Source organism: Nyctereutes procyonoides, unplaced genomic scaffold (genome assembly GCF_905146905.1).
Source record: "Nyctereutes procyonoides isolate TBG_1078 unplaced genomic scaffold, NYPRO_anot_genome, whole genome shotgun sequence".
NCBI lineage: Eukaryota > Metazoa > Chordata > Mammalia > Carnivora > Canidae > Nyctereutes > Nyctereutes procyonoides.
This window is the reverse complement of record NW_026575139.1, coordinates 43,488,493-43,632,671: the sequence shown is the minus strand read 5'-3', so window position 1 is coordinate 43,632,671 and position 144,179 is coordinate 43,488,493. Positions and strand designations below refer to the sequence as shown.

Sequence of the window (144,179 nt, the reverse complement as noted above, 5' to 3'; positions counted from 1 at the left end):
AGATCTGGGCAGCCCCGGTGGCTCAGCGGTTTGGCACCACCTTCCGCCCAGGGTGTGATCTTGGAGGCCTTGATCGAGTCCCGCGTCGGGCTCCCGGGAATGGAGCCTGCTTATCCCTCTGCCTGTGTCTCTGCCTCTCTCTCTCTCTCTCTTCTCTCTCTCTCTCTCTCTCTCTCTCTCTGTGTGTGTGTGTGTCCCATGAATGAATAAATAAATAATTTTTTAAAAAAGTCAACTTCCTAACTTTTTAAAAATAAAGGCAGCCCGGGTGGCTCAGCGGTTTAGCGCCGCCTTCAGTCCAGGGCGTGATCCTAGAGACCCAGGATCGGGTCCCACTTTGGGCTCCCTGCATGGAGCCTGCTTCTCCCTCCACCTGTGTCTCTGCCTATCTCTCTCTCTCTCTCTCTCGCTTTCTGTGTCTCATGAATAAATAAATAAAGTCTTAAAAAATAAGAAATAAAAAAAATAAAGCTAGTATAACCTTGCTATCAGTATAACCTCAGACAATAGACAACCTGTCATGACCTTAGTGAAAATCCTAAATAAGTTCAGTTAGAAAATGGAACCTGGCAGTATGCAAAGGAGATAATACATCATTACCAGGATGAGTTTATTTCACAAATCCAGGTTTAGTTTAATATTAAAAATAAACTGTGTTTGATTAAATTCAACAATTTGAATTTTGAAACCTCTTAATAAACAAATAAAAAGGGCCATTCTAACCAGATAAAGGTTACAGGCCAAATACAGCAGCTAACATTATTCTTAATTTGATATATTGAAAGCATTCTCATTAATCTCAGAAAGCTAACATTATTCTTAATTTGATATATTGAAAGCATTCTCATTAATCTCAGAAAGGTAACATTATTCTTAATTTGATATATTGAAAGCATTCTCATTAATCTCAGAAAGAAGAAGGTAGCATAAAGGAGAAAAGATCTAAGTGAATCTTTAGGTGAGAAAGACAACCCTGGAACTCTACAACACTGTACAGCCCAATCTAAGTAAATGATCATACTTCTTGATTATAGGACTCAATATTTTTAAAAATAATTTTTTCCCAAAATGATTTGTAAATTCAATGCAATTCCAGCCAAAATCCAAATGAAATAAGTGTGTGTTTGTGTATGTGTAAATTGTCAAACTATGTAATTTATATGTAAGAGCCATAAATATACTTATGAAGAAGAACAAGGTGGAAAGATTTGCCTTACAGGTTACCTTATTAAAAAGCTATCATAATTAAGCCTTTTGGCTCCCTGAACAGCATCATGGTGGTTGGAAAAAACAAGAACCTTACAAAAGATGGCCAGAAGGGAGTCAAAAAGAAAGGGTCGATGTGAAAGCACCAGCTATGTTCAGTATTAGAAATATTCTAAATATACTAGCTATAAGAACTCAAGGATCCAAACTTGCATCTAATGGCCTTGAGGGTAGTGTTTTTGAACCAAGCTTTGCTGATCCTGCAGAATGATGAAGTTGCATTTAGAAAATCCAAGCTGCTACTGAGGATGTTCAGGACAAAAACTGCCTGACTGATCTTAAACTGTGATAAATGTGCTCCGTGATCAAAAAATGGCAGACCCTGATTGAAGCTCATGTTGTTGTCAAGACTACTGTTGGTTATTTGCTTTATCTATTTTGTGTTGGTTTTACTAAAAATCACAACAGTCAGATTTAGAAGACCTCTTAGGTTCAGCACCAACAGATCTGCTAAATTTGGAAAAAGATGATGGAAATCATGACCCAAGAGGTGTAGACAAATGACTTGAATTAATCACTAAATCAATTTCAAGCAGCATATGGAAAAAGACATAGAAAAGGCTTGCCAATCTATTTATCCACTCCATGATGTCTTTGTTAGAAAAGTAAAAATGATGAAGAAGCCCAAGTGTGAATTGGAAAAGCTCATGGAGCTTCATGGTGAGGGTAGTAGTTCTGGAAAAGCTGCTGGGGATGAGACTGGTACTAAAGTTGAATAAGCTGATGGATATGAACCACCAGTCTAAAAAACTGATTTAAAATTCAGACATCTAATAGTGACAAACAAAAAAATCTTGTAATATCTAAAAATGTATAATAATTAAGGCATTGTGTTGCTGGTTCAGGGATAGAAAAAAATGACGAATAGAATAGAACTGGATACCTAAACAGAACCACACTATGTGGAAAATTGATTTGTGACAGGCTTTTATTGTAGATCAGTGAAAGAAAAAGGCGGACTTAAAAAAAAGTGTTGAAACAATTGAAAAACATGACATTTAAACCCCTCCTTCCTACCATGCACTAGAATAAAGTCCAATAAATCAATGACTGGAATGAGAAGGACAAATGATAAAACTTCTTGAAAACTATTATAGAAAAATATTTTCTGGCTTTGAAGTCCAAAAGGATTTCTTAAAGAAGATCTAGAAAGTGTAAATCAGGAAGCAAAGATGACAGCCAAAAGTCTTGAAGTCCAAAGTTGGAGGATTCATACTTCCCAATTTGTTTTTTGTTTTTTTTTTTTAATTTATTTATTTATGATAGTCACAGAGATTGAGAGAGAGAGGCAGAGACATAGGCAGAGGGAGAAGCAGGCTCCCGGGGAACCCGATATGGGATTCGATCCCGGGTCTCCAGGATCGCGCCCTGAGCCAAAGGCAGGTGCCAAACCGCTGTGCCACCCAGGGATCCCATACTTCCCAATTTGAATCCTATTGCAAAACTACAGTATCAAGACACTATGGTCATGGCATGAGGATAGATCTATAGGTCAGTGGAATAAAATGGAGACTCCATATATAAACCCTTCCTTTACGGCCAGTTGGTTTTCCACAAGGGTGCCAAGATAATTCAATGGAGAAAAAAATAACGTCTTCAACAAATGTTTCTGGGACAACTGAATATCCACATGTGAAAGAATGAAATTAGACTCTTACCGGAACCCTACACAAAAGTTGACTAAAAATGTTCATAGACCTAAGTGTAAAAAAGCTATAAAACCACTAGAAGGGAACACCTGGGTGGCTCAGCAGTTGAGTAGAGTCTGCCTTTGGCCCAGGGCGTGATCCTGAAGTCCCGGGATCGAGTCCCATATCAGGCTCCCTGCATGGAGCGTGCTTCTCCCTCTGCCTATGTCTCTGCCTCTCTCTCTCTCTCTCTCTGTCTCTCATGAATAGATAAATAAAATCTTAAAACAACAACACTAGAAGAACACATAGTAGTAAATCTTAGTGAATTTGGGTTAGGCAGTGGTCTCTGAGATACAATCCCTAAAAGACAAGTGATAAAAAAAATAAATTTGAAAAATTGCACTTCATCAAAATTAAAAACTTGTAGAGAAAACTATGCCATCAAGAAAGTAAAAGAGATCTCATACAATGGGAGAATATATTGATTGAGGGTGATAAAGATAAGCCCTCCAACAGAACAAGAGATGCAAATACTGGCAGTCAAGAAAGCAGGCCCTGTAATATTAAGGCGTGAAAGTAGGGCACCAACAGTATCTGCTACAAAGTCCCAGACTCTCTTCAGTAGAATTAGGCAGGCCCAGGGCACCTGGGTTGTTAGGCATCCACCTTCAGCTCAGGTCATAATCTCTGGATCCTGGGATTGAGCCTCTGTATCAGGCTTTCTGCTCAGCAGGGAGCCTATTTCTCCCTCTCCCTGTACCTTCTGCTCCACCTGCTTGTGCTCTCTCTCTCTGTCAAGTTAAGTAAATAAAATCTTTTTTTAAAAAAGGAGAAGAGGGACATCTGGGTGGCTCAGCGGTTGAGCATCTAACTGCCTTTGATTCAGGGCTTGATCCCGGAGTCCCAGGATGGAGTTTCCTGCATGGAGCCTGCTTCTCCCTCTGCCTATGTCTCTGCCTTTCCCTCTGTGTCTCTCATGAATAAATGAATAAAATCTTAAAAAATAATAAAATAAAAAAGGAAAAGAATTAGGTTGTCCCAGGTCTTAGCTTGAGCTTCCCCCAGAAGTATACATAAGCTGAGGCAAAGACTCATTAGCTGTTACTATATTAGGCAAGCAGTTCCAAGATACAGGGGCAGAAAAGCAGAAGCAAAGTAGAGGAGAGAGAACCAGTATGAAAATGCATTGTGGATTTTGGGCCATTATTAAATGCCATTGATTGCTTGATCTCTTGGGATAGTTCTTACGAAGCCTTAAAAACCCCTTGGACTTTTGCACTTGAAGACCCAAAAAGCACCTGAATACAATTTTTTTAAAATAAATTTAATTTTTATTGTTCAATTTGCCAACATACAGAATAACACCCAGTGCTCATCCCGTCAAGTGCCCCCCTCAGTGCCCGTCACCCATTCACCCCCACCCCCTACCCTCCTCCCCTTCCACCACCCCTAGTTCGTTTCCCAGAGTTAGGAGTCTTTATGTTCTGTCTCCCTTTCTGATATTTCCCACACGTTTCTTCTCCCTTCCCTTATATTCCCTTTCACTATTATTTATATTCCCCAAATGAATGAGAACATATAATGTCTGTCCTTCTCCGATTGACTTACTTCACTCAGCATAATACCCTCCAGTTCCATCCATGTTGAAGCAAATGGTGGATATTTGTCATTTCTAATGGCTGAGTAATATTCCGTTGTGTACATAAACCACATCTTCTTTATCCATTCATCTTTCAGTGGACACCGAGGCTCCTTCCACAGTTGGGCTATTGTGGACATTGCTGCTAGAAACATCAGGGTGCAGGTGTCCCGGCGTTTCATTGCATCTGTATCTTTGGGGTAAATACCCAACAGTGCAATTGCTGGGTCGTAGGGCAGGTCTATTTTTAACTCTTTGAGGGACCTCCACACAGTTTTCCAGAGTGGCTGCACCATTTCACATTCCCACCAACAGTGTAAGAGGGTTCCCTTTTCTCTGCATCCTCTCCAACATTTGTGGTTTCCTGCCTTGTTAATTTCCCCCATTTTCACTGGTATGAGGTGGTATCTCATTGTGGTTTTGATTTGTATTTCCCTGATGGCAAGTGATGCAGAGCATTTTCTCAGGTGCATCTTGGCCATGTCTATGTCTTACTCTGTAAGATTTCTGTTCATGTCTTTTGCCCATTTCATGATTGGATTGTTTGTTTCTTTGGTGTTGAGTTTAATAAGTTCTTTATAGATCTTGGAAACTAGCCCTTTATCTGATACGTCATTTGCAAATATCTTCTCCCATTCTGTAGGTTGTCTTTTAGTTTTGTTGACTGTATCCTTTGCTGTGCAAAAGCTTATCTTGATGAAGTCCCAATAGTTCATTTTTGCTTTTGTTTCTTTTGCCTTCGTGGATGTATCTTGCAAGAAGTTACTGTGGCTGAGTTCAAAAAGGATGAAAGATCTAAACGTGAGAAAAGAGTCCATCAAAATCCTAGAAGAGAACACAGGCAACACCCTTTTTGAATACAATTTTTAAATGACTGATTGCTTTTCCCCCACAGGTCGTTAGTTGATATCTGTAAATTAAGACTCTTCTACACCTCATACCTCAGGCTCCCTTTAATCAACATCCAAAACATAACTGATGGTAATGGATAGCAGGGATAATTGAAATCCAAAGAATAATAGCTACCATTTAGTAAGTACAAGGCAGTTTTATATAATGTCTAATCCTCACAAAGTAGCTTTTGTTATACTGATTTTATTAATGCCCAAGCTGAAATTCAGCTAATTTAAGGAACTCGGCCAACATCACAAAACTAATAAATAGCAGACCAGGTTTTGGAACCATATCTTCTTCTTCTTTTTTTTTTAAATCTCAAAACAATGCTCTTTCTATTACACCAGGGTGCCTCTTAGAAGAAAGGATTGAGATTCCTAAATCTCTTCTTAGCCAATACTTTTTAAACATGTTATTTATTTTTTAAGTAGGCCATATAAACACATGGTTTAAGATTCAAGAAATAGAAAAAGGATATAAAGTGAAAACTATTTTTTCCCTGCCCATAAGTTACCCAGTTCCTCTTTTCAGGGGCAACTAATGTTACCAGAGCTTTGTGCATCTTCTCCAAAATATTTATGCATAAATATAATTGTTTACCCTTTTAACAAAACAGGTTATCTACCAAATGTATACTGTTGCTAGATATCTTAGAGTATTAAAAAAACAAATGTCTATAAGATTTTAGGCTTTGTGTGTAGAAGAATATGTAAAAAGCACTTTTCCAAGATGGAAATTTCTGATGAATTCTGTTCAAACTATAATTTATTATCATTTGGCATGTCTGTTACCCCTGCTCAACATAGTTTTTGTTTACCATATCTTTTTCAGTAAAGAGCCAGATAGTAAATATTTTAGGCTCTGATCTCTGTCATGACCACTCAACTCTGCTGTTATAGCATAAGAACAGTCATTGACAGTATGTAAACAAATGGACAAATGGGTGGGTTCTTTTTTTTAATATTTTATTTATTTATTCATGACAGAGAGGGAGAGAGAGAGAGAGAGAGAGAGAGAGGCAGAGGGAAAAGCAGGCTCCATGCAGGGAGCCCGACGTGGGACCCGATCCCAGGTCTCCAGGATCACGCACTGGCCCTGGCCCGAAGGCAGGCGCTAAACCATTGAGCCACCTAGGGATCCCCAATAGGTGGGTTCTAATAAAACCTTATTCACAAAAACATGTGACAGGCCAGATTTAACCTGTAGGTCACAGTTTGCTGTCTAGGGGAAACTTTTTATTTTTTATTGTTTTTAAAGATTTTATTTATTTATTCATGAGAGACAGAGAGGGAGAGAGAGAGAGCCAGAGACACAGGCAGAGGGAGAAGCAGGCTCCATCAGGGATCCTGACGTGGGACTGGATCCTGGGTCTCCAGGATGACGCCCTGGGCCAAAGGCAGCACTAAACCGCTGAGCCACCGGGGCTGCCCCTAGGAGAAACTTTTAAACTAGAAAAATATAGCACACCAGCATCATTTGGGTATACCAGAATGATTAAATAAACCCCTGATTTGTACTGTTTGTCAATTTCTATAGTGTAAATACTCCTAAAAAATGGCTGAGTTCAATCTACCAACGTTTAGCAATAGGATTGCAAAATTTCTAAATATTTAAGAATTGGTTCTCATGATCTGATGAGAGGCAGTTACAGCACAGCACTACATGCAAAACCTCACACCTGTAGAATAGCAAAAATCAACAACATAAGAATCAACAGGCTGTTGGTGAGGATGTGGAAAAAGGGGAACTCTCTTGCACTGTTAGTAGGAATGCAAATTGTTGCAGCCACTCTGGAAAACAGTATGGGGGTTCCTCAAAAAGTTGAAAATAGAACTACCCTGTGATCTAGCAATTGTGCTACTAGGTGTTTACCCAAAGGATACAAAAATACTAAATCATAGGGATTCATGTACCTCGATATTTATAGTAGCATCATCTAAAATAGCCAAATTATGAAACTTGCCCAAGTATCCATTGAATGATGAATAGATAAAAAATATAGGTGTGTGTGTGTGTGTATATATATATATATATATATATATACACACATGTGTATACACACACATATATATAATGGAATATTATTCAGCCATAAAAAATAATGAAATCTTGCCATTTGCAACGAAATGGATAGAGCTAAAGAGTAAAATAAGTCACTCAGAGAAAGACAAATACCGTATAATTTACTCACATGTGGAATTTAAGAAACAAAAAATAGGGAAATGAGCATAGGGGGAAAAAAGAATGAGAGACCAAGAAACAGGCTCTTAACTATAGAGAACAAACTGATGGTTATCAGAGGGGAGGTGGGTCAGGGACGTGTGAAATAGGTGATGGAGATTAAAAAGTACACTTATCATAAAGAGCACTAAGTAATGTATAGAATTGTTGGATCACTCTATTGCATACGTGAAACTAAGAATATAACACTGTGTATTAACTATGTTGGAATTAAAAATTAATAAAAGATAAGTATATTCGTATACTTTATCCATTCACATGTTCTTTATCCATTCATCAATCAGTGGACACTTAGACTGCTACCTTAATTTGGCTGTTGTAAATAATACTGCAATAAATATAGGGGTGCATGTATTCCTTTGAATTAGTATTTTTGTATGCTTTGGGTAAATACTCAAAGTAGCGTGATTACTGGATTGTGGGGGTAGTTTCCATTTTTAATTTTTAAGGAACCTCCATACTGTTTTCCAGAGTGGCTGCACCAGTTTATATTCCCACCAACAGTGCAAGAGGGTTCCTTTTTCTCTACATCCTTGCCAACATCTGTTTCCTGTGTTTTTTATTTTAGCCATTCTGACATGTGTGAGGTCATATCTCATTGTAGTTTTGATTTGCATCTTCCCTGATGATGAGTGATGTTGAGCATCTTTTCATATACCTGTTGGCCATCTGTGTGTCTTCCTTGGAAAAATGTCTGTTCTACACATTTTTATTCTGGATTATATATTTTTTATCTTTTGTTTTGGTGTGGAATTCTATCAGTTCTTTATATATTTTGAATACTAACCCTTTATCAGATATGTCATTTGTAGATATCTTCTCCCATTCAGTAGGTTGCCTTTTTAGTTTTGTTGGTTGTTTTCTTTGCTGTGCAGAAGCTTTTTATTTTGATGTAGTCCCAATGGTTTATTTTTGCTTTTATTTCCCTTTCCTCAGGAGACATATCTAAAACATAGTTAATACTGGGATGCCTGGGTGGCTTAGTGGTTGAGCTTATGCCTTTGGCTCAGGTCATGATTCCAGGGTCCTGGGATCGAGTCCCACATTGGGGTCCCTGCAGGGAGCCTGCTTCTCCCTCTGCCTGTGTCTCTGCCTCTCTTTCTGTCTCTCATGAATAAATAAATGATATCTGAAAAAAAACAAAAACAAAAACAAAAACGAAACAACTTGCCTAGTAAGTCATCTGAGACTGGAGTTTGCTTTGTGAAAATTTTGGACCTCTTTATTTCTAGTAGTGCTTTTTGCCTTAAAGTTTATTATGTCTCATAATAATCTACTATATTAGCTATCTTTTGGTTAAAATCTGCATGATATATTATTTTATCATTCTTTTACTTTAAAATTTTCTGTCTACCTTATTTTTTTGGTATCTTCCTTTCAAAGAAAGTATCATTAGATTTTTAGTTTTATCTAGTCTGGCCATCTTACCTTTTAACTGAAGTATTTAATCTACGTTATCATTTAATATCTTATATATTTAGATTTAAATCTATTATTCTACTTTGTGATTTCTAGTTGTCTAATTTCTTTTTCTCTCCTTTATTGAATTGTTTTGGATTAAGTTTTTCTGAATAATCATTCTATATTTTACCCTTTACTTAGAAGTTAAAGTAAGTTTTTTTGTTTTGTTTTGTTTTGTTTAGTGATTACTAGAAATTTCAACATGCACATTAACTTTAAAAAGTCCTAAGCTGGTGGGGATCTCTGGGTGGCTCAACAGGTTAGCACCTGCTGGAGTCCCGGGATCGAGTCCCACATCAGGCTCCCTGCATGGAGCCTGCTTCTCCCTCTGCCTATGTCTCTGCCTCTCTCTCTCTCTATGTCTTTCATGAATAAATAAACAAAATCTTAAAAAATAAAAAGAATAAAAAGTCCTAAGCTGGGATGCCTGGGTGGCTCAGCAGTTGAGCGTCTGTCTTTGGCTCAGGGCGTGATCCCAGGGTCCGGGATCGAGTCCAACATCAGGCTCTTTGCATGGAGCCTGCTTCTCCCTCTGCCTGTGTCTCTGCCTCTCTCGCTCTCTGTCTCTCATGAATAAATAAATAAATTCTTTAAAAATAATAAAAATAAAAATAAAAATAAAAATAAAAAAATAAAAATAAAATAAAAAGTCCTAAACTAATCAATACTTTTACCTTTGGTATAACAAGAATACTTCAAGTCCACTTGTCTTCCTCTTTATTTCTGCTATTTTTGCTGTGTATTTTTAGTTATGTCTTTTCAAATTTTATTCCATAAATCATTATTTTTTACCTATATTTATCAATAAATTTGCTTCTTCTTTTGTCCATATCAGGCAATATAGACTATTCCTTTGGTTGATAATCTTTATGAGTCCTTTTCTGCTGTTATTTCTGCTGGTTCTTATTCATGATGCCTTGTTTCTTGTATGCTTGTTTTTTTTTTTTTTTTTTACTATAAACTGTTCCTTTTCTTGAAAACTATTTGGTGATTCTGTGAGGACACAGATGAAGATGAATTCCTTCAAAGAGTATTAAATATACTTCTACCAAGTGCCTAGAGCTCTACCAATACAGGACCACTTACTTTAAAATTGTAGCTTGAAGTGTTGGGAATCACCACTTGATATTTTAAGAAATATTTTAAATGTTTATTAAGCATTTTTAGGGATGCCTGGGTGGCTCAGCGGTTGGGCATCTGCCTTCAGCTTGGGTTATAATCCTGGGATCCAGGATCGAGTCCCACATTGGGCTCCCTGCAAGGAGCCTGTTTCTCCCTCTGCCTGTGTCTCCGCTTCTCTCTCTCTCAGTCTATGTCTCTCATGAATAAATAAATAAATCTTTAAAAAAAAGCATTTTTAGATATTGGTAGGATATAGGTATTGTATAACTGAGTGCCATATTACTGAAATTGAAGGCATTGTTTACATTTTCTTGTGAGTTTTTTTATTTGTACTAAAATATACATAAAATTTACTGTTTTCATAAAATGTACATAACATAAAATTTACCATTTTCACCATTCAGTGACTTTACATATATTCACAATGTTATGCAAACATCAGCATCATCCATTTCTAGAACTTTTCTCATCTTGCAAAATTGAAACTCTGTCCTTGTTTTTTTTTTTAGTTTTATTTATTTATTTATTTATGATAGACATAGAGAGAGAGACAGGCAGAGACAGAGGAGGAGAGAGAAGCAGGCTCCATGCAGGGAGCCTGATGCAGACCTCAATCTTGGGACTCCAGGACCGCACCCTGGGCTAAAGGCAGGCGCTAAACCTCTGAGCCACCCAGAGATCCCCGAAACTCTGTCCTTGTTAAGGACAAATTCCTCATTTTTGTCTCCCCCAGCTCCTGATAATTACCATTCTACTTTCTGTCCCCATGATTTTATATACTGTAGGCTCTTCATATGAGGGGAATCATAACACTATTCACCCTTTGGGGTTGACTTTCTTCATTTAGCTTAATGCCTTCAGATTTCATCCATGTTGTAGTATATGTCCTTATAAAAGTTTTATTTATTTATATTTTTTAAAAGATTGTATGTATTTATTTACTAGAGTTAGAAAGAGAGGCAGAGACACAGGCAGAGAGAGAAGAAGCAGGCTTCTCATAGGGAGCTCGATGCAGGACTCAATCCTGGGATCCCGGGATCATGCCCTGAGCCAAAAGCAGATGCTTAACCCCCTGAGCTACCCAGACATCCCCCTTTTAAAAGTTTTAAAGTGATTTTATTTTCATAGTTAGATACTTAATTCACCTAGATTAATTTGTGTCTAGGTGCAGAGTGTATATATCTAAATTTATTACAATATGGGTGTCCAATTGTCCCAATACCATTGTTGATTATTCCATCCTTTTCATATTAATTTGTAATGTCACCTCTGTCCTCTGTTTAATATTCATGTAAATGTAAGCCTTTTTCTAAGCTGTTTTCCCTAGTTAGTCTGTTTTTCTATTCTTTTGTTTTGTTTTTCTATTCTTATATGGGGAAACAGTATTTGTTACTACAGCTTGAAAAGAACTCTTAATATCTGATAAGACATCCACTCCACTCAGCAGGTCTGAGTTTTCTTAGCCTCAGTTCTGGTCCCAGGGAGCTCTCCATAGTCCTGTAGGTGAGGGTTGAGAGAGAATGCAGGCCAAGAATATAAGCCACTTTGCTTGTGCGGTCAGGTCCTGTTGGGTTCAGTTCTGATGGTTGTTTCTACTTGATTGCTGGAGATGCCAAAGCTATAGATATATAAATCAGAAAGTACCCACTTCATGGCACTTCCTAGACTGAGTCATCAGTTGTGGTCCATTGACCTCCATAAAGCCTAATAGCTGCCTCAGGAGTTGAAACATTTGACATATCCATTCAGTAAATATTCATTGAGTGCCTACTATATTGTGGCTGTGGTAACAATCCATATAGTCTCTGTTCTCATGATGTTTATATTCTAGTTTATTAAAAGGAAACTAGTTATTTTTTGTTGAGTACAGTGCTTTACTAAAAAATGCTAAGGGCCTTCTACATGATTATTAATGAAATTTCATCCTTTATTGGTCTTTATTCTCTATATTTCAAATAGTTCCAAAGACATGTTAATTTGAAAAACGCTTGATTGCTGGTGATGAAATCTTTGACAGAGTTCCATGTTTTAATGTGTATGGCATTCACTGGCTAAAAATTTATGGATATCTGTGTAATTGAGGCCAGATTTATGACACGCAACAAAATCTACAGGAGTGACAAAGGCTGCCACCAAAACTTCACACTCTGAACATACCCACCACCCCTGCATCCTTCCTAAAAATATCTCACCCAGAGAATGTGCCTCTTTACTCTCTCAGTCTGTAAAATGTGATGGTTAAAAAAAATAAATTTAGCAAACAGTGTTATTAATACTAGCCTTTTATGAAAACTAGTCACACAAAAAAAGTAACTGAAAATTGCCCTTTTGAATAGATGCATTCTGGCTCAGGGAGAAAGGACTGCCAAGAATTTCTTTGAATTCAAATTTAAATTATTTCCCTTCTTTGGGGCCCCTGGGTGGCTCAGTTGGTTAAGTGTTCAACTTCTGATTTCAGCTCAGGTCATGATCTCAGGGCCATGGAATCAAGCCCCGTGTTGGGATCTGTGCTCAGCAGAGTCTGCTTGATATTCTCTACCTCTCCCTCTGCCCCTCCTCATGCTCATGCTCTCTCTCTAAATAAATAAATAAAGTTAAAAAAAAAAAGATTTCCCTTGATGGAGAACCAAAGAGATATCACAACAAACTGAATGACTCCGTTGTTCATCTTAAATGCTGATAGGTGACTTACAAAGTTGACTTAACTGGAAGGCAGAACTACACATTTCTGTACAAGATTGGTGTGATTAATATTTATTATGGAAACTATTATTTCAGTTCTTTATTTACATGTCAGAAATTATAGTATTCATGGTAAAGGAATCATTATCAATCATCTTTCTTTTCTAAAACAATTCTTGACAAATATGTCTCTGAGATTCTAAAAGACAGACAAAAAATCAGAACATTTTAACCCAAAAATTACATAAATGACTTACCTTCTTGCCAGGTAATGTTTATCAGAATGTTTACCAAAATGTCAATGTTTCTGTCAGCAACTTTGCAATATTTTGTGTATATCTTATAAGGGATTGACCTGCCATAATTTAGAAATTAAAATACTATTGCTATTTATTTCTTTTTTTAAAAGTTATTTGAGGGAGAAAAAGTGAGCAAGTGAGAGAAAGTGAGAGAGCATGAACAGGGCAGGGGGAGAGGGAGAAGCAGACTTTCTACTGAGCAGGGAACCCTACTTGGGGCTTGATCCCAGAATGTTGGGATCATGACCTGAGCTGAAGGCAGATGGTTAACTGACTTAGCCACTTATGCGCCCCTTGCTATTTATTTCTATATCTTTATGTGGTTATGGGTTCTCAAAATCCTGTGACACAAAAGAGAGAAATGGCCTAGATAGGGGGTGCCTATCTGGCTCTTTTGGTAGAGCGTGCGACTCTTGATCTTGGGGTTGTAAGTTCGAGCCCCATGTTGGGTGTAGAGATTACTTAAAATGAAATTGTAAAAAAAACCAACCCTCCTCCCCACACGCACAAAACAAAGAAATGGCCTGGATTCTAAACCTGACATTTGTTGTTGGCTTCCTTTAAATCACTTGTGTCCAAATTTTTCTTTAATGATTTTGTTTATTTATTCATGAGAGACATAGAGAAAGAGACAGAGACATAGACAGAGGGAGAAGCAGGCTCCATGCAGGGAGCCCGATGTGGAACTCCATCCCGGAACCCTGGGATCACGTCCAAGCCGAAGGCAAATGCTCAACCACTGAGCCACCCAGGTGTCCCACACTTGTGTCCAAATTTGATAAAACCTGTAACCTGATAAAACAAATGGGAAACTCTTTTTCCTTGATGTTAAATTAACAACCACTTTTTAAAAAGATTTTATTTGTTTGAGAGACAGTGAGAGCACTAGTGGAGTAGGGGCAGAGGGAAAGGAAGAAGCAGATTCTCATGCTGAGCAGAGAGCCCAATGCGGGGCTCAATCCTAGGACTCCAGGATCATGACCTGAGCCAAAGGCGGACACTTAACTGACTGAGCCACCCAGGTGCCCTTGAAGAACCATTTTTAATATTAAAACAAAAATGAATTTATTGAAAAGATTAAAATTGGCATGAATTTTAATTGCTACCCTGGTTGCTTCAGGCATATTGCTTCAGGCAGCTAATGGTGAACTATTCAAATATTCCCGGAAAAGCCTGTGAGTGTGAATGAGAGTCACCTCTGCCTCAGTGTATTATCACAACAAGTTATGTAACTTACCATCATGTTTCTCTTTTAGTTTTCCCATCAGAATAAACAAGCACACCCTGTTTCATTTATTCCACAACTGTCTATATATTAGTACCTAGTATGTTCAAGGCTCTGTGCTAGATTCTGTGAATATAATGGTGAATAACTGAAACAGATCAGAGTGTTCAGAGGTAAGACTATCACATTTTATATAACTAAAATTTATCTCATATTTTTTTGTGAAAATTAAATAGGAAGGTCTGTGTCATCTGGGACATAGTAGTTGCCCCAAACATGAGTGCCTCAAAGATAACATAAACTATATGTAATCGGCAAATCTTGATTAGACCTTAATTAAAAAACAAACAGCTATAAAGGATATCATTGGGACAGTTATGGACATTTGGATTTCAACTTCATATGAAATATTAAAGCATTTTTGTTCATTTTCTTCAGTGTGGCAATGACAGGATTATGAGAGAGATATACTACTTGATATTAAATGATGCTTGAAGAGGTATTTGGTGTGAAGCATCATAATATCTGCAACTTAGTTTCAGTGTTTCAGAAATAAATAGTTATATAGAGAAGAATGTTAACAATGGTTAAATGTTGTTGGTGGTTTGTAGGTGCCCATGGTACTGTTCTTTCAACTTCTGAATGTTTGAAAACCTCCAGCGTAAAAAGTTGGGGAAAACTTTTAATTTCTTTTTTTTCTTCCTTGTTAAGAATAATTTATGATTATGCAGTTCCCTCAGAAGGAATCTAGCCCCAAAAATATGAGTTAGAAATTGGAGACCACACAAATTTAAGACCATTTCAGAACATATTTTACTGTTTTTCTTTGAAATCTAAGTTGCATCAATCAAAGGTAAACTCAGATCTGAGGCAGCACTCTTCCTGAACTTTGTCACAATGATTTAACTTCTATTTGCCTGAACTCTCTTTTACCTTGTACATTCACCTTTGCCAGAGGAACTGTGTCTTCACAGTCACCAGCAAAGTACTCTCACTCAGTCCACACAAACTTTTGCATTATAGCACACCAGGGTCTGGGGAAGTGTGGTACCAAGATGATCAGAAGATGCAGTTTCACTTGGTGAGTTTACAGTTTTATTGGAAAGTTCAACATGATGAAGCTGAAGAACACACTCAGAACAATTTCAAAAGCACAAATTAAAATAGCACAGTTCCAAAAGGGGGTTATAAAGAGGAAGAAGCTGTTGCTCACATCAGCTTGGAAAGAAAGCTGTCACAATAATCTAGATGGATATCCATGGATTTCAGACCTTCCCATAGATTAATTTTTTTTTCGAGTCCAAGTAAATTCAGGGCACCACCACTGGGACTTTCTGATGCTACTCACAGTTCCAACTCAGGCATTCTTCTTCCTAAAGCTGAAGCCAGGGAGTGACGTTACATATCTAATCAGAGATAAATTGTTTTTTGACCCTGGTTTTCATCAAGTCCACAGAGCCCCAAAGAGTAAAAAATGAGTCTAGTATGCTGAATATATATTGTTTACTGCAGTATAACACATTATTAGGTAATCATGACATTGATGGTCCTTAGAGTTGGACATAGAAGGGTGTCATTGATTTTCTCAAGCAATGCCAGAGAAAGTGATGGATCCCCTAAAAAAAGTGATGGTAGGGAAAAATGAGCTCAATTTATAATAGACACTAAGAACTTCTGCAGATTCTATGACAGATTCATTAATAATATTTATTATTACAGAGACTATTAAAATTCTGATATATTTGCTCAGGTGACTTCTGCTAATACAAAATATATAAACTTGATATTTTGCGGAAGACTGAAGATTCATTAAGGAAAAATGTAGAAAAGTGTTTCTTTTTACCTCTAGGTGGTGCTATGTATTGTTATATGTAAGCACAAGACTGCCTAGTTTTGAAGTTGTAAAGATTCCTAAGGATTATGCATTTTACATATGAACAAACTGAGACTCGTTGAAATTTTGTGCTGTTTAAAATAAAAATTCTGGTTAGAGGCAGAGCCAGGACTATGGCCTCTTTTTGTAAAATGTTTAATGTATGATTTATTCAAGAAAAAATTAGTCATTCTATAATTATTTCAACAGTATTACACTGTTGTGACAGTTTTAAGAGTTCATTTTACTTTTACTGATTCATGAAGTTTTCTTTAGAAAATTTTAAAAGAACATTTGCCTAACTTATATGAAAATAGATTATAAAGAAAGATGATAGGATTTCATTATGCATACATCTAAATTACTTTACCAAAGAGGAACTCATGTTTAAAGAGGTAATTCATTTAAAAAGAAACACAAATTGTCAATAGTTATGTGAAAACATATTAAAACCCACTAATAATCGAATCAAAACTAAAACAGTGATATTCCTATTCCTTCCAGATCAGCAAAAATCTATGATTTTCCTCAGAGATACTGAAGCAATGATAAAATAAGCACCTTGCCCTCTGTCAGTGGGAGCATAAATTGGTACAGCTTCCTCTGAAAGCTAATTTGACAGACGTTATCAGGAAACTTCAATTGTGGGACGCCGGTGGCTCAGGAGTTGAGCATCTGCCTTTGGCTCAGGGCGTGATCCTGGAGTCCTGGGATTGGGTCCCACATTGGGTTCCCTGCATGGAACCTGCTTCTCCCTCTGCCTGTGTCTCTGCCTCTCTCTCTCTCTGTATCTCTCATAAATAAATAAATAAATAAAATCTTAAATAAAAAAAAAGGAAGCTTCAATTGTTCAAACTCTGACATAGTTCAGCCTCTAGGCCCTTCTCTGTGGGAATAATCAGAAATGTGGACAGTGATTTATATACAAAGATATTGATCACAGCATAATTTATAATACTTATAATCATTTTATAAATTAGGGTATGGTTATGATATCGGGCAGCCATTTATAGACTGCTTGCAAATAATTTTAAATGACATAAGAAAATGTTAATATTTTGCTGAATTAGAGAGGAGATTAAAATCTATAAACCTGGGGCTACCTCAGTTATATAACTGTAGATCATCTGAGATTGGAGATTCTCTGTCTCCCTCTTCACTTCCTTGTACTGGTAGTCATATGAGGAAACCCTACAATATTATTTCCCAGAGGCAGAATAATTATGTCTGATTTGCTTTCCCTTTTAACTTTTTTTTTTTAAGATTTTATTTATTTATTCATGAGAGACACGGAGAGAAAGAGGCAGAGATATAGGCAAAGGGAGAGGCAGTCTCCAAGCAGGGAACCTGATGTGGGAGTTGATTCTGGGACTCCAGGATCACGCTGGGAGCCAAAGGCAGATGCTCAACTGCTGAGCCACCAGACATTCCCCCTTTTAAACTCTTTGATTAAGATTGAGAAAATTTCTAAACCCTAAAGTTCATTTTAGACAGGACTTGAATAATCATGTCTAAACACACCTCCCTGAATATATGTTGTCCACTTTTCCTCAAGATTTTCCTTCTCCTTTCTTTATTGTATTCTATGGTTTTTGTTGACTCAATTTTTTTAAAAGATTTTATTTATTTATTCATGAGACACAGAGAGAGAGAGGCAGAGACACAGGCAGAAGCAGGCTCCATGCATGGAGCCCGATGTGGGACTTGATCCCTGGTCTCCAGGATCACACCCTGGGCTGAAGGCGGCACTAAACCACTGAGCCACCCAGAGATCCCCTGTTGACTCAATTTTTAAAATCTGTTTTTGTGCATTGTAATTCAAATTAAATTTTCTAACTAACATAAAGTTCACACATTCAGATGTCTTGCTAGATGCTCCTTAGTTCATTCTTGAATTAATTACTGAAAGGTGCTCGGTTTGATTGAAAGAGCTGCTTGCTAGCTCCCAGTCCCCAACTTAAAACTATTCATTCTTGTTCTAGGAAAAAATATTGGCCCATCTGAAACTTCGCTTTGTAGTTCAAATTGTCTTGTAATGATGCAACTCATAAAAAGCATATTCAATGTTATATAATGAAAAAAAAAGTCTAGAATTAAACGGCAAGAGACCTTCACTTTTGTCCTGGGGATTGGTTAGCAGGACATTAAGTAATGAATGGTTTAACATTTCCATCTGGCACTAATTATATGTGATCTTTGGCAAGTTATTTATCCTCAGTTTTTTTGCCTATAAAATTAAGGTGGTAGCCTGATGACCTATGACTCATGACCTGCCATAGGAGCAGAATATTTGAAATTGTGCTGACATTGGAAAATCTGGGGCATGTGGCTCCTATACATTTAAGATCCCTTTTGATTTTTTTTAAAGATTTTTATTTATTTATTCATGAGAGACATAGAGAGAGAGAGAGAGAGAGGCAGAGACACAGGCAGAGGGAGAAGCAGGCTTCATGCAGGGAGCCTGACATGGGATCCCAGGTCTCCAGGATCAGGCCCTGGGCTGAAGGCGGCGCTAGACTGCTGAACCACCAGGGCTGCCCAATCCCTTCTGATTTTGAAATGCTTTTCTGCTCACAGTGTCCTTCCAACAGCATCTTCAGCAAGGAACCTCCTGGACTCTTGTCTCTTAAGCTTGATCCCAGATCCCATAGTTTAGAGGCACTGCTGGCTTCTATTTTCTTAGTTACTCAGGTAAGGCAGTGCTTAAGTGTTGGAGCCACAGGCAAAGAAGCTGCTACCAAACTCCTAAAATAAGGCCTTGTGTGAGCCCCAGGCATGGACACATCTGGAAGAGTACAACTATATGCACAGATGTTTGTACATTCTTGTTTTGCACAGGGAAATGTTAACAGAAACTCTGGTGTGTAACAAATCCCTAATCCTCTCCATCTAGGGCCTGCCTTAACATAGATAGAAAATAAATAGCTGGCTACTTATACAAGTCATGATTTGAGGGGATACCAGAGAGAGTGCTACATCCAAAAATACCCATTCCACTGAGTGTTAGTCCAATGTTACTGAGTTTACCTTTGGCTCTTGAAAGCTACCACAGGGGATCCCTGGGTGGCTCAATGGTTTAGCGCCTGCCTTCCGCCCAGGGCATGATCCTGGAGTCCCAGGATCGAGTCCCATGTCTGGCTTCCTGCATGGAGCCTGCTTCTCCCTCTGCCTGTGTCTCTGCCTCTCTCTGTCTCTGTATCTTTCATGAATAAATAAATAAAATCTTTAAAAAAAAAAAACCAATCCAAATGCTTTAAAAACATACCTCTCAAAAAATGGAAAGATATCTAACCTTAGGAGGACAAGGAATACCCATTAAGATTATAGTAGGTCAAGTTCAAACTAAAACACCATGAATGATACATTTGCATCTTCCCATTTCACATTCTCTTTATTCATTCCTATGTTATCAAGTCTACTATGCTTTAATGTTAAGTCACAGGGGTCCCTGGGTAGCTCAGATTCTTGGTTTCAGTTTAGGTCATGATCTCAGAGTTGTGAGATCAAGCTCCGAGTAGGGCTCTGTGCTGGGCTTCTACTTAAGATTCTGTCTCTCCCTCTGCCCCCTACCCTTGCTCAGTGCACACTCGGGCATGCTCTGTCTCTCTCAAAAAAATAAGTCATCTCTCAATTTGTCTATTCACGCTTGAGTTGTTGAAAAATAGATTTCAAGTTAAGATTTACTTTGTTTTTAAAATTATTTTTTTAAAGATTATTTATTCATGAGAGACACACAGAGGCAGAGACATAAGCAGAGGGAGAAGCAGGCTCCCTGTGGGGACCCCGATGTGAGCCTCGATCCCAGGACCCTGGGACCATGACCCAAGCCAAGGGTAGATGCTCAATCCTGAACCACCCAGGCGCCCCTGAAATTATTTTTTTGATCTGTATCATATTCCATTTTTTGGCCATCAGTGTTTGTAGGGAAAAATACTTATTTCTGGGTGCCTTGTTAAACAACTACATTTAAAGGAATAATAATGAAATAAGGTTTTTAAATGGATTATGAAAATGTATTAAGTATAGGAGATATTACTGTGCCTTGGCATTGTAAACTGTAAACAATGAACAGGCTTTATTTTCTCTCAGAGTTCTTAGAGCTATTCATAGTTTATAAATAAAGTGATGGTTTTCCTTATATCATAATCATTTAAAACTTAGCTTATATTAATTAGTGATGAAGACAAAAGTAAATTCTAAGAAAACAGCATTCTCAGCATTGCAGATGGATAGTATAGCATGACTTTAACCAGAGCTTGTAAGATTTACCGTGTACTTGACCCATTTTGTTGACATTTTTGTGATTTCTCTTCCTTCTACACATTAAAAGTATTCTCTGAAGTTTTAGATACTTATCCATTTGTTCAACAAATTATATGTTGAATGCTCACTGTATTCTGGGCACTATGCTTGTGACTGAAACTACAAAGATGATTAAGACAAAGCTCTCAGTGGGAGACAAAGATAATTGCAATGTAAAGATGCACAAACAGAAATATGTTTGAAGTTTCAAGAGGTCTCATGGGAGGGAGCTCCTGGTTCTACCTGGGAATGTCAAGAAAGACCTGCCTGAAGAGGGGATGATTACTGGAGAAAGATACAATTGCCATCGAGAGAGAGAGAGAGAGAGAGAGAGAGAGAGAGAGAAGGTAGATGTATGTAGGAAGTGCCTGGCTGAGCTGCAGGGCACTTAGCCACCCTGAGAGATTCTAGGAAGCTGCTTGGAGATGGACCACTAAAGGTTGGAGGAAAGATATGGAGTAGGAGAGTCTTCCTGAAAGACAGAGATGTTGGCTTAACTTGTTCAGAGAATGGCAAGTATTCATAGAGGTCAGGAGACGGGATTCGTGAGGGAGTTGGTGAGGGAGGATGAGGGTGATGCACCATGCTGAACATTTAGCAATTTATTAGCTCATTTAATCCTCATCTAACTCCATGAAATAGTTAGCATTTTCTCCATTTTGTAGAGGAGGACATTTATAACAGAGGACATGTCCACAAATTTTTTGATACTCTTCCCTTTAAGATGTATACCCTAATTCCTCTCCCCTTGATTGTGGGCTAGTTAATGACTTGTTTCCACTTAATAAAATATGGCAAGAAGTGATGATTTGTGACTTTTGAGACTAGGTCATAAAAGGCATTATGGCCTCCTTGCTGTCTCCCAGATCATTCACTCTGGAGGAAGCCAGCTTCCATATGATGAGGACACTTAAGCAACCCTATGGAGAGGCCCATATGTCAAGAAAGTGAGCCCTCTTGCCAGTAGTCGTTAAGGAGCAGTAGCCTCCTGCTATCTCCCATGTGTGGGAGCCATTCAGAAAAAAGATCTTCTAGCCCCAGTCATGCCTTCACATGACTGCAAACCCAGCCTTGACTGTAAACTTAGGAGAAATCCTGAGCTAAAACTGCCTAAGCCCCTTCCAAATTCTTGACCCCTCTGGCACAATAAATGTTTGTTGTTTTAAGTTACTAAGTTTTGAGGTGATTTATTATGCAACACGAGATAACTAATACAGACAAGGAGTCATCAACATATTAAAGGTCACATAACTCATAAATTACGAATTTGAAATTTGAACCCAGAATTTGAGATTCAAACTCCAGAGTTGTTGCACCTAACCTATTTACTATCCTGCCTTGAAACATAGGTGGGGACCTGTCTTTAGAGATCCAGTGCTTATATGACACGGACACACATACATTCACGTATATGCACACACTCATTTTTCCTCTCTGTTTCTTTTTCTTTTATGACTCTATCTTGATAGTAATAGGAAACCACTGAAAACAACTGGGTTTTAGAAAGACCCTGTGGTGTAGAGGCCTAATTATAAGAGGACACAACTGCAGTTAGAAGAATCAGGTCAGGTAATGAAAGTAATCCAAACAGGGAATGGCCAGGTCTTAGACTAAGGCATGAGACAGAAAGGGTGTGGCAGGTTCAAGAAATGTTTAGTGGGTAGAGTTGAGGCACTCCTCTCGGTGGCTGACTGGATGTCTGTGGTGCTGGCCTGTGAGAGGGCAGGAGGGGGAAGTGGAGGGACTTTCAGAACTGAGTCAGTCATGGTACCACAGTAGGTAGGTTAGGGAGAGGATGTTGGTGGCTGGTGGGAGAGTAGGAGAGGATCATAATGAGTTCTGCCTTGGATATAGTGCATTGAGATGTATCTGCACTTGAGAGGTATCTGCACTGGACCAGCACTACTGAGGAGAGGTCTGAGTTGAAGTGGGGATTTGGGGGTCACCAGCCTGCCTTTAGAGGATGCTGAAGTGACAGCACAGCTGACTGCACTGTGAGAGAGTGTGTGCAGTGAGGGGAAGAGAGCAATTACTAAGGGGAGAGAAGAAAGGAGAACCAAGGGAAAAGATGGGCATCTGAAGAGCCAAGGCTAAAGGGAGTACCATTAAGGTGTCAAATACAGCCTTGTTTTCTGACACTTGCCACTTTATATGTCTGTGGAATGTGGCCAGTGACTTCTAGGCCTGCCATTTGAAAGAGCAGCAGGGGCTGAGAAGCTTCTGCATTGTGCCCTGAGGCACACCCGAAGGCTCCCAGTGAACGTTATATGTGCACCTGGTCTTAGCTCATCTACTTACTGAACTCATTTAGTTTCAACATTTATGCAGAGTTAAGCATCCAGTAGGCACATACTAAGTGACTGTTGGATTAGTAAATGCTTATTAATACATACAAGGCATTGGGTAGAGCAAGGCTTTACTCTTTGCATATGTAGAAGTAATAATAGAAGACCTCTTGATGAGTCCCATTGACTCAGATAAGTAGCTGCATGCAGATTTTAATGAGGATTTGATGTGTCCTGTAGAGATAGAAAATTTTATTTCTCTTTATTTCTTTGTCATTAATGTTAACAACAATAAAAAAAAAAGGAGTCAAAGACCTGGGATTCCAAAACTTTTCCTGATATTTTAAGATTGAGTTTACAGATGCAGTTTGGAAAGTTAACATGGATTAAGCTGAGATTTTTTAAAAGGGCTTCTTTAATAACATAAAATTCTTTCACCTCCAGCTGTTCTAATGGTAACTTCCTGTCCATCTGGGAGTCATTATTTTTAAACATTTTGTTTGAGTTAAATGAAATAATGTCAGTGCTTACACTTTTTTAGTAATTAGATATAGTGATTAGTGTTCTCTTTTAAAATTATGCTTGGATTTTCAATTAAGAAAATAATAAGTCCATAATATAGTTTCAAAAATCCAAAAACTTTTACAGACTAAAAAATACTGAATTTAAAAAATTAAATCCCGTGGCTTTCATATTAAAGGCAAACAAAAGTTTCCCACATATTTAAATGATTAAGACAGAAACTTTAACCAAGCTTTCAATGCTGTAGCTCTTTTTTTTTTTTTAAAGATTTTATTTATTTATTCATGAGAGACACACAGAGAGAGAGAAGCAGAGACACAGGCAGAGGGAGAAGCAGGCTCCATGCAGGGAGCCCGACGCGGGATTGGAGACCGATGCAGGACTCATCCATCCCCAGGCCTCCAGGATCACGCCCCAGGCCGAAGGCAGGCGCTAAACCGCTGAGCCAACCAGGGATCCCCCATGTAGCTCTTTATAGTATGAAAGTTCTGCTATAAATCTGCTGGATTTATTAACGGAGGATGTTCATTTATTTAGTAGGACATGAAATCCTATAACATAATGCTGCTTACTAAGGGCTTGTTTTTGTTTTTTTTGTTTGTTTGTTTTAAAACTCTCCAAAAGTAAAAAGACCAGGAAGAGAAAAGAGTCCAGTGGGTTCATCTGGAAGAACCTTCCATCCCATCCACCAACCTAAACCTTCTTACCCTTAGCTCCTGCACTATTCCTTTGTCTCTGAGCCCGGCCCTTCTCCAGGTCCTTCCCACCTGTCTTGAACCATGTGCTCTGATGCTGGGCGCTGAGGCTTTCATTCTCTCATTTTAAGTTTTTTATAGTTCTTTCATAAGTAATTAGAATAGGTTGGTCTCTACAATTTACCTTTCTTTTAGGCTTTATCTCCATTTCCCACAGTGGCTTAAACAGTGATGATCACTGAACATCCTGTAACTAGTACTGTGATGGTTAGTTTTTTGTGTGACTTTGGCCAGGCTATGGCATCCAGTTAAGAGATAAATCAATAGAAGATGTAATTTTCCTCCTAGGACTTAATTAGGATCACACAAAATTCTGGATCACACAAAATCTCTGCCTTTTCTCTGTGTATCTCATGAATAAATAAAATCTTAAAAAAAAGTCTCTCTCTCCGATTAAATAATTAAATTTAAAGATTAATTTAAATTTAAATATTAAATAAATCTTTAAAAAAAAAAAGACAAACCAAAACTAATTAAACTAGATTTAGCCCATAGCAACCTTAGCCTTTTCTTTTTTCTTTCCTTCCTTCCCTTTTTTTAAACAGAGGGAGACATTTGATTAAATTACTGAAAATATTCACTGAAATTCACTGAAAATATTATTCAATGGGGAAAAACCCATTAGATATATAAAGACAGATAACATTAGATAGCTAATTAGGAACAAAGAATTGCATAATGTAGTACAGATAGCTAAGAAGAAACTCTTTGTTTTGAAATACATTTTTATGCAATGTCATATGGTCTAGTTAAAATCACTGTCGTGGACCTTTTGGTCCAAAAATGGAAGTCCTATAGTGTATCATGTAATGTCTTCACTTTGGCTGACTCACTGTCTTGGCATTGTTTCTGCTGCAGATATATATAGAGATGGTTCATGTCATACTTTAGAAGAATGTTTTTGGACAATAGAGCATAAAGAACTCAGTTCAGGAGACTTCTGAATTATTAGATTTTTTTGAAATAGAGTTTATTTAAAGGAATATTCCATGAGCAATGCAAATAATTTAGTTTTTATAAAACAGGACAAATATTAAATTAGAATTTGATGGGGGTGGGGAGAGTTGTGTATGTTTATGTGATTAACAATTAGCTGATTTCCAGTCAAAAATCCCCAAGTAGTAGGTATTACTTCTGTAAAAAAGAAAGCTTTTTTCTGTTTTACTTAGAAAATTTAATGAATCAAATTATTGCCATTAAAAAAAAACTGACTATCATTTTCATTTAGAAACCAACTAATTGTGGGGCCTATAATCAAGTCCAAAAGTTAATAATACAGTTTATTAAGACAAATGTCTAACTTACCAATTCAGTCAATACCCCTTGCTTGGGAAACCCAAATGGCCCTGGGACCAAGGAAGATCTCCAAAACTAAATGTAAAACATCTCTGATGAAACAAATGTTGTTGCCAGACACATTTCTACAATATTTTCCATTATTGACTGTACAGGAGGCGAGATGTGATACAAACGAAAGCACTTATTCTCTGTTATTGAAAGCAACACAGGCTTCTTTGGGACATTTTGACAAAGGACAGAGACATACTTCTTTCTCACTGGGTAAAGGGAATGAATCGTTTCCTTCCAAATGAGTCTGTACCAGCTGAATGCAGAAAGCAGTCATGTGCCAGGGATGAGTTCTGGCCTTTGGCTTCCTGCTTCTTCCAAGTGGTTTTCCACCCCTTAATGTACCTAAATGGAATTCAGAGAGGCTGCCCCCTACTTCCTCCCAAAGAGCTCCTCCAGTGAGTCACACAGACACACACTCTGAGGTCTCAGGCATTTTCTCTGCTAAGCACAGACAGGATTGCTGCACCAACATCCCACATTGCCTACAGCTTCAGCAGCCTCCTCCGCTTTCTCAGAGTGCCACAGCCTAGTGCTGTAGCCCTGAGGAACCAGGGCATGTGTCTGGGGATCCTACAGAATGGGAGGGAAAATGGGTAATTGATGCCCATTTCAGATCAAGAGCAACAGGTATTTTTTGCTGAGGCTGAGCATATAGGGGGGATGGAAGTGTGTGGGGTCTGGATGGGGTAGACTGGTGGAGATAGTAAATATGTCTAAGATTTGGGTTGCCTGCAACAGTATGTCAAGCCTTAGGTATTGCTTTCTAAATCACCACTAATAATTTCTTTTCCATTCTCCCACGAGACCTCAAGTCTGGTCATTAAATTTTCTAACTTTGAGAAGATTATGAATGTAAAGCTCAACAACTGTTGGATTTTATTTACCAGGATACAGTTAGATGTTTGGATTAATTGTTGGTGACTTTGCCAGTAACTGTGACTCCTGTGGGATTGTTACTTCTGAAATGCTAATTTCTTTAAACTTCTAATATTACTGCTGATGTGTGTTAAAAATTACTCTGAAAAATTATCCTAAATTTTAAAATTTTAACTTAAATAATTTAAAAATTAGTTTGTTCAGGATCTCTGGGTGGCTCAGCGGTTTAGAGCCTGCCTTTGGCCCAGGACGTGATCCTGGAGTCCCGGGATCGAGTCCCACATAGGGCTCCCTGCATGGAGCCTGCTTCTCTCCCTCTGCCTGTGTCTCTACCTGTCTCTCTTTCTCTGTGTCTCCCATGAATAAATAAATAAATAAAATCTTTAAAAAATTTTTATTTATTCATTTGTATATTTTAATTTTTAAAAAAGATTTTATTTATTTATTTGAGGGAGAAAGCACAAGCAGGGTGAGAAGAGGGAGAAGGACTCTCTGGTGAGCAGAGAGCCAGATGCAGGGCTTGATCCCTGGACTCTGGGATCGTGACCTAAACTGAAGGCAGATGCTCAACTGAATGAGCCACCCAGGCACCCCTCATTTATTTTTTTAAGGATTTATTTATTTGAGAGAGCTTGAGCAAGGGGAGGGGCAGAGGGAGAGAGACACAGAGAGATAGAGAGAAGCAGACTCCCTGATGAGCAGGGAGTCTAATGCAGGGCTCAATCCTAGGACTCCTAGATCATGACCTGAGCTGAAATCAAGAGCTAGATGTTCAACCAACTGAGCCACCCAGGTGCTCCAAGATTTATTTTTATTAAAACAGTAAAGAAGACTTTATCCAAGACTCTTGTAATAAGAGCATTACATCCTAAAAAACAAAAACAAAAAAACAACCCCACAAAGGGCAGCCCCGGTGGCTCAGCCCTGATCCTGGGTATGGGGGATCCAGTCCCACGTCAGGCTCCCTGAGTGAAGCCTGCTTCTCCCTCTGCCTGTGTCTCTGCCTCTCTCTGTGTGTGTCTCTCATGAATAAATAAATAAAAAATCTTTAAAAAAAAGCATTGTAGTAGGGGAGAGAGATGGTGCTCAACTCCAAATACAGTAAAGCGCTGGAGATTAACAGCCAACAAAGAGAAGGGGTCAGTGGATAGGAAATTACCATGAGGAGACATTCGAGGATGGGGGAACTTGCCAAACCAGCTTAACAGGATTCTTGCCAAAGGCAGGACTAGGGCACACATATAAAAGGTAGCAGATGAGGAAATTGATTCTAGCAAGAATGAAGGCCAAGGCTGAGGCCTAGTCAAGTAAAGGTCTCAGAGGAGCCTGACTGAAGTTCGGTCAAGGAGAATCTTTGCATCTGTACTAAATCTGGTTGTTCACTGCAGAAAGAGGAATGGAGAGTACAGTTAATCAGAGAGAGGAGGAAAAGCCCTTCTCAGCCTTGTGATTGGGAAGTCATTCACACAGGGTTGCCATGTGAGGGCCCAGTGCATTTCTTCTGAAAGGTGGCCACAAATGCTGCCAGAGTACCAGCAGCATCAACAGTTGGGCCAGCCAGAGCTTACAGGCCTTCTGCTCACTGTGGCCCACCGCACCAGGTCCAGCCAAACAAATTGCTATTAAACTAGATCTAAGGATTATATTTGTGTATGGTGTAAGAAAGTAATTTAGTTCTTTTGCAATGTAGCTGTCCAGTAGCTGGATCACTCTCTTACATTTTATTTTTTAAGATTTTATTTATTTATTCATGAGAGATACAGAGAGAGAGGCAGAGACACAGGCAGAGGGAGAAGCAGGCTCCATGCAGGGAGCCAGATGTGGGACTCGATTCCAGGTCTCTAGGATCCACCCTGGGCTGAAGTCGGCGCTAAACTGCTGAGCCACCCGGGCTGCCCACTCTCTTACATTATACACAAAAATAAACTCAAAATAGATTGAAGACCTAAATGTGAGACCTGAAGCTATAAAACTCCTAGAAGAAAACATAGGCAGTAATTTCTTTGGCATTGGCCATAGATACATTTTTTTAATGTCTCCTCAATCAAAGGAAACAAAAGCAAAATTGAACTATTGGGAGTACACCAAAATAAAAAGCTTTTGCACAGCAGAGGAAATCATTGACAAAAAGGGAGTGTACTAAATGGGAGAGGATATTTGCAAATGATATATCCAATAAGGGGTTAATGTCTAAAATATATAAAGAAGCTGTACAACTCAATGCCAAAAAAAACAAATAGTCTGATTAAAAATGGGCAGAGGACCTGAATAGATATTTTTCAGAGAAAGACATCCAGATGGCTAAAAGACACATGAAACATAATCAGGGAAATGCAAATCAAGACCACAGTGACCATGACTTTACAACTATCAGAATGGCTAGAATCAAGACAAGAAATAACAAATTTAGCAAAGATATGGAGAAAAAGGAACCCTTGTGTACTGTTGGTGGGAAGTAAATTGGTACAGCCACTATGGAAAACACTATGAAAGTTTCTCAAAAAATTAAAAATAGAATTACCCTATGATCCAGTAATTACATTCCAGGGTATTTGCACCCCCAGAAAACAAAAACACTAATTTGAAAAGATATATGCACCCATATGTTCATTGTAGTATTACTTACAATAGTCAAGATATGGAAGCAACCTTTGTCCATCGAAAGATGGATGGATAATGAAGATGTGGTATATGCATATATATACATATACATACATATAATGTAGTATTACTTAAACATAAAAAAGAATGAGACCTTACCACTTTAAACAATTTTTTTCATTTTAACTCTTTCATTTTAATTCATTTAGTGGCATGAAAGTACATTCACATTCACCACTGTCCATTTGCAGAACTTTTCCATCATCTCAGAATGAAACTTTATACCCATTAAATACAAACTCCCAATTGCCCCCTCCCCTTTGTTCCTGGAAACTATTGTTTTACTTTCTGTCTTTCTGAATTTGACTACTCTAGGCATTTCATACAGGTGGAATCACACATTTGTCCTTTTATGACAGGCTTGTTTCAGTTAGCATAATGTCTTCAAGATTCATCCATGTGATAGCATGTGTCAAAATTTCCTTCCTCTTTAGGGCTGAGTAATATCCCATTATATGTGTATACCATATTTTGTTTATACATTCATCTGTTAAATGACACTTGAGTTACTTCCAGCTTTTGGCTTTTGTGAATAATGCTGCTGTGAACACACATATAAAAATATGTTTGAGTTCCTGCTTTTAATTCTTTTGGATATATACTAGAAGTGGAATTCCTGAATCATTTGGTAATTATATTTTTAATTTCTTGAGGAACCATCATACTGTTTTCAGCTGTGTCTGTACCATTTTACATTCCCACCAGCAATGCACAAGAGTCCCAATTTCTCCATATCCTCAACATTTCTCCCTTCTTTCCTTCCCTCCCTTCTTTCTTTCTTTCTTTCTTTCTTTCTTTCTTTCTTTCTTTCTTTCTTTCTTTCTTTCTTTCTTTTCTTTTCTTTCTTTCTTTTCTTTCTTTCTCTTTCTTTCTTTCTTTCTTTCTTTCTTTCTTTCTTTCTTTCTTCTTTCTTTTTCTTTCTCCCTCTCCTTTGCTTTCTTATTTTCTCCTCTTTTCTTTCTTTTATAGTAGCCATCCTGATGGATGTGAAGTGCTATCTCATTGTGGTTTTGATTTGTGTTTCCCTGACAATGATGTTGAGCATCTTTTTATGTGATTTTTAAAAAAGATTTTATCCATTTATTCATGAGAGGCAGAGACACAGAGAGAGAAGCAGGTCCCTGTGGGGAGCCTGATGTAGGACTTGATCCCATGACACCAGGATCATGACCTGAGCCAAAGGCAGACACTCAACCACTGAGCCACCCAGGTGCCCTCTTTTTATGTAATTATATATACCATTTGTATATCTCCTTTGGAAAAATGTCTACTCTAGTCCTTTGCCTATTTTTATCTTTATAAAAAGATTATTTATTTATTTATTCATGAGAGACACAGAGAGAGAGAGGCAGAGGGAGAAGCAGTCTCCATGCAGGAAGCCCCATGTAGCACTCGATCCTGGGACTTCAGAATCATGCCCTGGGCTGAAGGCAGGTGCTAAACCACTGAGCCACCCAGGGATCCCTGTCTTTGATCCTTTTTGAGTTAATTTTTGTATATGATATAAAGTATGAGAGCAATTACATTCTTTTGCATATGGATATTCAGTTTTCCCAGCACCATTTGTTGAAGGCCATCTTTTCCCCATTGAATGGTCTTGGCACCCTTGTTGTTGTCATTGAGTTTAATCTTATACTGTGAAGAGGAAACTCTTAGAGTTGCATTACTTTTAGATGTACATTTCACTTTTTTATTTATTTTTATTTTTTATTATTATTAAGATTTTATTTATTCATGAGACAGAGAGAGAGAGAGAGGCAGAGACACAGGCAGAGGGAGAAGCAGGCTCCATGCAGGGAGCTCGACATGGGACTCAGTCCCGGGCCTCCAGGATCACACCCCGGGCCCAAGGTGGCTCTAAACTGCTGAGCCAGCCGGGCTGCCCGCATTTCACTTTTTTTTTTTTTAATTTTTTTTTTTTTTATTTCTTTATGATAGTCACAGAGAGAGAGAGAGAGAGGCAGAGACACAGGCAGAGGGAGAAGCAGGCTCCATGCACCGGGAGCCCGACGTGGGACTCGATCCCGGGTCTCCAGGATCGCGCCCTGGGCCAAAGGCAGGCGCCAAACCGCTGCGCCACCCAGGGATCCCCCGCATTTCACTTTTAAATAGGTTTTCAAAAATCTATGCATCCATCACAGTTTTTCATCAGCCCTTTGCTAGAGAGTCAATGGGGGTAGTGATTTTACCTCTGTTAGAAGTCACAAGGCTACTCCTATGAAGGATTCTCCTATGAAGGATCCTTGAGGAAACCCCAGACCTCCCCGCATTTTCTTTGTTGGATTGAGCTTTCCTCCTAAAGGAATATATTTCTTTAGCTTAACAAACCTTTAGAATTGAAGTGCACATGGGAGAAATAAAAACACTAGTCATTTCCATGCCACTTACAACATTACATTCCTCACAGTTGATTAATTGAGAAGAAGGGAATTTTAACGTCAACTTTATTGAAGGATTGGAGAGAAGTAGAGCAAGATGGGAAAGGAGCAACACTACTTTAAGGAACAGGCCACATTCCAAGCAGGGCACGCCTGATTTGGAGCTACCCTGGACAGCATGAGGCATTGAGTGGAAGAGAAAACTGTATCCCAGAAAGGGAAGTCGGAGAATCTAAAGATGAATTTTGCCTACTTCACAGCTGTGTCAGGGATAGGCTCTGAAGTGAGCATGAGTAATAGATGTGTGTGCGCATGACCCAGACCCGTTTCTTTCATGTTTATTTTGAAGCAATAGCATATGTTTCTCCAGACCTGGCGGTATTTCTTTTAGTTATTTTCTATCCAATCCTTCTTTTAAGGGAAAAATGAGAAGACTATGGTGCTGAAAAACACCTAACAGAGGTGTTTCTTTCTGTGACCATCACCTCTACCTCCAACATATACACAAACATACACACACTCTCTCACACACACACATCTCTCCCTTTAGGACTTGTCATGATTTTGTAGTGATTATAATTTGAGTTGATTATGCATATTTAAATAGCAGGTGCATTTAAAATGTAGATTATATCATTGACACTGGGATATCTCTGGTGAGTACTAGATATTTTTAATAGTTACATTGATACATTTCAAGAATTAGGATGGGTTTTTTTTTTAAGATTTTATTTATTCATGAGAGACACAGAGAGAGAGAGAGAGAGAGAGAGGCAAGAGACACAGGCAGAGGGAGAAGCAGGCTCTATGCGGGAGCCTGACGTGGGACTTGATCCTGGGTCTCCAGGATCATGCCCTGGGCTGAAGGCAGCGCTAAACCAGTGAGCCACCGGGGCTGCCCGAATTAGGATGTTTTTAAAATTATTAAAGACTGACATTCTGTGCTGTAAGCTTCTTTGTCTGGTCAAAATCATCTCTACTACACAGTAGAGAAAAGCAGTTTCAAAACTTGGTTCAGTTATCTCTAATGCACTTTTTATTCAAAAGGAAAAGATATACCCAGATCACAAAGTTTGTATGTTATTAATACCTTAGTAGTCTCATTAATGTGGCTGCAGGAAACTTGACCATTGCTGGATGTTAGTCTCAGAAAAAGTACCACTGAGACCAAACCCATCCTTTCTTATTTCCCTGCTAAGAGTTTTCCCTCTTATAGAACTACTTCTCTGTCACTTCTTGGTCTTTGTACTGTTTTAAGAGAATTGACTTGTGACACTAGAGTATACCACATATCACTCTAGCCAATGCTTTTTCTCTAAAAAAATCACACTTAACTATATTTCAGAAGTTAATGAGAGAGGCTGTCTTGTGATATCATGAGGAAGCTGGGGTTTCCACTTTCAATTATCTTTTAGCATCTACTCTCTCTCTCTCTCTCTCTCTCTCTTTTTTAAAGTTATGTTGTCCAACTTCAGGACCTCAAATCTTGTGACTAATTTCCCCTACTGTATGACCTGTATAGCCTGTATGATCAGCCCCTTAACATGCTACTTTTTAAAAAAAGGTATACAATAACCAAAAAATATGCTTTAACACAGTAGTGCCATCTTGCTTGATTAGCTCATATAGTTCCTTTATTTACATTTTGAAGAATGCATTTTTCCCTGTTTGGAATTATTACTATTATTTGAGGTAACCTCTGACTAAAATAATATAATAGCTAACAAGTTTTTGAGTAGGATAGAATGGAATAGAAAGCATTTTTAACCTTGGGATAAGATATTTCTGACAACATTTTTCTTTTAAAGATTCCAGTATGGTAGCATGGGAATATGGGTATGTCCAAACTGATAAAATCACATACATTAAATATGTACAGGGTTTTTTTTGGTATCAATTATATTTTAACTAAGCTGTTTATTTAAAAAATAATAAGTTTGGTGGTGACTGTGTGGTGCAGTCAGTTAACTGTCTGACTCTTGGTTTCTGCTCAGGTCGTGATCTCAGGAGCCCTACGTTGGGCTCCATGCTCAGCAAGGAGTCTGCTTATGACTCTTTCTGCCTCTCTCTCAGCCCTTCTCCCCTACATTCTCTCTCTGAAATAAATACATCTTTAAAAATAATAATAACTTTGTTTCTGTCAAATAAATATAGGTTCAGTCTTACCTCCCCCAAAATTAAAAAGATTCTAATAAATGGAAAGAGGGGATCCCTGGGTGGCTCAGCAGTTTAGCGCCTGACTTGGACACAGGGCATGATCCTGGGGTCCTGGGATCAAGTCCCACATCGGGCTCCCTGCATGGAGCCAGCTTCCCCTTTTGCCTCTCTCTCTGTGTCTCTCATGAATAAATAAAATATTTTTTTAAAAATGGAAAGAGATACCATATTCATGGATTGGAAGACTTAATATTGTCAAAATGTCAGTTTTCCCCAAAGTAATGTTGAGATTGAATACAATCTCAATCTTAATTCCGGAAGGCTTTTTTTTTTTTTTTAAGATTTCATTTATCTATTCATGAGAGACACACACAGAGAGAGAGAGAGGCAGAAACACAGGCAGAGGGAGAAGCAGGCTCCATGCAGAGAGTCCGACGGGAGACTCGATTCCAGGTCTCCAGGATCACATCCTGGGCCGAAGGTGGCACTAAACTGCTGAGCCACCCAGGATGCCCACCAGAAGGCTTTTTAATGTAGAAATTGATAAGATGTTTCTAAACACTATGTAGAAATGCAAAGGATCTAGACTTGCAAAAACAGTTTTTAGGAAGAATAAAGGTAGGGGACTTAAGTTGTCTGACTCAAGATTTGTAGTACAAAGCTACAATAATCAAAATAGGTAATGTCAGAAGAGAGAAAAGCATGGTCTAAGGCAGAAATAGATCCTCACTTATCTGGCATTGATTTTTGTCAAAGGAGCAAGGTAATTCAAGGAGGAAACAATAGTGTTTTCAACCAATGGTGCAGGAATAACTGGGTAACTGCATTAAAAAATGAACTTTGACCAATACCTCATATCATATACAAAACATTTAAGATAGAGCTTGGACCTAAATGTAAAAGTTAAAATTATAAAACTTTAGAAAGATAGAAAGAGACCATAAGAGAATACATTCATGAAGTAGGGATAGGCAACTATTTTTTAGATAGGATTTGGAAAGCAGTAACCATAAAAGAAAAATTTATAGATTATATTTCTTCAAAATTAAATATTTTTGTTTATTAGGATGGAATAAATAAATAAATAATCTTTTTTAAAAAAATAAATATTTTTGGGACAGCCTGGGTGGCTCAGCGGTTTAGCGCCATCTTCAGCCCAGGGCTTGATTCTGGAGATCCAGGATCGAGTCCCACATCAGGCTTCCTGCATGGAGCCTGCTTCTGCCTGTGTCTCTGCCTGCCTCTCTCTCTCTCTGTGTGTCTCTCATGAATAAATAAATAAAATCTTTAAAATAAATAAATAAATTTTTTTGTTTATCAAAAACACTATTAAATAAATAAGGGGTGTTTGGGTGGCTCAGTTGCTTAAGCGTCTGCCTTCCACTCAGGTCATGATGCCAGGGTCCTGGGATCAAGCCCCGAATCAGGCTCCCTGCTCAGCGGGAAGTCTGCTTCTCCTTCCCCCTCAGCCTGCCATTCTGCCTACTTCTGCTCTCTCTGTCAAATAAATAAATGAAATATTTAAAAATATATAAAAATAAGCAAGGCACTTGGATGACTCAGTTAGTTGAGCGTCTGCCTTTGGTGTGGGTCATGATCCCAGGGTCCTGGGATCAAACCCTGCATCAGGCTCCCTGCTCAGCAGCGGGGAGCAGGGGGAGCCTGCTTCTCCCTCTGCTTCTCCCCCTGCTTGTTCATATTTTCTCTCTCTGTCTGTCAAATAAATACATAAAATCTTAAAAAAAAAAGAAAAGAAATAAGCAATCAACAGCCTGAAAGGAGTGGCAAAATGTATATATAATAAAGGACTTGTATCCTGAATATATTTATGTGAGTGTATGCATATATACATACAAATATACATATATATATATACACACACGTAAAGAACTATATAAGAACTGTATAAGCAATAATAAAAACAATCCATTTTTGGCATGCCTAGGTGGCTCAGTTGGTTAAGCATCTGACTTTTTTTTTTTAAGATTTTATTTATTTATTCATGAGAGACACAGGGAGAGAGGGGCAGAGACACAGGCAGAGGGAGAAGCAGGCTCCATGCAGGGAGCCCAGTGTGGGACTCGATCACACCCTGAGCTGAAGGCAGGCACTCACTCAATTGCTGAGCCACCCAGGCGTCCCAAGCATCTGACTCTAGATTGAGCATTCCATCTCACTTACTTTTTCTGTTTGAATTTTTTACAATAAAAGTTTTTAAAAGGTATATGAAATACAAAAAGTTAAATAATTTTTTTTTTAAAAAGGGGGATCCCTGGGTGGCGCAGTGGTTTAGCACCTGCCTTTGGCTCAGGGCGCGATCCTGGAGACCCGGGATCAAATCCCACGATGGGCTCCCGGTGCATGGAGCCTGCTTCTCCCTCTGCCTATGTCTCTGCCTCTCTCTCTCTCTCTCTCTCTCTCTCTGTGACTATCGTAAATAAATAAATAAAAAAAATTTTAAACAAAAAATTAATTGGATGGGTCATGGGTTGCTCTTGTTGCTGTGCTTTTCTTGAGTCATACTCACTTGTCTGTATTAATGGAGCAGTACAACAGTGGTTTAAGATCATGAGCTTTGGACTCACTTATTAGCTTGCATGGCTTTGAGAAAGTTCCTTGGTTTCTCCATAGTCCAGCTAGCTCCCTTTGTGAGGCTCCAGTGAGATGATTTATGTGTAAAGTGCTTTGCCAAGTTCTTGCTCAATTAATGTTGGTTATTACCACTAGTGAAGGGAAAATGTGGCAGAGATCATGTTAAAAAATTCTTAATTTCTGTTGGAGTGGGACTGTGGCCGCTTTTGGGGAATGGACTCGGGGTTCACACAGGGGAAGATGTGCTGTGAGGAAATCACACAAGTGTGCCCCACCCCCTTCTGCTTCAGGCTTCCCCTGACAATCAACACCTAGACTTTATCTCCACGAGACTGTCTTCAAATCCCTAACAGAAAACAAGAACATAGGCAATCCTGAAATCTTTTTATCTTGTTTGTTTTTGAATTTATACTTATTTTTTTTTTCTTTTGAGGGCACCTGTCTCTGGGATGTTTCTCTTGGGCTAGTATTTAAATTGGCTGGTTTCTAACTTAAAACAGCTAGTGGTAGGGAGAGAAGGCTAAGATTTTTGGAGCTAAAAATAGCAAAATAAATAATCCCCAGCTGGGCTAATAAAAAAGCAAGCATGTGACCATATTCAATCTCAGGCCTGGAGTACAGTTCCCTCTGACTTTCTCCCCATAGCGACTGTTACCTCCAGGATTTCACATTATTAGAGGCTAATCCTTTTCTTTGTGACTGCAATTCTTTCCTTCCTTTATTCAAGGACTACATCAGAGGCACTGGGAAGTAAGGATGAGCAAGGCCCTCTTAGTTCTCGGGTTGGGACACACTTGGGAAATAGCTTGTGGGGACACATGGGTTGTCCAGGCAGGCCTCTTTCAGAGGTCAGGAGCATAGATCCTGTCAGATAGGAAGGGCCCCACTGGTCTGTTTTTCTTGCTTTACATGGTGTTGGTTATACATAGTGTTTGAGTTTTGGTGTCATTGTTCTTTAGAGGACCTAAATGCAATTTGCCAGAAAGAGTGGGCTTTGAAGACTTAATTGTGGCAATATTTCTAAATCCCTTACAGAAATCACTCCAAGCACCACTATATATTTGTTTTAGAAAAGCAGATTTAGGCACATCTGCTCAAGGTCGAAGTTCTCCGCACACCCCTTACCCTGTCTCTGAGATTCCCACGCTTCAGCGGTCTTGCTCGATGGGGTGATTTCTCTCCTTCCCTTCAGACCTCCCCTGAGGACGTGCTCACATGCTCATGTCTGTTTCTGGCCCTCTCCCTCCTCTCCTGAAATGTAAGGAGCATCTTTTAAAATGGAAATTGGCCTTCCCGTGGGTCTTCCATGACATCTTGTTTTTGGAAGCTTCGATATATTCTACTCCTTTATCTTGTATTTTTGTAAAACTTTTTTGTTACTTTCTCATCATTGTTCCTCCACTGCTTTTTAATAACACAAGAATTGATGCTAATTAAAGTTATAGCCAACACATCACATGTGCATATTATTTTCTGGTTTCTTCAGGATGATTTTCGGTAGTTTGTCTTCCTCACATTCTGGTTTCCCCGTCTGTACTTCTGAAACAGTTGGCTTGATTTAGCTTCACTTGAGTAAGTCAAACATGTACTAAATTACCTCACAGAACTCTGAGTATTTTAATCAGTTTCTCAAAAAAAAAAAAAAAAATCCGTCTTTTAAGGAAAAACTACTTAAGGATTAAATATTTAAAAATTTTTAGGGATTAAATGTTTTTAAATGTTTTCATAAATACTTATTGAACACCTGCTATTAGGATTGGGATTTTCTCACTGACCTGGATCCTTGTTTCCAATCCTCCTGCCTTCCTGCCCTCCTCCTGCACTTCTCTCCACATCCTTCAAAGCCCGCCCTCTGGGGTCCCTCTAGTCAGGCAGTTGTCTGGGGTTGCTCTGCCCCCCAGCACTCTGTGACTCGTGAGCAGTTATCACCTCTATCACTCTCTTGGCAGTTAAGTCATAAACTTCTCGTGCACTTGTGCTGTCTCACATGAGTAGAAGAGTCTTTCGGGCCCTGAATCACTTAATATATTTTTCTCCTTCTGAGTATTCAAAATATTAGATTTATTAAAAAGGTAACAGCTCCTTGCCTCTACTGCTCCATTTTCAGCAACCTACTTTGGTTTTCAGCTCTACAGAAGCATTTCTTTCCTTTCTCAGAAGAACAGTCGACCATGCAGCTTTACCTGCCTCACTGAGGGATACAAATGACTGTATAGATCTCTTAGAACTAAAATGAGCCGACTGCCTCCAGTAATTTGTGACCTCGTACTTGGAGACGGAACTCAATTAATTTATGTGCCAAACAGTTATTCTACATATCTCGCCTCCCCCACCCGCTTTTAAAAATAGTTGCCTAACAGATTGCAGAAGACTGTGCCCTGGGCTTTTCTGGAACACAGCTTCTTAGTGTTATTTCTTAGAATATAAATCAAGGACAAGGTTTATAATCAAATCTCATAGGTTTAGAAGTCATTTTTGTTTAGAGATCAACATGGTTTGATCTCAAGCAGTTCTTGGGACTAGAGGAAACATTGTCAATTCATGTTGTTTGCCTTAAAGAAAAAAAAAAAGCAAAACTTGAAGGTCTGCATTCCAGATTTGTCTTAACCAGTGACAATTAATGAAAACATCTGTCCAGTTCCCTCTTTAAAGATCTTCAGAGGAGGAATTCTGGGCATGTGAAGAATCAAGTTGACAGTGTAGACCTCCATTTATAGCACAGCAAGGTCTGGACGGGGGCATGGCAGGGAGCTTAGTTCTGGCTTCCTGCTAAGAAATCAGTAGATGGCATTTACTCTTTGTTTTGTGGTGACTTTCCACAAAATTTATAAGAAAGCAAAAGGAAGTTTCTAAACTACTGCCAGATGGCAAGTACGTGGAGCCCTGAAGCAAGGCTAAAACCCAATCAAAAAAGAAAAAACACATTTAGGACAAGACAGTTGGGCCTCTTTTGAGAATACCTGAAATTGAAGCATTTGCAAAATTTGTGTGAAGACATAGGCAGAGTGTTTATACAAAATAATTTCTTGAGTGGAGATTTAGGAATCAAAGTCAAACATGAGTGACAAAGATGACCTCCAAATGGTCTCCTAATTTCTGCCTATTCTCTGCTCTTGTTAGCTGTATTTCTTTCCTGTTCAGGCTATTTTTGAAGAGCTGGCTTCCTTTTCCCCATCTTTGGTACAGATCAACTGTTGCTGTACCCCCTGCCCTACCCCAGGACGAATGGTGGCTTTTCAAAAATGTCTGTTGTAGGAAAACAAAACCTGTATTTATTAAGGTCTTGTTTCATCTGTGATATGGTGTCTTTTCCATTCTCACTGAAGCTGCCCTGAATTAGCTTTACTGACTTTTTCAAAAAAGCCTTCTAACAGTTCTACCTACCTGTAATCACTCCTTACTCTGGTACTTTCTGTATGAACCAGGGACATTTTCAAAACAAATCAAAACAAACTCCTGGTATTTTCGAGATTGTCCTGCTACATAGTAGTGGTGTTTATCAACATTTCCCATTCTGTTGATTTCATGCTCATACATTAATAAGGCACTTTCAAATCACAAAAGCTTAATTTCTTGAGAATCGTATCTTGTTCAGTATTCCTGTCTCATAAAGTCAGCGTCTATAGAAGACACATTCTCAAGTACAGGAATACATTTTATACTCAACCAGACAGCAAGCAAGAGAAGGTGTCAGGCAGGTAAGTTCCTTGGCTCCTCTGCTGTGACTTGGATGGTTTAATAAGATTTGGGTTGACATCTCCACGATTGCTTGAGTAACAACAATACTGTCATTTGTATCCTGACCAGAGCCTTGAGCTTAAAGTTGATTTTCTAGTTGAACTGATAGATCTGTTTGTCGCTTCTTACCCAGTCCCTCTTCTTACTATCTCTGCACATTTACAGAATTTAAATGGCGTGGCCTGTGAGCATGAAACAGAAAGCCAGTGGACCACAAGGGGACTGAACCCCTGACACTGGGCTCATTAGCTCCATTCTTAAACTAGGCCAGCCAAACAGCCAGTTAGTGATTCACTTGGCAGCAGGGGCCAGACTCGTGCTGATCTAGTCCAGACCAGGAAAGTATGTCAGAAGCAGAGGGCAGCTATCAAGAGCCAAGACCCCCTATACCCATTAGGCCAGTGATTTTTAGCATCACACTGTTTCACACTGAACTTCAGAATCACCAACAATCTTTTAATAATGCGGCTTTTACCCTCCAACAGAAGAGGAAAATATTTGCCACTTCTATTATTTTTTAATGTTTCAGAAAACTTGAACATTTTTTCAACTTTAATCATACTGTGTTCTGCAGCTAAATTTTTGGTTCAGCTTTGGGTTGAGATTCATCTATGTTTGTGTTTCGGAATTTATCCCTTGCTGTTTTGATTCCATTTTATGACTGTATTGTAAATCATTCTACTCTGATGGACATTCGATTATTTCCAGTTTTTTGTTATTATAAGTAGTTCTGCTATGCATATTCTTGTGCAGGTCTCCTGTTCTGCACATGCAAGAGTTGCTCCAGGGTATATACATACCTAGGAGTGGAACTGCAGGATTGTAGGATATATCACTAATTTTACCAGATGATGTCCAAATGTCCACTTTCCTCAGTGTCACATATATATGCTGTCTTCTGCCACCTTTTAAGAATTTTACAGCTTTTCCTGTCACATTTAAGTCTGAAATTCATTTGGAATTGATGTGGACTACTACACACATGTATAAGGCATTGGTCCAAATTCCTTTGTTTCCTAAAGATAATCACCAGCACCATTCATTGGGAAATCCGTCTGTTTCGTGATCTGCAAGGCTGGCTCTCAGAAATCTAGGGTCCATATGTGTGCATGTTTGTTTCTCAAGTCTCTGTTTGGACTTTGGTTAATTTTACTTACCCCAGTGCCAAAATTACCCTTTGAGTACAGTGTGATATGACTTCTTGCCATCTGGTGAGGTTACTCCCCCCACCTGTTGGTCTTTAGGGAGTGTTTTCCAAATGTTCCTTCAAAGAGTTAGCTGAATTTATAATTAGGCCAGGAAGATCGAAACAAAGTTTAGATATTTTGATCAGTAAACCTGAAAGTAAATGTGTTTTACCTAAATTTTATTTGGTCATAAAAATAAAACAAAATTTAGATTTGAGATGAGAATTTGTGCTCATAAAAAGCATTTTCTTTATTGTGCAGTATCTGCAAACCATATTAATACAGGTATGTCAAACTTGTTTAGATTGGTTGTGCTGTTTTTATCACAAATTTAATTAACATTGGCCTTGGACCACTTCCCTGAGCAGTAATACAGATAATGCCTGGCCAATGAAGCCACATGAGACTCTTAACTAGATTTCATGAAATAAAGGGTCTCAAATTATTTTAAGTGCTTATAATTTTTAGTAATATGCAGGCCCATGCACAAATACCAAAAGGGAAACTCAACTAAGAGTGCATGTGTGCTGGTGTTTACTAAGGGAATAGAGAATTTTAATGTACACATTCAGCCTGGGAAACTTTGTATTGTTTATTAAATAAACCAGAGAAAGCAAGAGAGGAATCAGCACAGTGGGAAATAAGGTCAGCAGATAAGGCCTTTTTTTGCTACTCTGTTTCCTGTTCTGGGTGGCTCTGCAGTCCACTCTGAGAATTTCATTCCTTTTACCCAGATTGAACATTTCCCATTTCCTGTCACTCTCTACCACCTCCCCCATTCTTGAGCTGCCAAACCAAAGCAGTTCAAACAGATAAAGACACAGCTAATTTGTTGAAGAGCACAGAGCTTTCAGTAAACAGCTTCTTCCTGGATATTACTGTGTAGAGATGACTCGACCCTTATCAGCAGATTTAAGAATTGACCAAGTTATTATCGTACCATATCTGTTGGGTCTGTGCTCAGCAGGGCAACTCCTCCTGGCCTTCTTCACAACAAAAAGAAGGAATGACTACAATAGCTGCAAAAGTGCTTTATTGGGGGGTGGCAGGATTTTTTTGAATCCGTCTACATGTTTGGAATAAAGCAGAGCAGATGATAGCTGGGTAGGGTTATGCACGTAGGAAAGGCTTCTGTGAGTATCAGTGACGGTTCTGGCACAAAGGGCTGAATTCAGAAAGCCCTGTTCTCTTATGAATTATCAAATTGGTGAAGATGTTGCCATGTTTTAAGTGATTAGTCTAAAACTAGCTGCAGACCCTGTCAAACTTGACTATATTGACTATACAGGGTAGAAACAGTTATGAAAGGAATAGGATAGGAAAGTGTCTTAGAGGATCAAAGAAGTTTTGAGTTTAAAAACCTCGCATTTCACTGGGAAATCACTATGCTCAATGTAGGTGGAGTACTGGGTACTTAAACATTTTCAATTCTGTGGTATTTTTTTCCAGATAAATTACAGTCAGAAACCGAGGTTGGTCTGATCCTACCACATAACTAACTGGTAACTGATTAATTTTTTTTTTTTTTTATGATAGTCACACACAGAGAGAGAGGCAGAGACATAGGCAGAGGGAGAAGCAGGCTCCATGCACCGGGAGCCCAACGTGGGATTCGATCCTGGGTCTCCAGGATCGTGCCCTGGGCCAAAGGAAGGTGCTAAACCGCTGCGCCACCCAGGGTTCCCCCGGTAGCTAATTAAAAGCACTTTAGTAACACTTTTTTTTGAAGTACAGTTGACAGTGTTACATTAGCTTCAGGTGTACAACAGAGTGATTTGGCCAAGTCTTACATTCTTGCCACCCTCACCACAAGCACAGCTGCCATCTGCCCCCTCACAACACTATTACAACCCCTGTGCTGCACCCTTTGCCCCCAAGATTCATCTCGTAACTGGAGGCCTGGATCTCCCACTCCCCTTCATCCATCCCTTTATCCTCCTCTCTTCTGGCAACCATCAGTTTGTTCTCTGTACTTAAGGGTCTGTTTCTGCTTGTTTATTCATTTCCTTTGTTTTTTTAGATTCCACATGTGAGTCATAGGATACTTGTCTTTCTCAGGCTGATTTATTTCACTTAGCATAATACCCTCTAGGTCTCTCCATGCTGTTGCAAATGGCAAGATGTGTCATCCTTTTTTGTGGCTCACTGATAACTCCATTGTGTGTATGTGTATACACACCACATCTTTATCCATTTGTCTATTGATGGGTACTTTGGTTGCTTCTGTATCTTGGCTGTTGTAAATAATGCTGCAATAAACATAAGAGTGGATATATCTTTTTAGAATTAATGTTTTTGTTTTCTTTGGGTAAATACCCAGTAGTGGATTTACTGGATCATATGGGATTTCTATTTAAAAAATTTTTAAGGACTCTCCAGTTTGCATTCCCACCAACAGTGCATGAGGATTCCTTTCTCTCCAAATCCTGTTTCTTGAGTTTTTGAGTCTAACCACTCTGACAGGCGTGAGATGACATCTCATAGTGGTTCTGGTTTGCAAAAACTTTTAACATAAAAAGGAACAAAAACTATAGTGTACAGAACACAAAAAGTAAAATCTGCCACCTGTTGCTTTTCGGCTTGTGTAAGAGCAGAGGGTCAAGAACAGCAAGTGGCTTTTCTTCTACAAAGTTTGTGTCTCTAGGGGACGGATGTGTTAATTAACTAGATGGTAGAAATCCTTTCATATTATATACATTTACCAAATCACCATGATGTACACTTTATTAAGATTTATTTGAGAGAGAGAGAGCATGAGCAAGAGGAGGAGAGGGAGAAGGAGAAAGAATCTCAAGCAGATTAGCAGATTCCCCGCTGAACACGGAGCCCAACACAGAACCTGATCTCTTGACCCTGAGATCACAATCTGAACAGAAATTAAGAATAAAACGCTTAACTAACTGCACCACTCAGGTGCCCCTACACTTTAAATATCTTACAATTTTTTTCAGTTATGCCTTGATAAAGCTGAAAAAGAAAATAAGTTCATGTCTCTAGGTCCCTGACCTTTGATGTTCAAGGTTGTGTAAAAAATAATTTGTACCAAGTTAAAATTACTGATTAACTATAACATCGGCAGGTCTCTAACTTGCTGATTTAAGAGAAAGAATTGGAAGAGAGCTTGGTTGGTCTCCTGTCCCCAGTGCTTTCATGTTCATGTGAAACTGAGAGTGTAAACCTGAAACTGTGTCTCTCAAGGCCCTGGCCAGGGTTCTTTTCATGGACTGATGTCTCTGTATAGAGACCACTACCAATGGGGTTCCTCAAGATTCATGCATGGTTTGTTTTTAACACTACTGGTACAGAGAAGGAAATCTGGGTTCCACTTCTAGTCTGCCTTGGCACTAATTAGTTATAGCCATGTTGCTTTGAACAGGTCACTTGGCTGGAGTCTCGTCTAGAAAATGAGGATGGATTGTCTAAGTCTTTAGATTTTGTACATGAACACACTCAGCATGTCTCTTAAAGCATAGCTGGTGTGCATGTCTGTTTCCTCTATATTAAACTATGCTGAGGTTGTAAAAATTCTAAGTTGTCCTAATTCCTTGATTTCTAGAATAGCCATTATTATATTCAATGAACATATATGTGTTAACTGATCCTAAATAGAAACTATGAGGCTCTGGGATGCCTGGGAGGCTCAGGTGGTTGAGCATCTGCCTTTGGCTCAAGGCGTGATCCTGGGATCGAGTCCCAACACATCAGGCTCCTTGCGTGGAGCCTGCTTCTCCCTCTGCCTGTGTGTCTCTGCCTCTCTCTCTCTCTCTCTCTCGGTCTCTCTCATGAATAAATAAAATCTTTAAAAAAAAAACAAAACTATGAGGCTCAGATCCAGTCCTCAAGGGAGTAATGAATTATTTATAGGCAATAATCATAATAAGGATGATTGATCTTAAGTTCCAAAAAGGACCAAATTTAGTGGCTGTTCACAGGAGTAAGAAAATTTGGGGCTGTGAGGAAGCTTGGAAGTATTCATGGAAGAACCCTTGAGGTCTAAAAACTTTTTTAAAGATTTGACGGGGCGGCAGGGGTGAAGAGCATAAGCAGGAGGGAAGGGAGGGGGCAGAGGGAGAAGCAGACTCCTCACTGAGCAGGAAGCCTTATGTGAGGCTCAATCCCAGGACCCTGGAATTATGACCTAAACTGAAGGCCGACACTCAACCGAGCCACCTAGGTGCCCCTCTTTCTAAAATTTCTAAAATGCTAGAAAAATGGGATTTGGTACATGTGGGAGACTGGAAGAAAGTCTGCAAAATGACATGGCAATGAGCAAGTGCAAATGGTCTGGAGAATGTGGGCTGGGATACAGAGCATAGAAGCTCTCTTAGCTCCCGACTGGAGTCATCAGAGCTGACATACAGCCAGTGCTATGCTGGGGCTAAATTAATGTCGAGATTGTTAGGATCTAAATATATTTTAGGGCTTTTAACCAAGTTAGTGACCTGCATTTCAGGTGAGGAAAGGGAATATATTATTTAGATTTTTTGAAGTGGGAAGGAGCCCTTATATTTTGGAGTGAGGTTTGTAGGACCAGACAGAGTATAAAAAGTCATGGAAAATGTGATATGTGCTTTGCTTTAGAGGCTGTGGCATTGTGGTGGGCACAAGGAAAGGACCTGAATTCAGGTGTCAGTGACATCAATGACAAAAGTTTGCCTGAGGGAAAAAGCAACGAAGACTTGGCCTGATGAAAAGCAAGAGCTAAGGGAGAAAATCCAGAGCTGAAGTTTTGTAGCCAAGTGAGGATGCAATAGCTCTTAACAACAGGCAGTAAATTCACACATGTGAGTTGAGGTTTTTTTAGACCAGGAGTCATTCATTTTGAGTTTAAAATGAATTCTTCCCAAGTCAACAATGTCCTTTCATCTGTCATACTGTTTAGATCCCTAATATTCATGCAGTTCATTTTTAAGTAGTAGAAAAAAGTGAAGTGGTGGAAGAACCTATCCTAGAGATGGAGTATTCCTGTCTGCTGACACTCTGGTACCAGCAAGCTGTCCTCGCAACGCAACACGTTTCCAAAGGCAAAAGTTCATTTCTTCAGTTAATGCTATGTAAACAGTAAAGACAAGAAGTACAAAAAGAAACAAATAAAAGATTTTGCTTTTATTTAAAATAAAATGCATTTATACAGTTTTTAAACCATGGATTATTGGACAATACCGGTAATCCACCCCTCCTGGCACCCTTTTGGGTTGTGTGAGCTAGGAATTTTCCAACTAGCACCAATGCGGACTGTAACAGCACAGCGGACGAGAACATGGCCAGTCCAGGCATTAGAGTTAAGGACGCTGTGGCAAATCATGACTATAATGAAGTCATTCTTAATTTAGCAGGTATGAGATCTGCACATTAATTATATTTTTAAAGCATTTAATTAATGCAAAGATGCTACATCTAAGCCATTTGCTAGCTGTGAGTTTTTTTTAAAAAACTGTACAATTTTATAAAATTTGTGTTTGTACATTAGTTACACAAAATGCATACTTCATAGACCTTTACTTCATATTGTAATGCAAAAGTTGCATATTTTAGGCAGACAGTGAATATGCTGGTGAATACTAAAAATGTTGTAATACAATAGGGTGTAAAAATAAAAACAGAAGACAGTATACATACATGCTTATTCAAAGACAAAAACAAACCAAGCCAAACGGACTGTGATAGCATTTTCCTTCAAGGTCAAACAATGACATTATTAAGTATCAGGGACCTTTCACAGGCCTGATTTACTTGGGGGTGCGAGTGGGGGGATGGAGAATCAATGGCTACCAGAAGTAGGTATTTTTAAAACACAAGATCAAATTAAACATACATTAAAACACATGCATTAAACATGATAAATAGACTTCATATAGTTTAAGCCCTGTTTAGCTTTAAAGTAGATGGCTTGACTTTCTTGGTTTGGCTAGATTAAATCAGTGATGTTTTGTTCCTGACTTGCCCCCTACTTTAGTTTTCAATTCATGTCCCTAAGGAATGTGTGCCATATTTGAGTCCATATATTATATCACGAGAGCAGATTAACAGTCGTGCTTGTTAGTGCACTTACTAACTGGTCTGGTAAGGCAAAAAAGTTTTCATGATAAAATGATAAATTTCAAGCTTACTTTATTAAGCAGCATATAACAAACAACAGCTTTCAAAGTTAAATATTGTTATGGCCATGGAATTTCATCACACAGTGTCTCTATTCACACCCAACCACTGGTAAGTTTGTAGAACATCTCTTCATCTAAACTCTCATTTTGGTCTTTTGCACGTGTTGAGAGAAATATGTAGCCACCAATGAATTCATGAACCACTTTGCAATCTACTTCCGTACAAATGAAGGACAATCGTACTTCATCTGCAAACTCTACCGTGACCTAGAATGAAGACCAAGAACTGTCAGTCCCTGGAAAACTCTGTGTGGCTGGGACCAGCGAAGCTTCCATGCTATTTAACGTCTCCCCTCTCACAAAATATTTGTTGAGCCTTGTTTTTTTTTTTAATCCTAAAGAGTAAGTTTATTAACCCCTCCCCCACACTTTTTTAGTTTTCATGTTCTGAAAAGGAAGAATGAATGCAAGGGGTTTAGGTCATTCTGTTCCCAATGGTCTCTGGTTAGTCTAGTTATGAGAAGGTCTCTCTTCAAGGCCTGGGAGAAAACTTACTTCTTGCATTTAATTTAATATTTGCTCTAGATATTTACCCTTTAGGTATCATGTGTGGATACAGTAGCCCTCCCCTACCTTATCCATGGGAAATATATTTCAAGATCCCCAATGGATGCCTGAAACCACGGATAGTATATATGCTTCTTGTCCCTTCACACATATACCTGTGATAAAGTTTATCAATTAGATACTTTATTATTTGTTATTGTAAGAGATTTATAACTAATAGAATTACAACAATATATAATCAAAGTTATGTGAATAGTCTCTCTCTCAACATATTTTACTGTACTGTACTCATCCTTGTGATAATGAGAAATGATAAAATGCCCATGTGATGGATGAAGGTGAAGGACGCAGGCACTGTGACATAGTGTTAGGCTACTACAGACCTTCTAGCAATACGTCAGGAGGAGGATGGGTTATCTGCATCTCGACCATGGTTATCCACAGATAAGAAGGGATACTAGTATATTTCAGAAATAGGAGATTCTGTGCAGTAATAGAAACTGATACAATAAACCTAATGATCCTACAATAACACATGGCTTATCAGTAAAAGATGGTTTATTTTAAATGATTTTCATTGTACTCCAAGGCTAGTGAGGCTTGGGGCAGCATGATATACAGTAGTAGCTGTGCCAGGTTTTAGACCTCTGAGCATCAGAGTCTAAATCCTGATTCTGTTAACTAAGTGTGCAGTCATGGCAATCATGGCCATTAAGCCTCTAACTTTGAGTGTCCTCATTTGTAAAGTAGGGACAATTCAATCACCTCACAAGGCCGTGGTGAGATTAGAAATAGGGTACAAATGTAAAAACATCTAGCATCATGACTGGCACAGGGTAGGAATTCAATAAACAGTAGCTGCTACTGACAGGGATGTACCACTACAGGAAAACCACCCTCTAAGCAGATCATTATGTTCTTAGAATTCTAATAATTGGGCTAGTTATGAAATGGCAAGTTAAGTGGGAAATAACCATGTTTTATACTTTAAAAGGTAATGGTACAAATAATCTATAGAATTTAATAGCCTTTTAATTCTTAATTTACTAATTCTTAGTAGAAGGGCTCTACATGCACTCAGGTAACACTGTTCGAGCTTACCATTTTTATTTCCCAGTTTACATTCCACTGTTTCATGTTACTGAAGCGCCATGTTTTAATTGCATCTCCTGTGCTGGCATCCATCCTAATCAGTCTGTTGTATGCAATTCCAATAAGTTCTTCTTTTTTTCCTCCCTGAAACCTATAGTATTAAAAACATAAAGTTTAAAAACAAGTGGGGGATGGGAGGACATGTTGCTTTGTTTTTAAGATTAGCTTTTTAACTCTTATAAAGGATATTTTCATATAAGTAAAAGAAATCATTTTGAATTTTTAATGCAAAAATTACAAGTATAGAAAATAGGTTTCAATATTCTTGACATTTTACTGTAAAATTGCTAATGGGTCTCAATAGGTACTTTAAATGTTTAATTGAAGTAGATTACATAAAAAGGCACGAATTAAGATTTATACATAAATGTTTAGGAGAACCACTGACCTTGCAATAAAGTGTGTGATGCCAAATTCTGGTAATGACTGCCAAGCTTGAATAAATCTCATCTTGGCCTCAATTAGACTCATCTGAGCTACATTCTGATGGGCCTCCAAGATTCTTGCTGTTATCTAAACATGATTAAACACCACCTTTACCATCGAGACAATATTCTTTCATGGGAGGATCATGACAAAAAGTAAAAAACTGAATCACGTGCCCCACCCCACAATCACATATTTTTAAGAACTAGAATTAGGAAATCTCTGCAACTACTTTTGGAAATTTTAGTATAATGATGACTCTTCAAAATAAACCTTGATAGATTTCTTCTTAATTTAGTTTCCATATATCCAGAAACAAAAGGTACTATTAGAGGAGTATATAACTGCCACTCTTGAGGTATATTCCAAGTACACACATATACGTCACTGCTTCTATAAAAGGCATGTTCTAATCCTATGAATAATGAAGTTTTAAACTTAGCACCAAGACACAGTATCAGAATGAGTACCTGGAATATAAATTTCTAGCAGGAATATTTATTAGCACCTTTAAAGTACTTGAAACCAGCATAATAATTTAAATTTTTTTTCTAAATGAATCATTAGAAAAGTTAACTTTTAATTTAAATTATACTCACTTTGGGATGACTACTGCCAAAAAGAGTGGAAGGAAATTAATCCATAAAAAGGGATTGTGGCTAAGGCTTTAAATATTTTATGTATTTTTTTCTTTTCTTTTTTTGGTAAATATGGAGAACTTACCAAATCTCTTATATAGCCTGGCTGTAGATGGCAATGCGAAGAAAGAAAAAGGAAGCAGAAAGAAAAAAAAAGGCAATCAGAAAAAATGGCAATGAAGCAAAGAAAAAGTTGCGGTAACCTGCAAACCAAAATTCCAGCCAAAAACCATGCAAAAAAAATTACTTTAGGTGGAAACCAAGCAAAGTAAATGCAAGCATGAAAATGAAAACAAGGAAGCAGCAATTATTTTCCATTTAGAACACTGAGAAACACTTCCACATTATTTTAAACTGATAAGTGTTACTAAAATTATGGGTAAATATTTGTAAGGAAAAAATAAAGAGCAAATACCCTTTTCCCTGTTCATTTACCAGTTCTTACTCGTTAGGCAGAACTAATGCTTTTAGTAGCAAAATCAAAATTAATATTCAAAACCCTTTAATGTTTTCAGATTGAGTCCGATAATATGACCCATGCATCACTGTTCAGAAATAAGTTGAAGGTATAAAATAAGTGCAGTGACCATACTGTTTATTTGCACAAGAAAAGCAAACCCCTCAATTACCATCTGTCTTTTGCATCCTTTTTCCTGGAAGGGAAAATGAAGAGATGCTATATACTACACTAGGAACAATGGCTATAAATATATTATCTAGTTCAATGTGTATTCACATGGATAAAACAGAGACAACTCTTTTCTTTAAAATGTAAAAATTCAGCTTGGGAATCATAGTCATATAAAGATACATACAGCGAGTTTAAATAATTAATAAATAGTTGCAGGGATTTAAAGTAGATTAAATAGAACACAATCTTTATTGATGGGCCCTGGTAGGAATAGAGGAGCTCATGGCCCAAACCTCTTTCTACTGGATTCCTGAATGCCACTGTATCGTATAGTTTAACAATTACTAAGCACTATATCCAAGACTGGTGCAGTGCTGGACACACAACAGCAACGAACTCTGCCTGTCAGCACTTCTTAGCTGACAGTAGGAATTGTCAGGGTAATACATGGTCTCTACTTTCTGGGAACAACCAATATAAATCTAGTCAGAGAAAGGAGCATTAAAAAAGAATGTGCATTTGATAAGATGCCAGCATGGAAGAAAAGGCTAGAAGAATCCTTAACCACGGACCACACACATGCTGCCATCCTGCCAGTTTAAGACAGTCAGATAGTCACTGTTTTTGTCCTCCAGAGAATTTTCACTATGACAAGCTAGCTGAGAAATCAGGGATAGAGAACTATCTTTTTAAAGTGAAAACTATCATTTAAAAGGCTTCTGAGAAAACAAGCCAATACCTTTGACAACTAAACCAACAATTGGCAATCTTCAGTTACACTTTAGTATTTTTCTTTCCTGACAGCAGATAGTGTAAATGATATGCTTGCTAAGGTTTGAAATTGTTCCTTGGCTTTGAAGGCAAATGAATCCACTTTCAGAAATAAGGGTTTTTTTTTTTTAATGAGTAATTTTTAAATGAAATAACTAAGAATAAAAAAAAAATTTGTACTTGATTCACTTTCCCTTTTTAACTTACAATCTACATTCCACAAAGCTCCCCAGGGCAGCATTTCCTCCATTCCTTACTACTCCCACATCATAGGACTGTGGGATAAACAATTTCCATGTAGCTTACACAACCTCTGAAACTTAAAGACAAATACTTGGTGATTAAAACTTCTGAACATTTCTAGCTAAGTGATTTCAGACCAAATGTTCTGGGTATTTCATTGGCGCCTTCAGTAATGTTTTAAAATTATTCTTTAACAGAGATAAAAATGAAACTAGATAGAAATGAAATATTTATTTGAAAGGTCATCTTCACCGCCCCACCTCAGACTGAATCCTTTGCCTTTTATGGCATGATGTTTGGTATAGCAAATACTGGGGGCTATCCCAAGTGAAATTCCCCTGCGAAGAACCTTTTATGTTGTACCGAAGAACAATTTTCCTAAATAGCAATCCTTTTATGGTATTAATTTCCAGGAAAGGAATTCTAAACAGAGTGAACAAAAGCAGCGAATTTCAATGAAAATTTACCAAACTTTGTCACACGTGCAAATCTTGGTTTAGGTTTTTTTTTTTACTGTTAAGAAAAGATAAACTATTTCTACCCTTGTAAAGCTTATTTCCAAGGCTGGAAAGTCCATTTTGACAGCAAGAAGAGTTGTTATAGATTTTGTTGAGAAATGCTGGCTGTGCTTTATACTACACTTAATTATATAAGGAATAAAACCCAAAGCATCCTCACCATATTCAATTCCCTGAAAGAACACACCCTGTTCACAGGATGATTTCCTTAGGTTTTGAGTAAACATGCTCCCAACTATCTTACCTCATTATCTGTCCTATTAAATGAAAAACATTTTTTAATGACTAATTTAAATGGACTGAAGGTTATTTACATCCTATTTTATGCTCTGATCACTGGATATGAAATTAAGACCATCACTAAGACTAAAAAGTTTTAAGAGGGGAACTGAATTTAAAGTGTATGTACAAAATCACAAACCCGGAAGAAAACAGATGAAGTAAAATGAATCAAATACCTGTTTGTTCTTGTATTTTTTTAGATAGCGAGGGGACACCAAACATTCAGGATTTATATCAGTTGTTATCTGTTCTGGTATTAACTGAGGATCTGGGTTTAAATGCTGCATCTTCAGAAAGGAAAGAATATTTTGAACTTCCAAGTTATAAGAACTGTCTGCCATGGTCTTGCCTTTGGAGGCTAATCTGCAGGCTGCCATCCAGTGTGCATACTGTTTTTCCTGTTGAAAAGAAATACTGAAATATGATATGTATCACATATCCTTTGGGTTTAAAAATCTAAGGATGACTGGTCAACTCTAAGGAATCAAAGAAAATTAAGGTTTATACTTTTAATTGGAAAACTTACATTGTCACAACGAAGCCAGATTTCATTCATGCCTTCTGCAACTGGAATCAGGAGTTTAATGTTGAATTTTTGCCCTGAAATGTTTACATCTGGGGTTACTTCACATCCTAGAATAAAAATAAATGTTAAATTGGTCAAATTTACTTTTAAGAAATCTCAAGCCAAAAAAGGCAGCCCTCATTTTATGGTATCTTAACATGCTGAATTTTGCTGTTTTGGAATCTATTAATTGAGAAGGAAATTTTTACCACCCAATAATTTTGTCTGAGGCGGAGCAAAGAGACACATCTAATACAGTTTGTGGCCCTCAGAAAACCTGATTAAAAAGAGAAGGGTCCTACTGAAAGGATATTACCAAAAAATACCACATGGCAAGTTTGATGCTGTGTTTTTTAAAAAAGATTTTTTTTAAAAATTTTAAGATTTTTATTTATTTATTTGACAGAGAGAGTGCGTGCCAGAGAGCACAAGCAGGGGAATAGGAAAAGGGGAGAAACAGCCTCCCTGCTTAGCAGGGAGCCTGACGTGGAGCTCGATCCCTGGATCCTGGGATCATGACCTGAGCTGAAGGTAGATGCTTAACCAACTGGACCACCCAGGTGCCCTAGATATATTTGAGAGGGGTAGGGTAGGGCGAGAGAGCCTGACCCCACAATCCTGAGATCATGACGCAAGATGAAACCAAAAGTCAGATGGATGTTCAACCTACTGAGCCACCCAAGTGCCCTGATACTGTGTGAAAAGTAAAATAAAGATTGTTAAGCCTCCACAGCATTTATAGCTGCATTGGAGGTGGATAGTGGCCTTGGAGAACAGATTCAGCAGATTTCAGTAGCCCTTTGAGTATCTGAGCCAAAGTACCGTGACTGAGAAGTAAATAGGAAACAAATAAATAAATAAATAAATAGGAAACAAAAATAGCTTTCTGATGAACCTCGCCTGTAACAAGGAAGGAGGAAAGAGGGCAGTTACAGCAGAGAGAGGTATAAGATAAAGGAGAAAGGGACTTTGTGGTTTAAGATAGGAGAGACTCAAGGAAGTTAAATGCTGATGGAAACATCACACTAGAAATAGGAAGAAAGAAATCTAGTGTCCGGGAGATAAAGAGGGTCTCTGATGGAGCGAGGCTCCTGGGATGGCAGAAAACTCAGCCCACTTGGATAGGAGAGCCTTAAGAGAAGAAGTGCCTCTTCCACTGTGTGGAAGTTGAGGGCAGCTAGCTTTCTCAGCTGTCGTGGCAGAGAAGCTGTGTGACCTCCCTTCTAATGGCTTTCTAAAAAAAAAGAAATGAAGTTGTCCCGAGATTGAATGGCATCAGAGGCCTGAGAAGATCTGAAATATTGTTGAGAATGTCTAAAAAAACACAGAAGTACTGCAAGTGTTGAGGCCCAGGTTGAAGTTGGAGATCCATGAATTTCTAGTGAAACCTATCCACTCGGTTTTGTGATTTTTCCCCCCTTCCCTCCTTTGAGTGCTCAGCAGCCTAATGTAAGCAAGTAAAAGATAGGTGGTTGGAGTGAGCCCTGGTTAAGGTTTTGGTAAATGTATATAATGGAAAAGACAGTGAATCTAGGGAATTGAAGGTTAATACCCGGTGAACGGTGTGCAGGCTGGACTCTGGAAAAGGAAGAGGTGAAAATATGTTACTAATGGGGAGAAAGTTGAGGGGTTGTAGGGAGAGAGTCCCTCAGATAGTCTGAAGAGAGGAATGAAGCTTGTGTTGCTGTTAAATTTGCATTTAACATTTCAGAGGAACAGTAATTGGGTTACACTGAAGTGTAGCATGTTGCCATGGAAGTAGGCAGCCAAGATGGCATGCAGTGATTGTTGTCTGAGATGTAGCCTAATAAGTGCCTCTGCACCTACACCTGACTTCCCACTCACTTTGCATTTCCAAGCTTTTTGGTTTTTTTGGCATTTTACTCTCCTTTTTTTTTTTTTTTCTTTTTTAAAGTTTATTTATTTAAGCAATTTCCACATTCAGCATGGGGCTCAAACTCACGACCCTAAGATCAAGAGTCACAGATTCCTCTAATTGAGTCAGCCAGGCACCACAGTATTTTACTTTTAAAGGTCTAATTATTATGGGGTTGTATCCTTTAAGTCCATTTGGATGATTAACGAAATGTGTAAAAGATCATATATCTTCAGACATCTCTGTTTTAATTTTGCAGGTTAAATGAATTGCCACACAACTTCCTGATAGTTTGTAATACTTGAAGAGAAAGTTAAATGCTGTTGTAATATTTTTAAAAGAAAGCAAAAAGGGAGAGAAAGTCCACCAAATTCATGATAGGAGTTGCATCTGGAGAGAAGAAGATCTCCCATTTATCATCTAAAATGTTTCTTTTAATATAATACTTCAGTTTTAACATTTGTCCTATTTGTGTGGTGGGTATGTAGAGGTCTATCTTTTTCCTTATACAATACACTCCACTATCCACTTCCAATGCGGCTATAAATGCTATGGAGGCTTAACAATCTTTATTTTACTTTTCTGTAGCATTTGATGCTATTGACTACTGTCTTTTTAAAACAACTGTTACTTTAGTTCCCACCATACCTCATTTCCATGGTCTTCATAAACATTTGTTGTTTCCCTTGCAAGCTCCTCTTCCTCTAATCTGTCCTATACCTCAAACATAGGTGTTCTGTAGGGTTCTGTTCTTAGCTTTTTCATAGTATAGACAACCATTTTAAGGCTGCAGTAAGCATTAATCCTAAAACTAATACCATTAGTATCTTCAGTGCAGCTTTCCAGCTATCCAGTGGCCTACAGGTTATCTCCAAAAGATATTCCACAGGTATCAAAATTAAACTCATCATCTTTCCACCCAAACTCAGGTCGTCTATATTCTCAACCCTTTTCACTCAACTGCACAAGCCAGAAATAAATTCCTCCCCATCAGCCTCTCCCAAGTCCGTCACCCAGGCTGCTGCTGAGGCTTCCTTAGGGTCCTCTGAGTTGGCACCCTCTTCTCCATTTATACTCATCACCTTAATCTGCATCAGTCACTGCTTTAAAATTACTCTATACTATAGCCAATATGAATCCCATCATTTTCATGTTAGTGACTTTTCAGTGGCATTTCACTGCTGCCAGTTTAAAAAACAATCTCCTTAACATTTTTATCCTCTTAATTCCTGCCAATTTCTTCTGCTATTATCACTCATTTTAGTAGGAATCAGATTCGGCAACCACTAAGAAGTATTCATCCTCCCCCTTGAACTCTACGTTCCAGCAGCACAAAACCCCCCTTGGTTGTTGATGCTTTCTCCAAACATTTCTGCACACCAGTCTCTGCCTGCCTGGCTTTTACTAATTCACTTTCCCTTCGTGAAACTCTAACTCTGGCATTATTTCCCCCACAAAGTCTATCCTGATTCTCTCCATTGTCACTGAACACTGATACCTTGTCCCTTTGCTCTCCCTTAGACCTGTTACTTTTTTTTCCTAAGATTTTATTTATTTATTCATGAGAGACGCAGAGAGAGAGAGAGAGAGAGAGAGAGAGAGAGAGTCAGACAGAGAGAGATACAGGCAGAGGGAGAAGCAGGCTCCCCTCAGGGAGCCTGATGCAGGACTCGAGCCCGGTCCCCGGGATCATGTCCTGAGCCAAAGGCAGATGCTCAACTGCTGAGCCACCCAAGCTCCTGACCTGTTACTTTTTAAAGTACTATTGTCCAAATTGTAACTGTTTATCTTCCCTACATGCTCTAAACTCCTAGAGGAGTGGTACTGTCATCTGTTCTTGCTCACGTCTCTAGTATCTAGGACAGTTTTCAGTACAGGAAGTCAATCAGTATTTACTAAATTTTTTATAACTTTACATTTTAGATGTCCAAAGGCCTTGGAGAGCATCTAGTCCAACACACTCATTTCTTAGAAAAAGATACTGAGGTCCAAAGAGGCTATTTTTCATAGGGCTAAAATCATAGGGCTTGTTTAATAGCAGAGCAGAATCTAGGCCATTTGATTTTTAGACTGGTGTTATCTTCATTAGTGTGATGTGCTGGAAAAGTGCTCTTTTGGGAGAACCTGGTAGAGGAAGCATGTGTAAGCCATTCTCCATACCAGGACTTGACTTCACACAGGGAGAAGGTTAACAGGGACAAAGACGACAGGGGCCAGAACACAGATCTAGTCTACAGAGAGGAGATCATCTGGGATGGTCCTGGGCAGCTTAGGAGTGAAGCAACAACAGAGCTGCAATAGATTCTAAGAGTAACAAATAATGATGGAGACCCAAAAGTCAAACCCATGGGTCTTATGAGAGAAAGGCAGGAGCCTAATTAAAACTTTGAGGAAAATTACAGAATTCTAACACATGGGCATAGCAGTCTTCTACCCAGGACAGAGACTTCCCATTTTTTAAAACAACAGTTCAGAGGACTACTGGGCAGAACACAGGGTAGAGATTTGAATATTTTTGTTGAAATATACTAAAAATATCCTAATGTACTATGCAGAATGGAAAATTAAGACTATAGATCAAGGAAAGCACCTCTGTATTTTAAGCAATTAAATGAAATTATTTTGGGAAACGTTTTTGTGAATGAATCAGGGGCCCCCTTCTTGGGTACTTTTGTCCAAATATGGATATTTTTAGTTAGAAAGACTTACTGCGTTAACATAATCATAAATGTACATGTAATAAAATATAGCCCAAAGGAGAAATGGGCCGGGCCAATAGGAATTAACTCCCTGAATACCGCCCTCAAAACTGGTCTGCCAAAGAAGTGCAACCTTTGCTACCCTAGAGAGGCTGGAAACAGGAGGCTGCCCCTGCAGCTCCACAGCCCAGAAGCACCTTGCTCCTTTCTCAATTCTGTCTCTCCAGCCCCTTAACGTAATTGGAAATTCAAGTTTCACATGAATGCATCGGATTGGAATCAAAATCTCACTGGAAATGAGTCCAGAAAATGTATTTTAGTTTTCTGGCCTTTGCTGTAAAGAGTGTGGAACAGTGAGATGCCAAACTACTGCATCCTCCCCCGGACACACTCGTGCCAAAGTTGTGGTGAGTGCAGTTCTTATGTCAAGTGAGCCAGGTAGCTAGGTACTTTTTAGTGAATAAGTCCACAAGTGAAGGGCTCATCAACGATCTGCAAGACCCTGCAGAAAAATCATGGCAGGAGGCAGCAAGATGTTCTCCAGCAGCAGAAGAACCAGACCAACCTGGATAGGAAATTCGCCTTCTACCTGAACCACTACATCAATCAGATAAGGGAGGTGAAGGAGCAGTATGAAGAACCAAAGAAGTCACCCAAATAGCAAATAAAGTTGGGGGGTGGGGAGGATGATGACCAAAACCAGTAGCTCTGAGCTCCCAGCCGGTGTTAGTCCAGACCACAGGAAGCAAGCCTGCTAAAATGGAGTAGAAACATGTCCAATAACATGTGCCTCAAATACCAGATCCTAGTGATAGCACTAGATTTGAAGAGACAAGAGGAAACCAATGAGATTCCGGTTGTCAGCTAGGAGGAGCCTCAGTGCAGTATCCTGGGGCTTCCCCAAGGTGAGACTGAGAGCTGAGTGTTGAACAAAAATGTGCAGGGAAGAGTTATGGGGTAGAGGAAGAACTTGGCCAAACCCCATAGATGCCTGCTACCCCACTGTTGAGCCAAAAATGAGGCTAGGGAACCTGAAGGGGACAAGCTTGTCATCAGTGAAAGAAAGAGGAGTACAATGCTGATGAGGAAGGGAGAAATCAGCAAAAACAGAGGACTACAACATGGATGAGAATGAAGAAAACCTGAATGCTGAAATGCTGAAGATGAGAAAAGAGGTACCATAAATTTACCTGACAAGAAAAGTGGAATCACTTCAAATGAGGACTGCACAAAGAGTTTACAACAAAATATCCATGTGAAATTGAATACCCAAAATTGTGACAAAAACTACTTATAAAAAGAAGAAGAAGAAGAAGAAAAGAAGAATCTAGACCTAAAATAGAACCTAAAGAAGCAATGAAACTGCTAAAAAACTACCCTGGCCCACCACAGTGAAGTTTATCAATGATCAGCCAACAGAAATTACTCCATCAACACTGTTCATTCCAAGGCTTTCCTTACCTCTCAGGTTCATCTGATGAGCTGGTGTGCCACTGGATTCTTCTTTGCTCTTATAGCAAGAAATAGATGTATCTTTAAAGGTGCACCAATATTGCTTGTAACCTTTTAGAGTTAGCTTTTTTGGCCTACATGTCAAATAGAATTAACAGAAAAATAACTTTTGAAATAACTTTATCAATAGGATTAGCAGCCAAGTTTCACAACAGCGAAAGTCTAAGGCCAAGCTTTACACATGCTGAACTCAGTTCCCTTGGGCCAGCATGTTATATTCAATGTTGCTGTTAATGGATTTGCGCCTTCTCGAACAATCTACTCAGGAATACCTCACAAAGAATGAATAGGCAGGGGAGAAAGACAGAAGGACCAGAATTCGAGTATTTCTGTTAGTGTTGGCATCTCTATCACTAGCAGGTCACACGGAAAGGACAAGAAAAGGTGAAGTAAATGTCACCAATGGGAAGGCTCCTAGATCCTGTAATCCACCAGTAATAACACTTGGGTGTGTGCAGGGCTGCCTTTGGGGCCTCTCTGGACAGGCAGGTGTACCTAGCATAACTAAAGTGAGGAAAATACTTGTCTCTCTCAGGGTGTATCTGGTGTTTCAACTTGCCACACCAAAGCCAAACACAAAGAAAACAGAATAGTCACGATGGAGTGTGGATAAGGAAGGATGTGTAATGGGAGAATGGGGTAGGGAGCAGCATCTGAAATCATGCCCTGATCTCAGAAACTGTTCTCTATGGGGAGCTATTCTATGTTTAGCTACAGTAAAGGGTTTATTCCATAATGGCTTTACATCTTATATTCCATATCACATCCTGTCCTCTTTACCCTCTCTGCTTTAATGCCCAACTCTCTTGATTCTCTGGACTGTGCCTAGATTGATAAAAGTCTAGATAAGATACACTCATAAAACGTTCCATGATCAAATGAATAAAATGCAATAGAATCTGGGGCTTTGAACAAGGAAATAACCACTGGCAATAATGGTTCATTATGTCCTGCTTTCACCCAGAGGGGATGCTTTGTACTGAAATGCCACTGTATGTCTCAGAAGCTACACAATGCAATCTAGGCTATACTGTCTTTGTTTTTCCCTTTTAAGAAAAATGTTTATCAGAAAAAAACAAGTTCATGAGTACTGCAGTTTTAATTTGGTAAAGATGGTTATTTTCTCTCATAATTTAGTGTTTCTCTAACTGATAAATGCTTGTAGAGATGCATTGCTAATCTTACAGTAAATTCAACAATGTGAACATGACTATAAAATTGATATTTATCATTCATTAATATTTGGAATCCCTCCCCTTTTTGTACTTACTTAAAAACTTTAATATAGTCAGCAAGTTCAGGAATAGAAGTGATGTCACCCTAAGGAAAGAAATCATTTTTTCCTGATTTTTCTTGAAATTTGAAGCTCTAATATATAGTATCTGATTATCATGTATGAGCTTATTCAATAAACAAAATTACATAAAATACAGATTATGAAGGTTTTTTTTTTATGAAGGTTTTAAAGGTAGAATCATTATATGGTTATACGTACAAAGTCATTTTCAAATGGCATAAAAAGCTAATAAAAATTTTGATCAAAATAGTTCATATAACCTTTAAGAACATATTATTGATTCTAATTCAGCTAGAACTGTTTGTATCTGCATATGAAATTATGCAAAATCATAACAGCCCTGAGAAAAGTGTTTCTTCTGTAATAACTAATTTCTAAATTTTATTTTTATTTTTTTTAAGATTTATTTATTTATTTATTTATTTATTTATTTATTTATTTATTTATTTATTTATTTATTTATGATAGACACAGAAAGAGAGAGAGAGGCAGAGACACAGGAGGGAGGGAGAAGCAGGCTCCATGCCAGGAGCCCGACGTGGACTCGATCCCGGGACTCCAGGATTGCGCCCCGAGCCAAAGGCAGGCGCTAAACCGCTGAGCCACCCAGGGATCTCCTAATTTCTAAGTTTTAAAACCAAACTTAATATTTAAAATTTTTCCCAAGATATATTTTTCTCTTCCTTTTGTAGCTCACTACAAATGTGCAGCTCATAATGGATTTTACCATGACTTGAGACTACCTTTCACTCTGCAAAAATGTCTTCCCACTGCTTAAGACAGAATGGGCAGATATCACAAGATTTATCTTTGCTGTACTAGAAGCACTGCAGACTAGAACAATATTAATTTTATAATTTTCCATAAAGTTTCTGAAAAGCCAACACCTGTATTCTGTAAAGCTTGAAATATTTCTCTATATCCACCCAATACTTATAAGAACCTAAATCCACAAAAAGATAAGCATCAATTCAAACTACACTAGTAGGAAAAAGATTCACCCTACCAAAATTGTTGATGTTTTTCCCCCTTCCAAAGTGATCTCCAGGTCTGAAAGGGCAGCATCAACTTCATCCACTTCTTTGTCACTGTTGTTCAAATGATTCTCTGATGTCATGATTGACAGCTTATTGATGTGATACTGAAAACAGAAATGATATTTAAGTGACTATTCTAAATTTAGTAACATTTTAAAATGAGATTACTGCCTGCATCTATATTCAATGCTTTTCATCACTTAACTTGAAAAGAGAAGTGTCCAAGAACTGGAATAAGAAAATAAATAGCACCTGAAATCAGTGTCCGAAATATCCTAATAAATACTTATCCAAAAGAAGGTGTTTGGACATGTAAAAATGAGTTTAGTTTGGGAAGCCCTAGAACTTAGAATTAACATGTCCTCCACTAAGCTCCACATGAGCAGAGATTTTTTTTTTTAAGATTTTATTTGTTCATGACAGATAGATAGAGGGGGGGCGGGCAGAGACACAGGTGGAAGGAGAAGCAGGCTCCATGCTGGGAGCCTGATGCGGGACTCAATCCTGGGTCTCCAAGATCACGCCCTGGGCCAAAGGCTGCGCTAAACTGCTGAGCCACCAGGGCTGCCCCTGAGCAGGGATTTTTTTATGTGTTTTTTTTCCCCTCACTGCAGTATTCCCTGTGTCTAAAACAGGTCCTGAACCCAATGAACACTGAATGAATTAACAGAATAGGAATAAGGTCTTGTGTAAAGATGCGTAACATTGATTACCTTGTATTACTACTGTTACCCAGCAGAAGAAAATTAGTTATCAGTATTAGGCTGAAAGCTAAAGCTCTACTCTCCCCAACCCCACTCCTCAACTCAATTCAATACTGAAAATAAAATCAGAGGAAGGTGTTTATATTCTCAGTTACAGAAGAATGATAAGATTAGGATGCCTGGGTGGCTCAGCGGTTAAACATCTGCCTTCGGCTAAGGTCATGATCCTGGAGTCCTGAGATCAAGTCCCACATCAGGCTCCCTCCATGGAGCCTGCTTCTCCTGCCTATGTCTCTGCCTCTCTCTCTGTGTGTCTCTTATGAATAAATGCCAAAAATCTTTTTTTTTTTTAAAAGAATAAGATTAGGGGTGTTGGGTAGTTCAGCTTGGGTGGCTCAGTGGGGAGTTTGCTTCTCCCTTCCAAACTCTGCCTCTCCTCCTGCTGTGCATACTCTCTCTCAAATGAATAAGTAAGATTGATTACATTTATATGTGGATATACACACATAAGTATATATTTGGGTATATATATAATGAGTAGTAATACTCCTCTACGTAGATAGAAAAATCTCTGCTTTTGAGTAACTAGTCATGATTTTAAATATGCTTAGGTAAGTCACTTATTACAGATCTATTAGATCTTGATGGAATGATAAGCAGAATTTTTAAATCACTTAATCAGTTACCTTTCAAAGCATTTAGTAGCAATCCAAATTTCTGAAGCATTCATTCACTGAATACAATTTATTCATGGGAAACAGTGAACTAATTTGAGGCCAGTTGTCAGTTTTCCTCTATATTTTAAGATTTAGTGAATTGGTAATTAATAGTCTCTGGCTGTACCTTCGGTTATGCTAAAATGAGATCCTTACAGTGACAGAAATTTCCATGTTCACAAATCATGGAGAATGAAGTAGGTAGAGGCCCTTGGGCAGTTGCCTCAAATGGCAGAGTAACATTAGGAATCATGAAGAGAGTGAGTGAAAAATACAGATTCTTAAGAGAGATGGTGAAAAATAGATTCTTAGATTCACCCCCTGAGATTTTGATTCAGCAGATCTGGGGGGTCCAGTACAGAATCTGCATTTTTATTAAGTGACTCAGGTGGCTGTGATGCAAAAAGTCCTTAGCAGTTATCCAGGAGGAGTAACTGGGTGGCACTCTCAGTTAAGTGTCTGCCTTTGCCTCAGGTCATGATCCTGGGCTCCTGGGATCTAGCCCTGCCATTGGGCTCCCTGCTTAGCAGGGAGTCTGCTTCTCCCTCCGCCTCTCCCCCTGCTTGTGCTTGCTCAAGCATGCGTGCTCTCTCTCAAATAAATAAATAAATCTTAAAAAAAAAAAGTTATCCTGAAGAAACTCTGGCTATGAATGGGACTGGTCATAAAATTCCAGCTTTGCTTTCAGAGGTGCATGGGGTATCTATTACATGTTATAATACAGACTTGAATGTAACTGCTTCAAAACAGTGTTACTAACCTATTTTTTTATTTACACCTTCTTAGTTTATTTTTTTAAAGATTTTATTTATTTATTTTTGAGAGAGAGAGTATGAGCAGGGGCAGAGAGGGAGAAGCAGACTCCCTGCTGAGCGGGGAGCCCAAGGCAGGGTTTGATCCCAGGATCCAGGGATCATGACCTGAATGCAGAAGCTTAACCGACTGACACACTCAGGTGCCCTACACACCTTACCTTAAATTACTTGTTTCTTTATACTATGTAGATTCATGAAACACAAGGAAACAGAAGCCCCAAGGAGAAAATAATTCAGAGTGTACGGTATGTCGGAGATAAAAATACTAGACATTTCCTTGCCATTTTTTCAAAGTTTCCCCCTTCTGGTACTGGATGGGTTCCTAGAGCCTTTGGGACAGTCTCTGGGAAGGCTTCTAAGAATTCAGGGGGTTTTTGGTCCAGAGTTCTCTCATTAAATCTAGATTCTAAAATGGTCCCCAAGAGCTATGCTTTGGGACATTCCGTTTCCACAGATTAAAATTCATGATTTGGGGCATTTTCTACTGCACTAAAATGGAACATCTGCTGTAGAGTGGGTGAGGGAAAGCTACAAAATAATCCCATTTCTGTGAAAATACAACTGTGTGTACATTTTGACTCTTGGACAACATGGGAGGAGGGGCGTTGATTCTCCTAAAACTTTACTGATAGTCTACTCTTGACTAGAAACCTTACTGATAATATAAGCAGTCAATTAACACATATTTTGGGGACACCTGAGTGGCCCAGTGGTTGGGCATCTGCCTTTGGCTCCGGGTGTGATCCTGGGGTCCCGGGATCAGGTTCTGCACTGGGTTCCCTGCATGGAGCCTGCTTCATTTACTGGACTATATTTACTTGAGAAAACCTGCATGTAAGTGGACCCATACAGTTCAAACCCATGTTCAAGGGTCAACTATATTCTCACTCACCAAATTTTTTTGAGCACCTATGTGCCAGGCACATTCGTATCTGTTGGTATTTTTAAGTGCATTACTTTTATAATAAAAAGATAAATACTATGTAAAAAATCTGAGTTTCACACACACACACACACATATATAGATGTCACACATGTCATATGTGTTACACACACACATATATATGTGAAACTCATATATAAATGAGTGTATGTGTATACATATATTTTTTTTAAAGATTTATTTATTCATGAGACACAGAGAGAGGGAGAAGCAGGCTCTTTACAGGGAGCCCAATGTGGAACTCACACCCTGGACCAGGGATCACATCATGTCCTCAGCTGAAAGCAAATGCTCAACCACTGAGCCACCTAGGTGTCCCTTCCTCCCCCCCCCCCCGCACATATATTTTATATGTATTATTCTGTCATTGGCAAAACCTTCACTAGAAAATTATAAGCCCATATTCTAAGTGAGAAAGATGTAGGCAGAAAGCCATAAACCAAGTGAGGTACTCTGAGTAAAATTACTCCAGAACTCTTCTTAAAAAGATCTTATTTATTTATTCATGAGAGACACAGATTGAGAGAGGCAGAGAAACAGGCAGAGGGTAAAGCAGGCTCCATGCAGGGAGCCCAACGTGGGACTCAATCCCGGTACTCCGGGATCATGCCCTGGGCCGAAGGCAGGTGCTAAACCGCTGAGCCACCCAGGCGACCCTACTCTAGAATTTAATTCAAGAAACTCTTCAGAGAGTCTGAATTATCTAGAAACACAATAGAAGACCCTTAACTACTTGATTAATAAGCAAGTCTCTATCTAAACTAACTCATCTATCATGAAAGATTTTCCTTGTCTAAGCTTTGTTTCAATTCCTTTCTTTCATCATGTAACAGAAGAAATGAGCTTTTCTTCCATCACAAAGGACAATTTTATGACTCTTAAACAGAAAACCTTCCTGGATGCATAAAAGCATTTAGAAGATTAATAGCATTTTTATTTGTGTTCTAAAGAGAAGAAAATAAAATCATAAGGAAAGTTTTTTCTTTTTTTAAAGATTTTTATTTATTTATTTATTTATTTATTTATTTAAGAGAAAGAACATATAAACTGGGCAGAGGAAAAGGCAGGCTCCCCGCAGAGCTGGGAGCCCAATGTAGGGCTCAATCCCAGGACTCTGGGATCATGAGCCAAAGGCAGCCACTTAACCAACTGAGCCACCCAGGCACCCTGATCTTTTTTTTTTTTTTTTTAAGATTTTTATTACTTAGAGAGCACGCGCGCAAGCATGAGTGGAGGTAGGGGCAGATGGAGAGGGAGAAGAGGGACAGAGGGACAGAGGGAGAAGGAGAAGCAGGCTCCCCACTGAGCCGGGAGCCCCACACATGGGGGACCCATCCCAGGACCCTACAATCATGACATGAAGCAGAAGGCAGATGCTTAACCGACTGAGCCACCCAGACACCCCAACAGTGAAAGCTTTTCATAACTAAATGTCACCTCTGCCTCCTGTACTTAAAGAACACCAATTTTGTTAGAACTTTACACAAAACCAGAATTCAGAATTCTACCATAATCTGAGAATATTCGCCAAAGCCTCACTCAATCATCTAAAATGTAAGAATGACTTAATCTAGTGGTCAATTGCATGCATCTCAGTGTCTCTCTCTCTCTCTCTCTTTTTTTTTTTTTATGATAGTCATACAGAGAGAGAGAGAGAGAGAGGCAGAGACACAGGCAGAGGGAGAAGCAGGCTCCGTGCACCGGGAGCCTGACGTGGGATTCGATCCCGGGTCTCCAGGATCACGCCCTGGGCCAACGGCAGGCGCCAAACCGCTGCACCACCCAGGGATCCCCTCAGTGTCTCTTAAATGCGGATTTGTGGATGCCACCCTATGTTATTTTATTAGAGGACAGCAGTAGGGAAGTGGACAATTTTTTTTTTAAGATTTTATTTATTTATTCATGAGAGACACAGAGAGAGGCAGAGACACAGGCAGAGGGAGCCCGACGTGGGACTCTAACCCAGGTCTCCAGGATCACGCCCTGGGCTGAAGGCGGCACTAAACCGCTGAGCCACCCGGGCTGCCCTGGACAATTTTTAAATAAGCACTACTGTAATTCTGAAAAAGTTGATATGCAGTTCAGAACCACTTTTGGGGTAACGCTGGTTTAATATAAGGAAAATATTAGCTACCTACTTCTTAAGGATTATCATTCTAAAAACTTTTTTATGTTTAGTTTCACTATTTTATCACCTTTAAAATGTATCATTTTTGCTATAGCCATTTAACAAACATTATCATCCCCAGCTACTTAGGAAATTATGCAAGTAATAAGCTTCATTTTAGAAATGTGATTTTCAACACAGATCCCATTTCTAAGGGAAAATGGGGTAGTGTTAAGCTACTATATATCTAGAGGTAGGACAATATATTTCTCCTATAGGATATAGAAAAATAGCTGTTAAGTATACCACTAACAGTACACCACCACCAAACTCTTAGATGAGATGACGAAAAAATTAAATTCATGGATTTGTCTTTAAGTGTATTCAATTTCCACACAGCAAAAAGTAAACACTATCAAAATACTACTGGAATTACAATGCTACTTTATTTAAAAATAATCCCCTACTCTTTCCCTTGAAAAGTCCCGTTTACCAATACTCTCCACTACCTGTAAGGCTGCAAACATCATCATTTCTTCTTCTGTGCATTCAATTTCTTCTAGGAGAATAGCCCATTTGGCCTGCTCATAAAGCTGATTGATTCTGATTGCATCATACTGCAGCAAAAGAGACACAATCTTTTTACTACATCACCCTTAACATAAAAATGTTTGAAAAGTGACTATTCACTTTCAAAGCTTAACAAAAAGTTTTAATATACTTTTTTTCTGGGATTTTTATACAGTATCAAATGCTCAATAACAAGGATACCTATCGGGTTAGGTATATCTATATATTCCCACATCCAATTTTCCATTAAAAATGACATTAAAAATATGCCAAAATATTATTACTCAGTATTAGAAATAAGATTCTGTATGTTATTTTACAGGGAAATAATCATTAGATATTACAGAGCTCTTAACAAAATGAATCTAACTTGAGAGACATTTAAAGTAAGGTACAAGTGACTGATTTTCACTTGTTATTGCAACCTGCCACACTAAAATGTTACAGTCAGGGAGTAAGTTACTTCAGGGAACACCCTGCTCACTATGGAAAAGCATACTTAGACAAAGTACTAGGTCCTTAATAATTATATTAAGAATCTGAAATACAGAGTACATATATATACTTGTGGTAAAGATTTACTTATTATGTTACTGAATTATCCATTTAGTTATGTTAATAAAAATTAATAGTAATGTACTAGCAATACTATTTTAGAGTGGTAACAAAACATATGGCATCCCCTTCCCTAGCAAATATAACTTATGTTCCCAAAACAGTTTTGGTTAAATGAGACATGATATGGCCTGAGGGGACTAAGACTGTTTTTTGTAGTTCCAAATTATACATTTTATCGTTAAAGAATTACTTAAGCATATAATAAAAAAATGGTAAGCATATACATTAAAATCTATACTATAATCTAGACATGAAAAGGATGAGAAGTAGCCAAGAGAGGTTTTCACCTAAGAACGATAATAAGGAAGCAAAAGATCCAAAACACCGTGCCATATGTTTTCTAGGGAAAAATACTCCAAGATTTCTTATCAAATTTAACTCTTCTCGGAAAAGCAAAGTATTTCAGTAGGACAGATGATGCAGTCATTTGATAGTAAAAATATATAACAATGTTTGCCTAACTAAATAGGAAGAAATGTAGACTTAGTTTTTCTTTGAAGCAACATCTTGTGATTTATAATTAGAAATTTGAAAGTCATTGAAAAGGTACTATTTCAGAAACTTTTTTTTCCCAGAACCTCTTATTTTACTAAAATCACAGCTTAAAGAGAGACTTAAAAAAAAAAAAATCCCTAAAACTAACTTTATCAATTCTATAGTACTAAGCTAGTGCATTTAAAAAACAAATCAACCAAAAATTCAATTATTTTAACAAAAAAGAAAAAGTTTAATTATGCTCCCAACCTAGGAACACAATACTTATTTCAAATAAAGATGCCTTTGTCTAAAGCTTGGGTTTGTAATATTATTCAGATGTGCTTATATACAAATGATTACTTACCCCATCAATTCTAAAAAACAACATCCAAATGAACAAAAAAAAAAAAAAAAGAAGAGATCCCTCTAAACCCTCGGTACCTTTGGATTCAAATCAAAAAAGCTGTAATACTTGAATCGGAGAAGCAAGGCCTCATTTTCCTTCACATCTTGTTCCATAAGAGATCTTGAGGAATCAAGCCACCTGGACAAATTAACAAGAGCAGTGGAATCCAGACAAGATTAATAAATTATTTCTACCTCTAGTTGGAGAAAGAAATTCTTCAGTGTGTCTTTATTTCATTAATTTTTTAAAAATTTATTTGAGGGATCCCTGGGTGGCGCAGCGGTTTGGCGCCTGCCTTTGGCCCAGGGCGCGATCCTGGAGACCCGGATCGAATCCCACGTCGGGCTCCCGGTGCATGGAGCCTGCCTCTCCCTCTGCCTGTGTCTCTGCCTCTCTCTCTCTCTCTCTCTGTAACTATCATAAATAATAAATAAAAATTAAAAAAAAATTTGAGAGAGAGCATGTATACAAGCCTGATGTGGGGCTCAATCCCATGAGCCAAGAGATCATGACCCAAGCTGAAATAATGAGTCAGAGCTTAACCGACTGAATCACACCCAGGCGTCCCTCAATGTTTCTGTATTTTAAAACTTACCCTTGGTTGATTTTTGCTTTGTCAAGAAGAGCCTGAGGCTTGAACATTTTCGCCAGAATTTCTGGTGATGTGATTGGCTGACTGACAGCAAGTATACCAGGGTTGCCTTCTGACAAAGCACTGTCACCAAACCAAGCAGAAGTTGGTGACAAGGGGCTTCCATCATGAGCATCGTAAGTGGGGGTCATTGTTTTACTGTAAAGTCCTGGGCTTGAATATATACTTCCTAATAAATAACATGAAAAATAGGTAATCAGTATGAATGAAGTACAGAATTTTAGTTTTTAATAATACATGCTATATAACGCAAATTGTGAAACAGAAGTTTCATTATGGAAGAGCTTAGTACATTATTTTACCTGTCTTGAAAACATGTAAAATTAACTTTAATTCTACTTGTACAACATTAGAACATATAATAAATAACAAGGTCAAAAGAATATAATTAAGTTGGCAGAAATTCTGGGGAAAACAGTTCAAGGGAATTAGAAGCTAAATGTTAAGAATATAGTTGAAGCAGACAGATCAAGTTTTTAATTGTGGCAAGGCTCACCTTTCAGAGGGCCAATGTAAAGAACATCGGTGCCTATAGGAAAGGAAAGACAGGAATTCAGAAGGTAAAGGAAAGGTAACAACAGAAGACAGAAACGAAATGAAAAGGAAAAGGAAATGGAAAAAAGAAAAACAGATTTTCCTAATGTGAATTATAAACCGAAGTAAATATTTTAGATGAATTTAAGAGTAAAGAATCTTAGAAACTGTAACATAAGTTTTTTTGTCCAATTCAAAAAAATGAAGTGCTCTAGTCAAGCATCCAGTGACAAACACATCCACATTTATCACTCTTTGAAATCCAGACCCTGTTTTAAGACAGCTTCATGTAACTGAATAAATGCACATAAACTAAGAACAATTTTATGTTAACATTTTCTCAGTTAATAGCTGAACTGGTTCCAACAGCTTTACAAATAAACTAGTAAAGCAAACGGGTAGATAAAATTTTGCAAACAAAGATACATTTTATAATTAAGCCCCAACGGCAGGGGTATTTTATCTTCCAATTCCTCAGTGTTCAACAGGGACATACATGTAGTAGAGGCTACATTAATTAAAACTTGTTGACTTAGTCAACTGACAATATATCCTCCATCATTTTAAACTACAAAAATTAAGGAGACTGGATTAAATTAAGACTTCAAAGTTCAGAATAATGTTAAGTAAAAGAACCTTCCCTCGAAGTCCTAACCCTTTTATGTTTGTTTTCAATCATAATTTTTAAAAAGAAAATGTGTAAGTGGATGATGCAAAGAGAATGACTGTTTTCCCTTATCTAATTTAGGAATATGCTTAGGAATTTCCCTTCCACTCTAACAACCCCTCCATGCAATGATAAAAACAATTACTCCATGCAATGACAGAAACAATTCCCTATGAAACAGTGGTGGTCATGCTAGAGATTTTTATAGTTGTCATGACCTAGTCTAGGAAGAGCACACAAAGTAAAAAAAAAAAAAAAAAAAAAAATCTTTCTAGCCACATGGTATCTCATTTGATGTCCCTATGTGTTCTCCCAATGTTATTAGTAAGTAAAGCAATTTGCAGTACCTAAACATTGTTAAATAAGCAACAAAGAAAGCTGTCAATTCTTTATTAGCTTTAAAGAACATTGCGATAGTCAGTGATATCCTTAAACGCTTGAACTTTAAAACTACAAAGGCATTTTGTGAAAGGGTTACTTGGGCAGCCCATACTAATTAAAAGGGCTGAAAACATTACTCCAGCTTAAGTGGGCAAAAAATAATCTTGCTATAGTGAGTATATATATAAATAAGGAATAGAAAAACACTATCTTCCAGGCAAAATCTTCTCATTGTATATTTCAAAGATACAGCAAATAAATCTTTTACTAGGAATGTCAGAATACTGAAAATTCATTCCTAATTTGATGGACTATTCAGAATTAAAGGTAGAATTGACAATTTTATAAAGATTCTAAAACAAAATATATTCCCCTAAATTATACAATATTTAATAGAATCAGCCACCCCATCAATTCTCTGCCTTCTCCATTTCCTCGACTTTGTATATTCTACACTTCACATGTGATCACCTCATTGTTCCTATTCTTACCCTGTTAGGCACTCCACGATAATAATTCAGTTAGTTTTTCCAACAATCCTATTATTCTCATTTTAGAGGAGCAAACTGAGGCACAGAGAGGTTAAGTAAGTTGTCCAATGTCAAAAGCTATTAAGTTTCAGAGCCAAGCTATAAATCAGCCAGTCTGATTGAAGCGATACACACCACCTCCTGGGTACCATAACTTATTTAAGCCATTTCCAACTGGTGTGATTTGTTTAGAATTTTGTCAGCTACACCATTGCTACTGCAAATGTGCCTTCCAACAGGTAGGTTTGTACTTATTTCCCAATTCAATGCTGGGAAAGAGGGTTAATGCATTTTATATTCCTTCTAAGTCTCAGTTCAGTTGACAATCCCAACTGCCTTGTGTTTCTGATCACTCAATTTAAAACATATTTGAAGTAGAAAGTTATTAAGGATAAGATGAACTAAGATATTTAGTTAACAAATAGGAGCTTGCTCAACTATATGGAAGGATAACACAAACTGCGAGGAGGGGAGAGTGAGTTCAACAAAGCACTACAGTCTTGGGCCACCTACTACAAATCTTAAAAACCCCATGTAACTTTAGAATCTGCCTCATAACTTGGTTACTATAAATTACATTCTTATTCTTTTTTAAAACAGAGTGTGAAAGTATTTAATACATTTTAGAAAATTTCCATCAAAATATCAATCTCCTACCATACTTAGGAAACAAATTGCAGGTGAATTGAAAACAACAAATGTTGACATTACAGATGAATTAAAACACATAAATATGAAATAATTATATACAAGTATATAAAAAGGAAATATAGAAGAATTTTTGTGATAGTTGTGATTTTCTTAACCAAGGGTGAAAGCCCAAAACTATAAAGCAAATCACAAATCTGACTACATAAAAAATGTAAAACTTTAGTACAATAAAAAAGATCACAAAATTAAAAACTATAATATATATTACTCAACTATTATTCATACTAGTGTTTATCAGGGCAACTAAAAATGTAATTCTGAGATATTTTTATTGACATACTGGCAAAAATCAGTAGTGATTTACAACATGTATTATCAGAAGGTAGGAAAAGGGGCATTTTCATGTACTGTTGATGGGAGTGTAAAACTATCACTTTTACACTTTTATGGTGTATATTTGAACTTCTGGGAGACTTTCTGGAGTATATTTGATAGAATAATTAAATACTATCTAGGTAGGAAAACAGTTAAATATAATTTCCTATACGGAAATTTTGACACTATTTATATTGAACTAGGGAGACCTTTTATTCCAACACAGAAAGATCACCAAAATCTACTGTTCAACGGAAAAACTCAAATTGCAGAATATACAGTATTTACTAAACTCTCATTCATGTTATAAAAAACATAATTAGACACAAATATAAACATACAGAAAAGGTACTGGCAAGTTGTACTCCAACTGTTTACAACATAGTTTCACAAAGTAATCAAGAAATGACTATTTCTTAGGAGGGAGCAGCAAGGGAGTAAGTTGAAGTGGAATATTCACATTCAGTTTAGTAGGTTTTCTATACTATTGGAATTTTTTATAATCAGACTGTATGAATGTAGGACTTCTATAATTAAAGGATTATAAGAGGATCCCTGGGTGGCGCAGCGGTTTGGCGCCTGCCTTTGGCCCAGGGCGCGATCCTGGAGACCCGGGATCGAATCCCACATCGGGCTTCCGGTGCATGGAGCCTGCTTCTCCCTCTGCCTGTGTCTCTGCCTCTCTCTCTCTCTCTGTGACTATCATAAATAAATTTAAAAAAAAAAAAGTTTAAAAAAAAAAGGATTATAAGATCCATTAATGTTATTCCAAGTGCAAAAACATAAATTACAAATGTATAACACAGTCCTTTTTTTTCAAAAATTAAAAAAAAAATTTTTTAAGATTTTATTTATTTATTCATGAGAGAAACAGAGAGAGAGAGGCAGAGACACAGGCAGAGGGAGAAGCAGACTCCATGCAGGGAACTCAACGTGGGACTTGATCCCGTCCGGGCCTCCAGGATCACGCCCTGGACCGAGAATAGCGCTAAACCACTGAGCCACCCAGGCTGCCCATTAATCTTTAAATTTATTTTTATTTATTGATTTTTTTTAAGTAGGGATGGAACCCAATATGGGGCTTGAACTCACAACCCTGAGAGTAAGACCTGAGCTGAGATCAAGAGTTGGACGCTTAACCGACTAAGCCACCCAGGAGCCCCATAGCCACGCTTTCATGAAAGACAAAACCAGACTGAAGTGTTGGAAAATGTCTTTACAGTAAATGCTATGAATAATGCTGGTATTAATACTGGAGAAGACTTAGCTCAAAAAACTGAATCTAGAACAAGACAGAATCCAAATCTGTTTCCAAAATCAGCATGCACAGCTGAAAAGATCCCATAGAGAATCACTGTTTTCAATGGTGAAAACAAATTTCAATACAAATCTCCTGGAATAGACAGAAAACTAAACACATGAAATCTTACAATTGCAGAATATGAAGAAGCAATATCAAGTGTTAAAAATATGTTTTCTTTTCCGTATATAACCTGTTATCATTTTTTTTCTAAAAATATATTGTCAATATTATAACATGGTCCCTATTGTATTTGGGCACTTTTAGTTAAAGGCCTTTGCCATGTATTTTAATGAATATTTTCAGAAAAAGCCAGCTGTTTTAAAGTGAGCAAATTTAATAATTTAGTTTGCTTAAAAATTTTTTTAAATGTTTTTCTGCTTAAAAATGGCAAACTCCAAATAGGAAAAATGGCATCTTGCATAAATGATTTTCTGACAATGCCAAACAAGCAAAGTATTCATTACTTTCTGTATTATCTTAGAACCCAGAACTTTTCTTTGTCTAAACTGTCTTTAAGATTTTTAAGAAAAATTTCTAATGAGATAATTTTCTAATTCTACTTATATAGTAAATCCTGAAATTAGTAATTCTTAAGTCAGTACTATACTACAAAGTTAATTCTTTCTTGGAAAAACTCTTTCCCCAGCTGATCAAGCTCGTTTCCCTCCCTCATAGGTAATTAAAGATTTGATATTTTCCTTAGTACAGTTAAGTGGTGAAGCACTCAAGAGCATACCACCTGAGCACAGTTGTGCTCAGCAAGGTATTTAAGAACTCCTAGAATATGCCATATTCTATGTAAGAATTTGACTAAAGTCTGAGAATCAATTCATTCATGATGGTTCTTGAAAGATTACATTTTAAAAAAAATTTAACTTTGTTAAAGTATAATTTATATCCTAATATTTTATCAAATGTTCCAACTACTATTCACACAGTATGTACTTTAAATATAACTGGAGAAATGATATTATGTAATGGTTAGAAACAGGAATGTGAGCCAGATAGACCTGGATTTTTTTTTTTTATGGTAGTCACAGAGAAAGAGAGAGAGAGAGAGAGAGAGAGAGAGAGAGACAGAGAGAGACAGAGAGAGACAGAGACAGGCAGGCAGAAGCAGGCTCCATGCACCGGGAGCCCGACGTGGGACTCGATCCCGGGTCTCCAGGATCGTGCCCTGGGCCAAAGGCAGGCGCCAAACCGCTGCGCCACCCAGGGATCCCTAGACCTGGATTTGAATTCTAGCTCTGCCCTCTATTATAAAGCTTGGGCAAGTTACTTTTTTTTTTTTTTTTTTTAAAGATTTTACTTCTTTATTTGAGAGACAGAAAGAGAACGTGGGCACATGGGGAAGGGCTGATGGAGAGGGAGAAGCAGACTCTCCGCCGAGCACAGAGCCTGACTTGGGGCTCAGTCCCAAGACTCTGAGATCATGAACCCAGCTAAAGGCAGACACTTAACCGACTGAGCCACCCAGGCACCCCATAAATTTCATAATTCTTGTAAGGTTCTTTCCTTTTAATACCACCAAAATCACAGGGGTTTTTTTGAGGATTAAATGAAAGATAAAGTATACATTAAATAACAGTTATCACTTACTGAGTATAACTGGCCATGCTCACACTGAGATGCTCACAATTCAAAAAGGAGGAACTAACGGAAACCAAGCCTGAAGAGTATATATTTAATCCTCACCACACCTGCAGTAGAGGAACATTTACATCTGCGAAGCAAGGCATCTGAAATCATGAAGGTATCACATACTGAGATACCTGGACCTATATTTAGGGAAACAGTATGCATCTGATCATATTTTTCAATATTTGGTTCAAATATTGACTTAAGGTGCTGACAAGTCATGGAAGCATACAAACTAGATGGAGTATACATCTGTAAATATTCAACTGTAATTTAAAATTTGTCCACTTTACTATATATAACACCTCAAAAAACAAAAACAAAAACCCACCCTGCAGTTACTTAGTCCCATTTACACTATAAGTGAAAAAGGGATGGTGTCCACTATCAGATGCCTTCAGTAACATAAATCATCATGTATAAATTGAATTTTTAAATTAACCCTACTCTAATTAAAGGCACATTGTTTTATTCTCCTTTATCCTCCGTGTAATCCTGAAGTTCCTTGAGGTCTCCCCCCAGTCAGTTGGCTCAACCGGTTTATTAACATCTTGTAACTATTCTTTGACCAAAATGTTCACTGTCAAGATCAGTCTGTCTGGATTGCCTTTTCTTACCATCAGAGTCCTAGCCACTGCAACTTTTTAAAAGCTTAATTCACAAACTCAGTTCCTCAACCTATAAAGTAAATATACCCTGTTTGGAATTGTTTTGTCTTCCAAATTCCTGCAATCCTACTTTCTGTAATTTCATTTAGCACTTATATATTACCTCCTCAAGTACAGTAACTTTTTCAATTAGCCTAAAAACTTACAAATAAGGATGTCCAGTCCCTATATATGCCCAGGACTAAAGAACCATGTAATTAGTCATCTAGCTACCCAAAAGACACTGCCTGTGCTCCTCCCGGATGCCATATGCTGAGTTGGGTTCTGATAACAAAAATGTGAAAGTTCTATCATGCCGAGAGCTCACAATTTATTAGGTGAGAACATACAGTATGATACTAAACACAGAAAAGTCTGGTCTTAGAAGAGAAGGATACTTAATTCAGGTTGGGAAAGTAATGGAAGGAAATCTAAGAAAGCTTCTTAAGGGGGCAAAGCCTTAAAGGAAAAAGGTGGAAAGCCAAAGGGACCAACACATGCAAAGCATAGAGGTTTTAAATAACCCACAGTAGTAATAATGTCTTAAATAAGTAATTGTGGTTTTCACAGAATACAGAAAAAAGAACTAAATATAAAACACTGTCCAATTTTTTGCAATACAAAGTTATTGCCCCCCTTTTAATTATTCCTGAGCAGAGAACCAGCCTTCCTTTTTATTGATGCAGCTATTAACAAACACTTGACATGATGATTTGCACACGACAGTGCCTGGTGGTGATTTCATGATTGCAGGGGAAAAAATGCTGACGGAAAGTTTTTAAAAAATGACCACTCTCTTAAACCTATGTAAATCATTTGTCAAAAAAAACACAATCATATGGATATAGGCATGGTTCTCACAGTATCCTTTGCTTAGTCTAACAAAGTCTCACCTGATCCAGGAGTAATAAGAGGCCCCTCTAATTCAAGTGCCTCATCTTCAGACTGGTCATCTAGCTTTTTCTTTTTTTTCTTTGTTGGATCTCTGGGTTTTTTCAAGAGAGAAAGTTCTTCAGGGTGTCTGATATCTATTAAAATAAGAAAGATTATTTTAGTAGTGTAATGGAAAATTTAAACACTTTACACCTGGCAAATCCATCCAATATAAGAATTCATAATTTCCTTCTGTGTATGTTTATGTTTTGCCAAATATTAATGTTACTCAAAAGACTGAAGTATGATACTTCTAAAAATAATCTACCAAAGCGTTCAATTCATAGCTTTGTAGTAAGTGTAGTAACTGTAAAGTAGAGAAATAACCATCTGCTGGGGTACTGAGGAAAAATACTAGAATTCTTATATATGTATTTGTTTTTCTAAAACCATAAAAAATTAAGATTTATATCCTAGCCACAGCAACTAGGCAAGAAAAAAACAAAAACATACCAATTGGAAAGAAGTAAAACTGCTATTTGCAGATGACACAATACTATATATAGAAAACCTTAACTACTCCAATCAAAAAACTGTTAGAACTAATCAGTTAATAAAATTCAATGAAGTTGTAGAATAAAACAAATTACTATACAAAAACCCGTTGTGTTTTATTGGGGGCGCTTGGGTGGCTCAGTCTGTTAAGTGTCTGAATCTTGATTTGACTCAGGTCATGATCTCGGGGTCTTGGGATTGAGCCCCATGTGGGGCTCTACACAGAGTCTGCCTGGGATTCTCTCTTCCCTCTCTTTCTGCTCATGCTCTAAAATAAATATAATCTTAAAAAAAATACTCAACAATATTGGTCAGGGAAATAAATGCAAGTTAAAACTATGAGAAAGCATTAGGTACCTGTCAGAGTAGCCAACATTAATAAGATTGATAATAACCAGTGTTGGTGAGGATGTAGAGGAACTGGAACTTTCATACCCAGCCAGTGGGAATGGGAAATGAGACAAATTTTTTAAAGTTTCACAGTTTCTTATAAAGTTAAACATACACAACTCAGCCATTTCACTTCTACTTATTTACTCAAGAAAATAAAAGCACATTATGTAATAGATTTACTCATAAAAGCCAAAACTAGGGCAGCCTTGGTGGCTCAGTGGTTTAGCGCTGCCTTCAGCCCAGGGCATGATCCTGGAGACCTGGGATCGAATCCCACATCGGACTTCCTGCATGGAGCCTGCTTCTCCCTCTGCCTGTGTCTCTGCCTCTCCCTCTCTCTGTGTCTCTCATGAATAAATAATCTTTAAAAACAAAAAAAAGCCAAAACTAGAAATAACCCAAGGGTACCTGGGTGGCTCAGTCAATGAAGCGTCTGTCTTTGGCTCAGATCATGATCCCAGAGTCCTGTGACTGAATCCTGCATCAGGCTCCTTGCTCAATAGGAGGTCTCCTTCTCCCTCTGCCCTTCCGCCCTGCTCATGATCTCTCTCTTTCTCTCAAGTAAATATATAAAATCTATATCTGAGTTTTTTCATCTGTTAAATGAGAATATTAGTACCTCAGGAGGTTGTTGTGAAAATTAATATGGGTAACGTTCCTTGAACAAGGTCTGGCATAACAAGTACTTCATTAAGCGCTATTAATTTTTTTCTAATTAAAAAACTGCAATTATGGTAGAAATTTTGAAATTATGAAAGTATAAATAATTGAGTCATTTAAAACACATTCTTGAAAAAATGGAATATGGCTATGTAAGAGATTACGTTAACAGATGTATACAATTGCACTGCGTAAATGTAGCATAATTCAACCATTCTTCTAATACTGAGCCCATTATAAATAATGATTTTACAAACATATATCTGTGTACATATCTCTCCACATTTTATTTCTTCAAGAATTCATTGGAGTGGAATTACCAGATCAAAAGTTTATAATAATTTTAAGGCAAAAGTGGAGCAAGATGGACATATGTTTTTTTAAAGCTTAGCTTATTTGAAAAATAGTATGTTTATTTCCTTGTTTTAATTTACATTTCCTTATTTACTAGTGATGTTGTACATCAAGAGTTTTTAGCCATTTATATTTCCTTCACTAATTTTTCTATTAGGTTTCTTCATTTTTTTCCTCTTAGGTTTCTTCAAGTCAGAGTTAATTTTCATGTAAATTGTATAGTAGCAAATCACACTGGATTTCTATTTTAAAAAATACTATTATAGGAGCACCTGGGTAGCTCAGGCTTCCATGGGAGATCTTGATCTCAGGACCCCAGTGATCATGCTAACCACTGGCATCCTATGGCACATTTATTAAGAGACTGTCTTTCCCGTGTGTGTTGTTTGTTTTGTTTTGTTTTATACTCGCTTTCTTTTGTCACATTTTAATTGGACCATCTAAGCATGTGTTTATTTCTGGGCTCTATTCTAAGCCATTGCATTAGTACACTGTTTTATGACAGTACCATACTGTTTTGTTTACTGACAGCTTTTGTATATCTTGAAATTGAGAATTGTGATACCCCTCAGCTTTGTATTCTTCTAAAGACAGCTTTGCATTCAGGGTCTGTTGTAGTGCTAATAAAAATTTTAGTAGTAATTGTCTATTTTTGTGATAATGTGTTGGGGGCAGCCCTGGTGGCTCAGCAGTATAGCGCTACCAGCAACCCACGGCAGGATCTGGAGGCCAGGATTCAAGTCCCACGTCGGGCTACCTTATGGAGCCGCTTCTCCTCCCTCTGCTGTGTCTATGCTCTATGTCTCTCATGAATAAATAAAAATCTTAAAAAAAAAATGATTTTGGTATTTTTGATAGAGATTACATTGAACTGTAGATTGCTTTGGGTTGTATGGGACATTTTAGCAATATTAATTCTTTTAATCCCATAAGCATGGAATATATATATATCTGCCCCCCCCCCCATGCTCTCTCCCTCCTCTCTCTCTCTACCAGGTTTTAAAAATAAGTTCAAAAAACCTTTTAAATAACTATATGGCTTTTTTGTTTCTCTGTTGGTTATTTGAATTTTACTATTAGGAACACTCAGGTATAGGTCAGGTTTTTGTTTTGTCTCATTATTTCACAGGCTATTTTCTGGGCAATGTTTTTCTGAAATATAAAAACAGAATTACCAGAAAAACTGTCCTGAACAAACAGGTTACCAGAGAACAGGTGAACATTACTGTTCTTTAATTATTAATAAATTTTAGGTAAGTACATTTTAAGTACTAAGCAGCAGAACCATGTTAGAATTAAATGCCTGCTCCTTAAATTCTGTCCCTTTCTTTATAAGTTTCCAGGCATATTTGATTTCCTTTTTCAAAAATAATTTTTAAAAGATTTATTTATTTTAGAGAGAGAAAAAACGAGTGGGGGTGGGGGGAGGCAGAGGGAGATGGGGAGAGAATCCCAAACATAATCTATAAGGAGGGCTGAGCCTCACATGGGGCTCAATCCCAGGACCCTGAAATCCTGACCTAAGCCAAAATCAAGAGTAATCTACTTAACCAACTGAGCCAACCCTTGATTTCTTTTTAAATTTAAAAATAGTGTAGCATATTCTTTATAGCTAAGGTTACCTAATTAAAAATCCAAGATTCTCTTCATTCTTTTTTTTTTTTTTAAAGTTTTATTTATTTATTTGACAGAGAGATCACAAGCAGGGGGAGCAGCAGGCAGAGGGAGGGAGAGGAAGAAGTCTCTCTGCTCAGGGGGGACCTGATGTGGAGCTTAATCCCAGGGTCCTGGGATTGTGACCTGAGCCAAAGGCAGAGGCTTAACTGAATGAGGCACCCAGGTGCCCGATTCTCTTCATTCTTGTATATTCCAGGTAAAAAGAGGTTAATTTATACCTCAAATGTAATTTTTGAGATTTAATGCATTAGCATTAATTGCTTTATGTAGATTCACAAACTCAGGAGATATTTCAAGTATCAAGTATATCTTTTGAGCCATATTTATTTAATTAATAGAATTGAATCATTTCCTAGAGTACTTTTATTTTTTTTAATTCTTTAAAATGTCTTTATTTATGAGAGACAGAGAGAGAGAGAGAGAGAGAGAGAGAGAGGGGCCAAGACACAGGCAGAGGGAGACACAGGCTCCACGCAGGGAGCCCTACGTGGGACTCAATCCCAGGTCTCCAGGATCACGCCCTGGGCTGAAGGAGGCGCTAAACCACTGAGCCACCTGGGCTGCCCTCCTAGAGTACTTTTAAAATAAGATTTAACATTCAAAGAGATTTAATCACTGATGAGTTTCACTTTCAATCCTCAGTGTACCCTCGGCTTTAAATGCCATCACTACCATGTTAGGAGATAAGAAAGGCATTATACAATCCCAAGCTTTTGAATAATCACAACTTCAGTATCAAGTGGTGGTAGTAACCTATGTGTCCACTCCATTCATGTCCTCAAAGTAATTCATGTGAAAAAAATCTAAAAAAAAGTATAAAAGGACATATAATGAGTGATGCCTGAGATATGGACATGCTTTTACCACAGTTCACCACAGTCAGGTTTAGTGGGAGAGGGGAAAGCAAGCATGTTTTATCTAAAAAGGCATCCGAAATGATTCTGGCATGTCCCTTCTGCTTGAGAATCACTATACCACATGATTCATTCTTTGAGATTTTCATTCCTAGGTCATTTCCTGTCCAGCTATTAATATTATTAGAAGGATGAATACTGTTAAGTGTAACTAGCTTTTGGGTCAGTCATAAGAATATAAAAAAGTTCTTAACCATATGTGTCCATGAGAATTACTTGTGAAGTTAAAAATAATACTAAAAATATACGCTTCAGTCATACATACCCCCATATACTCTGAGAAACTCAGGGCTTCTAACAGCTTGTTTTATAAAAGCTCTAGTGATGGACGACATTAAGTAGACTTACTGTGGTGATCATTTCACAATGTATACAAGTATCAAATCATTATTTCATATATTTGAAACTAATATGTCAATTATATCTTAAAAAAAAAAAGGTCCATAGGTAATTTTGATTCCAACTTCTTCTTGACAACCAGTAGCTTAATGAAGGGGTAAGTGGAGGAAGAATGACATCTTATTTCTCAAATGATAGGCACATCTACATTGGAACAAGGTAGCCACTCTCTATACATGAAATCTGAATAGGTTTTCATTATAACAAAAAGGTAAAGTAAATCTACACTTCCACATAAGACACTAATTATTTCATTCATACCAGAATTTAGGACTGATTCACTGACTGTGTTTTGTTTCAAGAAAGAATTAAACTAGTGAATTTAGAAATGTGAATCGCATGTAAAAGTAGGCCTGGTGAAGAAAATAAGTAATTTAAACTAAGTTTATATTTAACGAAAATACACCTGGAGGACTATTTTAAAATGGGTATACCAAAATACCGTGCCTTCATTCATGCTCAATTTTATACTTCAATAATATAAACTAGTATTATGAGTCACTACACAAAGTAATGATCCAGGACTTCTTTATAACATAAAGATATACTATATAGCAATGAAATGTAATGTTCAAAATCAGTATGTTATCAAGTAGAAGACAAATCTAGTGGAAGATGGACTACATAAATGCTATATATATATATATATATATATATATATATATATATATATATATCAAACTATGGGGAGTGAAGAAATGGGGAACAGAGAAGCACAGAAGGGTTTTCAGGTAAGATAATCAGATTTTATCTTTTTAATTTAAATTCAATTAATTAATATATAATGATTTATTAAGTTGCAGAAGTTGGAGTCAGTGATTCACCAGTCTCATATAACATCCAGTGCTCATGACATCACATGCCCTCCTTAATATCCATTACTCAGTTACCTCATCCCCTCACCCCTTCCCCTCCAGCAACCCTAAATTTGTTTCCTATGAGTAAGAGTCTCTAATGATTTGCCTCCCTCTCTGATTTTATCTTGTTTTATTTTTTCCTCTTTTCTCTTCTGATCCTCTGTTTTGTTTCTTAAATTCCACATGAGTGAGATCATATGATAATGGTCTTTCTCTGATTGAAGGATAATCAGATTTTAGTTTAAAAATATTTTGTTAAAGATTTTATTTATTTTTTTTTACAGAGAGTGTGTGTGCCAGAGAGCACAAGCTTGGGGAACAGCAGAGGAAGAGGGAGAAGCAGGCTCCTTGTTGAGCAGGGAGCCCAACATGGGGCTTGATCTTAAGACTCTGGGATCATGACCTAAGCCAAAGGCAGATGCTTAACTGACTGAGCCACCCAGGTGCTGCTAAAAATAAATTTTGTCATGAGAATTTCTCATTAAACATGTATATTGACCATGAAAGACTCCTAACTCTGGAAAACAAACAGAGGGTTGCACAAGGGGGGGAGCATGGGGGGGATGGGGTAACTGGGTGACAGATACTAAGGCCCTTGATGGGATGAGCACTGGGTGTTATACTATATGCTGTCAAATGGAATTTAAATAAAATATTGTTTAAAATTAAAAGATTCTGAAAATCTCAAAAAATGTATATTGAGCTTGTGCATTTATTTTCAATCCTCTCTAAAATCATACTAAATAAATTAATAAATAAAACATGCACTTATAAGAACAAAAACAATGGTAAAAAACATCACATAAAAAAAAGTCAGGGGCATCTAGGTGCCTCAGTTGGTTAAGTGTCTCCCTTCAGCTCAGGTCATGATCCCACAGTCCTGGGATTGGGCTCCCTGCTCAGAAGGGAGCATGCTTTTCCTTTTCCCCTTGTCTTCCATTCTACTTACTTGTGCTCTGTCATATAAATAAATAAAACCTTAAAAGAAAAAAAAAGAAAAGAAAAATTCTGGGAGACAAAAGCCAGAGTGGGAGAGTAGTAAATGACTTAACAAAAGGAGAAAAATAAAATCAAGATGTTTGCAAAAGGAAATACCAATAGGAAACACAATGACTCATAGTGCAAAATATCAAGCATGACCAAGCACTAAAAACAGACAAAAATCCAAATCCTGTCCCATATTGGATTAAACCTACCCCTTAGATACATGCCTTTTAGGATCTCTTAGAGGAGAATCTAAGCCCTAAGTAACAATCTTTTAGATACTGACATTTGATAAAGCTTGCTCAATGTCTAAATACCCCAGAGAGGGGTGACAAGCTAAACCTCATTCCATGCAGAACTTCCTATTGATATTTGTAGTGCTCTATTATTAAATATATGAATGGACAATGATTGAGAGACATCTGAGAAAGGGCTCTGTGGTAGGTTTCACAGTTCTAGAGGTAACTCCTTTAAATTTCTGTCCCTGATTATACAATCATACATTAATTTAGGACTGCTGTGAAGAGACTTTGCAAATGGAATTAAGGCTACTAATCAACTGATTTAAGGGAGATTATCCTGGATTTCTCCATGGGTCTAATATAATCATATGAGGTCTGCCAAACAGAAGAGGAAGGCAGGAGAGGTAAGCACAGGAAAGACGAGACAGAAGGAGAGGTCAGATAGATGTGAAGAGTAATAAAAACTGGACTTGCTATTGCTGTTTTTGAAGATGGAGGAAAGAAGCCATATGTCAAGGAATTTGGGAGGCTTCTACAAACTGAGAATGCCAGAGGTCTCTGGCAGACAAGGTAGGAGAAACTCTGGCCCCACAGCCACAGGGAACCAAATTCTACCGTGAATAATTCTTTCTCAGACCCTTCAGGAGGAACACGGTTTTGCTGACACCTTACTTTCAGCTCTATAAGACTAACTAGAGGGATCCCTGGGTGGCGCAGTGGTTTGGCGCCTGCCTTTGGCCCGGGGCGCGATCCTGGAGACCCGGGATCGAATCCCACGTCGGGCTCCCGGTGCATGGAGCCTGCTTCTCCCTCTGCCTGTGTCTCTGCCTCTCTCTCTCTCTCCCTGTCTGTGACTATCATAAATAAATAACAAAAAAAAAAAAAACTTAAAAAAATAAATAAATAAATAAAAAAATAAATAAAAAAAGACTAACTAGAACACCAATCTGAGCCACACTGTGCCCAGATTTTTAAACTACAGGAACAGTGAGATAAAGAATTTGTATTGTTTTAAGCTGCTAAGTTCATTTTATTTTGTTTTTTTAAAGATTTTATTGATTTATTCATGAGACACAGAGAGAGAGAGAGGGAGGCAGAGACACAGGAAGAGGGAGAAGCAGGCTCCACGCAGGGAGCCCAACGTGGGACTCGATCCTGGGTCTCCAAGATCAGGCCTTGGGCTGAAGGCGGCGCTAAACCGCTGAGCCATCTGGGCTGCCCTTAAGCTGCTACGTTTATGATAAAATTTGCTATGGTAGCAGTGGAATGGATGTACTGAGCTTCTAACATGAAAAACACCAAATGAAAAGGAAAACAACTTGGGAGAACCAGAGATACTGCTGGAAACAGAAAAACATAACAAAACCTTCTTAAATACAATTCTCAGAAAGTAAGATGACATCTATGACAGACAAATAGGATGTTATAAACAGTAACTAGCAATTAACCAAGAGATATTTGAAGATACAGTGAAAACAGTTCTAAGGAGTGCCTGGCTCAGTTGGTAGAGAATCCAACTCTTGATTCAGGGTTATAAATTTGAGCCTCAGATTTGGTATGGAGATTACTTAGAAAAACAAAATAAAATCTCAAAAAAAACAGTTCTTTTTTTGTTTAAGATTTTATTTATCTGACAGAGAGAGAAAGAGAGCACAAGGAGGGGGAGCAGCAGGCAGAATGAGAGGGAAAAGCAGACCCCCTCGGAGCAGGGAGCCTGATGCGGGGCTCAATCCAGGACTCTGAGATCATAAACTAGGCCGAAGGCAGATGCTTAACCAACTGAGCCACCCAGGCACCCCCAAAAAAAAGTTTTAAGAGGGAATATATAGTATTACAAAGGCCTACTCAAGAAACAAAAAAGAAAGTCAAATAAACCATCTAATCTTACACATAAAGGAAACAGAAAAAGAAGAATAAAGCCCAAGGTGAGTAGAAGGAAGAAAATAAAGATCAGAGCAGAAATAAATGACATAGAGACAAAAAAAAAAAAAACCCAAAACATAACAAAAATCAATGAAATTATGAGATAAAATTGATAAACCCTTAGACTTACCAAGGGAAAAAAGAGAAAGGACCCAAATAAATAAAACCAGAAAAGAAAGTCTTGAAGTAAAAACTGGCCCCACAGAAATATAAACGACTGTAAGACAATGGCATATGAAAAATTATATGCCAACAAATAGAACCCAGAAAAAAAATAGACTAATTTCCAGAAAAATACTATCTTCTAAAACTGAATCACAAAGAAACAGAAGATCTGAACAGACTACTCATAATTAAATTGAATAAAAAACCTACCAAAGTCCAGGACCAGATGAATTCATGAGTAAATTCTACCATTTAAAGAAGAGTTAATACCTATTCTCCTCAAAGTATTCCAAAAATAGAGGAGGAAAGAAAGGTTCCAAATATATTCTATGAGACCAGCATTACCCAGATACCAAAACCAGAAAAAGATACCAAAAGAGAAAGAAAGAAAGAAAGAAAGAAAGAAAGAAAGAAAGAAAGAAAGAAAGAAAGAAAGAGAAAGAAAAAAAAGAAAGAAAGAAAAAGAAAAGAAAAGAGAGAACGAACTACGAACTACAAGCCAACATCCTTGAAGAACACAGATGGAAAAATCCTCAACAAAATCTTAGCAAACCACTTTCAACAATACATTAAAAAGATCATTCACCAGAATCAAGTGGGATTTATTCTGGAGAGCAAGGATGGTTCAATATTCACAAATCAATTAACATGATACACCACATCAACAAATGGAAGGATAGAGATTATATAATCCCAATCAATACCAAAAAAAGCATTTGACAAAATTCAACATCCATTCAGGATAAAATTCTCTGTAAAGTGGGTTTAGAGAGAACATACTTCAACATAATAAAGGCCATCTATGAAAAACCCATAACTAACAATACACTCAGTGGTAAAAACAAAACAACTTTGCCTCTTAAGAACAAGACACCACTTTATTTATTTTTTAAGATTTTTTTTATTTATTCATGAGAGACACAGAGAGAGGCAGAGACACAGACAGAGGGAGAAGCAGGCTCCATGCAGGCAGCCCAATGTGGGACTTGATCCCAGGACTTCAAGATCATGCCCTGAGCCAAAGGCAGACGCTTAACCGCTGAGGTACTCAGTGTCCCAAAGACACTACTTTCAATCAACATAGTACTGAAAATACTAGAAACAGCAATCAGAAATAAGAGGCATCCATACTGGTACAAAAGAAGTTAAACTGTCACTATTTGCAGATGATATGATACTATACATTGAAAATCCTAATGACTTCACCAAATAGCTACTAGAAGTAATCAGTAAAATTGTAGGATACAAAACACCCAGAAGTCAGTAGCATTTCTTTTTTTTTTTTTTTTTTTTTTTTTTTTTTTTTTGTCAGTAGCATTTCTATATACTACTAATGAAGTAGCAGCAAGAGAAACACTGGGACAGTTGTTAAGAAAACAACTCTGCTTATAATTGCACCAAAAAGAATAAAATATCTAAGAACAAGCTTAATGAAAGAATTGAAAGACCTGTACAATAAAACAGATAAAGAAACTGATGATGACACAAATGGAAAGATATTCCATGCTTAGGGATTAAAAGAATTAATATTGCTAAAATGTCCATACAACCCAAAGCAATCTACAGGTTCAATGTAATCTCTATCAAAATACCAAAATCATTTTTTTTTAAGATTTTTATTTATTCATGAGAGACATAGAGGCAGAGACACAGGCAGAGGGAGGGAGAAGCGGGCTCCATACAGGGAGCCCGACGTGGGACTTGATCCTGGGCCTCCAGGATCCTGCCGTGGGTTGCTGGTAGCGCTATACTGCTGAGCCACCAGGGCTGCCCCCAACATCATTTTCACAAAAATAGGACAATTACTACTAAAATTTTTATGTAACTACAAAAGACCCTGAATAGCCAAAGCAGTCTTTAGAAAGAATACAAAGCTGAGGGTATCACAATTCTCAATTTCAAGATATACTACAAAGCTGTAGTAAACAAAACAGTATGGTACTGGCATAAAAACAGATGTACTAATCAATGGATTAGAATAGAGCCCAGAAATAAACACATGCTTATATGGTCAATTAATATGTGACAAAGAAAGCGAGGTAAAACAAAACAAAACAAAACAACACACACGGGAAAGACAGTCTCTTTAATAAATGGTGCCAGAGGATGCTCAGTGGTTGAGCATGATCACTGGGGTCCTGAGATCAAGAGTCTCCCCATGGGAAGCCTGCTTCCCCCTCTGCCTGTGTCTCTGCCTCTCTGTGTCTCTCATGAATAAGTAAATAAAATCTTTTTTTAAAAAATGGTGCTGGAAAAACTGGACAAAATATTAGCAAACCGCATAAAAATAATGAAAATGGATTACTTTCTAACACCGTACACACACAAAAAAAACTCAAAATGGATTAAAGACCTAAACATGAGACCTGAAACCATAAAAAACCTAGAAGAGAACACAGGCATTCTCTGAGAGTGACCACAGCAGCATTTTTCTAGGTATGTCTCCTGAGGCAAGGGAGACAAAGCAAAAATTAAACTGAGAACTACACCAACATAAAAAGCTATTGCACAGCAAAGGAAACGATTAACAAAACAAAAAGGCAACCTACTGAATGGGAGAAGATATTTGCAAATGATTTATCACATAAGGGGTTAATATCTAAACTACATAAAGAGCTTATACAACTCAACACCAAAAACACAATTCAATTTAAAAATAGATTAATAGGAACACCTGGGTGGCTCAACGGTTAAGCGTCTGCCTTCAGCTCAGGGCATGGTCCTGGAGTCCAGGGATTGAGTCCTACATCGGGCTCCCTGCATGGAGCCTGCTTCTCCCTCTGCCTGTGTCTCTGTCTCTCTCTCTGTGTGTCTCTCATGAATAAATAAAACCTTTTAAAAAATAGATTAATAGACATTTTCTCAAAGACATATAGATGGCCAAAAGACACACAGAAAGATGCTCAAACCACTAATCTTCAGGAAAATGAAAATCAAAATCTCAATGAGGTATCACCTAACACTCGGGATAGAATGGCTAAAATCAAAAAGGCAAGTAATAAGTGTTATTATTAGCAAGGCTGCGGAGAACAAGGAACCCTCCTGCACTTTTGGTGGGAATGTACACTGGTATACTTTGGAAATCAAAATGGAGTTTCCTCAAAAAAAAAAAAAAAACAACAAAAAAAGCTATAATATGATCCAATAATTCCGCTACTGGGTATTTATCCAAAGAAAATGACAACACTAATTCAAAAAGATACATGCACCCTTGTTAATCCGCAGCATTATTTACAATAGCCAAGATATGGAAGCAACCTATGTCCAGTGACAGATGAATATCGGATAGGGAAGATACGGAGTGCATATATATAAACATACACATACACAATGGAATATACGCAGCCATAAAAAGGATGAAATCTTCCATTTTCAACATGGGTAGACCTACATGGTATTATGCTAAGTAAAATAGGTGAGACTGAGAAAGACAAATACTTTATGATTTCACTCATATGTGGAATCTTAAAAGAAAAACAAAAAGCAGAACTAGATCTATAAATATTTACAAATCATATAACTGAGAAGTGATTAATATCTAAATTATAGAAAGATCTCATACAACTCAGTAACAAAAGCAAAAACATCCAATTAAAAATGGGTAAAGGAATGGGATGCCTGAGTGGCTCAATGGTTGAGCGTCTGCCTTTGGCTCAGAGTGTGATCCCAGGTCCAGGGATTGAGTCCTGCATCGATCCTGTGAGGAACCTGCTTCTCCCTCTGCCTATGTCTCTGCCTCTCTCTCTGTGTCTGTCATGAATAAATAAATAAAATCTTAAAAAAAAATGGGTAAAGGACCTGAATAGACATTTTCCCAAAGAAGATACACAAATGGTAGACAGATACATGAAAAAGTGTTCAACATCACTAATCATTAGAAAAATACAAACCAAAACCACAATGCAATGTCACTTCATACCTGTTAGAATGGCTATTGTCAAAAAGATTAGTACTGGCAAGGATATGGAGTAAAGGGAATCCAGCCACAATGGAAAACAGAATGGAAGTTCCTCAGAAAATTAAAAATAGAACTACTGTATAACCCAGCAATTCTACTTCTGGTAATATAACTGAAGGAAATGAAACCACTATTATGAAGAGATATCTGCGCCTCCATGTTCATAGTATTGTTTGCAATGGCTAAGAAAAGGAAGCAACATAAGTATTCACTGACAGATGAATGGATAAAAAAGTTGTGATACACAAACACAGATATTATTCAGCCATAAAAAGAAGGAAATCCTGCCACTTGTGACAACACTGATGGACCCTGAAGGCATTATGCTAAATGAAATAAAGTCAGAGAAAGATAGATAATGTATAATCTCGCTTATATGTGGAAAACAAAACAAAACAAAACCAAAAAAGTAAATTCATAGAAAGAGAGATCATATTTGTGAGGAGTGGGGGGAATTGGATGAAAGTGGTCAAATGTACACACTTAAGTTATAAGTAAGTACTAGGGATGTGATGTATGACATGAAGACTATAGTTAATGCTGGTATGGTATATTTGAAAGTTGTTAAGAGTTACAATTGCAAGGATTTTGAGTGCGCGCGCACATGTGAGTGTGTGTGTGTGTGTGTGTGTGTGTGTGTATGTACTATATGAGATAGTGGATGTTAACTTTGGTGATCATTTACACCTTAAATGTACACCATAATCTCAGTACAACTAGAAAAAAAGTGTTTGGTAGAATTCACCAGTAAACCAGTCTGGCCTTAGTGCTGTTTTGGAAGGTTATTAATTTATTGATTCAATTTCTTTAACAGATACAGGTTTACTCAGATTGTCTATTTCTTATGTGAGTTTTTAGAAGATTGGCTGTTTTTATTTAGTAAAAATTATGTTGGCTCAGGTCATGATCTGGGGGCCCTGGGATAGAACCCCACACTAGGATCTGTACTCAGTGGGGAATCCCCTTGTCCCTCCCTCTCACCCCTGCTTGTGCACTTGTGCCCTCTCAAAACAAATAAAATCTATTTTTAAAAAAAGCTTATGACATAGGGCAGGGGGGTAGGTTAAATAGATAATGGGTATTAAGGAAAACACTTGTGATGAGCACTATGTGTTGTATTTAAGTGACAAATGACTAAATTCTACACCTGAAACTAATAATTACACTTCGTTAACTAGAATTTAAAACTTGAAAAAAAAAAAGGGCTTAAAACATAAAACCATTTTATTTTATGAATACCAACAAACTAATTCTAAGGTTTATATGGAAAGGCAATACACCTAGAATAGCCAACACCATACTGAAGGAGAAAAACAAAGTTGAAGGACTGATGCTACATGACCTCGAGACTTAATATAAAGCTATCATAATCAAGACAGGGTGCTGTCTAGCAAACAGATCAATGGAACAGAATGTAGCACCCAAAAATAGATCACTATAATTATAGGCAACTGATCTTTGACCATAGAGCAAAGGCAATACATAGGAGAAAAGATAATTTTTCAATACATTATGCTCGAACAACTGGACATCCCCATGTAAAAAAAAGAATCTAGACCCAGACTTTATACTCTTCACAAAAATTAACTCAAAAGGATCACAGTCCAAAATGTAAAATGCAAAACTATAAAACCTCTAGATAACACAGGAACAAAATCTAGATAATCTAGAGTTTAGTGATGAGTTTTTAGATATGACAAAAAAGACATGATCGCTAAAAGAAATAACTGATAAGCTAGATTTCATTAAAATTAAAATTAAAATTTCCTGCTCTCTGAAAGAAACCGTCAGAGAATGAAAAAACAAGCCAGAGACTGGAATAAAATATTTGCTAAAGGAATATCTAATAAAGTACCATTTTCCAAAATATATACTAAAAACTTAAGAACTCTTGAAATTCAACAGTAAGAAAACAAACAACTGATTAAAAAATAGGTCAAAAGGGATGCCTGGATAGCTGAACCAGTTAAGCATCTAACTCTTGATCTCAGCTCTGGTCTCAATCTCATTGTCATGAGAGCCTACTTGGCGGGGAAAAAAAGGCCAAAGACCTTAACAGTCTCCTTGACAAAGATGATGTACCCATGGCAAAAGAACATACAAAAAGATGCTCCACATCCTATGTTATGAAGGAAATACAAATTAAAATAACAATGAGGGGCAGCCCGGGTGGGTTTAGCCCGGGTTTAGCGCTGCCTTCGGCCTGGGGCGTGACCCCGGGGTCCAGGGATCAAGTCCTGCCTCGTCCTGCGTTGGGCTCCCTGCAGGGAGCCTGCTTCTCCCTCTGCCTCTCTGTCTCTCTGGGTCTCTCACGAATAAATAAATAAATAAAATCTTAAAAAAAAAAATAACAATGAAATGTCACTGCACATTAGAATGGCCACAAACCAGAACATTGACACCACCAAATGCTGGTGAGGATTCAGAGTAAAAAAGAATTCTCATTCATTACCGGTATGAATACAAAATGGTGCAGCTACTTTGGAAGACCGTTTGGTGGTTTCTTAAACAACTAAATATTTTTACCATATGATCCAACAATCACATTCCTTAGTATTTACCCAAAGGAGTTGAAAACATATATCCATACAAAACCCTCCACACAGATGTTTATAGTAGCTTTACTTATACTGCATATCTTAGAAAAAAAATACAATACCCTTGGTATTGGTAGGTACATAGGATAAATAATCTGTGGTACATCCAGACAATGGGATATTATTCAGTGCTAAAGTGAAATGAGCTATCAAGCCATGAGAAGACATGAAGGAAACTCAGATGCATATAACTATGCAAAAGAAACAATCTGAAGAGACTATATACTGTATGACTCCAACTGTAAGATATCCTAGAAAAGGCAAAACTATGGAGACAGTAAAGAGATTAATGGTTGCCAGGGGTTAGGGAAGAAGGAAGGATGAACAGGCAAAGCACAGAAGATTTTTAGGGCAGTGAAACTGCTCTATATGATACTATAATGATGGATACATGTCATTATGCATTTGCCCAAACCTACAGACTGTATAATACCAAGAGCGAATCCAAATGTAAGCCACGGACTCTAGATGATGTGTTGGTGTAGATTTACCAAGTGTACCACTCTAGTGTGGGATGTTGATAGTGGGGAGGTTGTACATGTGCAAGGATAGGGAATAAATGGGAACTCTGTACTTTCTGCTTAATTTTGTTGTGAACCTAAAACTGCTCTAAAAAAATAAAGTTTATGAACTAAAAAAAAAAAAAAGATAAATCATATAAATGGGTAAGTCAAAAAAGAACCTTAGATGGCTAATAAAGATATAGAAACATTCTTAACTTTATCAACTTTGAATGAGAAAATATAGTATTTCATTTTAGAAGTAAACACTAAAAACTGACAACATTCAAGTGTTTGTGATGATTTGGGACAATGGATTTTTATACATTGCTGGTTGTAATGTAAATTGGTAAAGCAGTCCTCCCTTATCCACGATTTCCAATAATTGTAGTCTGGAAGCAGATGATCCTTCTTTTGATGTATCATCAGAAGGTCAGCTTAATGCTGTGTCACAGTGCCTATATCCTTCACCGGACTTCATCTCATGTAGGCATTTTATCATCACACATTATCACAAGAAGGGTGAGTATAGTACAATAGGATATTTTGAGGGAAAGACCACATTCACAAGACTTTTACTATAGTATATTGTTATAATGGACTTATTTTATTAATGTTAATCTTACTGTGCCTGATTTATAAATTAAACTTTATCACACGTATATATGTATAGGATAAAATACAGTACATTTACTATCTGTGGTTTCAGGAATCTACTGGGGGTCTTTGAACATACCCCTCACAGATAGCAGGGGACTACTGTATAGCCACTTGAGAAACTCCTACATACAAATACAAAACTGAAAACAAAACCCCACCGAGTAATGGCAGTAACATATTGTTTATGGATCTATACAGATATGGAAAAATGAATGTGCATGTTTGTGTGTTACTAATGTATTTTTAAAAGTACTAGAAGGTTATATACTAACTTATGACAGTGGTTGCTTTGTGAAGACAAATTATAAGAATGTGACTCAAGAACTTTACCTCTATTATTGTGACTTAAAAAGAGTTTTGCAAAATGGCAGTTATTAATTCTAAGATAACAGGAATTAGGTAAGTTTCATATAATTCCTTATACTTTTCTGTATTTTAATTTTTTTTCCTAAAAATTCCATCAAGCATAAAAAAAAACACTGTAATTTCAGTCATTAGATCAAAATAGTAATGTCCTCCATCTCCTCTAAATCTATGGAATAATAGAGTTATGTTCTAGTGATAATGACAATAGTTCACATTTTCTCTGATGGCCGAATACTTCCTGTCACATGACATAACTGGGTCAGCCAAAAGTAACCCACATTTCATTTCAGAAAGCATAAACAGAATTACTACAAGAGTGTTCAAGTTGTAGACTGCTTAAGGAAGGTAACACTCATGGTCATTTCCTTTAGAGCTGTGTCACGCCTTTAGTGAAGGAAGTGACACAATCAATGTGCCTCAATCACTAAAGTCAAATAGTGACTTACCTGAAGGAAACATTACAAAAGCTACATCCTGAAAATAATGCTTTTTTCCTTCTCCTTCCCAATAAATAAAGTCATCAGAATGAAGTATTATATAATAATACATACCTGATACACTTCTAGCAAGAAAAGAATCTATGTTAGATTCCTCCTGTTCCATCTTACTTTAATATTTATCTTGAAGTGATATAAAACTTCCAAGAATAAGGTGAAAAACTGACATACACATACAAACATACATAGCTCACTGCAGCCTACTCTTTGAAATAAGCTCAGTGTTAATCATCAGTCATACATATGTCACATAACTTATATGTTCATGAAGAATTTAATACTTACTAAAAGTCTTACAGATGTCAGAAACAGCTTTGAAGACTCTATCAGAGAAATTCACTTTCACCTTCACATACTTCATGTTGGGAAGCTGCAGGCGAAGCAGTTTGTGCTGGGGGGTGAACTGAAGCTTAGCATCTGCCTGAATGCCATACTTATCCAAGGTCCAATGTGTTTTAAGAAGCCAAGTTCTCTTCTTTTCCCACCAGAGAGCATGATCAGACCAATCTTTTTTTACATCTATAAAAACACAAGCAATAAACAAAACGCTTAAAAACACTTAATAATCACTAAGATTACCTCGAGAGAAATTATATGATAACTAAATTGGATATTTAATACAAGCAACTAATTAAATACTGTCTTTTATGTGATGAGTATAAAAGAAATACTAAAGAGCAGAGAAAGCACTCTGTGCCCTTGAAAGCCCATACATGAGGTAGCTGAGGCAGAATTATTAGAACACTAATAATGCTTATACCAGGTACAATATGGGACACAGGGATGAAGAGGGTCCTGAGACTGAGCCTGGGACTCCAAGGATTCCCTTTTCCTTGGTTCCTCCAACCCCACCCCACCTGCTCCTGTGCACACTCTGTCTCAAATAAACAAATTTTTTAAACAAAAACAGGGAAAAGAAAAAAAAAAAAAACCCTGTAAAATAACATTCTTGGAAACAAAAACTACTCTCATGATTCTGATAAAAAGATCATTTTAATATAAGTTTTAAAAGCCTTGGTCAACTTTAAAAAAAAAAAAGGAGCATATACTTTTTTTTTTTAACACAACTTGTATACCTGAAAGCCTCACACAGTAAAAAATAAAATTCCACATCATGTGCCTAGAAACACCTTCTCCAATGGTGAAACTTAAATCACATGACTAAATTTCTCATTGTGGAAGAAACACAAATGGGAAAAGTCTTCAATTAAATCCCCAGACATTAAAAAAAAATTAATCAGCAAGTAATGGGTTAATTGTAGTTACTTCTGATTACATTGCCACTTTGAAATTTTAATATTTGTTTTGGAAAAACCCAGTCAATTATGTCAATTGAAGTTTAATTGTATTAATATATATAATTCCTATTTCATAACTACTCACTTAATTGTGAGACACACTGTATGTAGTACCCTGCATCTTTTTTTTTTTTTAAGATTTCATTTATTTATTCACGAGACACAGAGAGAGAGAGGGAGGCAGAGACACAGGCAAAGGGAGAAGCAGGCCCCACGCAGCAGGGAACCCGATGTGGGACTCGATCCCAGGTCTCCAGAATCACACCTGGGGCTGAAGGCGGCACCAAACCGCTGAGCCACCTGGGCTGCCCAGTACCCTGCATCTTAAATTATTTTCCAGCACAGAATTTGTCAATTAACTTTAAATACTGAAAATCTGATCTAACATTAAAAACCACCAAGGTTGGGACCTTTTCATTTATTGAGGTAAATGGTCACACACATTATATAAATGGTTTACTTTTCATGAAGAGAGAACCCAAAACAGGAAACGATAACTGCAAAGAATGAACCAATTTCAGTAAGTCTGAGCTGAACTGCATTAATGGTAGGTAGGCATATATTACTTTCCTCCCCATACCTCAGTCCATTCACTCTTCTGTCCTCTGGGCCAATGTCAACCATTAAGGAAGACCTATCTCCCCAGTGGGGGGAAAAGGGAAGAAAAAGCTGTATCCTCCTCCTCTGTAAACACTGATACATCATTTGGATTCCCCCAAAAGGCAAACCTGAGATGAGAACTTTGAAGGGAAGCACACTTTGAAGGGAATAGGAAGTGAGACAGATACAGAGAAGTGTATTAAGGGTTCACTGACTACTGTGTATAACTGGGAGTTCAGTCCTGCTAAAGACCCCCTGAGGAATTATGTAGAAGATGTCTAAGACTTGTCCCACCTAAGGAAACATAAGGTGAGGTATCTATCTACCTCCTTGGTTGCTCCCAAGGCCATTAAATTCCTACTACTTTCTGGCTGTCAATGCATATAGCTAGCCACCCTTCACTCAGGCAGACCCACAAAGCCCCAAATATTTGTATCAGGACTTTTACAGAAAAACTTCATGGGTCTCTGATGAATGAAAATCTCAACTTTCCATCAATTAGGTTTTGTTTTGTTTTTTAGGTTTTGAACTCTAAACTCAGAAACAGCTAACTCTCCTGATCTTCCTCTAAAAATCTGACCCTCCCTATTAATTCCACCTCCCTTCCTCACAACAAAGGAGCAGCCCACCTGCATCCAGCAAGAATAAACAAGGGAATGTTATGTTTCAAAATCATCACTGATAATTCTGAAGAACTACAGGAAACAGAGTGAAAATAAGAGACTAGAAATTAATGTGGGAGTGGAAATAAAAGTCTGAGTAGCAATGGTTGGGCAGTGAGGAAGTAGTGATAAGGAATACAGAGAACTTTTCCTGATTACTTTGTTACAGGAGGAGCACAATAATAGGATGGCAGATGGACAGAAAGTGGAAAGCAAATCCAAGGAGTATTTTTAGGGTTTTTTTTTTCCATTTTTTTAAAAGATTTTATTTATTTATTCATGAGAGACAGAGAGAGAGAGAGAGAGAGAGAGAGAGAGAGAGAGAGAGGCAGAGACACAGGCAGAGGGAGAAGCAGGCTCCATGCAGGGAGCCTGATGTGGGACTCGATCCTGGGTCTCCAGGATCAGGGCCTGGGCTGAAGGCGGCGCTAAAACGCTGAGCCACCAGCGCTGCCCTAGGTTTGTTTTAAAGAAGAGAAAGTTGAGGCAGCCTGATGGCTCAGAGGTTTAGCGCCGCCTTCAGTCCAGGGCCTGATTCCGGAGACCTGGGATTGAGTCCCAGGTCAGGCCCCCCAGAGGGAGCCTGCTTTTCCCTCTGCCTGTGTCTCTGCCTCTCTCTGTGTGTCTCTCATGAAGAAGAAAGAAGAAGAAAACAAAGAAGAGAAAGTTATTACAAGATCATTTTTAAAAGAATTACATTTTTTAAAAAGATTTATTTTAGAGAGACAGCATAAGTAGGGGGGAGAGGCAAGAGGGCAGTAGCCAAGGAGGAGAGAGAGAGGGGAAATGGACTCCTCACTGAGTGGGCCACCCCATGCAGGGCTTGATCCCAGAAATCAGAGCTCGTGACCTGAGCCAAAACCAAGAGTTGGACGCTTAACCGACTGAGCCTCCCAGGTGCCCCTACAATGTCATTTTTTTTTAATAGGCTCCATGCCCAACCTGAACTCTCCAACCTGAGATCAAGAGCCTAGCTGAGATCAAATCCAATGCCTAACCAATCGAGCCACCCAAGTGCTCCTTTAAAAAGTGACTGGAATGATAATATAAAACTCAAAACGCATTTACAATTACCATTCCTTAATTTGCTCTTCAGCACAGTCATTGTGTCTGTTTCACTTCAAACCTTTTTAGAAACTTGATTAAGCTCTCTTAAATACACAAAATAATGTTTTCTCACCTTCTAGAAAATCTTCCTTTGCTGCTGGCTTTGTATAACACTATGTATCCTACTTCAAAACTAGTAATACCTTCACCTCAAGTCCCATAACTGGCTTCACCCAGAATATCACAAGAATATAGCTGTTCTATTCAGAAGCAGCAAAAATGAATTTTATACACTGATAAAAATCGTGAGAAAAACGATGATCTACCAATTGAGAATCACTCAACAAGGCAAGAGTAAGAGCCAACTGTACATCAAAAATACTTAACAAATTTTGTATGTATGTGTAAAGCAGTATATCTTAATGCAGTAACTCTTGAAAGTACTTAGGTTATCTAGTATGCTACAGCACAGCTTGTCTCCACAGCACAGTAATAAGTTAAACTATTCTATGTCAACTGTAACTGATATAAACACAATGTGCACAGGAGTAGATTTCAGATATCAAGATATATATTTATATATTCCTCCAATCAAAGACTGAGTAGAAGCATAAAAACTTTGATTTTATTTTTTTTTTTAAACTTTGATTTTAAAAGTAAAATGGTCATCTATAAAATCACTACAAATAATGAAAAGCAAATGAAAATGCTGGTGATTCATAAAATAATGGCTTATTTTCCTCATGTGGCATTACAATTTATAAAGAAACAGTTACTGAAGTTCCCTACATGTACATAATGAAACTTTAGAACAACTTTCCATGTATTTAACTCCCACATCAAAATCTGAAACCCGCACCTGTTCTAATAAACATTTCTAATTTTTTAGAATGGCAGCCTTAGTGTTTCAAACATAGCATTAGACAAATAAATGCAACACACACACTCACACATAAGAATAATCAGCCTGGGGCACCTGGGTGACTCAGTCAATTAAGTGACTGACTCTTGATTTTGGCTCAGGTCATGACTTCAGGGTTGTGAGATGGAGCCCCATGCCAGGCTCTCACGGGTTGTGGAGGCTGCTTAAGATTGCTTAAGATTCTCTCCATACCCTCACTCTCAAAACAAAAACAAAAACAAAAACAAAAAACAAAACAACAACAACAAAACCATCAGCCTGGCACTTGCCATGGTAGGAGTTAGCAAGCATCACCATAAGGGGGACTTGTTTCATCAGCATTATAAAACCATTCAAGGGGTAGATCATGCTCAACAATATGTTCTAGTAGTCAATTTTTCCAAAGTTAATTTTCAGTTATGCTCCAGGTATAGTGTAACCACCTTCTTTTATTTGGTATATTGTGACTTTAAAATATTTTATCTAGATTTTAAGAGGCATGCTCGCTTCGGCAGCACATATACTAGATTTTAAGAGGCAACACACCATAAATACAAACCTCAGAAAGAAAATCTAAGGGAGGAAATGTACTACTATAAAGTCATTTTCTCTCTTGCGGTAGAAAAGACATTTCTTTCTTTATTCATAAATCTAGCCTTTTTCAGAAGTCAAGAACTATTTAGATTATGGTTCCATAAACCAATAAAGGTCATCTATAATACTTTTAGTAATATACGTCAATTTTTCAAAACACTTTGCCAGCACTGAGTAATGTATAGAATTACTGAATCACTATATTATATGCCTAAAACTACCACTGTTTGTTAATTATACTGGAATTTATAAACTTTTAAAATTAATTAAAAAAATTTGCTAGAATTCTGGAAAGAATTATTGCTGTGTTCCTCCCTTATTTAATAGATCCAATCATGCTGTGCTGTTCCACATAAAAGTAACACTATCTGACACTCAAATTTACATCATTAAAATTGTAAATGGCTAAAACATTAACTGAATCAATAAAAATCTCTCTTGACTAACAGAATGCTCTTCAAATTCAAGAAGTAGTTGAGTATTTATCCTACAAAGACACCATTTGTGTATTCTAAGGAACAAAACTTAAGGGTTTCATTATTGTGAGGCTGAGTATACAAACATTGCTTATTCTACCAAATGGCCTTTGGAGCATTCACCTGCTCCATGACTCCAGGAGTCACAAAAAAAAAATCAAGTATTTCAAAAAGCTTTCTGCTAGGGAAAATACTATGTCCCTCTTTTTGCAATGATAGCTTCCTTACACTCTAGAAAATATAAGCACAGAGAAAGGGAATACACTATTAATACTCTATTTAATCTTTTCCTATTAGGGCCACAAATCCTTAACTATTTTATTATGCAATTCTAAAATGTAATTATTTACTTTAATTTTTTAAAAAATTTTAATTGTTGGGAAGCCCCGGTGGCGCAGTGGTTTAGCACTGCCTGCAGCCCGGGTTGTGATCCTAGAGACCCAGGATCAAGTCCCACGTTGGGCTCCCTGCATGGAGCCTGCTTCTCTCTCTGCCTGTGTGTCTGCCTCTCTTTCGCTCTCTCTGAATAAATAAATAAATAAATCTTAAAAAAAAATTTTTTTAATTGTTTAAAAAGTAAAAAAAAAAAAAGACAAATAGAAAGTTAACCAAATTAACTTATTTTTAAGTACATTTCAAAAATAAGTAACTTATTAGTAACAATTTGAAATAAATAGGAAGCAAAATGTTACTTTAAAGTGGCTTAGATTTCTGTTGCATATTTAAGAAATAATATTCAGGAAGGAAGGAAATACAAAATTTGTTTAGCATTCTCATAACTTCATAAACCAGAAGCAAAGTTTACATTAGATAATCTCTGGTAAGTCAACATTTTGTATTAAATTATAAGTACACAGATGCTTTCTGGGCACATGCCTTATTTTTTAGCAATAGATATTTTTCTGTGTTATAGTTTGTCCTGTTCCATTTTATTTTAGCATCCTCTTAAAACTCCAAATTAGGTAGTGTTAACTATTGCATGTCAAGAATTCACCCTGTCTTTAATGATGGCAAAAAACTCTTCAATCCTAGTAAGCTATTAACAAAGCTACTAAGCAACTGGTTCTGACACCACTGCAAACTAGCCATGCAAACTGACCAGACCAGATATCATAGGCCAGTGTCCTCTTGACCTCCAAAATAAGACTTTAAAACTCCATCACACCATTTACTTATTCCACCTACTCATCTACCAAACTCAGATTTTCCCTCATTCATTTCACAACTAGATTTAAACAATCACAGGCACACTTCCTTTTATCATGCTTTGCAGATACTCTGTTTTTTTTGTTGTTGTTGTTGTTGTTGTAACAAACTGAAGGTAGTGGCAACCTTTATACCTGCATGGGTCTCTCTGCCTTTGTCTTATGATAAAAGAAGTATCTATCTCAAACCAATCTTGTTAACTATGCTCTGCTGCCCTACTCACCTTCTAGGAACCATACACTTCTTACACTGGCTCCCTGGGTATCTCATCCATTACCGGGGCTTTAAATGTCATCTATACACTTACATTCCGAAGTTTTATCTACAGTCCAAACTTCTGCTTAGAGTACCAGCTTATACATCCTACTGCCTATCTCATTTCTCCATCTAGATGTCTCACAGGCATCTCAAACTTCATATATCCAAAACTTAACCCAATTTTCTCCTATCTCTACTATTACTAAATAGCACTAACCATCAACCCAGTTGCTCAAACCAGATTCTAGAAGTAATAGATCCTTCTTTTCCCACCATTCCCCACATTTATCAGCAATCCTTTCAGTTTAACTTCCAAAAATCTCCAATTTCCACTACCATGAACCCATTTTGTTTAGGTCACTAGCATCTCTTCCACTGATTACTGCAATAGCCTAACTAGCCTCCTGATTCCATTCAGCACCTTCCACACAACATCCAAGGTGATCCACTTAACACTCATGTCATTCTCCTGATGAAAATAACAGCTTCTAAATGCACTCAAAATCCAAATACCTTATCATAGTCTACAAAGGCCCACACACTATGGCCCATCTACTCCTCTGAATTTATTTTATGCTACTCTTCCGTCTGCTTCAACAACACTTTCCTTCTTTTTTCCAAGAACTAATAAGTATACTCTATCTTGCCTCAGTGGCTTTGCACACACTATTCCACTCTGAATGTCAAATTCTCTTATCTTTCTCAAATTTTAGTTTAAATTTCATATTCCCAGAGAAGTCTTTTTTAGCCACCCTAAGATAAACCTTCCAATTGACCTATGTCCCTCTGTTATTCTCTATTTCAGTACACTGTGATATTGATGATCAAAATTTGCATTCATTGTTTGTTGTTCATGGGAGGGGTGTCTTTCTTCCAAACTAGACTATATACTCTAAAACAAAAACAATGTCTATTTCAGTCACCACTATATTACTGCACCTAGCACAATGCCTGGCATACAATACCTGAAAAATGAATAAATCCTCATATTGAAAAATTTAACGATCCTTCATTACTACCCCAAGAAAATATTGCCCCAACAGGCAAATTATCCTTAAAACATCAAGAAAAATAATATGTAAGATTAATTTAAAAAATCCACTTTGTCTTCAACTTCAGAATTAAAACATGCTTCTATAACAACCAGAAGCACAACAGAGATTTCCCCTAGATGTGGAGAAATCAAACTGAATTGACTTCCTCTTCTTGCTCACATCTTCTAAAAAGGATGAATTACTTTGTCCAAAGCAATCCCTTTTATGCAAAATGATTATATTCCAAAAATTCATTTTTTGGTTTGAAAGTTCAGATTTGCCACAAAGAAATATCATAAACAACAGTTAGGTTCCAAATCAGACTGCTGCACAAATCTAAAATGACCCAAAGCATATTACTAACAATATTATATCATACTAAACAGATATCACAAGGTTTTTTGGAAAATATATGGTCAGTGCTTCAACACAAGATGTAAGGAAAACTGCTAGCAATGGCACCTGCAGAGTGTGGGTTAGAGAGGGAAGAACGAGAACATTGTTATTAAGTTGTCAGGGAGACAAGGGCTTCCATCTAACTAACGGCACTGGGCATCTCCCTAGTCCTCTTTCCGCAACTCCAGGAACTAACGTACCTTCTTCCTCTTTCCCAGCTGTAATTTACTGTGTTAAGGCAAGGTTTCTTACATCTACTAAGCTACCAACAGTAGAAGCTTTTGTTTCTGCTTTCCTCTCTAATTGCTAAAACAAATACACAACTCTTCTAATGTTTCTAATGAGATGTCATTGCCAATAATGTGTAAAGACAAGATCTACAAGTTAATGCTTAAATAGGTTTATTGGTTTAAAAATGATACCTATGATGTTATCTCTAATATTTATTGAAATTTAAAGACAGATCTTTTTTTTTTTTTTTTAAGGATAGCAGATCTTAATTTCACCATTCAATCACATATTCTTTTGTCCTGAAGAACTCCTTACTCTCACCCCTTTAGGTCTCCTTCCTCTCAAACTTTTAATTTCAGAGGTAAGGATGCTGAAGATCCCCTTCCCTTAATTTTAGGTGTGCCTTCTTGTTCTGGTCTCTTTAATTACTCAGATCTTCAAAAAGGGAAAGGGGAATTAAATGAAGACTGTTATTCTTCAGGTACACAATCAATAAATTAATTCATAAACATTTTCCAAGTACCTACCATTTGCCACACTACACTTGGCCACTGGAATATAAAATTAGCAAGTAAGAACTCCCATCCAAGAGACATACATAGTCCAAGGGACACAGACAAGTAAAATGAGCTAAAAAGATAAAAGAACAAAATGCTACAGAAGCAACCAACTTTAATGTCAAAGAGGAATGAGGTTTTGAAGAAGAGATGATATTCTACCCATCTTATGAGATGTGGGACTTCCAACATGTGCTAAGAGGAACAACCCTATAAAACAATGGAGTCTCCAAATCAGATTGTGATGGGATTATGGAGAATGAATTAGGAAGAGTCTAGCAACAAGACATTTACTGCAATATTCTGGAAGCAGGACCTGACCTCAGGAAGAAGCTAAAGAAAAAGAGCCAAATATGAGAAACATGTCTAAGAATCACAGGTCTTAACAAGATTGACTATCGATGAGAAAAGATAGCTGGCTGCTTCTCCCCCTGCCTGTGTCTCTGCCTCTCTCTCTCTCTGTGTGTCTCTCATGAATAAATAAATAAAATTAAAAAAAAAAAAAAAAAAAAGAAAAGACAGCTGGAAGGCGAAGAGAAAAGCTAGAAAGCTCCTAGCTTGAGAATTAAACGGACAGTGACAAAAGCACTAAGATTTGTTTATTTAACATTAAATATATGCCAGGAGCACTTAATACACTATCATTTAATTCTCCCAAAAATCCCAAGTAGAGAGGTAGTTCCGGTTCCGGTGAGGGGACTTTCGTTCCTGGTGTTCAGTTGTCGCAGTTGGTGGGTAGTAACTGAGCCAAGATGCTGCGGAATCTGCTGGCTTTTCGCCAGATTGCCCAGACGACCATAAGTACTGCTTCATGCAGGCAGTTTGAAAATAAAGTTCCAGAGAAACAAAAGCTATTTCAGGAGGATAATGGAATACCAGTGCATCTAAAGGATGGAGTAGCTGATGCCTTCCTGTATAGAGCCACTATGATGCTTACAGTTGGTGGAACAGCATATGCCATTATTAGCTAGCTGTGGCTTCTTTTCCCAAGAAGCAGGATTGACTTCAGTTCATCTCAGCAGGCAGCTGGTTCAGTTTCATTCAGCTCTCTATGGACCAGTAATTGATAAACTCAATATTTATTGATTTATACTAATTGCCACCAATAAAGCAGTCTTTACCATGAAAAAAAAAAATCCCAAGTAATAAATACTGTTTAATCCTTGTTTTGGGAGATGAGAAAACCAAAGGACAGAGGAATTATATAACCTGGCCCAAGGTAAAAAAAAAAAAAAAAAAAAAAAAAAGCTAGCATATACAGAAGTGAGAATTTGAATCCAGATTAGTGTGACTTCCGAACTGGCATTTTTGGGATGCCTGGGTGGCTCAGCAGATGAGCTTCTGCCTCCAGCTCAGGGTGTGATCCTGATGTCTGGGATCAAGTCCCACATCAGACTCCCTGCATGGAGCCTGCTTCTCCCTCTGCCTATGTCTCTGCCTTTCTATGTGTCTCTCATGAATAAATAAATAAAATCTTAAAAAAAAATTAGCTTTTTTTTATTTTAAAGATTTTATTTTTTATTTGAGAGAGCACAAGTGATGGGAAGGGCAGAGAGAGAGAGAGAAAGAGAAGCAGATTCCCTGTTGAGCATGGAGCCCAACATGAGGCTCGATATGAGGACCCCGAGATCATGACCAGAGCCAAAGGCAGATGCTTAACTGATTGAGACACCCAGGCACCCTTGAAGTGACATTTTTTTTTTAAGTTTTTATTTTAAACACCTAGTGCTCATCACAAATGTACTCCTTAATCTTCTTTACCTATTTCACCCACTCCACACCCACCTCCCCTCTGGCAACCATCAGTTTGTTCCCTAGAGTTAAGTCTGTTTCTTGAATTGTCTTTCTTTTCCCGCATTGCTCATTTGTTTTGTTTCTTAAATTCCACATGAATGACATTATATGGTATTTGTCTTTCTCTGACTTATTTCACTCAGCATTATAGTCTCTAGATCCATCTATGTTGTTGCAAATGTCAAGATTTTTTATGCTTTTTTACAGCTGAATATTATTACATTGTGTGTAATATATACACACATATATATCTCACATCTTCTTTATACATCCATCAATCCATCAATTGATGGACACTTGGGCTGCTTCCATATCCTGGCTATTGTAAATAGTACTGCTATAAACACAGGGATGCATACATCCCTCTGAATTCATATTTTTGTATTCTTTGGGTAAATAGTGACATTCTTAAATACCACTCCATTAACCAAGATAAAGTTATCAGAAGAGAAGCAGGTTTGGATATGTTAAATTGAAGACAAAGGACTAATGTTAAGATTCATTCACATTTCACAGTAAAATCCTGATGACCATCCTACACATTTTATATAAGAAATATGTATTAGGAGTAAGACAGAGTAGACATCTACAGGGAGATAAAGAAATTATTACATACAGTGCAGGGGTCCCTAGGTGGCAGAGTTGCTTAAGCAGCCAACTCTTGGTATCAGCTCAGGCTGTGATCTCAGGGTCTTGAGACCCATGTTGGCTCTACACTCAGTGCAGAGTCTGCTTAAGACTCTTTCTCCCTCTCCCTTTGCCCCTCCTTCTGCATGCTCGCTCTCTCTTAAAAAAATAAATAAATAAAATAAATAAATACACACACACACACACACACACACACACAACCAAAACAAGAACGGGGTCCCTGAGTGGCTCAGTTGGCTAAGCATCTGACTTCAGCTCATGCCATGATTTCCGGGTCCTGGGATCTAGCCTGTGCTCAGCAGGGAGTCTGCTTCTCCCTCTGCTCCTGCCACCTACTCATTCTCTCTCTCTCAAATAAATAGCTTAAATTAAAAACCCTTCAGTGGAAACACCAGGTCTTGCCAGAGCGAACAATGAGAAGTGAATTATGCTTCACTTGATGATTTTATTTCTTCCCTTCCCTTCCTTAGCACCTGCCTTTCCTGCCTCAGAGTTAAGTGACCTATACTGGGAAGAGCACTATTATGTGGTAGATCTCAAAAAATATTTGTTGTTGTTGTTAAGGAATGTTTTAAAAGACTTTATTTGAGACAGAGAGAGTGTGCACACACAAGCCACAGAAGAGGCAGAGAGAAGAGAAAAAGAAGCAGATTCCCTGCTGAGGAAGGAGCCCAATGTGGAGCTCAATCCCAGGACCCTGAGATCATGACCCGAGCTGAAGGCAGATACTTAACTGAATGAGCCACCCAGGCACCTCGATTTTTTTAAGGTAGGTTCAATGCCAAATGTGAGGCTTGAACTCACAACCCTGAGATCAAGAGTTATAAGCTCCATGAATTAATCCAGCCAGGGTGCCCTGATTTCAAGAAATATCAACGGCAAAGGGCTGCAGCAGAGAGTAATATACTGGTGAGAGTTTCAACAAACTTTCCATTAAGTCTGACTTCACCAGATCTTACTGCAACATGTTTAATCTGTTCCTTTCCCCCACCAGTATCACAGTATCACAGGGATGCTATCAGGTGTCTGTAAAGTAGGACCTGAAAATGTTCTTAGAAATCAACCCCATCTAGGGACTCCTGGGTGGCTCAGTGGTTGAGTATCTGCCTTCAGCTCAGGGTGTGATCCCGGGGTTCTGGGATCAAGTCCCACATTAGGCTCCCCACAGGGAGCCTGCTTCTCCTCTGCCTATGTCTCTGCCTCTCTGTGTGTCTGTCATAAATAAGAAGAAAGAAAAGAAAAGAAAAGAAAAGAAAAGAAAAGAAAAGAAAAGAAAAGAAAAGAAAAGAGAAAAAGAAAAGAAACGAAACTCAGTCTAAATTCTTCCTATAGATAAGGAAATCAGGTCCATTGGGGTTAGTGGTATGCTTGAGCCCCAACAATTCCTCAGTGGCAGAGCTGAGATTAAAATTCAGTTCTCACGGATACCTGAAATGTTAACTGAATCGATAGCATGAAAAAAATGGGTTCACAGACTAAATTTATGTTCATTCAGCTCTGCCCAAAGTAAACATGCTTCGCAGGCACAGAAAAACCTTGTCCACCAAAGAGACTGCTATTTCATTAGGATCTCCAAGAGCTACACTGAAATACTCAAACGATTCCATTTCTTTGTTTTCATACTATCCATATACTTGAATAGCAATTTATTGATATATAATGGACCTCATCCCTACCATACACTTACCAGTTCATTACCAAGAAGTTAATCAATTCAAGATCTATACTAAGGGAGACGCCTGGGTGGCTCAGTGGTTGAGCTTCTGCCTGCGGTTCAGGGCGTGATCCCAGACTCCAGGATTCATAATGAGTCCCACACTGGGCTCCTTACAGCCTGCTTCTCCCTCTGCCTCTCTCTCTCTCTGTGTTTCTCATGAATAAATAAATCTTTAAAAAAAAAAAATATATATATATATACACACACACACACACACACACACACAAAGGAAGCTAAGAAATTATACCAGAAATTTATGAACTAGACCATGGAAACTATAATTCAAGTGAAGGAGGGGCTGGTCTTAGGAGGTCCTGCCTAGAACCAGCCAAAATTACACAAGTCTTTCATCATCAAGTCATTCTCCCAACAACAAATGTGAATGAAGAAATATTTAAACAATGCATGTCTTTAACTGATAATAGCAACTACAAGCATACCTCACTTCATTGTGCTTCGCTTTACTGCATTTTTTATAAATTGAAAGTATATGGTAACCTTGTGCCAAGCAAGTCTATCTGTGTCATTTTCCAACAGCATTTGCTCACTTTCTTCCTCTGTGTCACATTTTGGAAATTTTTGCATTATTTCAAACCTTCTCATTATATTTGTTATGGTGATCAGTGAGTGACCTTTGATGTTACTATTGTATAATTATTTTGGATACCACAAACCACGCCCATATGATGGCAAACTTAATTGATAAATATGGCTGGCGTGTGTTCTAACTGCTGGCTGGGCATTACCCCATCTCTCTCCCATTTCTTAGGCCTCCCTATTTCTTCAGACAAAATAATATTAAAATTAGGCCAATTAATAACTCTATTATGGCTTCTACATGTTCAAGTGAAAGGAAAAGTTGCACATCTCTCACTTTAAATCAAAAGCCTAGTGTTGAAAACTGAGATAGGCTGAAAGCTAGGCCTCTTACACCAACTTGTAACGCAGAGGAAAAGTTCTTGAAAGAAAAGGGCTAGTCCAGTGAACACAGGAATGATGAGAAAACAAAACAGCTTTACTGCTAATATGAAGAAAGTTTTAATGGTCTGGATAGAAGATCAAACCAACCACAACATTCCCTTAAGCCAAAACCTAATCCAGAGCAAGACCCTAACTCTTCTATTCTAAGAAGGTTGAGAGAGGTGAGGAAAGCTGCTGAAAAGTCTGAAACCAGCAGAGGCTGGTTCATGAGGTTTAGGAAAGAAGCTATCTCCATAGCATAAAGTACAAAGTGAAGCAGCAAGTTCTAATGTAGAAGCTGTAGCGAATTACTCAGGAGATCTAGCCAAGATCATTAATGAAGGTAGCTACACTAAACAAATATAGCCAAAACAGCCTTTGTATTAAAAGATGCCTTCTACAACTGCCATAGCTATAGAGAAGCCAATGCCTGGATTCAAAGCTTCAAAGGAGGGATCCCTGGGTGGCTCAGCGGTTTAGCGCCTGCCTTTGGCCCAGGGCGTGATCCTGGAGTCCCAGGATCGAGTCCCACATCGGGCTCCCTGCATGGAGCCTGCTTCACCCTCTGCCTGTGTCTCTGCCTCTCTCCCTCTCTGTGTCTTTCATGAATAAAATAAAATCTTAAAAACAAAACAAAGCTTCAAAGGACAGTCTGTCTTGTTAGGAGCTAATGCAGCTGGTGACTTGAAGCTGAAGCCAATGCTTACTTGATTACTCCAAGAAATCCTAGGGCCCTTAAGAATTACTCTACTCTGCCTGTGTTCTATAAATGGAAAAACAGAGCCTGGAGGATAGCTCTCTATTTACAATGTGGTTTAATGAATATTTTAAGCCCACTGTCTTTCTGAGTTTGGGCAGACTCCCATTTTATCCTTTGAACTTTCAGTGTCATGAAATATCTCTGAGAGTTCCTTTAAAACAATTTTTTTGCTGGTGTTACTTTCTATGAGAATCTTCATCCTTTTTGTCACATCACTTTCCTCATGTCTGTCAATAAATCTGCCTTTCACTAAATCCTTTAGGCTGCATATCTATTCTCTCCAATGGCAACAAGTACCCACTGTCCCATGGTGAGCTATTTTCTTTAACTGCTCATCCATGTTTGATTCACTTCGGGTATTTTATCTTTTTGTTTCTTTGCTGCATATTTATCTTTGTTGTCCAATTTCCTCTTTCAATGATCCATTTTTATAAAACAGCTCATGAGTTTATCAGTGGGAGACAAAGAGGCAACACAGCTACACATTTTGCTAACTATGCATGAAGTGTGAAACAAATACACAAGTAACAAATCACGGACAGACTCTGAAATAAGTGACATGACTAGTCATGATGCACATCTGTTATTTACATAATGAGCTGGGGACTGAAAAATGAGAAGTTTTCACTTCATGCAATTATTCATAAAGTATGGTGGTAACTAAAATGTAAATCCTATTGTCGGATGACTGATGCTACTTAACTAAATTGTGATAACTGAAATGTGTATACTCAAAAAGTGTGCAAAGCACACTTTTGGTTTCCAAAAATCTATCTGGTATGTTACAGTCTTTTAAAAATGCTTTTAATCTGTTAGCAAATGCTGTGTACTGCTTCAAAGTTTACATATCAAACTGCCAATATATTTCAATTAAAGTACCCCATTCAGTTTTAAATTTAAAAAATTATTATTTTACATTAAGGCTTCAATGACTGACTAAAGCAGATAGACCGACCAATTAAAGAAAACATTTAGAACCTAAACTGATAAAAGTAACAAATTGGTGTATCTTTGATATACCTGTAGTGACTGAAAATTTAGGAATTCACTCATCAAAACAGTATTGGGGCACCTGGGTAGCTCAGTTAGTTGAGAGTCCCAACTCTTGATTTCACCAAGTCATGATTCAGGGTAATGAGATCAAGCCCGTGACAGGCTCCATGCTCACTGGGGAGTCTGCTTGAGTTTCTCTCTCCCTCTCCTTCTGCCCCTCCCCCTGCTTGCACTAACTCTTTCTAAAAAATAAATCTTAAATAAATCTTAAAAAAAAAAACCCAGAATCAATTAAACTTACAAATTGCCTCTTGAAGTTATTTACAAGCCCAAAATAATAATGTCTAAAATTTCAATTTGTTACTTTATACTGAAAAATATATTAACCCAAAGTAGCTGAGAAATTTTACCAGATAACATAAACCATGCATGCAATTACAGAATGCCCACAAATAGAAGATATACCAATTATTCATTTCCAGAAGGTGGATAACTTTCTATCCAATCTGGAAGGCTTACTATTGGTTCAACTTGGCTTATTTCCTACGAGATTTGACTGGGAAGTCCATGAAATACCAACATCTGACAAATTCTGAGAGTACACCAGGGTTGAACTCACCAGTTAGTATTTGACTCACAGAAATACTAATTGATTTGTCTTTTAAAGGTAATGAGAGGCACCTGGATGATGCAATCAGTTAAGTGTCCGACTCTTGGTTCCAGCTTAGGTCTAATCTCAGGGTGGTGAGATTGAGCCCCATGTTGGGTTCCACAGTTAGCAGGGAGCCTGCTTCAGATTCTCTCTCTTACTCTGCTCCTCCACACTGCACACACATTGTCTTTCTCTAAAATAAATAAATATTAAAAAAAAAAGAGGGGGGGAAGGGTGATGGGGAACCTGGTGGTTCATTCAGTTAAGCGTCTGCCTTCTGCTCAAGTCATGATCCTGGGGTCCTGAGATCCAGCCCTGCACCAGGCTCCCTGCTCAGTAGACTGTCTGCTTCTCTTTCTCCCTCTGCCCCCTCCCTCGCTTGTGCTCTCTCTCCCATCTCAAATAAATAAAATCTTAAAAAAAAAAAAAAGTAACTTAGAATATCTTACTGGCTTTGGCATTTTATTTTTTTATTTAAGATTTTATGTATTTATTTCAGAGACAGAGAGCACGAGAGAGGGTAAGGTCTGAGGGAGAAGTAGACTCTCCACTGAGTGGGGAACCCCACTCGGGGCTGGATCTCAGGACTCCAGGATCATGACTGGAATCGAAAGTTGAAGCCCAGTTGACTGAGCCACCCAGGTGCCCTGGTTTGGCATTTTTAAATTTATCTCAGAAAGTACTGATAAATCTTTTTTTTTTTAAAGACTTATTTATCTATTTATGATAGACATAGAGAGAGAGGCAGAGACACAGGAGGAGGGAGAAGCAGGCTCCATGCCAGGAGCCTGACGCGGGACTCGATCCCGGGACTCCAGGATCACACCCTGGGCCAAAGGCAGGCGCCAAACCGCTGAGCCACCCAGGGACCCCTGATAAATCTTAATAGAGAACAGGAGTGTAGACTACTGAAATAAATATTTCTTAAAATCCAAGAAGCTAGGATGCCTGGGTGGCTCAGGGGTTGGGCACCCTCCTTTGGCCTGGGGAGTGATCCAGGAGTCCCAGGATCAAGTCCCACATTGGGCTCCCTGCATGGAGCTTGCTTCTCCCCCTGCCTATATCTTCTGCCTCTCTCTCTCTGTGGAATAAATAAATAAAATCTTTAAAAAAGATGAATAAATAAAATAATACGAATAAATAAAATGTTTTAAAAAAATCCAAGAGGCTTATTATTGCTTATATCTTGTTATGACTTACATACACCTGATGAGCTTCAAATTTAAAAAAAATTGATGTCTCTCCCTGTTTAAAATCTTTTACTGGCATCTGACAGCTCTTAGTATATGTAATGGCAAATCTTTAAAATCAGGCTTATAAAACACTTTCAGCACTTCTTTTTTTTAAATATTTTATTTATTTATTCATGAGAGACACACAGAGAGAGAGAGAGAGAGGCAGAGGGAGAAGCAGGCTCCATGCAAGGAGCCCGACGTGGGACTTGATCTCGGGTCTCCAAATTCACATCCTGGACTGAAGGCACCGCTAAACCGCCGAGCCGAGCCACCGGGGCTGCCCTCAGCACTTATTTCTTAAGCCTGTCATGTCACTGGCTTCGCCAAGACTGCTCTTCCATCATCATTAGACTTCTTTCAGTTCCTCAAATGGCCACCCTCTCTCCTCCACTTCTCATCCTCTCCTAACCTGTTGTTCTTTCATCCCATGCCTTTAGGCTAACATCCTCTACCATTACTGGTTAACTCCCACTCCACCTTCAACTCTCAGCTTAAAAGTTATTTCCTCCAAAAATCCTTCCCTATATACCAAGTCACATTGCCCAACAAATACTCCAGTAGCTATTTCAATCATCATAACATTCATCACACTATAGCAATTACTTAAAGATTGTCTTGTCCCTATGACTGTAAAATGAGAATAAGGAATGAGCTAATTTTGTCACTTCCTGTCTCTCCCATTCATAGTATACTAACATTCAGGAGGTTCTCATTTACAATATTAAGTGGGTGAGTGAAGGAATAATAGAGAATATCATCTCCTCACTGACTGAACTTTTATCTTTCCTCTCTATAATCTTACTTTCTACTTCTCCAAGCTATTATCCAATACATCATAAACAGTGCAATCACAATCTAGAATGCCTTTCTTCCTAACTTTTCACTCTGGCCCTCTTCAAATAAGACTAGTCATTGCTCATTCTTCTAAATTTCCATCATCTTCCTATACCACTTTTTTGGCACTTCACAACCAGACTATCAACTCAAAGCAATCTTCTGTTTTCATCTTGGTATGAGAAAGCTGCTCACACTTTAAGCAGAGACTATGCCCCCATTACCTAATATAATGCTTGGCCCTCCCTAAATGTTTGCTACTGCTACTCCTAATGTGGTCAAGTTCATGAACTACTTCTATCCCCAAAGAAGTCTCCTGCTATATACCTCTATAACCTATCAAAAATAGAGCTTGAGTATATAGAATTATTTTTATACAGGAATGTTTACACACAAATGTCCCATCTCACTCTAAAGCCTTTCTTTCATAGTCTGAGTTAAGGCATTTATTTATGCCTCAAACCCATGAGCTAAAATACTTAGTAGTGAGATATTCCAGAGGTCCATTAGGATCCTCAATAAAACAATTATTATAACTAGTACTTAGTAGGTGCCAAGAACTAAGTACTTTACATATACACAATCATTTAGTCCTCACGACAAACCTATAAAGTAAATACATTATTACCCCCATTTTACTTGTAAGGAAACCAAGTCACAGCAGTGTTACATAATTTGGTACAAGGTGACTAAGCTTATAGAGAGTGAAGCCAGTATTCAAACCCAGGCAGTCTGGCTTCAGGTAATATACTCAGAGTTTGGAACCATCCAACAAAACTTACAAAAGCAAAAAAATAGGAAGAGGTTTCTGGTTAAATACTACATAAGCACAATGAAAAAAAAATTAGACTACTTCAATCTACAATTCAAGTTTACATTTTAGGTTTACACAATATTTGAAGTCTAACTTAAGATAGTATTTACTGAGCTCTTACTAAGCATTCTGCTAATTACCAGGGATTCTGTTAATCGTTTTAATACCATACTTAGTTCTCATATTAACTCCAAGAAACGGGTAAGTAAACTAAGGTTAAGAGAGATTAAATAATCAAGTTAAATAAGATGCCACAGTCATATATAACTATAAGTAGCCATGTCTTAGACTAAGTTCTTAAACACTAACAAAGTTTACCTTTTAAAGGCATTTGCCTAAACCAGAATTTTTATTCATTGGACATACCTTCACACTAGCATAGTTTATCTATAATTTTGTATATATTGGAGGATAAAACCTATCGCTTCTAAAACATTCTTGTCATTTTTCTTATAGTATTACCAGTAGTGATGCAAAGTAGCGCAATAAAGTTAAAAATTCATTCCTAATATGGTAAGAGAACATTACTATTTGGCTTCTTTATAAAAGAAACTTCCTCGGGGATCCCTGGGTGGCGCAGCGGTTTGGCGCTTGCCTTTGGCCCAGGGCGCGATCCTGGAGACCCGGGATCGAATCCCACGTCGGGCTCCCGGTGCATGGAGCCTGCTTCTCCCTCTGCCTGTGTCTCTGCCTCTCTCTCTCTCACTGTGTGACTATCATAAATAAATAAATAAATAAATAAAAATTTTTAAAAGAAACTTCCTCAATCTTTTATAAAATACCATTATTTCTCTAGTTCAGTAAAAGGGAAAAACTTACATACCACTAAAACAGTCTGGACTACAATCATCATCATTACTACATTGACTTCATATGTATTAAGTAATTTAATTCTTTAATAATATGATAAAGTTACTATTATTATCCCCATTTTACAGCTGAGCAATCAGAGGCACAGACAGTTAAGTCACCCAGCACAAGGCTGTATAGCTAGAATATGGTAAAGTCAGGACTGTCACACCAGTAGGCTACCCCCCACCCTAGTCTATGCTTCACAAGAGCATTCTATCACAGCAATAGAATTCCAATACTGTGCATAAAACTGTAAATTGATAACAGCAATCATTTGCTTTTTTCCAAGTTATTTTTAATTTCAAAAGTTATAAAATTCAAGAATTATACTAAGGAATATTAAGCTGGGAGGCACTTATCCAATAGACATCTTCATCTACCATCAATAATACTGGCACTTTATTAGATGCTTTATTCACAATCCTGAGTGTTCCATTAAGAAAAAGATGTCTAAATCATCATTACATGGATACTTTAAAATTATAATCAACCTTTAAAATATATGATACAGTTTTTAGTTACAGCATAATATAAAAATAAGATAAATATCTGAGAAATGATTCACTATAAATTCTAAAGCAGATTTCATCTCTGAGCGGGGGTTATCAGTTTCCTAACCTTGAAAATTGTATACGGGTTGCCCAAGGAAACACGGAAGGTAGCTGCTGGTCCTTATACAACTAGATAGTAGATAATCGAGTCCAAAAACATGAATCATAATAAGAAAAAATCATGAAGAAAATCCAAATGTTAACCTTACATTTTACTCATTTACTGCTTATCATCTTCTTTTATATATACTAATTCGCTTAGAAGAATTATTGAAAAGCAGAAGATATAGTTTTCAAAACAGTTTACCAGGTCACTCTAGGAGAGTCACTATGAATAAATAGTATTCTTAGTGAAGTACACCAGGATTTGAATGATCCTCCTATCCACAACAAGCCTTCGGTAGATATATCATCTAGTTTAATGAGTTACCACATTTGAGGGGCACCTGGGTACCTCAGTGGTTGAGCGTCTACCTTTGGCTCAGGTCGTGATCCCGGGGTCCTGGGATCGAGTTCCTCATCAGGCTCTCTGCAGGGAGCCTGCTTCTCCCTCTGCCTATGTCTCTGCCTCTCTGTGTGTGTCTCTCATGAATAAATAAACATCTTTAAAAGAAAGAGAGGAAAGAAAAAAAAGAAAAGAATGGTAAGCCATAGACTAGAAAGAAATACTGCAAAACACGTATCTGATAAAGGACTTATATCTAAAATATATAAAGACTACCTAAAACTCAGTAAGAAAGAAATACAATTAAATAAAAACAGGCAGAAGATATGAAGACATTTCAGTAAAATGATACACAGATGGCATACACACATGTGAAAAGTTCCCCATCATTAGTCATTAAGAAAATGTGAATTATAGGGCGCCTGGGCTCAGTTGGTTAAGTGTCTGCCTTCGGCTCAGGTCAGGATCCCAGGCTCCCTGCTCAGTAGGGAGTTTGCTCCTCCCCTCTCCCTCTGACACTCCCACTCTCCCTTGTGCTCTTGCAAGCACTCTTCCTCAAATAATTTTTTTTTTTAAAATGTGAATTAAAGCCACAATGATACCCCTACATACTTATTAGACTGACTAAAATTAAAAATATAAACAAAAAGACCTGACAATACCAACACTGGGGAAGGACCCAGAGCAACTGGAACTCTCAAACTTTTTTTTTTTCAGTTCTGGTACAATACTGGCAGGCATGCAAAATACCGTGGCCCTTGGAAAAGTTGAAAGTTTTTTAATAAATTTTAAGCATATACTTAGGATTCTATCCAGGAATCCCACTCCTCAATAGTTACTCAAGAGAAATGAAAATATATGTTCGTGCAAATGTTCTGCAGCAGCCCTATAAATAATCTCTCCAAGCTGGAAACAATACAAATGCCCTTCAACTGGTAAATGGATAATCTTGGTACACATCCATACAATGACTACACAGCAATAGAAAAAACTTTTACACTCATGATACATAGATATGAATGTATTATGCTAAAAAAATTTTTTTTAGTCAAATGTATTATGCTAAGTGAAAGAAACAGACTTAAAGCTACATGCTCTGTGGTTCCATTTATAGGACATTCTAGTAAAGGCAAACTAAGAGTGTTTTTCAGGATCTGGGATTAAAGGGATGACTTATTACAAAGGAACACAAGGAAACTTCCCAGAATGATGGACATCTATATCTTAATTATAGTAGTTTAACATGATGATATACATTTGTTAAAACTCAGTACACTATACCAAGAGAATGAATGTTAATGTATGTAAATTATGTCTCAGAAAGCTAGACATTAAGAAAAAACTAATAAAAATGCAATTATGCAAATAATTTGTTACAAAGGAATTGTAATGAATATGAATTTGTAAACACAAATCCAACTGTAGAACATCACAACTCAATTAAAAAATTATTGGGATGCCTGGGTGGCTCAACTTTTGAGTATCTGACTTCTGCTCAGGGCATGATCTCAGAGTTCCAGGATCAAGTCCTACACTGGGCTCCCTGCATGCAGCTTGCTTCTCCCTCTGCCTGTGTCTCTGCCTCTGTCTCTCATGAATAAATAAAATCTTTTAAAAAATTATTTAAAAATATTCCTTTAGAATATTCATTTAACTCCCACTGGGCATATGCATCATTTTGTAACACACCATGGCATTAGCATTAATTTTTATTTCAGTAAAGTAATTATTTAAATAAAAACACTGCATACATTAACTTTTTCCTGAAACCACTTAGTTTCTAAATGGGCTCAACATTTTCATGTGCCAAGAAACAATTTTGTATCATTCCTTTGTTATAACTGAGTAAGACACATCACTCCTATAAAAGGAATTAATTTACTACTAAAGCCTTCATGGTTATAAATTTTTCAAACCTCTGTAATACCATCATCCACCTATTGGTCCATTCAACTTCAGAAACCTCAGCAGTTAAACAGCTTTCGTTATATTAAAGAGGTAGGTGTGTGTTTGGAAGTGAGAGGAAGGGTGAAATGATAGCTATTTTTCTTATTATTGGTAGTGAGAACACAAAACAGTCCCAAACTAAACTCCTTCTGAGTACAATTCTCTACTTTCAAAGCTGGAACCCATTAAATAGTTTAGATTATATTTTAACTCCTTTTAAAAGCAGTTCTTTTTTTCCCCCAGTTCAGTATCACAATACCACTGAAAAAACTGCCACTCTCATGTGTATAGTTCTAAAAGTTTTAAATGCATTTTCACACATATTATCTCTTAATCCTCACCAAAACCTATGAGATAGTGTGTTAATTTTCTTTTTGTAAATGTCAAAACCCACTTAGAAGATTAGATTAGTTGTCCAAAGATTATACAAATGATTTAAGTGTCAGGGCCAGAACGCTGTTTTGTATTACTCTGTGTATACATTAGCAAGAACAGTCTGAAGACAGAGAACATTATAGGAAAGCTATACCTAACAATGTCTAAAAATATTAGCAATACTTGGTAGTCACTGCATATATACCCCTAACAATGTCTAAAAATATTACCAATACTTGGGAGCCACTGCATATATTAAAGGAGACTGAGTAAATAGTTTAGTGACAACTAAATGTGGAATGGAATCCTGGATGGAAAAAAACAAAGGCCATTACTTGAACAAGTGGCAGGGACGCCTGGGTGGCTCAGTGGTTGGGCATCTGCCTTTGGCTCAGGGCATGATCCTGGGGTCTGGGGATGGAGTCCCACACTGGGCTTCCTACAGAAGCCTGCTTCTCTCTCTGCCTATGTCTCTGCCTCCTCTGTCTCTCATGAATAAATAAAATTGTTTTTAAAAAAACAATCAAGCGGCAAATACAAGTGAACATGGATGCGTATTAGACAATACTACTGAATTAATGTTTAATTTCCTAAATTTTTTTAAAAGATTTATTCATGAGAGACACAAAGAGAGAGAGGCAGAGACACAGGCAGAGGGAGAAGCAGGCTCCATGCACGGAGCCCAATGTGGGACTCGATCCCAGGACTCCTGGACCACGCCCTGAGCCAAAGGCAGCCGCTCAACTGCTGAGCCACCCAGGTGTCCCTGATTTCCTAAATTTGATAACTAATGTAATATGTAAGAGAAAGTCCTTATTCTTAGGTAATACGTATTTTAAATATTCAGGGATGAAAGGTTATGATGCCTGCAACTTACTGAAAGTGATTCAAAAGAATATGTGTACAGAGAAATCAAATGGCAAAAATGCTAACTGGTGACCTAAATAAAGATTATACAGTGCTCAGGGGTTTTTTTGTTTTGTTTTGTTTTGTTTTAGATTTTATTTTTTATTTTAGGCAGAGTGAGAGCAAGAGAGATCACATGGGGGAGGGAGGCTCTCTGCTAAGCTGAGAGCCTGATGTGGGGCTTGATCCCAAGATCCTGAGATCATGAGCTGAGATGAAGGCGGCCACTTAGCTGACTGAGCCACCCTGTGCCCCACTCACGGTTACTTTTATTACTGAATTTATAAGACTGAAATTTCAAAAAATAGAGATGAAAATAAAAAAATAAAACATTAATTTTCTTTCAATTTTCTTTAGTAGCTATTAGACATCTCTAAGGGGATCTTTTGTTAAATAACTGAATAAAAAAAGATACATTCTCGCAGGTGCCTGGGTGGTTCAGTCAGTTAAACATCTGCCTTCAGCTCAGGTCATGGTGATACCAGGGTTCTGGTACTGAGTCCCAGGGACAGGCTCTGTGCTCAGCAGGGAGCCTGCTTCTCCCTCTCCCTCTGCCACTTCCCCTGCTGTGCTCTTTCAAATAAATAAATAAAATCTTAAAAAAAAAAAAAAAAAGATACATTCTTTTTAGTGCCTGTATAAACAAGTTCACTCTAGTTGGAATCAAATAGTATTTGTTGATTTTTTAAAAATAGGGTACAAAACATGACAGCAAGCAATACATAATACATCTGAGGAATAGTTCATACTTTTTTAGTGGTATGAGAATTTTAGTAAAATTTTTCTCCCATCCCATTCCAAAATATTTAAATGTTTTTATAATCTTAATACATTTCAAAATAAGTACTGTGAATCTGCACCACATAGATATTTCCATGAATTCAACCATAAGTCCTCCAGGGGAAAAAAACAACAACAGGATTTCAATAGCATAGACACCATTTCACTAAATAAACATGCCTTCCCCAAGGAGCACTAAGCACAAGTAGAAGGGAGCTGTCCAGTTACACATGCTTTTCTCCTTGTATTCATCTTGCCAAGCTTCATTCCTAGTGTTTAAAGTATTTTTTTGCAACAAATCTCCTAATGCAAGCCAACCTCTTCATCTGATGCTCAACTAAAGAAATTTATTTTTAAAGTTTCTGAAGGAAAAATTAGCTATTTTGCATGTCTGGGAGATGGAATAAATGTATAATATAATTCATGAACACTTTAAGGGAGTTTTAGGAGTTATTTTAACTAACATCGATTTTTTTTGTCATATGTGCCAACTTCACAGCCTAACTCCGTCTGAACATGCAATTCCAACATAAATGTACTCTATTTCATTATTTATAGCAAGAACATAACACTTCAATGCAAAGAGGACTTCTTTATACAGGCTACAATTCAGAAACAGTCCTCCAACTTTCTAGGTCAACTCATCTTTCTTTTAGTTACTCCTGAGTCCCCCAAATTGTACTTTTTTCTCTGGATTATTATTTAACTTGATTTAACCCAACTTCTACATTCTTCCTACTCACAGAATTAGAGTGAAAAGAAACTCAGAAATCAGTCCATTATTCCTCCCTCCAAGCTCACAGAGTTGCCAGCTAGACACTTCGGTAAGTTCCATAGAAGAATAAATTCCTTATCCTCTAACTAATATGAATTTTTACAGAGAGGTAATATTAAATTGTACATAGAAGCTCAGAAAAGAAAAAAAAAGTTCAGAAGACACTTATAAAGTGTTCTGAAAACGCAGTGAAACAAAGTACCTCTTCAGCACTTCGAATCCTCCATACTAAGTTTTGACTACTAGTGAGTAGACAGTTTTAATATTTCTTGATCTCTAGAGGACCATAAGGAAAATCCCATAAAATTGGGGCTCTTCCTTACAATTTATTTTTAGTACAATTAGTTTATTTGCTGTCATCTCATTCTTATAATCTTTGTCCCTAATGTTTTATTAACTCTACTTTTAAATAAAAACAGACACAAAATAAACTATACAGATTTGAAAATTATTTTTTAAAAAACTACAATAAATTTTTCAAGTTCTATTTCAAACTGTTAACCTGGATTTTTAAGAAATAAAAAGAGGGCAGAAAACAATTTTTCATTTCAGAATGAGGTATAAACATTGAAGGGACCAATCTTGAGATTATTTGTCTAGTATCATGCTAAATTAAGTCAAAGATGCAAAACATTTTCTGTGACATCAGGATATAATTCCCTAAAGCCCACTTCTTCATAGCATACACTCTTTATTTTTCTTTTAAAAGGTTACTGCATAATGACATATGAGGCTTACACTAAGATTTAAAGGAGGCCTTTCAGATCTTTGAATCAAAGTCATGAATCAAAGAATCATGATTTAATGACCTTAACTGAAGTGCAAAAGCTCTTTATAAAATACTAACTAAATAATGATGCTGACACATACTAAGGAAGCATTTATTTACTTTTTTAGCTTGCTCAATTAAGTGACTAAGTCTGGGCTGAATGCAATAAGGCTGACCTGCAGGGGTCAAACCCAGGAGTTGTGTTACAATCTTTTTTCCTTAATTACAGACTTCTTTGATAATCTAATGAATGCTAAAAAGCCTCTTCTCAGAAAATTCCCTACATGGACAGAGATACAAAATTTTGTTTTTTTATTTTTCAAGTATTTTTTTATTTAAGTCATCTCTACACCCAATGTGGGACTTTAACTCAGGACCGTGAGATGAAGAGTCACACACACTTCTGACTCAGCCAGCCAGGTGCCCCACTTACAAAATTTTAATACAATCTTGAAGGGAGGTGTCATTACAGAATCTATTAATCCCAGGGAAACAATTATCACTGATTACATAGAAAGAAAGAGTTAAAACTTAATGCTCTTGGTATTCATACAGATTCTGATCAGAACAAAGGGACCAGACAGGCATCTGGAGTCAAAGGTTGGTGAAAGCTGTGATAACCTTCTGTTCCACCGTACCAAAACTATTCAAAGGCCACAGCAGCCAGGTTCTGCCAACTGTCAATCCCTGCTCTGTGATCCCAAGACACAAGGCCCTGTGCCATCTCTACCTCTAATCATCTAGATTCTGCAAGCTGCTTTGATCTACTGCAGTTGCTGACAAGTAACTACCCAGTTCACCCTTTAATACCTTTGGTGACACAACTCAGTGTTTCAAAAGGCAAGCCATTGCAGTTTTCAGCAATGCCGAAAAATTATGAAGTTCCTTTCTAATCTGACTAAATGAGTTTGTAAACTTTAAATGCTGCCCTACTGAATTTCTTCTCTTTTCACTTACCAATAGGTAACAAAATAGCTTATCATTCAGTATTTGATACTAATCCTAAAACCAGAAGCAAAAAATCATTTAATTCTACTTGCACCAAACAGATAAGTCAGAATAATGATGAAAAGCACTTTCTACTTGCAAATCAAAATGTAAGATCAGTACTGGTTCAGTTCAAGAAAAATGCAAGGTTTCCACCTACACAGCATCTCCTACTTTTCAGGGCTTCTTTTCACTGCATAAAAAATTTTAAATGTATCAACATTAAAAGATTCAGAGTACAGTCACTTAAATTAACATCAGTTCTGTCTGCAAATAGTATTCTCTATATTTCTATTTATACCTGTGATTCTGTAATAAACAGTTCTAATCAATGCAATATAAATATAGAAGTCATTACTTATTTATCAGATAAAGACTGGCTTTCAAGAACTTTAAGTTGTCTCAGTCACCTTCAATGGCTCCTTTTCACACTAAGAAATATCTCATATTGAAACCAATGTATCAGTAAGGTCCAGTTATCATATATATAAGCAACCTCTGATGCAAATGCTTGTTTCCTTCGAAAAGAAAGGAAATATTAATAATTATACTTTCTATTTTCTTCCTTAAATAATCCCACGCTAATGCTGGGAAAAAAAAAAAGATTCACAGATATTACGAAAAGTGATTTATACAGTCAAATCAGATAAGAACAATGTTAACCAACAGTTAACTGGATTACCAATATAGTAAAATCTCATTTACAAAGGACTACCCGAGGGGGGCTTGCTTTCCTGGGCCAAGTCTCAGAAAGCCAAACAATGCACAGCTCTAAGGAAGAGTCTATCTTGTAAGGAGCTTCTTTTTGGTCCTTCAATAATTACACCACCTATAGAGATACAAAGATGATCCACCTAAATGAATTCTACACTATTTTGCAAATACCATTATAGGGCACCAGTTCCATAAATTTATATGGTAGGTTTGCAACAGTCTCTTGGTTAAGAAATACATTTCCTGATAAATAAGCACTTCTCTACTTTTCCAGAGTGGCTTGAAGAATGAATGCCGTGTTTTAAAAAGGCCAAAAGAAAATAAATAAATAGATAGATAGATAAATGGCAGTGCCACACTTCACCTTACCAGAACTGCATGATCTGCAAAAGGCATGTTAAGCTCATGAAGACAGACCTCTGAGCCTTTCTCTTGTGATAAACTCAGTTGATTCTTAAATTTGAAAGTTTCATGCATCACAAGCAAAATGTGTACTACAGAATTTTCTTACAGTCCCCTCCCTATTGTTGGATACCCTATTATTTAAATTGATTCAGTTTTAAATCAATGCTGTATATACTTGTACCCAAGCAAATACTATGAATCTCGAATTAGTTTAATTATGGCTGTTTTCTTAGCACAAAAATATTTCATGAGCTTAATATACAATTGAACACTCGAAATAGCTTTTTTAAAGCACAGACTTCAGATAGTCCAAACACTGCCCCACCCCTGGTAAGAGTGGTTGACTGGAACATTTTAATACACTCCATCACGTATAGTACGGCTACAGAACCTTCATTATTGGCGCAAGAAGTTGCACATTTTCCAGTACAGTTTATACTTTTAAAAAAATGTTTGCATCATCCTCAATACCAGATGTCACCAACACTCAGGTACGCTGAAGATACGTAATAACCACAAGCCCTGTAATATCCCCCCCCAACATAAATGCGCACTTTTGTCATTTCTTCTAACGTGAAGTCGCTGAATGTAAAATAATACTAATAATAAGGCGTTCTCGCCAGTAACCACACAGTTAGGTCTATTAATTGGGAGGCAGGAATCACATTAAGAAAATTTCAAACAGTAACAACGCAAAACACAAGACAAAGGTGAAAAGGTCTTTTTTGCTTAATTATTGAAAGATCTTACCATTTTCAAAAGTATCTGCGGGATGCCAAGCAAGATTTCCAAAACCCACCCCTCCCCCAGCCCTAAGCCGCTCCCCCCTCCCCCCCCCCCCCCCCGGCCCCAGCCGCCGCCTCAGCCTGGAGGTCTTCATCTAGACCCGGCTGGGATGCTACTCACCAAGTTTTTCCACCAACTTGAGCATCACCCCTCCAATGTGCACCTCCCCGGTCACCCTCAGAGTGACATCGCGGTTCAGGTCTGTCACATGAACGCTCAGTTCCCACGTCCCGTCCGCGTAGCAGCCATCTGGCATCCTTATCCCGTCCAGAGCCATGGCTCCTTCCTGCGAGCACGGAGGAAATGGCTCTCGTCAGCGTCACCCCCCCAGAGGCAGGCGAATCCCACCGAATTCGCGGAGTCCGCGGCGGAGCGGGAGGAGGTGGAGGACCCGAGGGTTTCCGCACGAACTCGTGAGGGCGGCGAGGCGAGGCGAGGCGAGGCGGGGCTGCGGGCGGACTCCGCGCCCTTCCCGGCGGGCGCCCCGCGCTCCCGCCCCGCGCTCCCGCCCCGCGGCGGCCCTCGCCGGCCCTCGCCGCCCGGCCCGCGCCGCCCCAGCCCAGCGGCCCTCGCCTAGCGGCCCGCGGCGGGCTTCACCTGCCGGCCTGCGCTCCGCACCGCGGCCCGCCGAGACGCCGCCCGGGGGCTCCACGTTCCACCTCGCCGCCCTCGCTCCCCCTCAGGTCCCGGCCCGGGTGGGTCCCGGCCCCTCACCGCGCGCTCCTCGCGCTCCCGGCCCGGGGCTCGCGCAGCAACAAGCACGGGGGCAGCGGCGGCGGCGGCGGCGGCGGCGGCGGCGGCTCGCGGGGCGGCGGCGCGGCCCCCCTCCTCGGCCGGCAAAGCGCTGCCTCCCGGCGGGAGCGACTAATGGAGTCCCGTCGTCGCGGCCCCTCGCCCGCCTGCCGGCGCTCCACCCCTCCCTCCCCGCCTCCTCCGTCGGAGTCCGGCCGCGGCTGGGCGCGCCTGCTCCCTCCTCCCCCGCCCCCCGAGCCGCCCGGAGCGGTCGGGCCGCCTCACCCGAGTCCCTCACGGTCCCCCGCGGCCGCGCTGCGGGCTGGGGGGCCTCGCGCACTCCCGAGCTGGGGGCGGGGCGGGCGGGGCGGCGCGCTCGGAGGTGCCGGGCGCGGCGAGGGGGAGGCGAGGGGCGCCCGCGGCGCAGCAATCTCAGCCCCGCCGAGCCGCTGCCCTTTTATGGAAATGAAGGACCGGGCGTAGGGATTGAATCCAACATCCGGGCTCTCGGCCGCGGGACCTGAGGAGGGGGAGCGAGGCGAGCGGGGGCGGCCTCCCGCGAGGGGAGGGGGGGCGCGGCGGAGCGGAGCGGGGCGGGGCGGGGCGGGGCGGGGGGTGCGCGCTGCGTCCCGCGCTCGGGGCTAAGGCTTTGCCCGAGCGCGTGGCGGTGGGCGTCGGTCCTTCCAGCGGGAGAAGGGGCTTGTCCGTGAGAAACGGTCACAGGAAATTCCCAGGGCAAGGTCGTTCCCCCCGCCCCCTCCCCACGCCTGGAGCGAGTCCCGAAGACTCGGGGCGGGAATAGGTGCGGCGCTCCGGGACCTGGAGAGAAGGGTCTGGGACGTAAAGACTTGAGAAAGTGAGTGCCCAGGCCAGCTCCACGGACATCCCACAAAAGAATGAGAAAACCCAGAGGGAGGTGAACCGCAAAAATTGCTTCGTAAGCAATGTCCGGCACAACCAGCAACTCCTACCGGACTCCCAAGAGTTCGCTTGCGCTTTTAACCCGTTCGGAAGCTGCAAGCAGAAGCGGGTCAAACACGCCCCACGACGCTCCGAGTTTGAGGGGCGCGGGGGGGGGGGGGCGGGGGGTGCAGCACAGCCAGTTTGACTCAGAAACTTTCTCCGGCCGCTCCAGCTTTTTGCATTTGTGTATTTTTGTATGCAACTTAGAACTAACAGTCGACTAGGGCTTGTAGGTGGCTAAGCATCCTCTACCCCGCCCTCAGCCACACCTTGAAAGAATTTTAATAGCTCTGGGATGGTGCCAGCAGGTAGGGAGAACCGGGGAGCTCTACCTGTTGAGACGGACTAGGGATAGAAATGGTCCTCCCGCTTCCCACTTTACTTCCACTTCCCCCGTTTACTGTCGCACTCGATTCAGAAAGCCTCCCCCCCCCCCCCCCCCCGAGAACCCGCCTCGCGGGCAGACGCAGGGCTCAAAAACCTTAGGTGCGCAAGACAGCTAATCTCAGGTCCCGTGAAAGCCCCCGGGCTTTAAAGTCTCCGTGTTCTTGAGCTGTGCCAATTACTCTGAAAAGGAACTTAGGAGGCAAATAACCGTCCGTCCCTCAACGCAGTTGGGAAACGAGGTTAGAGGCCTCAAGAAAGGGATGGGACCCATAAAAGAGCGAAAGGAAAGCAGCGAAATTCAGATGCCAGAGGTTTGGCACCAAAAATAGGGAAAACCACTACCGTACTTTGAGCTAGTCATCATGGAGAAACTGATGCCTCAGATCTGGCGTCTGTCCGCTCTCCAGTGATTTCTACTCATGGAGGTTTCAGAGGGTTCTCTTGGAAGCGGTATGAACGTCCCAGAGAGGAGGGAATATTTGTGTGAATTATGGTGTTGAAAATATACAGGAAAACGTTCTTACAAAAATAGGGAATTGCTTGTTAGGGTAAAAAGCTGTACAAAACTGGGTATGTGGCTGTAACATCACAAGCTTATCCTCAACTATTCAGAGGAAGAAAAAAAAAAGACTGGAAGGAAATACACCAAATGATAAGCTGTGTGGGTGTTGAGATCATGGGAGATTTTTTTTTCTTCTTCTTCTTCATTTTCTACAAACTCCAAAGCTTTGCATTCAGGACTTCTCTGTCACCACCTTAAATCTTATTCAACACCTCAATTTCTCTGTGCATGCCATTACATTCACAATGATGGACACAGTGGGTAGAGAAGCTACTGAACTACTCGGCAAAGTGTCCCTTTGTGTTTTTTAATATCCCCCCCCCCCAATTAAAACATGAGCTCTTTCAAAGCAGGGACTTAAATCTTTGTTTTGCCCACAAATTTATAAATAGCTTGAAACAAAATGGAAAACATGCTGATACCAAATCAATACAAATGTCAAAGAAACAGTAAGTCAGGGAGAAATCTCATTACTAGGGAAATGCTGGCTTTTGAATTTTATGTGTTATTTCCACATCTTATCTCAAAAAGATTTGTGGCAATGTTTAAGTATTCATGGGCTATGAGATAGCATACATTAGGGGTATAGCACAAAATTAGGGTTAGTGGGGAGAGGTGGGAAATGGAAGGACAGAGATTTAAAATGGAGCCAGAAATGAGGCTAAACATTGTACCTCAATGAACTTTGCAAGTGTTCCAGTAAATTCTGAGTAACTATTGCTTCTGAATATGCCTCCATAGAACCAAAAATATCCGTGTTCTTTCTGAATATTCCGTCCTTCATACAAATTTGTCAAAGCTGTTTTGTCTCAGAAACCCTTTTAGCACCCAGTTTCCACATTCTAGTTCTTTTCTCACTTTCCAGTGAGTACTTTCTGAACAGCCTCTCACCACAGTGCCTACTGCTTTGACTAATGCGCACTTCTGTGAATGTTCTTTACATTTAGTGACAGAGGGAGATGGTTAATAATGTAAATAACAGTCCCATTTCTTAACATTTGAAATAGCTTAGTTATAGCATAATAATAGACTTTCCTATCTTGAGAAAATAAGCAGTTTATATTTGAGCAGTATAGAGCACAGGAAGGCAGTGACCCTCTGTTAAGTACCATTGGAGGAATAGATTAGGATGGGTGCAGCTGGTTCCTTCGGGCCTTCTTTTTGAGTATTTCAAGCTGGTGCTTGTTTTGAAGATGAAAGAGGACTCTGACTCCAATCATTGAAACCGAGATTTTTTCCCCCCGGTTTATCAAGGGAGGCTTTCAAGTGCATTTCTTAAATGTTTACTTCTACCTAATGTTTTCCAGTGTATTCAGATGTGGAATCTTATCTGGAATCCCCCACTAGAACCTCTAAGACAATGCAATACTTGTGGTACTGACATCATGCTGAAAAGTAGCCGAGAACTCCAGTGTTTGGAAGAACAGCCCAAGCACTGAAAGCAGCAATATCCAAATAAGGTACCAAGCACTGGTCTTAGATTTAGACCAAATGATACCTCACAGATGTGCCGTCAAATGCAGCACTCGGGCTGGGTAATCCACAGGTTGACTTCGGCTTTTTCTCTGACCCTACCTAAGCTGTGCTTTTATATTTCTAAAAGGTTAATACAAAATAAACCCACCAGGTTTGAGAGAGATGTTGGGTGATAGGAAAAAATAAGAGAAAAAAAAAAGGAAAAAATAAGAGAAGGTCCGTGTGAGTGCGAAAGTGTAAGGGTAACTAAAAATGCACTTCAAACCACCATATGAGGCCAGCAAGATGAAAAGTAATGAATTATTCCTGTCAAATACCAGGTGAACAGAATTATTTGTCCCAGGGATTGCCAAAAATGGAACATACTGGTAAAGCTACTAAGGAGGTAGAAGTCAAGGGACATGGAGTGTAAACTAAGAATGGGAAGGAAGGCTGCAGGGGCCACAGTTTTTATAGAAAGGGTAGTCACTGCAAACAGCAAGAAAAGGAGTAGCAAACCTAGGGACAAGGATGATTTGCTGGGGGTGGGGATGTTTCGACATGGACCTAAAGGAGAACTCTTAGATAGCAATGAAATCTACTTCAAGGAGAAAGAAATGCACTGCTCAAATGTACCGCTCCAGAGTATAGAAAATTTTTCGTAAGAAACCATGCTGGGTGATACTTGAAAAAAAACTTTCTTTCTTTGATTTAATTTTGAACATCATGTCATCTTGTAAACATTCTGTCCTCGACAAAAATATGGAGGATTCACACATAGGATCATACAAACTAGGTAGCTAATTGTGTGCCTTAGAACAGTACAAGGCACTGAGACAGATATGTAGACCTATAACATATCACAAAGTCTTAAAGGAACATCTGATGTAGGAGGCTTATATTTAAAATATCATAAAGGATATCCACATGCAAAAAACTTAGGCCCCTACTTACACTATATATAAAAATTAACTCAAAATGAATCACAGACCTAAGTTTAAGATCTAAACATAGCATTCTCAGAAGAAAACATAGGAGTAAATCTTTGTAACCATGGATTAGGCAATAGCTTCTTAGATAAGACATCAAAGCCAAAGCAACAAAAGAAAAACAAAATTGAATTTTCTCAAAATAAAAAATACCTAAATTTCAAAAGAGCGTGAAAAAATAACCCACAGAATGGGAAAAATATTTGTAAATCATATATTTTTTAAGGAACTTATATCTAGAATATATAAAAAGCTACTATAAATCAACAATAAGACAACTCAATTAAAATAAGCAAATAGGGGTACCGGGGTGGCTCAGTGGTTGAGCAGCTGCCTTTGGCTCAGGGTGTGATCCCAGGGTTCTGGGATGAGTCCCACATCAGGCTTCCCACAGGGAGCCTGCTTCTCCCTCTGCCTATGTCTCTGCCTCTCTGTATCTCATAAATAAAATCCTTAAAAAAAATAATAAATAAAATGAACAAATAATCTGATTAGTCAGTTCTCCAAAAAAGATACACAAATGATCAATGAGCAATGAAAAAAATGCTCAATACCATTAGGCATCAAGGAATTGCAAATCAAAATCACAGTGAGATAACACTTCATACCCACCAGAATGATATAATTAGAAAAAGACAATAACAAGTGCTGGCTAGGATATGGAGAAATTGCAGCCCTTATACATTGCTGGTGGGAATGTAAAATGGTCAACTATTTTGATATACAATTTGGCAATTCCTCAGAAAATTATAGAGCTACCATATAACCCAGCAGTTGTACTCTTAGATATATACCAAAATTGAAAATATATGTCCAAATACTTGCACACAAATATTAATACTTAGCCAAAAGATGGAAACAACCCAAATGTTCATTTATCACTTGAAAAACATTTGGGATGTTTCCATCTTTTGTCTAGTACTAATATTTGTGTACAAGTATTTAAATAAATGATTCATTTAAAAAAATCAGAAGGGGGATGCCTGGGTGGCTCAGTGGTTAAGTGTCTGTCTTCAGCTCAGGACATGATCCTGTGGTCCCGGGATTGAGTCTCGCAGTGGTCTCCCTGCTAGGAGTCTGCTTCTCCTCTACCTGTGTCTCTGCCTCTCTCTCTGTCTCTCATGAATAAATAAATAAAATATTTTTTAGGGCAGATCCGGTGGCTCAGCGGTTTAGCGCCACAGTCCCTGCATGGGGCCTGCTTTTCCCTGTGCCTGTGTCTCTGCCTCACCCTCTCTCTGTGTCTCTCATGAATAAATAAATAAATAAAATTAAAAAAAAAATAAAATATTTTTTAAAAAATTCAGAAGGGAGAAAAACTATCACTCTAACATCTAAATCATGAAGTACAAACCCACTATGAAGACTATGATAATCTAACCTCTGAAAGAAGGTCATCAGTGAAGTCATGGAATGTCTTTATGAAGAAGACAAATCTAACTGGATCTGAAGGATGGAGTTAGGCCTATCGGGAGGAGTAGTGTGTGAAATCACAAGGCAGAAGTAAGCATGGCACGCCCACTGCCATGGAGAAGAAAGGAAGAAATGCCAAGGAGATGCTCTGGAGAAGAGTGGGGGTAGAGTGAGGCCAGAGTAGGTAGGATAGAAGTTTAGATTCTGAGAAAGAAAATGGTAAGTCATTAAAAAGTTGTTACATGGTAGTAATATCATGAAAGCAATATTCAAATAAGATTAATCCAATAAAAATATGCATGTTGGATTGCAAGAGCTAGAGACTAGAATTCAGAAGGTTGGTTTGGAATCTGCTCATGACTTACATGTAAGAAAAGTAGGGATTGGGAGATGGAGGGGATTTCAAAAGAGTTATCAAAAGCTTTTGAGCATTTTTGATGTTTTAAGAGCTGTTTAGTGCACTTGAAACGTTCCTCACAACAACCCTGAGTTTTTATGATTATCCCTCTTTAATGTGAGTTACCTGATGGCTAGAGAACTGGGATTAAAACCTAGGTCTGAAAAAAAGAAGGTCATAAATGCTGCAAAGTTTTCATGTTTGGGTGACCAGGCAAGAAGAACAATGGGGTTACTGAACTGGAGAATGGAGCTAGGGAGGAGGTGATTTCAGGGAGCAAAGGGAAGACAACATGTTTTAAAAAAGAAGTATTCAACTTAGGGTGAAAGCTGTATACCCCAGTGGAAACATTTCAAGGGCAATTAGGTAAATAAACCTGGCCATTTTGTGAGAGGATCAGATCACAGAGAGAAATCATTAACAGAGAGGCAAGCCTGAAGAGATGGCTTCACTCCCAAAGGAGCCTAACCTTGGGGTAACTAACTGTTCCCCAAAGGCAGAAGCAGGAAGGAGAATCCTCTAAGACAACAGAGGTGAAAAAAAGATCAGGTTAGTCCAGAGTCAGGCAAGCCAAAAAAAGGAAAGAAGGAAAAAAAAAAAAAAAGGAAAGGAAAGGAAAGATGAAAGAACCATTTCAAGAAGAAAAAGGTGGTCAACAGTATCAAATGATGCAGAGGAGTTCAGGAGAATAAAGAGTGATTGAAGAACACAAAGCCTGGCCAAAATCATTGCTCACCTTGCAGAGGACAATTTTATAGCTAGTTGAGACAGGTTTCAAAGAGTTGAAGAAGAAAAAAGGAAGTTTCTCAGTGAAAGGAAAGCAGGAACGAATATAGTAGTATGGAGGTGTCACAGGAGCAAAGATGCTTTTTCAAAACAAAGGACACAGGAGCGTGCATAAAGACTTACGGAAAATACAAGGGGGAAATAGTTTGCTTAAACTTAAAACCAAGATCTCTCTGGGTTTTGGGAGGATAATTGCCCAGATTCAAGAGAAATAGGAGCAGCCCTTGCCACCACAGAAGAAATACACACCAGTTTGCTAGGCTTTTGGTTTACTGGAAGGATCTAACTATTTTATAAAAGTGGAAACACACAGCAGGATACAGCAAATTGTGTATAAACATATTTAAATAAATGCTGTTAATATTAGCCAACGAGAGGGTGGGGCTGGCTGGGTTATTGTGCTGTTCAACAGAGGCCCTCCCAGGAGGTCAGATTGGGGCCGGGATGTAAGAAAGGAAGGATGTGATTAAGAGATTATTTCAGTACAACTAGGGCAGAGATTCCAAGGCCCATAGGGAGAACCAATGGGGACAGCACAAATGCCAACGTGCCCAGCACAGAGGTGCTGCTGGGGGTCCACTGGCCTGGGACAGTGTAGCCACCATTCGCAGGTCACTCCAAAGGACACAAGCCACGAGGCCATTCCCACGAGGCTGCCTTCACGCAGTCAGTTCCTACAACATACCAGAAACTCTGACCTGCTCAACTGTTTGCCTGTTAATGAATACATTAGTCTTCTTCCTGATTTCCAATGTTATTCAGTGTCCAGCAGGTTCTTCCCAATTTTTAGTAACTAGGTAAACCACTGACTCCCAACCCCCATGCCGTGAAAAGATCCCTGTTCTCTTTGTGCTTTGTATCACAATGTCCTCTTCACATGCATAAACCTTCTATTCTTCCCAAAACAGGATTTGCAGTTCCACTAAAACAGCCAAACCAGAAAGTCACCTACAACTCCAATTGCCCTAGGGCCAACCCAGTCCAATTTAGAAGGACAAAAGTACCTTTTATCTACTTGCTCCTAAGAAGGTGCTCAGGTGACAGAGAATTGACAGCAGCTGAACATCACCATCTGGTGCCTGGGAGGTGTCACTGCAAATCTTTTCTCTCCTTTGAACTGCATGCAACAAAAAATTCTTTTTCTTTTTTTTTTTTAATACTTTATCCATTCATGAGAAACACAGAGAGAGAGGCAGAGACATAGGCAGAGGGAGAAGCAGGTTCCATGCAGGGAATCCGATGCAGGACTCGATCCCCGGACCCCAGGATCATGACCTGAGCCAAAGGAGAAGCTCAAACTTCTGAGCCACCCAGGCGTCCTGCAACAAATAATTCATTAAGAACTAAACAAATGGAGAAAGCATCCCTGCACCTATTGAAAGATAAACTTTTGGGGCCCCTGGGTGGCCCAGTTGGTTGAGCGCCTGCCTTTGGCTCAGGTCATGATCCTAGGACATTAGGCTCCTGGCTCAGCAAGAGGCCCGCTTCTCCCTCTGCCTGCTGCTCCCCCTACTTATGCTCTCTTTCTCTCTAATAAATGGATAAAATCTAAAAAAAAAAATACGTCAGTAAAAATAAAAGATAAACTCTTCATTTTTGGACCCCATCCCCTCTTTCAAGGGGTGCTTTTGGAGGTATCCGCTATATTCCCAGTTTTTCCTGCTTCATCTAATTCTCCCCTTCTTTCCATATCATTGCCATTGCTCTATAAATGGACTCCAGCACCTCCACTTAAAGAAAGGAAGATGAGACTCCTAGGTGGCTCAGAGGTTGGGCGCCTGCCTTCGGCTCAGGTTGTGATTCTGAGATCTGGCAGCGAGTCCCACATCAGGCTCCTTGCAGGGAGCTTCTCCCTCTGCCTATGTCTCTGTCTCTGTCTCTGCCTGTCTCTGTCTCTCATGAATAAATAAATAAATCTTAAAAAAAAAAAAAAAAAAGAGGGCAGCCCGGGTAGCTCAGTGGTTTAGCGCTGCCTTCAGCCCAGGGCGTGATCCTGGAGACCCGGGATAGAGTCCCACGTCAGGCTGTGTGGGGCCTGCTTCTCCCTCTGCCTGTGTCTCTACCTCTCTCTCTCTTTCTCATTAATAAATAGCATCTTTTAAAAAAATAAAGGAAGAAAAAGGTCTCTCTTGATTACATGTATCCCTCTGCTACCCCTTCACTGCTATGGTCCCTTAGAATACAAAACCACTCAGATGAGATATCTGTATGTAACATCTCTACTTCCTCAGCCCTATATTACTTTTTTAACTTACCCCCAAATTGGTCTCTGTTTCCACCACTCCCCTGAAACTGTTCTTAAAGTCACTAATGACCTCTGAGTTGCAAAACACATGGTGCTGTCTTTCTAAATGCTCGCTCCTCTTGGAGTTTGGAAATTGCCACATCCTCATTCTTTTTTTTTTTTTTCTAAGATTTTATTTATTTATTCATGAAAGACACACACAGAGAGAGGCAGAGACACAGGCAGAGGGAGAAGCAGGCTCTATGCAGGGAGGCAGATGTGGGACTCAATCCGGAGACTGCAGAATCATGCCCTGGGCCGAAGGCAGACACTAAATCACTGAGCCACTCAGGGATCCCCCCTCATTTTTCTTCTACCTCTCATTTTTCTGTCTTCTTTTTCAGCCTCGTTGCTGGCTCCTTCTTTTTGAGGCCATGTTTAAGTCCAGCACTGGAGTTACAGACTCTGTCTGGGCCCTCTTTTCTTCTCTATATGCATTCTCTCTCTAGCTGCTCTTCTCCTACCTTGAGACTTAGAATGCTGCCTCTCTGCCGATGATTCCCAAATGTCCAGCCCAGACCTGTCCTTGGGGCTCCAGACTTGGAGATCCATGTGTAATAGGCATTTCCAACTAATGTGTGCAATGTGAGACTGGCTCTCCCCCAACATCTATTCCTGCTCCAGTGTTTTCCATCTCAGCAAACAACACCACTCTCTAGCCATTCACTCAGCCTGTAGAAAACAAAACAAAAACGAGGTCTCAGCTTACCGCCTGCCCTCACCTCGCTGTGACTAATTTAATGCCTCCTCCAGTGACTAATTTAATGTGGAATCCGTCTCCGAAATTGATCCGGCATTGATCCACTTCTCTGCATCTCCACCATCACCACCCTAGTCCTAGCCGCTGTCTTCTCATTTGGATTATTTATTCAGCAGCCTTCTAAGTGGCCTCTCTGCTCTCTCCCTGTCCAGTCCACTTCCTATACAGTGGCTGGAGTGATCCTTTAAATGTATAAATCACAACATTTACTTCTCTCTTAGAAACATCAAGCGTTTTCCATCAAGCTTAGGATAAAACCCAAACTCCTTACAATGGCTCAAGAGGCAGCACAGGATCTGGGCCAACCTACCTGGCTGAGCTTCTCCTCACTGTCTTCAGTCCTAGAAGCTTCCTCCCGCCTGTGTCTTAGCACTTGCCTTTCCCCCCTACCACCAAGCCCTCCCCCTGGCTCTTCCCAAGACCCTGTCTTTCTCTGCCCCAACATCATCTCTTCAGAAAGGCCACATAGCTTATAATAACTTTTGTCCCCATCTTCAAGTTACTTTCTATTTCATCTGATTTTTTTTCTTCCATAAAACTTATTAAAAATGTGAAATTATCTTGTTTGCTTGTCTCCACCCCACCCAGCTGTCCTCTCTGCCATTAGAATCTAAAGCTCCTGCAAGGGAGGGAACTTCCAATTGCATTGTGATATGTCTAGCTTTGGGACACCATCAGTGTTGCAGTCCATGTGAGTGGAGGTCCTTGTAGCAGCCTGCCCTCCTCTGCCTTGTTCATAGACATATCCCCCAGCACCTAGTACAGTGCCTGCCACATGGCAAGTGCTCACTAGTTGTGAAATGAATGAAAGAATAAAATGTAGCTTGCCAGATGATCCTAGACACACATCCCAGATCAGTGCCTCTAAGAAACTTAAACTCTAGAAGGTCATCAGAACCAAGAGTATAAACATCACATATAAATATTTATGTGTTTCTTAGGGCCACATGCATATTTAGTAGCATGGTGCTTCTGATCTCCAAGCTGTAAACAAGTATATCAATGTTCATAGGTACTGCCCTTAACATCACACGAAAACAGCCCATTTGAGAAAATCATTTGAATACAAGGCATGAGGTATTTTTCCCTCCCAGGATTAAAAAAAAAAAAAAGTCAAGGGCACCTGGGTGGCTCAGTCTGTTAAGCATCTGACTCCTAGTTTCAGCTCAGGTTGTGACCTCAGCATCATGAGATTGAGCTCCTGTGTTCTCAATACAGGAGTTACAGGCTCTGTACTGGGCATGGAGCCTGCTTAGGATTCTTTTTCTCTCTACCCCTCACCACCCTAAAAAAAAAAAAAATCATTCTTCAATCTTCTCCACTGTCTTTGAATAGTCAACCCTAGCCCTTTCCAAACTATACTCACTCCTCCCTCTCCCATGACTTCATCTCCTGCTTCCATTGAACGTTGTAGCCATGGGGGTAGAAACTCCTTGACTTATGCTACTGAACTTTTAATCCTCTTGCATCTGCACAAGGTGCCCTCTCCTCCTTTGCTGCCATTAGGCAGAAGAGATATCTATGTTTTTATCAAAGGTTAATCCACCTGTGCCTTGCTTTCCATTTCTTCCTACTCTCAATTAATAAATTCTCAATTATCCATCTCCAGAGTCTTCAGACTCTCAATCCAGAGACTTACTGTCAGCATTTAAATATGCTCAAGTCTTCCCCAACATTTGAAAGGCTACATGGAGGACAGGCCATGAAGTCCACCCCAGACTTCACTGGCTCCCTAGTTGCTGTCCTCCCCTTCATAGATATCAAAGCTTCTCAAAAGCAGATTAAGCATTGTCTTTATACTCACTGTCTCCATTTCCATCCCACTTTCTCATTATTGAACCAATCTCATCCTTGTTTCTGCCTCCTGTTCAACTGCAGGGCCTCTTGTTGGGCTCATGAATTACCTCCATCTCACTAAATCTGAAAGGTGTTTTAAACCCTCACCTTAAACAAACAAACCAACCCTCACCTGATTTGATTTCTTGGTGATTCATAACTCCTTCATCCTTGTCTCCTGTCACACCATATTGTCTTGGTCTTGCTTCTTCTCACACCCTTTTGCTGGCTTATGTTCCTCATCTTAACCATGATTTTTGAAGTCCTTGAAGTTAAGTCTGAACCCCTTTTGTTCTTATTCCACGAACTCTTTTTAGGGGGCTTACCCACCTGCATGGCTCGAACACCAGCTACATGTGAATAATTCCCAAATTTATCACAAACCCAGAACTATCTGACTGTTGTCAAAAACTGACCTCTGTACTTTGGAGCAACCACAAGAGACTCTTAATCATGGGAAACAAACTGAGGGTTGCAGGAGAGGGGGGTAGGGGGGTGGGGTAACTGGGTGATGGACATTAAGGAGGGTGCATGATATAATGAGCCTGGGTATTATATAAGACTGATGAATCACTAAACTGTACCTCTGAAACTAATAATACATTATATATTAATTAATTGCATTTAAACAAAATATATATATTTGTTATTTATTTATTTATTTATTTATTTATGGCATGAAGACAGAGTTTGGGATAAAGAAGAACAATAGCTTTATTGCTTCGCTGGGCAATGGAGGCTGCAGCAGGCTATGGCCTTCAAAAAAACTGCAAGCCCACCCAGAGGAAGGGGTTGGGGGATCTTATAGGGAAATACAGGATCTAGCTGGTTTTGACAGGAATTGTATACTTGCTGCCAGCCTCCTTTGTCAAGTCTTTAGGGTGGTACTGGGTTCCTGAAGCAACAGGCTACTGAGGGAGGAGGGGAGGTTTGTGAAAGAGAGGAAGAGGTTACTTTAAAATTGAGCTTCACTGAAGTATTAGTGCAGCCATTCTGACTTTTGTTCAACATTACACTTTTAAGTGGTTTCATGAGCTCTAGGGTTGTATACCTAATTGCTCATTCCAAGTCTCCACCTAGATGTCCTACATGAACCTCAAACTCAACCTGCACATAATTGAACTCTGGGTCTTTCCTTGTAGGATGGTTCTCAATCCACCTGCACAGACCAGACACTTAGCAGTCATCCGTGACACAGTCTTCACTTCTTTCCTCTTCTTAATCCATCTTCAAATCTTATTGATTCTTTCTCTTACATATTTATGAGATCCATTTACTTCTCTCCACCTCTCCTGCCACCACTTCAGTGCAAGCCATCATGGTCTCCCATCTGGCTTTGCAAGAGAAACCTTATAGGGGATCTCCATACCTGTCTTTGCCCCTCATGTTCTCAATGCTGTAGCAGGAATGAACATTTAATGCAAATCTGATCAGTCACTGTCCTGTTGAAAGCCATTCAATACCTTTGCCTTTCTCTTAGGGAAAAGACTTAATTCCTTACCATGCCTCCAAGACTCTGATTGATCTCTTCCCCACACACTTTGCCTGCCTCATCTTGTTTTACTCTCTCCCTTTCGGCACTACCTTGCAGTTCCTCTAACCACACAGACTCCATCCAGCCTCAGGGGCTTTGTAGAGGATTTCCTTTACCTAGACAGTTCTACTCTCTCTCTGACCCTTTGTCTACTTACCGACTGTTATCCTTTAGATATTAGTGTGTAACAGATACTGTTGTGCTCTGCCCCAGAGCTGGTGTAGTAGTTTTCAAAGTGTGGTCCCTGAACCAACAGCATCAGCATCACAGGGTAATCTGTTAGAAATGCATTCTCCAGCCCCACCCTAGAATCAGGAACTCTGGAGTGGGGTCCTGCAATCTGGGTTTTATCAAGTCCTCCAGGTGATTTGAAGATTTGGGAACCCGTGTCTTATAGTGTTTATATAAGCTTCCTTTGTCTCTCTGCCTGAGGGGAGGCTGCAAGTGCTGAGAATTGAACACCCCTGGAGTGACCCTTACCTAGGGAGGGATGGGAGTTGCTGGATAAATGGCCTAGCCTCATACCCCTTAGTAAGACATTCTTAGGAGGATTCCACAAAGTCTCTCAGAGAGCCCCCTATAGGACTGAGCCCCAATTCCCCACAGCTGTAAGTTGCTCATTAGTAATTTTCATTCCTTCCTTTCTTTGTCCCACTTCCTTATTCATTCACAGAGCTTTCTGGAACCAACCCTTCAATAGGTTGCTTGTGCCCAAATCCTTATCTTAAGGTCTACTTATGGGGCAACCAGACTAAGACATGCAATAAGGATACCCCATGCAGGGATCCCTGGGTGGCGCAGCGGTTTGGCGCCTGCCTTTGGCCCGGGGCGTGATCCTGGAGACCCGGGATCGAATCCCACGTCGGGCTCCCGGTGCATGGAGCCTGCTTCTCCCTCTGCCTGTGTCTCTGCGCCTCTCTCTCTCTCTCTCTCTCTCTCTCTCTCTCTCTGTGACTATCATAAATAAATAAATAAATTAAAAAAAAAAAAAAAAAAAAAGGATACCCCATGCAAAGGAAGATTTACCCCACCCCCAGGCTAGACCAGCTCATTCTGTTACCTGTCCTACTGCACCTCTTTTATCTGCAATGCCTACCAGTGCCTGGCACAAACACAGACAGGCAGTGAGTGTTTGTTGAATGAATGACAATACATGAATAGTAAGAATCCTTTCATACATAATTTGCCAAAGGGCTATCTGAGAAATTCTTAGGTTTTCTGTTATCTACATTTCTCTTTTTTTTTGTTATCTACATTTCAACATATTTTTCTTTGACATTTCTTCTAGGCTTCTCCTCTTTCCTATCATAAAGTTCCATTTTTTTCCATTTCATGTTCAGGACAATAGTCTTTTCCACATAATACTACTTGCCGAAAAAAAATACTACTACTACTTTCCATTAATTTTGTTGGAATTTATCTTTTAAAGTATTTCCTTTCCAACCAAAACATTTATCCTTCTATTCTTCTTCTTTTTAAGATCTATCTATCTATCTGTCTATCTGACAGAGAGAGCAAGCAAGCGAACACAAGCAGAGGGAGAGGGAGAAACAGAATCCCCACTGAGCAGGGAGCCTGATATGGGACTCAATCCAGGACCCTAGGATCATGACCTCAGCCCAAGGCAGACACTTAAGTGATTGAGCCAGCGATGTGCCCCTTGTCCTTTTATTCTAACTATAGAATTATATATAGAATTATATATAGAATTATATTCTTTTGTAATAGGATTTTAAATTTTCAAATCATAATATTCCTTGACATCCATCCTTAAAACCTATAAAGGCTTTTCACTGCAGGCTTTCCTTGGCCTTCTCACTTCTAAAAGAGGTGAACATATGAACACATATTGAATAATTTTGCATCTCTGAGATTTAATCAGCCCTCATAAATAATTTAGTTTTGTCTGGGAGAAAATGCGGATGAGGGCATCTCCCCCTTTTCACCACACCTGTAAGTCTTTGCCCATCTCTGTTGCCTGCAATGCCTCAAGAGAGGAGTTTATAGTTTAGAGCCCAGATTATTCTTTTAGACTGTTTTGTTAACAGGTAAGTTTACTGTACATTAAAGTTGGCACCTTGGGGTGCCTGGGTGGCTTAGTCGGTTAAGCATCTGACTTCAGCTCAGGTCATGATCCTGGGGTCCGGGGATCAAACCCAGAGTTGGGCTGTCTGCTCAGTGGGGAGTCTGCTTTTCCCTTTCCCTCTGCCTCTCCCCCTGCTTGTGCTCTTGCTCCTTGCTCTCTCTCTAATAAATAAATAAAATTAAAAAAAAAAAAGTTTGCACCTATATTCACTTTTGTGTGTGTGTGTGTGTGTGTGTGGTAGGTATATCACACCTGGGGCAGGCTGACTACTTTCCTCTCTTTCATTCCACATGGCTTCCAGAGACTCAGGCCTCTCCTACTTGGGGGAAAGAAATGGCATCTCACCTAGACCTTCAGCACAAGCTACATTCTTCAATCCAGCCAGAGACCCCTTCCCTCTTTGTGGGAAGATGAAGTGCTTACTCTGCTATTAAAGTAGAACTCTGTTCTGCATTTGGCTCTTTCTTTTCATGTGGTTAACCCAACTGAGTATGCAGGATGGTTGGCGGTGTGGGATCTGGGCAGTCTGGGTCTCTAGTTTTATACACCCAAAATAGGACCCAAACCTTATTTCCAACCTCTAATCAAACACTTGTTTCTTCAGGAAGTCTGAATAACAATTTCAAGCTTATCCCTGAAACTGAGCATATGGGTTCTGCTTTTTGGCAGAATCTTTAAAATAAATAATAGAAAAGCCCCAATAAGCCTTCTAGTCTGCCTCCCCAAAACCAGACCAGAATCATTTCCTACATTAGACCTGCCTAATGTTTCATCTGATTTAATTTTTAATATTTTGGATGATGACTTTCACAATTTCCCTGAGGAGACCATTTCATAATTTAATATTTATCTCTCAGACAGGGAGTGTTTCCAGTAATCAACCCAAATTTTAAAATCTCATCTTGTTCTCTTGGAGATTATTTCCTCTCTGTGAAAAGTTAAAATTTTCAAATATGGTATTAATATACCCATAATTTCCCAGTAGGCAATCTTTAGTTCCTTCAAAGAAATTAATACCCATAACCATTTGTTCTTATTGTTTTTCAGAACACCTATATTTTTTTCCTATCATTTTATTATCTGCTTGACCTTATCTTCCACCTGTGGTCTCATTCTGGTTTTTTAGTTGAAATTTTTTTACAGTGATTCTTTTGTGGTAAAATATACATACATAACCCAAAATTTAACATTTTAGCTATTTTTAAGTACAGTGTAGTAGCATTAGATACATTCACATTGTTGTGCAACCCCCACCCCCACCATCTATCTCTAGAACTTTTTCATCTTCCCAAACTGAACCTCTGTCTCCATTAAACACGAACTCCCCCTTTCCCCAAAACACAGTCCCTGGTAACCACTCTTTTACTTTCTGCCTCTACAAATTTGACTATTCTAGGCGCTTTATAAATGTTGATTCTTGTTTTTCAAAGGAGGTGACACATCTGGACTCTAATATGTTGTGGTTTTAAATGATCACAAAAACAACAATAACCTTATTACAGCTATATTAATTCAAGGATGATATTCAAAATCTTAATGGCTGGTTGGCAATAGCAGGTGAAGCTGAGGAGATTACGTGGCGAGCGGTGCCCGTGGAGCGGTTCCCATGGTCACCGGATTCCTCCTCTGCCCTGTGTCTCATGGAAGATAGAAGTGTACGAGAAGTACTACAAAAGCATTTCAATGTCAACAAAAGCCTGTGGTCATTACACATGCTATTGGTCTTTCAGCTTTGGAAATCTGTCTTATAATTGCAATGAAACATTTAAATGACACCTATAAAGAGGAACCCTTTAATTTTCAAATGGTCTATAACGAATTTCAGAAGTTTATTCAAAGGAAGGCCCATTCTGTTTATAATTTTGAGAAACCTGTTGTCATGAAGGCTTTTGAACACTTACAACAATTAGAATTAATAAAGCCCATGGAAAGGACTTCGGTAAATACGCAGAGAGAGTACCAGCTGATGAAACTACTTTTGGATAATACTCAAATTATGAATGCTTTGCAGAAATACCCCAACTGTCCTACAGATGTTAGGCAGTGGGCAACATCCTCATTAAGCTGGTTATGAATATAATCAGTTCTTCAGTTATAGTTTCAGGCAATACTTTTCTAAGGAACCCAAAGCTATTGTCCTTTAACAAGATATGTTATTACATTTTCTTTCTTTTTTTTTTTTAGGATTCCATTCATTTATTCATGAGAGGCACAGAGAGAGAGAGAGAGAGAGAGAGAGAGAGAGAGGCAGAGACATAGGCAGAGGGAGAAGCAGGCTCCCTGTGGGGAACCCGATGCAGGACTTAATCCCAGGACCCTGCTATCATGACCTGAGCCAAAGGCAGACGCTCAACCACTGAGCCACCCAGGCATCTCATGTTATTTATTTTTAGAGAGAGAGAAAGAGATAGTCCACGAGCGACAAGTGGGAGGGGCAGAGAGAGAGAGAATCTTAAGCAGGGTCCATGCTTAAGACCCTGAGATCATGATCTGAGCCAAGGTCCAAGAGTCAGGTGCTTAACCGACCTAACCACCCAGGTGACGTGAGGTTATCTTATTGACCAGACAGAAATCACTATCAATTTTCAATAAGGCACTATTTAACTTTCTTGAACCTAGGCTCTAATCAACAGGAAATAGTAAATCAAACATTATATTTCCTAGAGAATCAGACTTGTTAGGTAGTCTTGTTAGATAATGCTCTACTATAATATTGAAAGAACACATGGTACTTTCTACTTCATTTGTAGATTTTGGATACTTTTTCTTTACAGTGATGTGCAGAGAGCATGGCTTCTCAAATCTCTTCACTATCCTTTTGAAGACATGTTTGGGATGATGGAAAATTCTTCCTGCCCAGAATGAGGTTCAACAGGTTGGGAGAAAACCTTGGAGGGGGCTCACTGAGTTTTTTTATATACCCAATCATGTCACCCTGAAACTCTGGTATAATGGCCTTAGATAGTTACAAAGTCTGCCTTTAACAAGTCACAACAGTGAGTTCTAACATTTGGGTTCCAGGTACAATTTCTTGTCACCAGTGCCTTAGGAAAATTCCAAGAACAATACTGTGAACACCCGTATTTCCTTTGCATAGACTCACTAATTGTTAGCATTTGTAAGTTTGCTTTATCTCTTTCTCTTTCTCACACTCCCACAAATGGATTTTCTTGAACGACTTGAAAGTTAAATATAGAGCAGCCCGGGTGGCTCAGCGGTTTAGTGCCGCCTTCAGCCTAGGCCTGATCCTGGGGACCTGGGATTGAGTCCCATGTCA

General features: G+C 38.6%; 2 protein-coding genes across 9 annotated transcripts; one reads left to right on the top strand and one right to left on the bottom strand.

Moving 5' to 3' along the window:
• Positions 1-46,221: 46,221 nt before the first annotated feature.
• On the bottom strand, positions 46,222-125,866 carry FERMT2 (FERM domain containing kindlin 2). 8 transcript variants are annotated; one of them, XM_055303837.1, is made up of 18 exons: positions 125,736-125,866; positions 124,839-125,004; positions 95,045-95,278; positions 77,079-77,213; positions 69,956-69,988; positions 69,403-69,628; positions 68,843-68,945; positions 67,246-67,353; positions 61,421-61,555; positions 60,388-60,437; positions 59,067-59,191; positions 52,992-53,098; positions 52,642-52,863; positions 50,650-50,673; positions 50,106-50,126; positions 49,345-49,469; positions 48,906-49,047; positions 46,222-47,504 (listed from the first exon to the last, which is right to left on the bottom strand). In XM_055303837.1, exons 2-18 carry the CDS (start codon positions 124,993-124,995, stop codon positions 47,331-47,333), a joined length of 2,121 nt encoding a protein of 706 aa, XP_055159812.1. In that variant the 5' UTR covers positions 124,996-125,004; positions 125,736-125,866; the 3' UTR covers positions 46,222-47,330. The 8 variants fall into 8 exon arrangements, with proteins under 8 accessions (XP_055159812.1, XP_055159811.1, XP_055159813.1 ...); XM_055303836.1 differs by lacking the exon at positions 125,736-125,866 and adding an exon at positions 125,433-125,568; XM_055303838.1 differs by lacking the exon at positions 125,736-125,866 and adding an exon at positions 125,316-125,397.
• On the top strand, positions 104,772-104,990 carry LOC129495992 (cytochrome c oxidase subunit 7A2, mitochondrial-like). The gene has a single exon (XM_055303846.1). It carries the CDS (start codon positions 104,772-104,774, stop codon positions 104,988-104,990), a length of 219 nt encoding a protein of 72 aa, XP_055159821.1.
• Positions 125,867-144,179: the final 18,313 nt, after the last annotated feature.

Coding starts and splice junctions, on each gene's coding strand:
- LOC129495992 (XM_055303846.1), top strand. CDS start 104,772: ATGCTGCGGAATCTGCTGGCTTTTCGCCAGATTGCCCAGACGACCATA.
- FERMT2 (XM_055303837.1), bottom strand. CDS start 124,995: ATGGCTCTGGACGGGATAAGGATGCCAGATGGCTGCTACGCGGACGGG. Junction 61,556..67,245: donor TGATGTTTGCAGCCTTACAG/GTAGTGGAGAGT, acceptor TTCTGTTTTCAG/TATCACATCAATAAGCTGTC. Junction 50,127..50,649: donor AAGGATGCAAAAGACAGATG/GTAATTGAGGGG, acceptor TGCCATCTACAG/CCAGGCTATATAAGAGATTT.